This window comes from Pseudonaja textilis, chromosome 1 (assembly GCF_049901715.1).
Source record: "Pseudonaja textilis isolate UNSWEBS1 chromosome 1, rPseTex1.2, whole genome shotgun sequence".
Lineage (NCBI taxonomy): Eukaryota > Metazoa > Chordata > Lepidosauria > Squamata > Elapidae > Pseudonaja > Pseudonaja textilis.
This window is the reverse complement of record NC_141990.1, coordinates 214,557,770-214,701,948: the sequence shown is the minus strand read 5'-3', so window position 1 is coordinate 214,701,948 and position 144,179 is coordinate 214,557,770. Positions and strand designations below refer to the sequence as shown.

At 39.7% G+C, this 144,179-nt stretch overlaps 3 protein-coding genes and 1 long non-coding RNA gene across 5 annotated transcripts in view; 2 read left to right on the top strand and 2 right to left on the bottom strand.

Moving 5' to 3' along the window:
* CLASP1 (cytoplasmic linker associated protein 1) overlaps nucleotides 1-24,780 on the bottom strand; it is a 238,772-nt gene extending 213,992 nt beyond the window's left edge. The window contains exon 1 of the mRNA XM_087920454.1: nucleotides 24,542-24,780. The gene's annotated coding sequence lies outside the window, so the exon portion shown is untranslated. The remainder of the gene's footprint in view (nucleotides 1-24,541) is intronic.
* Nucleotides 2,599-11,392, top strand: LOC148128016 (uncharacterized). Of its 2 annotated transcripts, none has more exons than XR_015741305.1 (4): nucleotides 2,599-2,784; nucleotides 4,337-4,481; nucleotides 5,526-5,671; nucleotides 11,139-11,392. It is a non-coding gene; the product is annotated as an uncharacterized LOC148128016 (long non-coding RNA). The 2 variants fall into 2 exon arrangements; XR_015741304.1 differs by lacking the exon at nucleotides 11,139-11,392 and adding an exon at nucleotides 5,847-6,946.
* Nucleotides 24,781-35,782: 11,002 nt separating the features above from the next.
* TSN (translin) lies at nucleotides 35,783-42,774 on the top strand. The gene is made up of 6 exons (XM_026708059.2): nucleotides 35,783-36,324; nucleotides 39,067-39,160; nucleotides 39,976-40,072; nucleotides 40,494-40,609; nucleotides 40,720-40,799; nucleotides 41,278-42,774. The coding sequence occupies exons 1-6, from the start codon at nucleotides 36,259-36,261 to the stop codon at nucleotides 41,512-41,514; spliced, it is 690 nt and encodes a 229-aa protein (XP_026563844.1). The 5' UTR covers nucleotides 35,783-36,258; the 3' UTR covers nucleotides 41,515-42,774.
* A 6,904-nt stretch (nucleotides 42,775-49,678) lies between these two features.
* Nucleotides 49,679-140,995, bottom strand: LOC113441203 (uncharacterized). The gene is made up of 7 exons (XM_026708083.2): nucleotides 140,848-140,995; nucleotides 69,156-70,880; nucleotides 62,140-62,236; nucleotides 61,268-61,472; nucleotides 58,868-59,499; nucleotides 53,628-53,773; nucleotides 49,679-50,889 (listed from the first exon to the last, which is right to left on the bottom strand). Exons 2-7 carry the CDS (start codon nucleotides 70,679-70,681, stop codon nucleotides 50,094-50,096), a joined length of 3,402 nt encoding a protein of 1,133 aa, XP_026563868.2. The 5' UTR covers nucleotides 70,682-70,880; nucleotides 140,848-140,995; the 3' UTR covers nucleotides 49,679-50,093.
* Nucleotides 140,996-144,179: the final 3,184 nt, after the last annotated feature.

Below are 144,179 nucleotides of genomic sequence, written 5' to 3'. Positions count from 1 at the left end.
ACCAAAACTACCAATTCTGTGAATGTTTCGGGAGGATATTAGACTGCCCTCTCTTCCATACAGGTTCAGTCAGTGGCTGCTTTGGACATTTCACAATAATTCATGGAGCAGCATTATATGAATTAGCCCAAGGAAATTGAACCTGTGCTCTTCACTGCCATGTATTTAATTAATTATCAAGTTTGTGAAGCTTCTGGTAATTTGTACTTCCATGTTTTGATTAACAATGATTTAATAATACAACAAAGCTCAAATTGCGCTTCATCTTAATTGGCTGAAATTTCCATGGTTTGATTTGTCTCAAGTAAACATGACTGTAGATTAAGCAGTCTGTTGGATCTGGAAAATGATGAATTGAGCAAAATTTGAAAAGGAACCCATATTTTGAAGCTTCTCTCTCTCATGCTAGAAAAGGGAAATAGTATGTGCAAGGCTCATATGACCTTGCTTCTATAATGATAAACCACAATTTTATAGCAGGTGTCTGAATACAATGTGCAATTTTATATTATGAATGGAATTTCACACAATATATTTGTTTTAACCAAGCAAACCTTCATAATAAAGGGAATAAGTGCTAAAAGTGTAACTGGATTTTTGCAGAATTAGAGATCTAATGCCAGATAGATTTTATTTAAGAGCCAGTTTAGTGAGGTGCTGAAGATATTAGGTTAAAAAAACGGAAGAGCCAGCTGAGCAACTTTGAGCCAGTTGTTCTCGCTTATGAAGAAGACACAGTCAACTACTTCCAAAAAACGCTGTCAGGAAAAATATAGAGACTAATCCAAGCGATTTTCAGGAGTCAACACTGGTACATAGACAAATACAGCATGTCACAGAAGTGAGTACACCCCCTCACATTTTGTAAATAAATATTTAAATATATCTTTTCATGTGACAACACTTTAGAAATGACACTTCGCTACAATGTAGTGAGTATACAGCTTGTATAACAGTGTAAATGTGTTGTCCCTCAAAATAACACAACACACAGCCATTAATGTGTAAAATGCTAGCAACAAAAGTGAGTACACCCTTAAGTGATAATGTCCAAATGGGGCCCAAAGTGTCAATATTTTGTGTGGCCACCATTATTTTCCAGCACTGCCTTAACCCTCTTGGGCATAGAGTTCACCAGAGCTTCACAGGTTGCCACTGGAGTCCTCTTCCACTCCTCTATGATGACGTCACAGAGCTAGTGGATATTAGAGACCTTGCACACATCCACCTTCCATTTCAGGATGCTACACAGATGATCAATAAGGTTTAGGTCTGGAGACATGCTTGGCCAGTCCGTTACTTTTACCCTCAACTTTTTTTGCAAGGCAGTGGTCACTTTGGAGGTGTATTTGGGTTGAGACAAAATGATCTACAATTTGAATGAGTGTAAAATAATATTACTAATTAGCAAATAAATGTTCACGTTTCAAATAATCACTCAATCCTCCTCCCCACAAAATGTATGGATTAATATTAGTTTTCAATTTGATAAACTGTTCAACCTTGAACTATCTAAGAACTGTACTAAATAATACAATAGCTTTGGAAGCCTGCAGTGGTAAATTCCCTTTATCACATTTACTGATACAGAAGACAGCTTCCAAGTTTGAACTCAACCCTATGCTTCCACACTTCCCTTTTAGAAATCAAATGAAATACTGATGCCAACTGTAAGAACAATGAGCTCAACAAGCAAGTAGCTACTCATGTTAAAATAAAAAGATAAATTAACCTGTCAGAGACATTTGCAAGTTGGGGAGGCCCTCCGAGAATTTGGGTAATTATGGGACATTGTTATTTTTTTTATTTTACTATTTTTGGCACCCACACTGCTAGGTGCCAGAATTCCATAACTGAAAGGGAAAAATGGCCTGATAGAACATAACAGAAATTATTTTGGCTTAGGGGATGTACTGATCCATAGGACCTATTTGAATATTTAAAAATCAGAACCCTAAACTATGTGCCCCAAGTACTATTGATGTAACAAAAATAATTTTGGATCCTAAGATCCAAGTAGAACCATATTTTCCCTATCACATTAGGAGGCAAAGAAAACTTTATTTTCCATTTACTTACATACATGCATACATACATACATACATATATACATACACACACGTGTGTATGTATATACATACTGTGTATAAAAAGAGGGAAGTTCAACATTAATTCATTGTGTGTTTACCACATGACTTTTGTGGTAATTGTGTGTTTACCACATGCCTGCAAATTTCCTCAACTTGATTAGTGCAGCCAACCCATCCTAGGCGATCAAAATAGACTCTCTCGGTCTTAAATTTGGAAAGAAGCTTAAAAGAAGCTTCCTGTAACTCCTCAAGCTCTTGGTGACAGAAACAGATAATGCCTTCAGCTGACTCTGAAGAAAGAGAGAGAAAGTTGATCAGTCACAATTGTACAAAAAGTGCATTCCCTACAGTTTTTGCAAGTTTGTTAAAGGTTTAAAGGCCTCAAAGATTCTTCCCTTCAAAATAAAGAATTAGGAAATGTTCCATATAATCCTCCGACATCTTCACTGGATAATGGCTGTTTTGTAAGTTGTTCATTTACAAGATTTAAAAAGATGACTTTAAAAGCTGTTCTCATATTACTCCTCCAAGCATATCCCAAACACCTTAAAATCACCAAGCAACCAAGAAGGTCTTAGTTACCAGCAAGACAAAAGTAACAGATGAAACTGACTGAACACAGAACGAGAGAGGAAGGCTCCTGAATATACTTTTCAGCACTAAGAGGCAAGGATGAACCTTCATCTTTGAACAGGTGAATATTATGCCTGTACAACTAGCTACATGAAATGTTTTTATCGTTTGTGTTTCTTTGAAAATGAAATCTTTTACAACTCTTATTTGTAAGCCTGTTACTCACACAACTGTTCCATATCTTTTTCCTATTTTGTTACTCAGCACACAACTATTCCATATTTTTTTCTTATTTTTTTTCTTCTGATTTTGCTCCTGTTTTTATATTAGGTCCACCCATTTTATTGTTTGAAGGATCTGTATGTGGTATAAAGTTATTTAACGCTGAAACATTTTAGTGTAAAAGTTGCAACTTTAGGCAATTCAACTGATATACAAGGACACATCTACTGTGCCTACATTTAAACAGAAACGGTGAAAAACTTCTGAAAGACTCTGTAAATATAGCAGAATTTAACTCACTAGTGATCCATCAAGAACAAAATTCAGTGCAATTCATATTCATGCTGCAAACAAGGAGTTAATGCAATGCAACTTTAACCTTGTTATTTTAAGCAAATGCAATGTTGAAATGCCTATCGAACCTGTCCTCCCTTTTAAACAAACTGGATAAGGAAGGAAATTGCAAAGCTTAAAAGCTTTTATCTTGCACTGCAATTAATCTTAATAAAACGATTGCTTTTTTTAACTCAATAGATTTCTACCACAGAGGACCTCAATTTTAATAAGGAAGTCCTGCAATCTAATGTTTAAAGTCCAGCTCTGCTTCAGGCAGAACAAGGCAAATGTTATTTTATGAAGCCATGCACGTATCAGACGGCTCTAGACAAATCTGGTTTTGCCTATTCTGTAGCCTGAATATGTTTACTCAAAATTCACTGTTGTCCCCCTGCTACTTCACCTTGAAAGTCCCTCACCTGTAAAGGTGGAAAAAATAGCTCCCTATCCCAAAATTAAATTTCATGAAGAATTACCTGCCCTCCCATTTAGCAAATTTCTATATGTAGCTGTGAGAACTTAAGATACATACATTAATTTGTATCCTACAAACAAGGAGTTTCTCTTTCCCCAAATTTAGCACAACCAAATTGGAAGGACTGTATTATCTATCACCCATCCCTGCTGCTTACACGGCCAATTTGGTTTTGCACATTCAACTTTCCGCATGATCATAAAAAATGCAATGGGAGAGGTTATATTTTATGGCCTAATATCTTTTTCAATGATGTTCAGTTATAATTAGAAAGTCTCTTGCAATTTTTAAAATATAATGGGTTGGATTCAAATATTTTTCTATCTCCATTTGCACTAATGGGCATCCTGGCACCAGTTTCTCCCTTGTTCCCACAATACTGCCCTTATCTTTCCCCTAGTACAAGAGTAACACAGTAAGTAAGTCAGTATAAGTGTAGTATTTCCCAGCCTTATTCCAAGACAATGCAAAGACAGTCTCAAGATACATAAAAATCTGTTGTGCTCTGCCAGGCAGTGACTTGAAAGGGCCTATAAGGGGTGTGATCACACCTTTATTGGGTATTTCAGGCTGATCCAGGTACACTCTGATCTCTAGTCAACCTCTTTTGATGTCATTCTGCTCTTCTCTGCCTAAACAGCTGAACAAAGCTTCAATCAGAATAGAGCTGGAAAGGACCTTGGAAATCTTCTAATCCAACAGGAAATCCTACACCATTTCAGACAAGTGACTGTCCAGTCTTTTCTTAAACACCTCCAGTGATGAAGCCCCTACAACTTCTGAAGGCAAGCTGTTCCACTGGTTAATTGTCCTCACTGTTAGGAAGTTTATTCGTTTCAGGTTGCTTTTCTCCTTGATTAGTTTCCATCCATTGTTTCTGTCCTGCCTGGCATACAAGATATTGTAACGCAATCCGGAAATGTGTCTGTGGAGATTCTCAGTCATCCAGGTCATGGCTGTCCCAAAGGTGCTTTTTCAAGAGGCGACTGGACTTTTTGGTTTTTCTTTGAAGACATTTCACTTCTCATCCAAGAAGTTTCTTCAGCTCTGAAGAAGCTTCTTGGATGAGAAGTGAAATGTCTTCAAAGAAAAACCAAAAAGTCCAGTTGCCTCTTGAAAAAGCATCTTTTGGACAATCCAGAAATGGGCACTGCTCTTCAGAAGCACTATAAGATGTTCCCTACCTATTGTTACTAGCCCTTCAATACTAAAGGTAAAGAAAGGTTTCCCTTGTCCGGTCATATCTGACTCTAGGGAGTGGTGCCCACTCATCTCTATTTCCTAGTCAAGGGAGCCAGTATTGTTCAAAGACATTTCTGTGGTCAGGTGGCCAGCATCACTATATGCTGAGGCACACAGAACAGTTACCTTCCCGCTAAAGTAGCACTTATTTATCTACTAGTATGCTTTCCAACTGCTAGATGGGCAGGAGCTGGAGCAAATAATGGAAGCTCACCCCATCATGCGGCACGTGGGTCTCGAAAGTAGGCGGTCATCTTTTCAGCTGTCTTTAACCGCTGAGCCATCATGCTCTCTCTCCCTTCACAATTCGGAGGAACCCTCCCCTCCCCCAAATAGCACGGGGAATCTGTATCCCCGATGCCCCAAACAGAAATGCATCTCCAATAAGCCACGGGCTACTTTATTAACCTCTGCCAAATATATGCTGCTATTTGGAGCAAGGGCTGCTATTAGCAGACTGTCAAGCTTGCACAACCAGACTAGAATGTTCACTACACTGCTGTGTTTTTTAAGCACCGGGGGGGGGGAGAGAACTTCCTTTGCCTTCCTCTCACAACCTTGGCATCTGAATGGCTTCCCTCCACCAGCTGCTGGGTCCATGTACAGCACAGTGTGACCTATGGATGTCGGCATGTTACCACCTTGACCTGGCTATTCTCCTGAGCATGCAAGAAATTTAAATGGCCGATCAGAATTGTAGAGTAATGTTTGACCCCTCCAGCTCATTTATATGGTAAGCATTTTCAATTTTCTTTAATTCAGTCAAGTTTTTCAATCTACTTAGGGTGGTTTCGGATCACGAGATCAGCATTACAGTACTAAGTTTAAATGTCCTTGGCTGTGGCATTCTCCTTGGGCTTGCTTAGCTTTCCTGCATACAATATCTAGTGCTCTTTCTTTCACATCAGTGCCCCATACAATTATATTTTTTGGAAAGATGAGCCAGCAGAGGAAATCCTCAGAAGTGCAGAAACAGCTCCCATTTGCTAACAGATATTTGCTCTGCTCAACAACCAATCACTTTGACCTGATCAGAGAAGATTTATATCAACATTAGCTATCAAGTACATTTGCATCGTTTCTTTGACAAACCAGGTCAAAGAAGGTTTTCCACCACTCCAATAAAGAGGTTCCTAGGACTGTATTAATTGCACATTAATGCTGGGATGAGAAAGGGAAGCAACACTGTGCAGAGTTGAGGTAATGGAATTGTGAAATCACAGAACCAACATCACACAGAGAAATACTGAGGCTGGTATTTGTTGACAACGTATATGAACATGTCTGTGCATGTGCTTGCTTGCATGCATGCAAAAGAGGCTGGCATTCACAGGGGCAGATAAACAAGAAGGGAAGGGTCTAATTAAAATTGTACTGTTTTGTACCACTACTAAGGACACAACTTCTTTCATTATTCCTGTTTGTTTCTTGCTTACACTTTTATTCAATTTGTGATATCACAGAATTGGAAGAAGAGCAGGGTACAAAGCAGCCTAGATAAGCTCAGCCAGAATAACTAAATTTCATTTGACCTCAACACATTTTTGCTAAGGTGCTATGAACGGCAGGAAGAATTCCTGGCTAGCCAGTGACATGATGAAAGGGAATGGCAACAAAGCAAAAAGGGAAAACTAATCCGTCTTGCCTGTAATGAGTGGCATGCTTCCTGATCAGAACAGCATCATTTGGCAGCCTTCCAGAATAGACATAATATAAGCAGGTTAGGGATTAGAAATAGGGATAGCAAAGCATTATGCCAATATTGTTTCCTGCCAATTCAAGTTGTATAGAATTTCTACACAGCAGTAATGTGAAAGCAACCCCACTCCTCTATTCTCCTGAATTATAGTGATAAGAGTGGTTATGGTACTAGAACAGAAGATCTAGTTAAAAGTCTGCCTTCAGCTATGCACGGCCACTCATGCCTTCCATTTAAATTATCGCAATGCACCCTATCTGAGGCTTGAAGACCACCCAGAAACTTCAACTGGTCCGGAACGCAGCAGATGCGCACAATAATGGGGACCCCTAGTTTTTCCCGTGTATCACCTTTATTGCACGAACTACACTGGTTTTCTCAGTGCAAAAGATCAGATCCACACATGAAGGTCCAATTAAACTGATTTATTGCTAATGCTTTTGCATAGGAATCTTCTCAATTAATGATCAGCACTTGCATGGAGTTAAATAAGGGTCACCAGAATTCAAGGAGGCTGTGTTTACTTTGCTTGTAGCTCTGTGGAGATTCTAAGTCAATTCCTCTTTTAACTCCGCCTCCACGTTCTGCTACTCCAACTTCTACCGGCTTTCAGTTTCTTTCAGAGTGTAATTCAAGGTGCGGGTCATCATTTTTAAACCCCTACACGACACAGTGTGGGTTATGTATTGGACTGCCTTTCCTTAAGGATACCTACTTGTCCTTCCATGTTAAACAGGGTGGGCAGGCTCCTTGTCCCTTCCTTAAATACTGTCATCCGATGTGAACTGGGAACAATGCCTTTTCCACGCAGGTCCCTAACCTTTTGAAAGACTCTGCCCCCTAAAGTTTGGCAGGTCCCCATCCTCCTAGCCTTCTGTAAAGCTTTAAAGACCTGGCTTCTCCCACAAGCAGCAGGATAACATCAGATAATTGCACATTAGCAGTTTGATTTGGTGCCAGGCCTTTGTTGTTTTTCAATATTTTAATCTGTTTGGTCTTATGGTTTTAATATGATTTTATATGTTGCTTTAACTTTTGATTGGGAGCCGCCCAGAGTTGGTTAGTCTTTGGGCAACTATATAAAGGTTTTAAAAAATAAATACGTAAATAATCCTGATCATACACACGCAGCAGTGTACATCTAATCAAATGACATACACCATGTAGTTATTGGCATGTGGAAAAATGATGCAAGGAATGCTTGTATGCCATTCTAAGCTTCTTGAGAAAAAGCCAGACACATTAAACAGAGAAACTCAGTTTTTGTAGACGCCATTTTTAAAGGAATACATCTACCACCATGCAAAAGAAGTGCCAACCCGCAAATGCTGGGTGTCCAATTTATAAATAATAAATTTGATTGGTTCACAATATCTGTTTTGGTGCAAGTTTATTGGACCCACTAGGGAGGCAATAAAATTGCATCAAAACAGATACTTCCCTCCCTACCACCACCTCATGTGTCATCTTCTATTCGAGGAAATTACACTTCATATGCTTCCCTGGTCTGCTTAAAAATGAAAAGGCTAAATAAATACTTCCTCACATCACGATAAATCAGGGGTGGGATGCTACCAGTTTGGCCCGGTTCTATAGAACTGGTAGCTCTGAAGAACAGCAGACATCGAACCGGTTCAGTGTCTGCTGCTCTGTTTGGCCCAGCCACCCGCCCAGGCTCTTGGCTGTCCTTTATTTCCTGCGTTTTCAACCTCAGCTGCTTTGCGCGGCACAGCTGAGGTTGAAAAAGCAGGAAAAAAGAGGATTTTCAAACGCTGCGCATGCTCGCACAGTGCCTGTCAGCTGTCCGTACAGCTGAGGTTTTTAGGAAATGGTCTACATATGTGTGCACAAAACACACTCTCACCAGGGTTTTCTACCTGCTGGAGAACCGGCAAACTGCGCCACTGGCTGGCCGGCACCTCCCACTCATTCCTTACCTGGCATGTGGGCCACCCAACTTGCCTGCATTTGGTAAGTTGCCATTTTTCCTTTTATTTTTCCCCGACCATCAGCTGTTCTGCTGTGCCGGGAGATTTAGATTAGCTAGAAAGCAGGAAAATGTCGGATTTCTTACTTGCTAGCTAATGTAAAAGCAGAGATGAGCCTGAAGCTTCTATTATTTGGTGTAGACTCAGGTAGCAGATGGTAGAAACACAGATCTCTAAGTGAATCTGTGATTCTGTGAGCAACTCAATCTGCCTGCCTGCTTTGCCTGATTTTGGATAAAAGTTGTTCTTTTTTTATAAAAAATTCAATATTTACATACATGGTGTTTTGTGAGTTAATTTTGTGAGTTTGCTTGCTAGCAAATTTTATGTGACAGACTCAGGTAGCCGATTGCAGAAAGATAGATCTCTGAATGAATCTGTGATTCTGTGAGCAATTCAATCTGCCTGTCTGCTTTGCCTGATTTTGGGTAAAAGTTAATCTTTTTTTATTAAAATTTCAATATTTACATAAATATTTATATTTACATACAAGCCATGTCCAGCCAGTCACATGACCACCAAGCCATGCCCAGTCAGGAAGCCACACCCACAAATTAGGTCACAGCCACAGAAGCGGTTTTTAAGAAATTTGAATCCCACCTCCTGCAATAAATGCCCTAATAAGTAATAAGTGGACACAGACTCTCTTGTTTGTTCTGCACCAATACTACTGAAGTCTTAAACAAGTCTAGACAGATTTAAGCGACAATCAACTCAATAGATCTTACATTTCTGTAAACAGGTACAAACCTGCAGCAACTTTTAAAAGCTCAGCATACAGATTATGAAAAAAAAAAAAAACCTGTTGCCTATGTTGGAAAGTCCCAGCCTTTTAAAATTATGTTAATAATTCAGATCTTTTCACAAAAGTGGTGAGGTAAGAGAAATACAAAGTAATTGCTTCTACCATTATGTCTAATTAATACTAGGTACAATATTTTGGAAAAGAATGTGTCTTTTATGGGAAAAAACTGAGTTGATTGATATCTATGGAAAAGCTAGAGCAGATAAGATACTAATCCATCCATGTTTCTACAGTATTAGTATCACAGATTTTAAATTACAGCTTTGATGGCTAATTATGTTTCAGTAAATTTTCAAAAACCACTCCTGTACATTGCTTAGAATTGACTGACCAAAGTAATCTACAGATACTTATATAAACCATTAGAGCACACCATATTTCCAGCATTCCACTTCAACCAATTCATTTCCCATGACCATTCTATTTCTTTGTAAAATATGACTATATTACATTTGCTAAAAGAAAGTGGGATAGAATTAGAGATACCAAAAATAGAGATATCACAAATGAATTTAATGTCAAATTACTGACGTAACATATCAGAAGAACAGCAAAAGGGGCAAAAATGCTAAAAACAGGCTCAACATTTAGGTTTTCTTGAATATCAGAAGCAAAAGATAAAAACAATTCTATTTTAAGTAAGAAAGGGCATATTATCTTTTTCTAAATGTTGCCTTGTTTATGTTAACACAGCTACTCATTACAAATAAGATTACATTTTTCGAGCTTGTAAATTCAAAAATAACTAATGGGTGCAATTTCAAATTGCTTCCTCATTTTAATTGTTTTTCCAAATAATCTGGATCACAGTAACAGGAATGTGAAGATTTGTTTGATTTATAATTGTGCTTTGCCTTGAACTGTCAGGAAAAAACACAGTAAATCTATTAATTGGAAGCATTTAAAATACATTCCACACAGCAAGACAGGTTTTATATATTTTGCTAACGTTGCTAAGAAAACCATAGTCTTCTGATTTATTATCCAGACAGTCTGGCTGAATTTAACTAGTTAAATAATAGTTTTCTGGAGTATTATTTTGCTAGACCATTTTAATTTCATTAACATTACAACATTTCTAACTTCCCAAAATACAATAATGGGAAGCAATCACAAACTATAATTTAAAAAACTGATTAATTGCAATCATTTAGATTGTGGGTGGAAAGTGAGGTCTGTGCAGGTGAAGAGAGAATCCCTAAAAATTGTAGTGGCAACATATATAACAGCCACTGGATTGGGGAAGGCTGGTTTAAGCGAACAATCTTCATTTTACATTTGAAAATGTTTCTTTTTTTATCCTGATTGTCTGCTCCAACACTGGAAACTAAAATAACCTTTCAAATTTAAAGATCAGTATCTCAGATTGCTACAGCTCATATAGAAATTCTCTATTCCAAGTGATATTCTGGCTACTCACCACAGCCCCAGAGAAACTCATCTACTACTTACCATATTACCTCCTATCTGATTGTAATTAAATCTAAAATATTAACTATGTAAGGGACCTGGGTAAGTCCATTCTACTACCAACATCACATAAATGACATCATTTATGCCAGCAGGAAAGCCTTGCATATTCAGCTATGTACGCACAGAATTCCACATCAACCAGGACCTTAATAATGCAAGGACATGGCTCATGTGAAAAATCAATGCATCTAAAGTTGAATGTAAAAAAGTTCTCCTGTTATAAACATCACTTTAGGAGCGTCAATGGAGTGCAGGATTGTTCCAGGCTGTTCACTGGATATACCTAATATAACAGTATCACCTTCAGATGGTGCACGCAATCATTCTATGCCATTTCTCCTGCTAATCGCTGGATTCCTGAGGACCATCAAGCTTTTGAACCAAAAACAAATCCTGCTGAAGCACAGAATAGCAGAGGGGAGGGGACAGTTTATCAAATATCTGTAGAAAAATATCCTAATATTTGCAATAAATTATCAGCTATCTTTACTTTTCTATTGACTATGTGTACATGCATAGCTATGGGATACTGTCTAGGATTTGCATATGGCCCTTAGAAATCACATTAGGCTCTTTCCCTAGGAGATTACGGCAAAGACTGAAATCTTTGGCATGCAAAATAAACAAGAGAACAAGGGAGATTAAGCAAACTTGACTAAGTAGGGAAAGAACTGATCATTGTTCCAAGTGCATCCACTTTTAGTTACAGTCATTTATAAATGATGATGGCAGACGGGGATGGGGGAGTAGGAGCTACAGCCAATTGCAGTTGCCCCATCCATTGGGTAGGAGATGAGAACCTAGTCGGTCCTATTCCTGAAGCACTGAAGGAGAAAAAGGGATTATCTTTTCTGATCTCCTTTATTTCTGGGAACTGCCTCACAATTCCTCTCCCACAGAATGCTTCATTCTAGGGAGCCTGGTCTTCAAAGAAATCCCATGTGACAATGACTTCCACGGGGACCTCACAGAGCATGCCAAACCAAGATTTCGTTAACTGGAAGAATTGACTAATCTACACGGAATGGCTGGATTAGTGTTTGCATGTTGTGCCAGGGCTTAGTGGCTAATCTATGAAGTATCACTTACAGATTACAAGTGCTTTGCTTAAACAATATTCTACACCCACAGTCCCCTAACTGCACATTGTGGCATCCAAGGGCACCACAACAAAATCAAAATATACCCAAATGCTGGGCTATTTGACTACTGAAAATTAGTGAGTTTTCTGTGTGCTGCTGTGCTTTACAGTACAGACTTCACAGGATGTAGGGTCACAGCAACTTGGGGGTACACTTCAGAACAAGGCATGAGTCTTCAGTGGGCCCAATCTGACACATGCTGAGAAAGGACACATTTTCCAGTCTGGGAAAAGAAAATGATCTTTCTCAGATAAGAAGGGACGTTGGCACTTACCTGATACGCCCGTTCTCTTTGAGCTGCGAAGAGCATCCAATAGTGGGAGGTGCTTCAGTCTCTGCATTGTTAGGCTGATCTTGAATTGAGGAACGCTCCTCCTCCTCCACGTGACTCCTCCGTAGCGTTCCCCAGTTTTACGAAGATGAGAAGAGTAAGTGCTCTCATCCCTACTACCTAAAAAAAGTTCATTGGTCGAAACAAGAGCCCACCAGACAGAAGAAAAGGGTGGGGCTGGATACTCTTCACAGCTCAAAGAGAACGGGCGTATCAGGTAAGTACCAACATCCCTTCTCCTATGAGCTACTCAGAGCATCCATTAGTGGGACTTACCAAAGCTTGGCCTGTCCTACGGGAGGGACTCCGTCTGGTTCGGAATCTCCTCAGGGTCCCTAAGAACCCGTTGCAGAACCCGTCTGCCAAATGAGGCCTCCGCAGAGGCAAACACATCAATTTTGTAGTGTCTAATGAAGGGTGATGGGGAGGCCCAAGTTGCTGCCCGGCAGGTTTCAGTTATTGGTGTCTGAGTGGCCCAAGCCGCCGAGGTCGCCTCACTCCTAGTTGAGTGAGCAGTTATGCCTCTAGGCAGCTGCAGGGCTTGAGCCTGATATGATCTAGCTATTGTTGCTCTTATCCAACGGCCTATGGGGTGGATGGAGACACCTTTTGACCCTGTGTCTTGGGCTGAAAGGAAACAAATAAGGCTTCTGATTTTCTGAAGGACTGAGTGCGTTTGATGTAGATTCGCAGAGCACGCCTAACATCAAGCTTGTGCCATTGCCTTTCCCTCTCTTGTGAAGGCCTGGGACAGTAGTTTGGAAGGATGAACTCCTGTGCTCTATGGAAAGCCGAGTTGACCTTAGGCATAAATGAGGGATCGAGATGGAGAATCACCCGATCGGCATGAAAAACGCAGAGATCTTGTCTGACCGGCAAGGCTGCGATTTCCGATATGCGACGAGCGGAGGTGATGGCCACCAGGAAAACTACCTTATATGTCAAAAATTGGAGACTTGACTCCCTCAATGGCTCGAACGGTTCTTTGGTGAGAGACAGGAGGACCTTGTTAAGGTCCCAGGTGGGGTAGCGGTGTACTGCCGGGGGGCTTGGATTGGTAGCCCCTCTAAGTAAGGAGAGTATGCGAGGGTGATGAAGAGAGGGAGCTGAAACCTTGGCAGGAAATAACTGATGTTAGTGCTGCTACCTGCCTCTTCAGGGTATTAGGGGATAACCCCTTATCAAGTTCCTCCTGCAGAAATTTTAAAATCTGAGTTAAAGAAGGTGAAGTAGGGTCTATTTGAGATTTACTACACCATCTGCAGAAAATGGACCATGTGGCATTGTAAATACGGATGGTTGAGGGTCGCCTGGCAGCTAGAATGGTGCTAATGACTTTGTTGGAGAGCTTATCGCTCTTCAATCTGCTCCGCTCAACCTCCAGACGGTCAATTGAAACCACTGAGGGTCCGGCTGAAGGAGGGGCCCCTGAGAGAGTGAGATCTTGTCTGGTGGAATCCTCCAAGGAGAGGCTACTGAGAGGCTGCGAAGGCCTGCAAACCACGGCCGCTTGGGCCAGTGAGGTGCCACTAGGAGTAATTCCACTTTCTCTTGTAACAATTTCTGGATGACCCTGGGCACCAGTGCTAGTGGGGGGAATGCATACAAGAGCCCCCTTGGCCATGGGCAGCGGAGAGCATTGTAATTCTCCACCCTGTGAGGTGGGTATCTTGAGAAAAATCTGGGGATCTGAGCATTGAGAGGGGAGGCGAATAGGTCCACCACTGGTTGTCCAAATATCCTTGCTGCTTCTTTGAACAGCGAGGGGTGGAGTTACCACTCTGACTGGTCTATGGTGGCCCTGCTTAGCCAATCTGCTTGTGTGTTTGACAGGCCGGAAATGTGCTCTGCCTTGATAGAAAGAAGATTGTTCTCTACCCAGCGACATAGACGCTCGGCTTCTTTCATCAATTGTATGGATTGTGTGCCCCCTTGTTTGTTTATGTGAGCTTTGGCTGTCACATTGTCTGTTAGGATGAGGATGTGCTGACCTCGTACCTGGGGAAAGAAGCTGTGGAGGGCAAGGAAAACAGTGTGGAGCTCCAGCCAGTTTATGCTGCACGATTGTTCTATTGCGGACCATCTGCCCTGGGATGTGAGTGACTGAAGGTGGGCGCCCCATCCGAATAAGCTGGCATCTGTGGTGATAGTAATCCTTTGAGGCTCCTTGAAGAGGCAGCCCTTGTTGATGACCGGTTTGGCCCACCAAAGTAGGGACATGAGGACCTTGAGAGGTTCCCTGACCATGCGTTTGGAGTTGCTTCTGCCGGATCTCTGGTACGGAAGCAGGAACCACTGGAGGGATCTAGAGTGTAGACGGGCCCAGGGAATAATAGAAATGCATGATATCATTTTTCCTAATAGTTTAGAGAGATCTAGTAAGGACACCCTTCTAGAGTGCCTAATCTCCCGAACGGATTTTTGGATGCTAAGCAGTCTATCTGAAGACAGATAGACTTTGCCTTCCAATGTGTCGATAACTGCCCCCAAATGAGTAATTCGAGTTGATGGGGATAATTGACTCTTTTTCCAATTTATGAGAAAACCATGCTCTTGGAGAGACGCTAAGGTAGCCTGGGTGTCCCTCGCTGCTTGGGGATTAGAGGGGGACAAGATTAAGATGTCGTCCAGGTAACACTGAAGATGAACGGGTATATTCCTGAGATGGGCAGCGAGAGCTGCGAGGACCTTGGTAAAGGTTCTGGGCGCAGAGGCTAATCCGAAGGGAAGGGCCACGTATTCAAAGTGGTTATTGTTATAACAGAACCTTAGAAACTTAAAATGGGAAAGCCGAATAGTGATATGTAGATACGCCTCCGTCAAGTCAATGGACGTGAGCACATCCCCATGTCTGATGCCCAGCAATATCGATTGTAGGGTATGCATTTTGAATTTACGATAAATTAGAAAGCGGTTAAGCCTTTTTAAATCCAAAATTGCTCTCCACCCCCCTGAGTGTTTTGGAACAACAAAGAGATGAGAGTAAAAACCCCGCCCTCTTTGTTCATACGGAACTGGTTGGATGGCTTTTATGTTTAGGTGTTGGATCGCGGAATCCATTAGATTATGCTTGATCGGGTCTCGGGGGGTGGGCATGACATAAAGAAATTTCGGGTGGTGGTGTGAAACTCAAGGGCAAGACCAAATCTAACGGTGTCTCTGACCTAAGCGTCAGAGGTAGAAGAGTCCCATTGACTCGCAAACGACTTAAGGCGACCACCAATGGGGAGAGTCTCCCTTGACCTATCTTGGCCGTCGGAAGGGTCTGCTTCCTGTCCCTCGAAAGGGCCTCTTGTATTGACTGCCCCTTCTACTCCTGTCTCCCAAATCAGCTCTATCCTGGGGTTGAGCTGACCTGAAGGAAGGAGGCCTCTGATACCTGGGGGAGAAAGGGACCTGATAGAAGGGCCGAAAGGAGCCTCTCTGAAAGGGCTGGGGGGTTCTGAAGTCTGATTTTCTTATAAGGGAAGGACGAAACTTTTTCTTGTTGTGGGTCTCCATAAGTAAGGGGTCCAGGGAGGGACCAAACAGCTTATCTCCCACAAGGGGAGAAGAGGCCAGTTTTGCTTTGTTTTTAAAATCTGCCTGCCAGTGTCTCAGCCAAAGTAAGCAGTGGGCAGTGACATGTGATGTGATTGCCCGAGAGGAAAACTTGACTGAGTGGTAAGTGACATCAGTGGAAAACTCAGCCACAGCCGAAATTTTCGCGATGTCCTGGTGTGCCCTGATATTAGTCGTGGGTACGTGTTGCTGCAGTTGGCGAAGCCAACAAATGGATGCACTCGTGAAAAAAGATGCAGCCGTAGCCGATCTGATGGCCCAAGCGTCTGACTGGTGTGCCCTGCTCAGGGCTAACTCGGCCCGCTTTTCCTCAGGCTTTAGGGCCTCTAACGCCTCAGTGGGAGTTAAGGAGGATGCTAGGCCCACTATGGGCTCGTCTACCTCCGGGGTATTCAGCAACTTTGAAAATCCTGAGTCTAAGTTAAAGAATTTTTTATATGACCAGATGGGGCCAGGTGTCCCGCTGTAGAGGCCAGCTGCTTTTGCACTAAATCAGAGAAAATGGGTGGGACCGGTATATTATACTGTACAGAATATATTATTATTATTATTGCTTATATTATTAAAATTATTAGTATTACTATTGTAAATTAATACTAATATTGAAGTTATGCTTGAAAATGATACCCCCATGAAGCTGGTATAATTGTTGCACTAGTGCTCCAGGAGCCACAGTATACTTGCAACACAATTTTTGAGAGAGTCAACCAATCAGCCAAATTTCGATACGCCTGAGGACCGGGTAGAAATGAAAATGGGACCTATAGCAGCTTACTTGCACATGTGGACACGGCCTAGGTGCCTGCTGCTGTGCCGCTGAGGATAGCTGTGGGGATTATGCCAACAAGATTCAGGGATAAAAAGGTAACCTCAATTACAAATTGCCAGAGAGAATGGAGGTTAAAAGACTCAGCAGATCCTATGGGAATCCTGCTATGTTGAGTCAAATTCCACCCACAGTGCAGGGAAGTTAAAGAGCGAAGGCCTATGCCACGTTTTTTTGCAATCCAAAATGGCGTCCGCCAGTAACAGATAGCTCTGGTACTGCTCAGCGGCCTCTTCCCTTCGGGGAAATCGAAACCAAAACTCCAAGTATGGAGACGGTGAGAGAAGGGAGAGATTAACCTAATTAACTTAAAATCAGCATTCGAGGTGGGGGGGGAAACAGCGATACGACTCTCAATGAGAAAATACCAGCCGCTAGAACAGCGAGATTGCCAGAAAGGCAGAACCAAACGCAGCAGCATTTAAAGAGGCAGAGGCAGAGGCACTTTTTCGGCTATGGGGAGGTCGCGCGAAGGTGCTACGGAGCCTCCCGCTGCCCTCCTTGGGGGTGCAACGGCATCTTCCCCAAGTTAGATAAATTGAAAGAATAAACAATTGCACAGAGGCTAAGGAGAGAATAAACGAATCAAACCTGAAGAGAGAATCAAATTAGAAGTCTTTGAATCAAAGTCGTGGTTCGGCCAAGGAGCAAGCTAAAGCACTGCCTGTTTTGCACGAGGCTGAGCTAAAACTGGGGAACTCTATGGGGGAGGGAGTCATGTGGAGGAGGAGGAGGAGCGTTCCTCAATTCAAGCTCAGCCTAACAATGAAGAGACTGAAGCACCTCCCACTACAGGATGCTCTTCACAACTCATAGGAGAAGATAATGGAAGATGTAGCATTGTGTGAAAGTTCAAGCCAATATACGTTGACTGAGTTGCTCTGTCTGCACATGAAGGGCACTTGCCAGCAGCAGCCCTGTTCATTTGCTGCCTTAATGTAGTCTCTAACATCATAGACAGGAGCTAGAAATGATTCTCCATCTCTGGACCACAGTGATCCAAAGGAATCTGAAAAAAGGATAAACTTAAAGTTAAATGGCTGCATTTAAATGTTCCGAAACACAGTTCCTGGCATAAGAGATAGCAAAGAAAAAGTATAACAGAATCAGGAATCTTCGGACAATTCAGGATAATAAAGTTCACAGTACAGCTCCAATGCTGGACCATAAGAAAGGCTGAGCACCAAAGAATTGAGGCCTTGAACTCTGGTGCTGGAGAAGACTCCTGCGAGTCCCTTGGGTTGCAAAGCGATCAAACCGGTCAGTCCTAGAGGAGATCAACCCTGACTGCTCTTTAGAAGGCCAGATCCTGAAGATGAAACTCAAATACTTTGGCCACCTAATGAGAAGGAAGGACTCACTGAAAAAGGGCCTAATGCTGGGAAAGATTGAGGGCAATAAAAGAAGGAGATGGCAGAGAATGAGGTGGCTGGATGGAGTCACTGAAGCAGTTGGCATAAGCTTAAATGGATTCCAGGGGATGGTGGAAGACAGGGAGGCTTGGAGGAATGTTGTCCAGGATCAGACATGACTGGGTCGGACACAACTTCGCAACTAACAACAACAGCTACAATCCTTTTTTTTTAACATTAAATACCTCTTGGGTTATGTAAACCCTATCACTTGTTCCTTTCTGGGTTAGATCATGCTTTCCCCAAAAATCCAAAATATCAAGAGAGGGTTAATCTGTGGTTAACATTTCTTTCCAGCCTCTGAAAACAAAAAGACATAAAGATAGAGAGTCTAGAGTAGTCACTGCTGCAGGCATTTGATCTTTATGGTATATCCTCACTTTTCATATCTACCCAGTGAATATATTCCCATTGCCTCTGACCATGAATGATCTCCACTTGCTCCAATCCTGGATCAAGCTGCCATGATTTTAATATTGTTTGAATTCTGAAGTGAGTGAAGTTGTCAAATCAAAAGGAAGCTGGAATGCTACGATCACTTTGTATTTAACAAGCAGATTCAGCTTTCATCAGTTGCCTGCCACTGGATTACGGGTAAGTCACAGTACTTGAGAATGGTGATAGACTCAGTTACTGCAGTTATGTTGTGCTAATGCAACCAATGTGTTTCATCACTGTTATTTTCCATTATATAATTAAGCCTCCTTGCCATTTAGGTCTCAAGATGCTCCTCTGTCATAATATCAAGGAAAGCAAGTTATACAGTTAGTTACTGATTAGTTTCCTGAGAATTTCCCTGTAATTGCACATAAAAAGTTTGGTTCAAGTGGTCTTTCCCTCAAAACAAGTATGCTCTAAATCAATGGGACTTTTTTTTTTTGCTAAATCACTTATGGAACCAATATAAAATGTAGATTTTTCCAATCATTAATGAACCTAACCATTGCTAACTTTGAAGACCAATGAATTTCCTTTAAATTATTTCCTTACCACATCTCAGGTTTTATGGAACAGGTACACAATTTTAATGCCCAAGACTGATTTTTATTTACTCGGGTGATTGATATCACTAACAGAACTAAAAGAAAAAGAAAATCCACACACATACATTTTAATATCTAGCTGTGTAAGACTGTAACACTTTATCATTACAACTGAACCTTTCCTAATCGGTTATGCCATGGTACAGGGAGAGATGGGACATTAAGTGTAACATTTCCAGTGAGGATTGTGTTCAGGAAAGACATCTTTAAAAATGCATTTATCTAAATGGATTAAATGACAGTGAAATACGGTATATTTTCTATTTAGCATTCTCCAAATCAAATACAGAACTGAAGCTACTATGCCAAATCAAACAGTTGATCCATTTCATTCAATAATTAAAACACTTGACAACCTGTTTCCTAAATTTCAAAAGGAGTTCTTCCCAGCAGCACTATATACTTTATGTCCACTATCAAGGTACAAATCCCTCCACCCATGCCTTAACTCTACTCCTTGCAGGGCCTACAACTATCAGGAACAATGTGTCTGAAACTAGCAAAAGTGAAAGTACAATACAGAATTATAACACAATCCTACTGATGATCCAGCTTACACAGGAAGAACTATAGATAAGGCAACCATGACTTTTTCCAAAAAAAAGTCCAACATTTCAAGCAAGTAAGAAAAAAATACATACATATATCTACTGAAGTCTAAACCTATTTTAAAATAATATGCTATCCAATCAACATGTACTAGTGGACAAGGAATGCCTTAGGTCAGGGCTATCAAACTCCCGGCCCACGGGCCGGACGTGTCACGTGCTGGCCATGCCCACGCCTGGTTTAACAAAGGGAAAAAAGTCTTGATACATCACATGGCGCTGCCGTGCTGACATGAGTTTGACACCCCTGCCTTAGGTTTCTTCAAGAATTCAGAGAAGGCTTCCTGAAAGGAAACTGTAACACAGATTTCAGACATTCTTGTATTCAGTAGATTATTACAATCAAGATAACTTAATTTAGTCATGGCTAATCAGGCACCACTTAAATGTACAACTCTAAAGTATGGATCCATTCCATGGATATATTTCTAAAACACAAAGGTGGGATATGTACATAGGATGAAGATAATGAAGTGATTATTACATTAAAAAATCAAAACATTCATTTAAATAAAAGTATGTAACATCTATTATTTCAATAATAAATAAAAGTATACTTTCAAGCAATCAACCACTTTAAAAAAGGTTTTCAAAAAGATATGGCAGCAGGATTTATGTCTCTCATTTTTGATAATGAGAAAAAAAATCTTCAAATATGTCCACAACATGTAAAATAACTTGTCATATATTACTGACAAAGTTACATGTGTAGGTGATTTTAATTTACTATTTATCTTTAAATATATTCTTGCTAATAATTTACTAGACTTAGAAGGCTGTGGTCTTGATAGTCAACTAAGATATGAAATTCATCTTCACATAAATGCTGTTGTTGAAGAAAAAAAGAATCTCGTCATTTTGAAATAACGTGATTTAAGAAGACATGGAAAGTAAGAAATGACCATTTCAAAAAGTGACATGCTAGATATTATGATAGGCTATCTCATGCCTTCAGATTTTTAGACTAGATTTCCCAGAAGGCTAGACTACATATTCTATGATCAAGGATTATGAGAGTTATAATACAAATACTTGGAAGACGTCAACTTAACTCATCAGAGATCCCTTGAAAATACAAATATTGTCGATGCAGAGATGTGTTATAATTGCCCAACTGCAGATATGCTGCCTCATCATTGCACTGTTGTTCTTGGGAAGGATGAGTGAAAAACAACAGCAAAGGCATCATTTTATACCATACAGGAGAAGGAGGCAATGGTAAATGTAAGTTTTATCAAGAAAACTAGAGGCAAGATAAAATGATTGATGATATAGTGCCAGCCCCTTGGGTTGGATGTCACTCAATATGCAGCTATAGAGTTGAAGATCTTTCATAGTATCAATATGTTTATGATATGGCTGGATTAAATCCTTGGGAAATCTAATTATTGATACTGTCATGCAGGAAAAGAAAATCAGAAACTGCAAAAACAGAATTATATTGGGAACATGGTATATAAGAAGGATGAACAGGGTAAAGCCAGTGAAATATTAAATTTATGGATTATACATTGATATCTTAGGCATCAATGAACTGAAATGCTGGAATGGGACAATTTCAGTCAGAAAATCATACTGTTTAATACTTGGGATGTGAAAAACAACGTGTTTCTTTCATAGTCAGAAAAAAATGGCAAAGAGAATGCAATCAATAACTGAATAATATTAATTAGATTCCTGGGCAACTTTTCTGTATAATGGTTATCCAAATTTTGTTTCCCAACCACTGATGCAGAAGAAAGTTCAATCTGAAGTAGACAGAACATGCAAGCAAGATGTATTGGTTATGGTTGCAAGCTGAGATTTCAAAATTGAAAATATTAAGAAATATGTACAGTAGTGCCTAAGAAACAGAAATGAAGGATGAGAATGATGAGAATCGCTGTCAATTTCTATCAATGATGACTGTTGCTAACAATCTTCTGAAAATCAAAACAATGCCTATGTACATAGTTATCACACAGAAATCAAATACAACAAGGTAGAAAAGCTTACTTAAAGCATCAGAAACATGGTCAGGTGGTGACTCTGGAACAGATCTATTCCTGTGCATGTTCCAAATTAAAGAAGAAAGCCAACGGGTTTCCATCATATGATCTTGAGCATGTATCCACCATTTTCAAGGAGAATACTGAAATTCTATACAGTACAAACAACAAGAACCAAGATACTGTAGAACATTTCTCTAAGAAATACCTAAATTATAAAAAAATAAACATTTATAAGAACTGTAGTACCAGAAAGTGAAATTAGATCAACATTCTGGTTATTACCAAATTGGAAGTTTACAGAAATTGGAACATCTACAGAAATATGGCAAGCAACAGAATAATCAATAAATATGTTAACCTAATTATGTCAGCAAATCTGGAGAATTACACAGTAACGAAAGATTGGAAGAGGTCATCCTATATACAATATCAAAGAAATTAGATTTAAAACAGTGTGCTGTGATATCCTTAATTTCACCTACTAGGAAAATAGTACCTAGGATCATCTGATGCAGGTTACAGTTGTACATGCCAGATGTTTGAACTGGTTATAGAAAGGGTTGAAGAGCAAGAGGTATCAACAAGGATTTTAGAATGTTCTTAAGAAAATAGGAATCCCAAGATTATTCCATTTGTCTGCTTGCAAAATTTATACACAAAACAGGAAGTCATGATCCAGATGGAAAATAGCAAAACAGAGTGGTTCCAGATCAGCAAAGGATGTATTCTATTGATTTAATCTATATGCTAAGTATATATTGAAGTAGGCTGGATTTAAAGATGAGCATGTTTTTAAAATAGAGGAAGAAAACTCAATAACCTATGTTATGGCAATAATACTATTTTGACAAATGAAAATATTATGATGAAAGCCAAAGACCCAGTGAAAAGAATGGGACTATGCTTACGTATAAAGACCAAACTAATGCCACAGATAGTCCAATCACCTTTAAGACTGAAAATGATCGTACAGAAGTCATAACTTCTTTTATGAGATTCTACAAACAATAGTGGAACCAATAATCAAGAAATCTACTGCAAACTGGCACTTATTAGGGTAACAATGAACAGATATTCAGATGCCATGGTGTCTATATATTTACAATGATTAGGACTGAGCAGGCATTGGTTTTCCATGTTACACTCTATAGAAGGAGAAATTCAACTCTGAAGATCCAGGATGGAAAGAATATTGATGCTTTCAAACTCTGATATTGGAGAAGATTCCAGAGAATACCATGGATAGCCAAGAAAGCAAATGAATCAAGAGAAAAAAAAAACAATTAACCCATAACTCTCACTTAAGGCACAAAGCATCAAACCCAAATTATTGTATTTTGGATGTGAGAAGACCTCTTTTGACAAATCTGGAATGCTGAGAAAGATAGAAGAGACGGGAATGACAACCAAAAAAACTACTTGGTTGCAATGATGATAAATACACTACTGGAAGACTTGAAGGGCCAAGTTGGGAACAGATTATCCTTTATCTGTGTGTTCTCTAAACATCAACATTGATTTGATGGCATATAATCAACTTAGCACTTGAATACTTACTGTAAGATAAATTCACCATCTGGAAAGGGCAGATGAAATAATGAAACCACTGATGTTTAAGAGAAATGGTGCAAATCTAACAATGGTAAATTATTTAGGTGAACTCAAACTAAATTCTTTATACAGTATTCTTCCAGCATCTTAGTATATTTAAGCACTACTCATAACCTCACACCATTTAAACGTCGGAGACCCAAGTGTAGTGACATAACTCCAAGAATTACTCTAGATACAGCTTCATTTTGTACCCAGATAACAAATCCCAGTTAAGTGTGTACAGACCGATGCACAAAAGAGGTCGTTTTAAAGAGACCGTTATAGAAACACGATAACACCTTTTAGAGAAAGGGAAACTGACATCAAAACCCCGAATGTTCATATATATGTATTATATATTAAAAAAAAACTTAGGGAAAGAGATCCGGCAGGAAGAATGAAATCATACAATTTATAGAGTTTTATAGGGCTGTGGCGTTAAAGTCAGAATCTCCGATCTAAAGACATTTCTAATAGGGAGTGGCGGAGATAAAACAAAAAGCTGCACTTTTCCGGCAACGCAATGTAGATCGAAGAAGGAAAACCACACATCCTCAGTGGGCTCGCCCAACCCACTTTCCGCCGGCCTGGAGAAGAATATGCAGTGAGACCGAACGGGGTTTGCTTTGTTCTCGCATTTAAATCAGGAAAGGAGGATCGGCAGGAAAATCCCACCACCGCGACCAGATCACTTTCCGAAAAGGGTTTTTCCTCCCGCTGCCCGCCCATTTTGTGTGTGTGTGTGTGTGTGTGTGTGTGTGTGTGTCTGTGCAGGAGCTTCCGATCTCTCTCCCCTCTCCTGCATTTGAAGCAAAAATAAATAAATAATCAAACCGTGACCTTCGCGGCCGACAAGAGCTGAGGATTGCCCGCACTTCTTGCTTGCCTGGCTCCACCGTACTCACCTAAACCAGATCTGCCCCCCTTCTCTCTCTGCTTCATCAGCCCCGCCAGCCTTGCACACCCGCACGTCCAAACAATGCACACCTCCTCAACCCCCCCCATCCCCACTCTCTCTTTCCCCCCTCCCCCGATCCAGCCGCCGATTCCACCTCCCCCAAGTCCTCCACCCACCCATGCAGAAAGTCCATGCAACATGACATTGCAAGCGCCGGGGAAGGGATCGACTACCTGGCTGGGGTGATAGCGGTGGCGGCGCTGCTAACACTGGAGGTGGGTGCAAAGGTATCTGGAGCCCTGCACGTCCTGGAAGAGACATTCAGACGGAACGGGAACAAACAGACGTATTTAATCCGCGCTGCTCCCGCCGCCGCTGCCTCTGCAATACATGGCTGATGCTTTTTCTCCGCCCCTGTAGTTGCCGAGAAAACTGCAGCTTGGGCTTGGTAAGAATGGAAGCGCTGCTACGCAGGCGCACTTCGCGTTTGGCTGGAAAGACGGAGCGGACCGGTGACGGGCATGCGCAATAGGGCCAGGGTACCCCCCCCCCCAAAAAAAACCCCACTAACCTTCAAGTGAGCATGCGCTTCGTATTCCTGGCGCTTCTAATGACCATCATGCATGTGCTGGCCTGCCTTCGCTTAGTATACTCGATCCTCGGGTTGTAAGGGCTCGGTTGCAAACTTCCCGCCGAGAGTTAGGTGGCAGCAGAGGTGCGGTTCCCCCCCCCCCCGCTTCTGAATGGTCGTTTGGCCTTTTTTTTTTCCCCCGTCGAGATTTCCTAGCCCGAAGTTCCCGACGTCAAAGATAAAAGAGTTTTACGGAAGGCTAAAAGAGAAGGAGCGAACCTATCTACGGTGACGGAATCCGATCTGAACGATAAGGGAGGGGGGAATCCTGAACCGCGGCCGGAGCGATGATATCAGCGCGCGGAGTGCGCATGCGCTCATGAGGCGTGTGCCCTAATGGTGTATAGGCGCAACCAGGGCTGCTGCATACCTTCATCTTACGCTGGCGGGGGGGGGAAATGGGGGGGGCAGTTTGCGTGAAGGCGGAAGGGTGCTTAGCGAATGGAGGTGAAGAGCGTGCTTGGAGTTTTCCTTCCGGGGTTAAGAGTTGTGGAAAAGGCACCCAAAGGAGGGCGGGGCGCGCTTTTATAGTATTCCGTATTGGAGATTATCGTCGCGTTCATTTTATAAACCGCCTAACGGTTTGAAATTCGACTTCTGGGCAAGGCTTGTTTTCAGCGTCAGACCCATTTTACTGGCACGGTCTTAAAAATATTAGAGAAATTAAAAGAATTTTGTAGCATGCAACTACTTTTTTTTTTTTTTGCCCATCCATACATTCCATAATCACAAGGGTATTTTCGAATGCATACCAGAATAGAATAACAGAGTTGGAAGGGACCTTGGAGGTCTTCTAGTCCAACCCCCTGCTTAAGCAGGAAACGCTATAGTATATAAGACAAATGGTTGTCCATCTCCTAAAAAAAGCCGCCTATGCTGGAGTACCCACAACTTCCAGAGGCAAGCTGATTAACTGTTCTTGCTGTCAGGAAATTTCTCCTTAGTTCTAGGTTGGATGAGAAAATGATTAAAAGAGAGAGCTTTTTAGGGGGGCGGGGAAACAACTAGATGCACCAGAAAGATAATCGAAATAATTTTGCCACTGTACAAAAAAAAAAGTATATAAGTTACATTAAGGTTATACTATTTATGGAAAGTTTAGGTTAGCAAAACATGAAATTATAGAAACAAGTCTGAAAAGGATAAAAAAGCACATTCCTTTATGAACTCTACCCAGACTCTTACATGACATGTATACTTCTATTTAGGATTTGTTTTTAGGTCAAGAAAGTTCCTTCAAATGACTAAAATCAGACTTGCCATGTTACATAGTTCTGTAATGTTCATGTAACTTTCCTGATTGACATTAATTAGATTTTCCATCAGGCAAAAGCTTTCGGGACATGGGATTTTATTACTAGGTTATATCAAAAGGAACAGGAGAATCTGACCTATCAAGAAGGGAAAATGCAGGATCTTCCAAAGGCCGTTGAATTCCAACTCCCTTCAGAGAGCCAGTTTAGTGTAGTGGTTCAGGTGAAAGCAGGAGAAGCCTCCCCTAGGCAAGAAAGCCAACTGGGTGAATGAGGTCAGCGGGGAACCCTGCAGAGAAGGTTGCAAAGCAGAAAGGACATTGGATTTGAGATTTTCAGGATTTCCATGCAGGGAGGGGAAATCCTGCATGCTGAAGGAATGGACTAGCAAAAACACTAGCAAATGCCAGCATTCTCTAAGGTTCAAAACATTACTAGCATTTCCCCCTCCATTAAATTAAACACTATTAAGTTTGAACTAGTCCCAATGCAAAAGAGTGGTTTAGTTGAGTAGAAAGAGAAGTTTGCAGAATTCATCCAAGCACTTCTAAATCCTGCCTTGATAGTATCATTGCTCTAACTTAAAATAGAGAATGTGATCTCCTTCGTAATTAATATAAAATTATTTTAGCACTGGTAAATAGGCCCATGTTCCAGGTGGTAGCTGGCTAGCAGAGAAGGTACAAATCAAAGGAAAGAACATGTACACACCTCTACTCTCCAACACTGCTTCCTGATGAAATATCATCCATCTCCCTTTATCAATTGCTAAGGTTGGTTCTGGAACTTTTCACACAAATAGCTTATATAAAGATGTTTCATTTTCTCTATGGACAGTATTTGCCTAAATTGTTTTCATATTTTTTCTCATTTTAAGTGGCATCTAATTTGACTTTCCAAAATGTAGTTAAAACTATTATTTTTCTTTCTCTCTTTGCATCTCTGTGGGAATTTCCATACAGCAACCAGTTTCACAAACCTATCCCCAAACACAGTCATTTTCACTCTCCTTTAGGCAAAGTGCTCCCTTCAGCTGACTAGTGGAAGAGCATAAAAACCAGCAGCCAGTTAGCCTTCCATCACCTCTTCCTCCTTACCAGAGGAAGAAAGCTGATCACAATGAGAAGTAACTAAAACCCTTCAGTATGAAACATCTCATGTCATCATGATACCTTTTTATAGTAGCAATTTCTAGTTGCCAGGTGCAAGCAACTGATTATTGCATTGGGCAATACAGGAGTGGATTTCAGTTTACATTAATGACTAAGGCTTGATTCTACAACAGATAGCAGTTGTATGACTGTAATTCATTCCAATTCCCAAGACCTGGTAATTCCATTTTTTCAAATTCTTGAAGGAAAAATTTTCAGGGACAGAGAAAAGCTTTGCTGGCATGTCATTCTCTTAGATTAAATAACGACTGTTTCAATCAGCTGGATATACATTGTGCTTAAAACAATAACATGACCAAAGACAAGTTTTTTTCCCCTTCAGCTAAAAATTTTAGGTTACTAGTGAGGTAATGTTCCTATGTCTTCAACTGCTTTGGAGAAATATTTAGGAAAGCTATTTTTTACACTGCCATGTAAGAAGATGCAAAGTTTTCCCTTATCAGCTTACACTAGTGGAGCTATATAGAAGTCTTATCTTCTCCAAAAACTATAAAACAATACAGCTTCGTCTGTGGAGTCCTTTGTATATAGCTTGTTCCAAATACAACATTTGGACAGTTTGGTCTAAGTACATTTTTTCAAGGACTTCATTTTATCCTGAGTTTTTATTATAATACAGGTAGTTCCCAACTTACAACAATTCATTTCAGTTACTGTTCAAAGAACCATTACTGATAAAAGTGACTTATGACCCTTGTAGCATTCCTATGATCATGTGATCATAATTCACTCTTGGCAGCTGCTTCATATTTATAATGGTTGTGGTTTCCAGGGTCATGTGATCACCTTTTGCAGCCTCCTAACAAAGTCAATGGAGAAGTCAGAATTACTTAACAACCATGTTACTAATTTAACAACTGTGGTGATTCACCTAACAATTATGGCAAGAAAGGTCATAAAATGGGGCCTAACAACTGTATTATGGTTGTAAGTCAAGGACTACTTTTAATAGGACTGAAAAATATAACCACTGTGAATTATGAGATAGCAAAATGTAGACATATAATTAATCTGTGTCTTTAAATATTTTTGTAGCTCAGGCACCCACATAATTTATTTTCTTATGTTTAACCAGCCTTTTTTCTTCTATGAAGTGTAAGGAGGGTTTCCAGTTTGCTGGAATTTTGCATTTAGCTCATACATGAATACCATTATTACAGTCACTTGACCAGAATCCAATAGTGAATGAAACAAAGTAAGAGTTTGTGACTAAGTCACTGATATGATCAAAATTGTCTGCTTTCCCAGACAGTGAAACAGAACTTCCACTGTTCATAGAAATGGAATCAAACTGACCTGATAATAACAAATGTACATAAAACAAATTAGAATTGCCTAGTATTTTGTCAAACAGAGAATGATATAATATTCTTGCCCCATAAAAATAATCAGGCACCAACTCCCATCTAGCTCACTGTCTTCTTGTTCAAGTTCCATCCTTTTCAGTAGACTTCCCAATATTGTCCCATACCTGCATCCCATTCCTCAGGTTCAGGACCCATCTACCTATATCAAAAAGCAAAAGGTCTTATTGACTGTATTCATACAAAACAAGTCACAATTGGCTTAGCTTGTTGGATGAACATAACACTTCTGTTTTTTATATTTACAATTTAGTGCAGTATTTCCCAACCTTAGCCATTTTAAAATGGTGTGGCTGGGTTATCCTAAGAGTTGAAATCCACACATCTTAAAATGGCTAAGGTTGGGAAATGCTAGTTTAGTGGATTGCATAAATGTACTGTAGAATCTAGACAAGTACAGTTCATTCAACAATGTGATTAACAACAATGAACCCAGCTATTATCTCCTGTCAGCAACTAACTAGATTTAAAAACTCCCCGGCTTCAGGCAAATCTTTAAATAGAAAGTGGAAGCTGTTTTACAAGCTCCATGTATTTATGGGAGGGGAGGAATAGATGGGAAGGAATGCTTCTCTCACCAATCTGATTCTTCCCTCAAAAAAAAAAAGCCGCCTTGTTGCATCAGGAATAGCTTCAAGCGATTCCTTTAGAAACTATCCTGCTCTGCCAATGAATAGGAATGTGAGGAGTGTGGCTGAATTTACACATGGTCAATTTTAGGTATTTAACCATAATTAAATAAATAAGACATAATTGAGAGGGTTCATAACCCTGCTAAAGCCAAGACCAAGCAATCTATTTACAGCTTGACATAACCTGAGAATCCAGTATGTTGCCTTGCCAAGTTCATTATTGTGATTTCCCTGCTTATTTAGGGTGCACCTGTCATATGGTGTTCTTCGGCCTTCAACATGCTTACTTACCTGAACCTTTGGACCCAAAGAGATTTCCCATCACTGTTTTTCAAAAATGTCCAGAGTTTTAACAGTATGAAACTTCCCTATATTATACCTAGGATTACCAAGGTGTGTGTGCTTGTTTTTTGTCTGGTTGAATTGGTTACATTTTATTTCCTGCCCTACATCACTATGCCAAGAAAATATTATATATGGGGTGTCTGCCTATCAGGTATTCTTACAAGTTCATAATATGCTAATAAAATTGGAGGATCCAAACTGGTAATAATGGGGGAGGAGTCATTATCTATTCAATTTCTACTTACGTGCCATATACTGTATCTGTTAAGAACACTAAAGCCTTCATAAGATTGGTGACCTTATCTAGATATATTTCTTCATCATTCACGCAGTCTTAACAATTGTACTACTTATATCTATTCTAAAAGTGTGGGGTGGGGTGTTTTTGGAAAAAAGTAAATCCTGACAAATGTTGTTTTTGTCAGTTAGGACTTTGTACACCTTTTAGTTCAATGATCAGAATCATCAACATGCACTCTCCCTGTCAGAAGCGGAAGAACAAATAATGACGCTATATCCTATCCATTTGCTATGGAAACTATGTTTGGTTAACTATCAGCTTTTACTTATGCGCTTAGCCGGCAAGATCTATGTATTTATAACCTCGGCACTTCTAAAGACTAAAACAGCAAAACAATTTCTTTACAAGCCTTGAAGTTTATTTCAAAATCTGGTTGAGCAATGATTAATATATTAATTATTGTTGTCTTTAGAATGGACAGAAGAATGCAGTATTTCCAGACAAATATGTGCCCAATAAGATTAATATTCTACATTAGATACAACAAAGAGTGATTAAGCAAAGCAAGAAAATCAATGTCAATGCTTAAGCAACCCGATTCTGTATCAGCACCTTTGGCATTATGAAAAAAGGAGATGACTTGATAATAGATCAGGGATTAGGAACCTGTGGCCTTTATGTTTACTTATTTATACAATGTAAAACAAAACAATTGTATAGTCACCTATCTTAATACCAATTCTGGGCAGTTTATAATTAATAAAACAGTACATATAATCATAAAACAATTCACATTCCTAAAAAATAGAAAAATCTGGTACCACAACACTCTTTTCTGTTGAAAACCCTCATTCTCATTTCACTTCACCCTGACTTCATCCTATTTCAGTCTGTGGGGAAGCATATACTCCAGAAGGATAAAAAGATGAGGACCTGAAAAGACACACTTCCAAGAATGCCCAAGATGCGAGAGTTTAAGAGAAGGAATTTGGAGCGTGGATATGGTTGAATTGCAAGTACCCGTTTCTTGTGACCCTTTATTTCCTTGGCTATTGAAAATGCAGTTCAGTGGTAATGTATCTGGAAGGCCACCTTAAATTACTGTCCTGATGAAAGTGGAATACTCAAATTAACGGCTTTTGTAATATTAAATGCCTTCTCTGTTGTTGCTTCTGTTCAGTGGACAGGTATTGCACCAAAAATCCAAATGGTCCTCACCCTGTTGGACTTTTGCAGGGCTTTGAAAACTTGGATGTTCCACAGGGATCTGGGCCAGGAGGTTAAGTAAGCACTACTGTCAAATTGCATTGAATTGAAGACAAGTGTTTTTTGATCCCAGGCACGTTATTGTTTTTGTGTATTGTTTTTATGAATGTTATTGAATTATTTAATCTCTCTACGCTGCCCAGTCACTTTTATGAGGTATATGGATATTCAAAGGCTGGATTCGGAAATGATGTTTTAGAGCTCACAGGCTCCATTCATATCCAAAAGGATCTAGAAGAAGTGGGGAAAGAATAAGGTGGTGAATCATTTTCACCATTTTCCCCCTTTCCGTATAGCCCCTTAGAATACCGCCCAGGAGGCACAACACTCTGATACAGCATGATAGAGAAAGATTTTGGCTTGCAAAGGGAAAGAGAAATAGACAGAAAACAGTACTTTCTTTCTTCTCCAGCAAGCATCTTGTGAGTGCAGTTCAACTTTAGATCAAGCCATTATCAGAAGCTTGGCAAAATCCCGACACATAGGGCTCATTATTCATTATTAACTGTTTTCATAAAGGACCATCTACAATGCAATTATAAACTACATTTCACATCATAGAATGTGTTATTACACTGAGAAAAGGCAAAGATTTTGATGGTAAAGATTTGCTCGTGCAAAATGTGCTGCAAATGAAATACTGTATATATACTTGTATAAAATAAATGAAATATTGGTGGAAAAGTCTTACTATAAGCAAATGAAATTTGCTGCCCCCTGGTGTATCAAACATGTTAAAGAATGGGGACTAGTTTACCCTCCTAAAAATCTGCACACTTTGTTTAGATTAGTACATTTTATAACTATATAGAAAAAAATATCTGAGAGGGAGGGAGGGGAGAGGGAGATATCAATCTCCAAACTGGCTCTAACAGTATTCATTATATTACTGAATATAATGTAACTAATTTATATTTGCATCTTCAGTTTCTTCTTCACATCAGTTACATATCCCCCACCGCTTTTATAAATTTCCCAAACATAATCCTTTTACTCATACTTTCTCAGGCATATTGATGTGATTGCTTTTTAAAAGGGCTTTAACAGAAGTCCTGCAGATGGTAAAAAGTACTGAAAATTTTTCCATGGTACAAATGGATCATCTACGGATGAATGTATAGGTGAAAGGATTTCTCATGTCTGATCATGCAAATACATTTGGCATTCTGTGTTTGTGAGATGAAATAAAATTTGATAAGTACAGTGTAGCAGCTGTAAATCAGATAAAAAGATTAGATACACATTGCCCCATCTAAGCTAAAATGCTGCAATGATCACAACAGACATCAAAACAAACTAGTATGTCACATGCAGGCAAATCTGATTACTTACAGGTAATGCTAAAACATTTACACAGATTCTCTAACGCTACTCATTACAAAACTAATAGTAATAGTGTGGGTGACTTTAAGGATGCATTGTCATCATTGTTGGTTGTGAAGTAAGAACACCTAAATGTTCAACTGGATGTGGATGAATTTTCCTGTTGGCCATGTACACTGGGAAGTCTGAACTGTGGCCTGTATCAAAAGCTAGAGATATTTACCATTAAAAGACTCCTAAAAATAAACAATCATGAATTGCCAAGTGGGATAATGGTGGGCAAATCATGATGCAATTGTCAGTGATTAAGTGATCTTGGAATCATGCTTGATAAAAATGTCTGTCATTTAAAAAAGACAGTGAAAAACTTCTTGTGTTCATTTACATAAACTTGTGGTGTGACAACATTTGTAATACTATTTCTGATCTCCGCACTTCAGTAATTATTGTGGAGCTGGAAAAGAGCAAGCAAAGAACAGCTCCTATATAGGGAAAAATTATGCAATGGAGATATATCAACCATATACAATAATAATGTTTTTAACATTTTTATAGTTACTCATAGTATGAGGGAGGGTTTTAAAATAAAACTAATTGAAAAAGCTAGGAGGCATCCCTGACTTCCCACATATCTTTTAAAACAAAAACAATAATTAATATTTATTCAAGATATAAAAAGAGGAACTCCATCATTTTCCTCAGTGAACATACCCTGGATTTATAGCTAGACTCTATTATGAAATAAATCTATAATATAACTCTGTTTTTAATATTATGCAAAGTTCACCAAATGCCTGAATGTCAACAGGATATTGAAATCTGATTATGTACATTACTGAAAAAAGCAGGGATATGCAATTCAGTGTTTTCTAGATATTTGGTGAGTCTTCTACATCTTTGATCTTGAATCAAGCTAAATAAGCCAAATCTACACTATATTTATAATATAAATTTATAGTTTATTAAACCTAATACACTGAAAGTTAGATTATTTGATTTGCAGACTGTATATTTTTTTTAATGTTTGTGTGATTTAGTTGTTTTATCGTGTTTATTTTAGGCTATCTTGTTTAATCATTTACATTCCTATATCATCATTTTCAGTTTTAGTATCAAAAGGATGTACAATTTTACACTTGGATCTTATTATTAGTTTTGTAATTTTGTATTAGTAGTCCCTATAATTTTGTTATTAATCTCTTATTCTTTATTTTGAAATCTTAGTGTTGTAATGGAAAATTTTATATATGAGAAAAACAAAGATTGATAATGATAGCTTTGAACTTCAACTCTAATCAGCCCTCGCCCAAAGTCAATGGATTATGGAAATTGCAAAACTCAAAGATTAAAGTATCTTTTCTTTCCAAACTTTATTTATTCTTAATCATTACCAAGAATCAGAACTCTGGAAAAGACTCTCCTTAGTGACTAATTTTTAATGGCTAATTTTACTAAGATCGACTCAAGATTCCCTTAAGTCTCAGCTGTGTTAGAAAGTACAGATAGTCCTCGATTTACAAAAGTTAAATTTAGTGACCATTTAAAGTTACAACAGCACTGAAAAAAGTGACTCATGACCATTTTTTACACTTATGTCCAGTGAACATCCCCATAGTCATGTGATTAAGATTCGGATGCTTGACAACAGACACACATTTATGACAGTTGCAGTGTCCCAGGGTCACGTGATCACCTTTCGTAAACTTCTGTCAGGCAAAGTCAATGGGGAAGCCAGATTCACTTAACAGTCGTGTTACTAATTTACCTAGTGATTCACTTAACAACATTGCCAAGAAAAGTTGTAAAATGGAGCAAAACTCACTTAACAAATGTCTCAACTTAGCAAAACAGAAATTTTGAGCTCAGTTGGGGTTGTAAGTGGAGGACACAAGCATGTTCCAAAATAGGGAATAATAAAGGAATTATTATAATAAAGTGCCAGCAAAACTTCCTCATCCTGGAGGTTCGCCCAAGACAAGTGCAAAGCTCAAGAGGGGATGATGGGCTTTCTGGTAGCTCTATTGCCACTCCCTTTTCAAAAACTATAACTGAAGCTGAAAAAAAATAAATCCAGAAGACGATAATGTTGGAAGAAAAGTCTGGCCCGGCTCCAAGCCGGGAGAAAAGTGCTGGAAATAAAATGGAAGCTGATTGGAGAGGACTTTGTTTTATGGATGAGCAGAACCATCCACAGTTCTGGGTCAGCTGACCAAATGGGTGGATGGATCTTTATAGGTTTCTGTAACTTTGAAGGTTGAACTGTTCTGGGGATTGTGCATATAACAGATAATCAGAGTTGGAAAGGACCTTGTAGGTCAACCTAGTCCAACACCACCAACACCCCGCCCAAGCGGGAGACCCTACAACATTTCTGACAAATGGTAGTCCAATCTCTTCTTGAAAGTATCGAGTGATGGCGCTCCCACAACTTCTGAGGGCAAGCTGTTCCGTTGGTTGATGGTTCTGTCAGAAAGTTTCTCCTTATTTCCAGGTGAAATCTCTCCTTGTTCAGTTTCCATCCATTATTCCTTGTCTGGCCTACAGATGCTTTAGAAAATAGTAGGGGCTTTTGTGTCTTTTGCTATTTCAGTGGTGGGGAGTTAACCCTCTTATGTCCTAAAAGTTCTTAGAATTTGGGGGTGGAGGGTGCAAATTCTTAATCCCATCAACTGGAACTGAAGGTGTTTTGTTTGTGAATAGTTTGGCCCAGTCTTTCCTAATGGGCACAAAATACCCATCTCTAAAAGACTTCAGGCATCTCCTTGGGGCTGTTTTACTATGCAGGAAACGGGCTGCTTTCTGCTTTGAAGAGCCTCCTCTTCAAATTCTCCATTCCTCCTTTATGGAAATATAATATTCTGCCTCTTTTAATGTTCCCCAAAATATTTCATTTTTCGTGGGGAGGGGTTCCCGCAACGAGACGGCAGCTAAGGCAGCTGCAATCTTCTCCTGCGAATCTTTTTGCCACTCCGACATGGTGATCCACTCGCCACTCCGGCTGCTGCGAACCGGAGGGAGCGGGAGTCGAAACCCACCATGTCGTCCGCCCTGCTTTTGCGCATTTCTCACAACCGACGCGCTCAGCCCGGGCCGACCTTGAAGCGAAACGCTCCGTTCACCAGTCGAGGAAGCCGCTGGGGAGCCGGCTTTCGTTTCCATGCCAACCACTCGAGGGAGCGTCTCATGTCTTAACACCCCGCCCCCCCAGCACAGGAGAGCAAATCGCGCCGAAACCGAGAAAGGTCCCCCACTCTATGGCCGCCGCTGGGCCGAGCGCACAGGAAATCACGCCACAGAAAGCCTATCTCAGCCATTGTAACTTCAGGGCCTGCCGCTCTGGGGTATTTTCTCTTTGGTTGGAACCAAAACTGAAGAGAGGAAGCGAGCGACGATCTTCGGGCTGGGTTTTTCTTTTCTCGGAGGGCTGTCTTGCGCGTTGCCTGGACAGCGCGGAAGATTTCTGCCAAGCGGGGAGAACAACCAATCAATGAGAAAAGCAAGCCAGGCCTTTCAGGTTAACAGCAGCAAAAACAACAACAACAACAACCTACTATATCCTTCATGCCGCAGTCTTTTTAGGGAGGCAGCCAGGAGAACGGGCTCAAGCGACGGCGGCCGAGAAGGACCCTTTTTCTGCGCTGAACGTGACGGGGAGCTCGTGGCTGCCCGTCGATTTTGCGCACGGTTCCAAGAGGCGCGAATCTTCATCCCGGTGCTCGAGCCATGTCCGTCAGCGAAATGTTCATCGGCTTGCAGGGGGTGCTCACCGCCGACCAGGATATCCGCGAGGTAAGAGCGGGGAGGGGGAAGGGGCCCTGGGGCGCCCCCTCCCCGGCACCGGGACTGTAACTCCTAGGATTCCCGGCCGCGGCTGGGAATTTTGGGAATTGTAGTCCTTAGTCGTCCAGAGAGGGGGCGGATGTAAGGTGGATAATGGGTAATACTCGGTGAAAGGATAAAGGGAAAAAGCTTTTGTTGTCCTTCCTGCACGCACACGCACCTACCAACCCCATACTTACCTACCAACATTACATTGGTTTGCATGAATTTGCTCCGCAGTGAATAATCATGGTCTAAACCAGTTTTTCCTAAACTCTGGTCCGAGGGCCTTTTTGGGGGAGTCCCCCAAGTACATCTCAGGAATCTACAAAATCGAAATGATTTGCCAGATGTTGAAGTAAATTTGCAAAAATTTAAAATAATTACATTCCAAAACAAAACAAAAATACAATTTTTCGTGAAAATATTTGTGTTCCTTAGGTTTAATATTGTTTTTTACATGATGCAACAAAAATATTCTGCAAATGCATCAATTTCAGTTTTCAATATAGTAAATATTGATAGGGCCCTCGATAATTTTTAAAAGTGGGAAGGGGTCCTAAGAGCAAAAATAAAATAGCAGTTGTAACACTAGTCTAAAATATGGCTATATTTATATTACTGTCTTGACTTATGACCATAATGTATGTTACATTACCTTGACTTATGACTATAATTGAGCCCAGTTGTAAGTTGTGATTGTAGGTTGAGGTATCATGTGATTAGGCCTGCTTTTATGACACTTTTGTAGCAATCCTTAAGTGAATCTATTTCCCAAAAACCAGCAAAAAAAAAAATCACAGTCATATGCATACTGCAAATGGCCATAAAGGTGAGCTGGTTACCAAGCATCTAAAATACAATCACATGACCTAGGAAGTGACAGCTGTCATAACTTCAAAAATGGATTATAAGTAGTTCTGGGGAAGTCCCTTGTAACTTTGAATGGACTTTGTTACCCGTCATGAATCAAAGACTACTTATCAAAGGAAGGGAAGGCAGAAGAGAAGCAGATATATTAATTAAGAAGAAAATCTGGTATATTCTGCACCTGTTATTCGGGTTAACTTAACAATAAGGGTCTTGGTTGCCTTCTTATTTTAGGTTTTTGTTTCTCTCTCTCAAGGAAAGTGATGATGTAACTAATATAACTCATCTTCAGGTCACTCTACTTGGAAATTTTAATCAATCATTTGCAGATAATGTATTATAAATGTTTCTGATCCCTTTGGAAGGTTCCCAGTTTCATTAGCTCAATCATTCTAAAAGCATTATGGCTTTGCTCCTTCCTGTCAACTCCATATAATATTTGTATTTGTATTATAAGACAAATGTGCTGTTAAGAGATTCCAAATTACTCTAGTTTGCAGTTAAATAGGAAATTGCACCTAATATTTTGAAGCTGATCTGCACAGAACAACATTTGACTCAAATAACTGCACCCCAAATTTCTGTGATAATATATGTTACACCCGCTTGAGGCGCGTGGAGGCCGAAAATGGGGCACACGGAGGCAGCAATAGACAATGGCGATCCCTTCCACCTGCAACAGCTGATTGGTGGTATTGGGAGGCTGATCCAGTCACCAATCACAACTGCTCTTGCTAACCAGGCTGTGCTGAAGCTGACCAGACTGTTTGCTGCAAGGAGCCAAAGTGCTGGGAGGCAGAGGCAGATTTTTTTCCCCCTTGTTTTCCTCCCCAAAAGCTAGGTGCGTCTTATGGTCTGAAGCATCTTATAATGCAAAAAATATGGTACATAGGCATCTTAAACTTAGCAAATAGCAAAAATAAGGAACCTCAATAATGAAGGTAGAAAATAGTATTGTCATGTTGGTTGATGGAATAGATAGATTGTATCCTATTACTGGAGTCCTCACTTACCAACTGCTTCATTTAGCAACTGTTTGAAGTTACATCAATAAAAATTTTTGCAACTAATCTTTGCAACTAATTCGCACTAATCTTTGCAACTAATTCGCACATTTGTGACTGTCACACCATCCTGCAGTCACATAATTGCTGTTCAGGCATTTTTCAACCAGCATACATTTAGGATCATCACAGCATCGCGTGATTGCCATTTATGTACATCGCAAGTAGCATGCAACAGAGTTAAATGGAGAACACAGAAGTAAAATTGTAAGCCACAATAACGTCATATTTTGCTTAGCAACCAAATGGAAAGTGAGATTGTAAGCCCATTGCAGTGATGTAATTTTCTGCTTAGTGGTTGCAGCGCTTAGGATGGAGTTGCTGGTCACTAAGCGAGGACTACCTGAGAATTGGATCTTCAAAATGTATTAGGCCTCTAAAAATATGTGAATCCTTTTCTTGTTGGAATAAGAAAATCAGATCATTTCTTAATAGCTTTTGAAGGCACCCAGAATTGGTGGGGAGTGGGGGGCAGGAGGGGGAAACTTAGTTGTCTAAATTCCCATATGGTTATGAAAATGAATACTTTCATTTTTCTGTTAGCTGAGGTGTTTTTATAACATGATTATACATATAAGCCAAAATGTAACTTATGTATGTACTAGTCTGGAAATCCCAAATCTAAGAGTTTATGTTGTATCTTCAAAGTGATTGGATTGCTTATGGTAAACCAGATTTGGCCATAACGTTAGAAAAAAAGACAAAATCATATTAGTCTTGTGTGACAATGTCTTTGTTTTTAACAATCCCACTCGTATATTTTTCTTATCAAATACAGGAGATTAGGAAAGTTGTTCAAGCTCTGGAGCAAACTGCTCGGGAAATTTTGACTGTGCTTCAAGGAGTCCACCAGGGTTCTGGATTTCAAGACAGTAAGTCCAGCTTTGTGTGTTTTATTCAGTATATCACACTGTTGGGAAACAATGGAAAATGTTTTGATCCTACAAAAGCAATTGCTACCAGATAATATATTTTCTTACTCAAAATGGCTTTGCATTTGTTTGTCAGAAATATGGGGACTTATAAAAAGTAATCAATCTTACGTATTTAGCCAGTCAATAATTACTTTTTTTTAGAAGAGAGTTTAATACCTGATACATCATTTGAATGGTGTGGTAGCAAAATGTTTCTTAAACTTTGAAAAATTAGGACAACCATGGGCAGGCTGCATTTGGTTCCCATTCCTCTCTTGTAGTGTCCCAAATTGTGCAGCTGAATTTCAATGGCCAATCCCCGAAAAATAAAAGTTTGATTTTTTTCATGATCATTTTTGACAGGAAATCTTTTCGAGGCATGTAAAAGTTCTTTTAGAATGAATATACCAATGTGCATATGAACAAAGCACGTACATCTTAAAAGCTCCTTCCTCAGAAATCCTACTCAGCCACTTTGGTGTGTCAGTGTCTGCCTGCTGTGGTCCTTAGCCACTAAAAAGAGACAGAGAGAAAGAGAGATAGGCTGCCTGTTGCAGGTTTATTTTCCCAACTTAAAACATAAAAGAGCTAGGTCAAAATTATAGTCATCACAAATTTGTTTCATTTATTTGGGAATAGCTAAAGCTTTAATTTGGATCAATTTCTTTTAATTCTGAATTTGTTTTGTTTTTTTCACAGTTCATAAGTTTATGCTTTAAGCCACAACAATTTCAATACCTTTTTTTTAACTTGCTGTTTTCTTTTAATTTCAGTACCAAAAAAATGTCAGAAGGCTCGAGAACACTTTAATACTGTTAAAATACATCTGGCTTCTCTGAAAACAAAGTTTCCTGCAGATCAATATTACAGGTTAGTGAATTCCTCCCTTCCCTCAGTACAATTTGACATAATAGATTTCAAAAGGAAAAAAAAAGATCTGATAAAAGATAGAATTATTGTTAGAGGGAGCTAATTCTAAACTATTTGCTGTATTAATTATTGGGGGTGGTGGGTGGGTTCTGTTAAATAGTAAATGACTTGTACATTTGAGAAATTGTTGGGTGGTGGTTATAGATAACAAGAATAATTTGGCATTCTGGAGCTAATCACTATTATACAGTCTTAACTTGTTGCATCACAAAGTGTGTTGACCTTCAATAGAAGAGCAAGATGCACATATATTTTCCTATTGATGTTTGGTTATACAACCATTGAAACGTAAGCATGACCCTGGTATCATTAAAAATGTTCATAAAATGCCTATATTTCAATCAGGTGTTTTTTCATACAGATTTCATGAACACTGGAGGTTTGTGCTCCAACGACTGGTGTTCTTAGCTGCATTTGTTGTCTATCTGGAAACAGAAACCTTGGTGACACGGGAAGCTGTTACTGAAATTCTTGGAAGTAAGTTAATAAGGCTTGGAGGAAGGGCTTGACATGGCACTAGGAATCTTATGTGAGTCTAAAATTGTTTGCCTAATTTTTGAATTCATGTATATACCTTTTCTTTTCAGTTGAAGCTGATAGAGAAAAAGGCTTTCATCTGGACATTGAGGATTATCTTTCTGGAGTATTGACTCTTGCAAGTGAGCTGGTATGTAGAATATTGAATAGCTATATTGCTCATCTAATTGAATAGAAGGAAATAGCAAGTTAATGCTTGCATAAAGTTAGTTGGTTTCTTCTGACCGGGTATTCTCATTGGATAAGGCAGTTGGTTAAAAAAATTGGGGAAGTGTAAAATCTCAGTTTACTTGGAGGACAGCAAGTGAAGAAGGTATACCTAATAGCATAATTTATTTCCTTGTTGGCTGATTAATGTTGCTTATTAGCCTTCCCTATTGTCTCATCGGCAAGATTTTAATTAGTAAAGTTTTTAGATAAAAGGCTTTTGATACTGAGTATTCATTCTAAAGGTACATCTCCCAACCTAGGTACTTTCGAAACATTTGGATTTCATGTTCATGCTTTCAGAAAATAATCAGATTGTATTTGTATCCTATTAACATAGAGGTATTATAACGGAACCCCAGTGAGGTGTAAAAGGCTTCATTCTGTGTTTTATTTAATAGTCTAGGTTAGCCGTGAACAGTGTGACATCTGGGGACTATTCTCGGCCACTTCGCATCTCTGTTTTCATCAATGAGTTGGATTCAGGATTCCGCCTGCTCAATTTGAAAAATGATTCCCTGAGGAAACGCTACGATGGCCTCAAGTATGACGTCAAGAAAATAGAAGAGGTGGTTTACGACTTGTCAATCAGAGGACTCAGCAAAACAGCCACCGGAGGTGCTGGTGAGGAGAAATAGAAAAGGCTCCATTGAACTGCATTCATTATTACCTCAGTAATGCGGCCAATGAAAGAGAAGCTTTAACTGAGCTCTCTAGCAGTAATGTAGAAGAACCACAAGCTACAAACTATGTTTTTCCCCATCTGAACACTTAGTATACATCTGACTTGAAAACCTTCTAAACTGTTCTGTAAATCCCCCATCTAGTGGACTGTGTTTGCAATATATGTTAACTGTGTTACAAACTGTATTTGTGAATTATGACCTTTATCATTTAATAGTCCTGCAGTCCCAAACATGGTAATCAGTTGCTACTGTATCTTAGTATCAGGCTGAGCTGATTCTTTCTGGACCTCTCCATAATTCACATTTAGCACAACGAATGCTCATTTTAAAAGGAGCATTTGTGTAAATATGTTTATCATTAGAATGAAATTAGAATGCTTCATTTTCTATTGTTAGGTTGTGAGATTTTAGATGTAATGTCGATTCAATAAGTAAACATGTAGGAATTTATTGCTAAATCATTATATAGTAGAGAGTCTGTATTCTAAAGTAAACAGATTCTTAAACATTGGGAAGAACTGAACCATTCCTAGTTCATTTATATGCATATCCTTAGTCTATATCCAGTTTTTTTTTTAAAATTGAGAACATGAACATGTGTTTGTGGTTTAGTGAAGGGCAAAGGGGAATATGCAATTGGAATCTGAACTTGAGTCAGATAGTGGTGCATTCAATTTAAAATAAGGTTCTAAGTAGATCTTTAGCAAATAGGGTGGAGAAAAATGTCAGCTAAATCCTAATTATGCTTACCTAAATCCAGGTTGTTTTCATTCAACTCATTTCCAGCAAACATACATAAGATCACAACCTTAGAATAGTAAGATGATGCAGATGTTAAGCAAACTGACTTTATATGGCCACATTGTTTCCTCTCCTATGATAATATTTGATTGTGATCTTCCCTGTCATTCAGGCATAAACTGCATACTGTTTCTAAAATGTATAATGACATGTTTCCGTTTGATCATTTTGCATATACAATATTTTATCCCATTCTTTTTCCATCGTTCGTGGGTTGTTGGTTTTTTTTTTTTTTTTTGAGAAAGATTACCTCCCAAAGAATAAAGAACATGTACTTTATGATAATTCATATAAGCATCCTTGTTAATAAAGTTTTTCCTTGTTCTGGTTGTGTTTTTTAAATGTTCAATGGGAAGCAAATACTTCCTTTGTTAAAGTTGTTAAATAAAAATAGACATTTTTTTAAACATGGCATGTGCTTGTAAGTCTGTGATTTACACTTCAAGATAATGCCTGTAAAAGTCAAAGGTTTGATCATTTGTTTAGTTAGAATTGGGAATTTGCTAAGCCTAAATTCAGGATTCTGTATGTCGTTAATCACCCCTTCAGTTAGGTTAATAAATTTTGCTAGAAAAGGTGCTCCTTGATTTTTACTATCTAATACAGCTCTCCCCAAATAAAGCTACATTAGAAGAGCAAGAGGGCTGCCAAATAATAGATGAGAGATACTTCAGTCTAAGGGGATGTCACAATGCAATGTGATACACAATGTTAATGTATCTCTCAGAACATGAAGTCTATCCAGTGCTGAATTTAGTGATTTATTTAAAAGAAATATTCCTTTCCCAGCCCTTTCTATAGATGGGCTAAAAATACCATGGAAGAATTGCCAATTTTTTAAATTAACATTTGTTAATTGTTTCTGTATTTGATAGGTAAACTATGCAGATCTATTCATATAGGAATCACTAGAATGTTAAAGTCCACGATCAGAATCACAAATTCAAGTGTCTGGCATGAAAAAGAATCCTTCCAATTTATATAATGTTGGGCAAAAGAGCTACGTCATAGGAGAAGGGCTGTATTAGTCTATGGCATCTGAAACAAAGTTTGGTAGCTCCTTTTCCAACTAACAAGTTTGTTAAACTATAAAAAGTTTAACACGTCATTACTAATTGATGTATTTGTAATCTGACTCGCGTGTAATAGTATGAACACCCTCTTTAAATCTTACATCAGTTTAGCATTTCATACATCTGATGAAGTGTGCCATAGATCATCAGCGTGTCTAGTTTTCAACAGAATGTGTTAATCAGAAAAGGTACTATCAAACTCCTGAATTTATTTTGAGAAATTAAAAATATTCTCTTTCACTAGGTTTTAAGAGCTTTAAGTAAAAAATGTTTGTGATTAATGTCACAAAGTGCCAACTTGATTATTTATATGCAGAGAAAATGTTGAGACAGATTAATTCATATACTGCACTAAACTGCAACGTGTATGATTTGGGCTTAATACTTTGTATTCAAGAAGCCACTGATCAATCCATGTGAAAATCCAATGCAACTAAATTTCTTCTTGAACTTCTGTAATCATCCCCAATGCTTAGGCATTCCAGTTTTTTTCCTTCAACAAGAACTTGTTACTAAAGACAAAACCTATAAACATCTGTATGCTGCTCACAAACCTGAACTGCACACTTGTTTTAATTTTGTCATTTTAGTCTAGCACCAACACAGCATTGTCTGAAAAGAAGTGATCGAAAGAACGAGAAAAATAAGTTGTAACAGTGTAGATATTGTAACAATGGCTAAACAGATTTGTTTGATACATCTGAATTCCTCAAATCCCTCAAGAGTATATTCTTATCCTAAGAATAGTTAAGGTTTATGAAGACTATTATTAATAATATTTGGGTTTCCAAATAGATTAGAAAGATTTGAAAGAAATATGAAAGGATTATTGCCATAAGATGACTTAACCAAATTTATGAAACATCTTACGACATGGAACTACAGAATTTGCGAATCTTTGATTTAAATAAAAACGATTTATAAGTAGTCCTCATTTAGCAATCATTTGCAGTTACATCATTGAGGAAAAGATAACTAAGCAATCATATTTATGACCTTTTCAGGTCTGTAAAGCAAAGGAAAGCTAAAATACGATTGTAAGCACAGTCGCATTTTTAGTTAGCCATCACTTTGCTTAACAGCCAATTTGCCAGGCCCAACTGTGATTATGAAATGGGGACTTTTTTTTCCTTATTCAATCAGCTCAATTATTGGAAACTGCCTGGATTGATCCTTAGTTTTCTTGGCAAGGTTTTTCAGAAGTGATTTGCCATTGCTTTCTTCCTAGGGCTGAGACAAAGTGACTGGCCCAAGGTCACCAAACTGGTTTTGTGCCTATGGCTGGACTAGAATACAAGGTCTTCCGGGTTTTAGCCTGATGTCTTAACCACTATTTATTTAGCTTATGGTATATCATACGTGGACTAGCAGTATATATTAACAATTCATCTAGATTAATAATACACAATAAAATATAAATGTTAAAAAGATATGTATTCAAATACCAATGTCTAGGCCATCTAATCACTAAGAACACAGCATCATTTATATATTTTTTAAAAATCAGATACTAGACCAGTATTTGCCCTCAGCTTTCATGTGATCTAGTTTGACATGGGACCCTGTATTCGCACTGAGAGGATACAATGTCCCATTTATACAGAGTCCTGGCAGATGCCATGTGAGATGCGAGTCCTAGGCAGGATTGCTGACGTGCTTCAAAGCCTGGCACCTTTTTTGTGGGGTCATTTATATGTCTTCCGATGACTGGGTGTTTAGCCACCCATTTGGCTTTCCATTGGGAATCGTTAAAGTTGTTGGGCAGATGTTGTGCAAGGGCCAGTAGGGGCTTCCTGGATTTGAGTCTTCCTGCTGATAAATAAGGAAGACCACTACATTCAATTAGTTCTCAAATGAAGTTTACTGGTAGTTAAATGAAATTTTCGTTTTGATATGCAAAAGGCAATACCTCCAATTAAAACAAGTTTATGCACTCCAGACTTCGAGGATATGTGAATTCTGCTACTATGGCTCTACATTGATATGGGGGAGGCTGCAATGTGTCTCTCAATAATCCATAGTTACTAATAAAAGAAAATATATGAAGCTCAAGGTTGAACTGTGTGCAAACAACCAAACTCAGAGAGCACCAAGGATTCCACAATTAAAAGTTCTGGCTTAGCATTACGTTTTACCTCAACCATTATTGCCACTTGGAATATTTTACTATATATAACCTTACTCAAAAATCTTAGCTGAATTTAAGGAACCCCAAACAATTTAAAAATAAAACTTAACCTCTCTTAAGATCTAGTTGCAGATGAAAAGATTGGAGATATATATATATAGATTAATATAAGACTAACCTGAGCACAACCAAGCCCCCACCTGAACAGAACACGCCTCCAGCCAATCAGAACACGGCCAACCCCCCAACCAATCAGAACACAGCCAAACCCCCAACCAATCAGAACACACCCCCACCCAATCAGAACACAGCCAAGCCCCCACCCAATCAAGTCACACCCTCACTAGCAGTTAAAAGGAAGAAGCAGCTGCAAGCTCACATCACTCTGAGAAGCACAGAGCCGAAGACAGAAGCCTGAAGATGATGAATGAGACTTCATCGAAACGTTGCCTAGATACTGCCAATCTTACGTGGGAGAAAACCCGAATAACCAAAGATCCATATATATATATATATATATATATATATATATCACAGAGATTTGGCTGAATGAACTGGGAGAGGTGTCCTCGTCCAGTTGCATTCACTAGAGTACCCGTTCATCACCAGAACATACTTGAAGTCGGAGAAGGTGAGTTGCTGCGGTCCATTGGGATTCCATCTTCTTCTGCAGGTTCCCTGTCCACTTGAGTATTAAGATTGAATTGGCAGAAGTACTAAGGATACATTGGAGATTTTATGGGTGTACTGCCTGCCATTAGTCTCCCTTGCTGAACTGACAAGAGCATAGCGGTATATAGGAACGATCTTGGGAGACAGGGCAAAGAGACTTAGCCAAGGGAATGGTCAGAGAAAAGGCAGTTTAGCCCAAAGCAGGAATGTGGGTGGGGCAAAAACAGTCCCTCCCTAGTTTGGGGACTGTAAGGGGGATGGGAAGAGGGAGAGAGAAGTACTTTCAGACTTGCAAGATTCTTTAATGTATCTTTGCAATAAAGTCGAATTAGCTCATTTGGTTGGGTTTCCTGTCTGGTACACCTCATAAGTCTGACGGTCTTGCAAGTCTCCTTTTCCCAAAGAGAGGAATTTTAGGAGTGGCCTTTGATTCCCCAGGGAGCTCTGCGATCTGCCAAGCATCCATAGCAGCAGATAGATGCACAGATTAACTTGCAGAATGCCACCATACAATTAATACAACAGCTGGGACAGAATTTTCCTCAATTCTCAGCAGTTCAATTTTTGGCTCAGCCAGTGATCCTGCATTCCCATGGGAGCTTGCTAGAGAAATTCAGAGGGGACCAGGAATAATTCTGGACATTCACTGTAAATGTACTGTGTTTATGGGAGGAAAACTAGTGGAATTTTCTACTAAATGCACCAAAGTGACTTCTGCCAAGTTTGCTGAAAGAAGCAGCAGCTAAGTGGGCTATGCTGTTCAAACTTAATATTACCAAACATCATTATATTACTACCTAGTTTACCTGCTGTTTTTATATCTTATAGCAATAGCACTTAGACTTATACATGCTTTTACAGCCAACTCAGTTTAGAGAGTTTACAGTTTACAGCATTTTACAGAGTCAGCCTATTGCTCCCAAAAATCTGGGTCCTCATTTTACCCAACTCGGAAGGATGGAAGGCAGAGTCAACGTTGAGCCTGGTGGGATTTGAACTGCCAAACTGCAAGCAGCCAGCAGTCAGCAGAAGTAGCCTGCAGTACTGTATTCTAAAATCCAAATCTTATTGGATTTTATTTATGTATTTTTATTCAAATTTTATTTTCAGTGGGCTTTATTGTAAAGCACCTAGAGAATTTCAGCTACCAGACAGTTTGCAAAATAGAAACAAATAAATGGGGTCTGTTTCTTCCTCTTTCCTGGTAACCATGCTTGAAATACCTGGGAAGAAAGAGAAGTACCTCTAGGAAGTGTAGAATGACAGATATTCAATAGCAAGCATTTTAAATCCTGATGCAGAGAAGCATATGGAAACCGTGCAAAATAATTACAATAAATAAAAAGGGAATATTAAAATATATTATTGTTAATCTAGAATGTATTGTGACAGATTCCTTATTGGATGGGAATTGGGAAATGCATATTTTTATATAGTTGTCACCAACTAGGAGAGGTGACTGAACCTTATTAGCAGAAGACAGTTTGGAACGAATGGATATATACAGAATTGGATTTCTACAGTCGTTCTTTAATTCATTTACAAATTAAGTCCACTAGTGCTTAAAAAGAGGCTATTGCTTGTCCACTGGATTCTATAGATATTCAGGAATAGTTGTGGGTGAATGTCAAATATGTATTTGGCTTCTCTTCCGTCTTACATGTTACATGCATTCTGGGCGATGTAAAATTCAACAAACTGGCACCTACTTGGTCTCGAGAGCAAAAGAGGACAAAACTCATAGATTTTTCTTTTATAAAATAAAACCTTCCCAGAAGCAAAAACAACTCCTAAAGGTAGTAGTATTTCCTGGGACAGCAAGCTACAATGTGAAAACAATGACACTGTCTAAACATTCTCTCTTATTGGATTAATACTGCTCTAAAGTTGACCTGCATGTTACCTAACACTATTATACATACAATGAAATCTCTATTACATGGTCCCAGGATGCTTTTCCGCAGCACAGTCATGCAAGGTCACATAGCAAACATTCGTCATCTTATCTGCACAATATTAACAATATGAGCTCAATATTTCTTAAGAGACCTGCTCCTTAGATCTGATGCCAAGGGGTATCCATTTACCGTATGAGAAGATTATCATCTCCAATAGGTCACAAACCTGAAAGGCCTGCCCTCTTCCACTCCGCCCCCCAACTCCTAGGTCAGACAACACTTGATTTTGTTGTCAGTGCTGTTGAACCTATTTATTACGAGAAGTGCAAACAAAAAACCAAAAAAACCACCCATTCCTACTGGCCAGAATCTGGATGTTGACACTTCTCCCACAGGGGTCTTCAAATTTGACAGCTTTAAGACTTGTGGTCTTCAACTCCCAGAATTCCTCCTCCAGTCATGTTAGCTGAGGAATTCTGGGAGTTGAAGTCCACAAGTCTTTTAACTTGCCAAGTTTGAACACCCTTGTTCTACCACATGAAAACCTCATCTGGTTACTTCTCAAGCTGGTGGCCAAGAGGAGAATGCTGTCCTCTCTTCCTTTCATACAGACATGTTCCCAACAACACATATTATGTTCAGTGCTTACAGGTAGTTCTCTACTTATGACTGCAACAGGAACCGGAATTTTGGTCATAAGTCATGAGGGTCTTGTTCCCGTGACTGGACCCAATTTTACAGACATTTTTATAACTCTCATTAAATGAATCATGCGGTTGTAAGTTTGGACCCATTCTCCCAAGTGGGAGGGTGTTTCGTTTTTTTTTTTTGCTGAAAACTAGTAAACAAGCATTGCAAATTGTAGTCATGTGATTGTACGATGCTGCAACCAGTTGTAAGCCGGTTGCCAAGCACCTAAAATGTGGTCGTATGACCACAGGGGAGCAACATTTTACAATGGCTGGAATTGTTTTATGGGCCCTAAATCCCCTTTTCCAAGTCTTCTGTAACACCAAATGATCATGAAACAATCAGTCATTAAATTGAGGACTACCTATATAGGAAATTCTCAGGCAAGTAAGTTCTTTCTTTCTTGATACCAGCTCTGTAAATGATAGGTTGGTTCTCGATATGACAATATCTCAAGCAGTTTTACTTCTACAGAGCCTTTACGTTCTTATGCCTCTGGTTTTTTTCAAAGGGAATACAGGCCTGAGGAAAGGGAGACTAGAATTCTTACACTGAATGGATGGCAGACCTAAAGAGAATCTCGAGGTTTCCCAAAAGTGTGCTTCTATGTGAACAGAACTACTCAAGCTGAAAAAGAGGATTAGACCAGTGAAATCCCTAACTGTTCTGTGTTATCTATTCTCAGAAGTTCCGGGGTGAGGATTCTGTAATTAGCTGCAAACTAAGAATGCTGTAAGAGGACACTCTGCCTATGGGTGTATCCAGGTTAAGCTTCCACACTGAGGTTTCTAGGTTAGGGTCTAGGTAATAAGAAGATTTAACAAGTTTAAACATGGACTCATTTTTTTTGTGTGTGTGTGTGTGTGGAATTTAGAAACATTGGTTGTGGTTCACACAGCATGCTTAACCTGGGACTTACTGAATTATTCCACTTCCTGGGATCACGCAACACATGGAACCATAAACTGGCCAATGGTCTGGGTTGCGCATTTTGCTAAGCCTAACCAAAGTTAAGACCCATCAGGCTTACCATGTTGTGTGAATACAGGCCCTGTGCCCTTACCCGACTTAGTTAAGCCTGCAGTGTGAAAACAGCACTACAAAGCACTTGTTAGAAAGTCCTTCCTAGTAGATAGTGGTCATAGGTAGCACCAATGCTATTTGGACAGCTGAAGTTCATCCTTTGTGCAGTTGTGTTGACAAAGAGATATTCAAGCAGGCTTGGTGGGGCTTCAGAGCTTGGCCAAGTCATTTCTCGGGCAGCCCCTCTCACGACCTATTGTGAGATGCACTTATCATGATATTGGGCAAAGCGTTACGCCGCTTCTTCCAGGAGCCCAGCTCCCGAGAGTACCTCCTTATCTGCCTAAACCAGTGGTGAGTTCGGGCCTTGTCCCCATCTCGAAATATGAAGGATTCCCGTCTTATCTCAAGCAGTTCAAATGTGTCGTCGCAGTCGGGATCCACAGAGACGACACAGTTGCTGAGTCTCAAGGGCTCCCTGAGCAAACTGAACTTGCCATTGTTCTTATCCCGAATAAGGACCAATACTGCATCTTTCACAGAGCCTGGCTCCCCTGGTTCAAAACTGGACTCAGATGCACGCCTGATGTTGACCATCAGGAGAACTTGCATCTTCTGGAACTTCAACGTCTTGCTGCCCTTTTTTACCCATTGTCCATCAGGCGGCTGGGCCAGCTGTAAGGAGCCTTCCATCACAAACCGTGTTTCTTCCCGCAGCCAGCCCATTGTTTTGAGAGCAGTTTCCCTCATTTCAATGTTGATCACCTCTCTGTTCTTCTTGCTGTCCTGGCGGAAGGAGCGCAGAGTCCATGAATTCCCTTCCTGCTTGGTTTTCATATTGATGTGTTCCAGGTGGGACTCGATGCGGCTTTTGGCCTCCAGCAGATTGCTGTAATCTGGGTGGTACTCCATGGTGGCTTTGATGATGCGGCTCAGAAGAAGGGGATACTTGGTGACTCTCTGTAGTGGAGCTATGAGGAAGGACCGAAGATTCATGCGACGAAGGGCGGTGTTGTCATTCTGAGAAACATTGAGGAATATCCTGCAAATAATGGGAGTGATTAAATCATAACCTTTTTCATGCATACAAAACTGTAAGAAAATCTGGGGGTGGAGTTAAAAGAGTAACTAGCCTAGAATTCCTACGTAGTCACAAGTGGACCAAGTCCAACCCTCCCTGAATTTCATTGACCCTTATCTAACTCCTAGCAGATGCTAACCTTTAGTAAAGAAGGTTCCTGTGTTTAGGCATTGTGTTTTGGTAATAAATCAGTTTAATTGGACCCTCAAGTGTGGAGCTGGTCTTTTGTGCTGAACAAAAACGTATTTACCTCTAGTGACCAAGTGCCTTAACAATGCATTATGCTGATGCTTAGTGGAACTGAATTATTTCTCTACTCACCCTTCTGGATAATCACTCAGTCTATTTCAGAGTTTAATTCATTATATAAATTATGCAGCATGGAATAAGAAATAGGAGTTCTACTCAAAAACCGAATCTTATCATGAGTCATCTTTTAGATGGAGCAAGGATCGAAATGTCAACCCTACTGATTTACTCCGACCACAAAGATCTACTGAGACAAAGTCCTTCATTTCTGCATAATGGCAGCAGAGCAGGCTGGCCCAATTACTACACAGACTTAGGCAGATGTTTTGGACAAGACAGCTGAATGAAGCATAGATTATGCTGAATCCCCAGAATTAACCTTCCATTCATGGGTATAATGGCGGCACTTACAAATGATAAAGATTTACTTAATCACAATTGGAATTGCCTTTGTACATGACAGGGGGCACCCCGTGGCTTTACTAGCTTACTAAATTACTACATCCAGCCTTCCATGAGGGACTCTGGCAACCTGCCCGTTTGCACATCAGTTCCCTATTCTCATTTTTCTAAAATGTCTCACATATAGACATGAACATGGAGAAATGCGTAAGGGCCAAAGAGCATCTATTTCTTTTCATGTATAGTGAATGGAGAATAGATAGCCCATCTTTTCTGTCAAAAGAAAAGATGCTAAAATGCACTAGTTGGGTAGACTCCTCAACGTTTAGGATCATGTTATGATAAGATAAGGTTGCTGGAGCCAACCGAACCTGTGCCAGTGGCCCATCCCTAGCGTCTGCTTCTAAAGGCACAGTTGAATAACAATAATGAAAATTGCAGTGGATTAAATATTGAAACAGTCATTACTATTTAATTTTCAGAATTTTACAAACATATTGTATTCCACTTTCTTTCTAATATATTTTTTGCTTCTTCTCCCACCTGAAAATAATTGCAACTATTGCATATAACTATTCAAAAATTAGCATTTTGAATTTCCTAAATCTGACTTATCCAATTGGTAGCCAAGGACTAGTTTTCTACCACTTACCATTTCGTCAATAATTCCAAGGGTATGCAAATGTAGATTTTATTATCAAGACTCACTTTGGACAAGAATTTGTATAGTAAATTCAAATTTGTACAGCAAATACAAGAATTTGTATTGTAATAGCCCTAGACTTATATACCACTTCATCATGCTTTACAGCCTGCTCTAAGTGGTTTAGAGAGTCAGCATATTGCCCTCAACAATTTTGGGTCCTCATTTTACCCCCTTGGAAGGATGGAAGGCTGAGTCAATTTTGAGCCTGGTGGGATTTGAACTGCCAAATTGCAGGCAGCCGATAGTCAGCAGAAGTAGCCTGCAGTACTGCACTGCTCCACCAAGACTCATATTGTTGATCATTTCCTAGAAAACTCGTATTGTTTCCTAGAAAACATTCTAAATTCCTAATCATAATCTTTCATCTCCTTTCTTCCTATCAAATATATATATTTTGGCTTCACAGAAGGTACGAGTTTTATTTAAGAATCAACTTTGCTGCGCTTACAAATTTCTACCTCAGGAGTAATGAATTAAAATGAAATCATAGGTTGGCTCAATAGTTTCACTTTATTCTCTTCCAGTTTAGCAAAGTAATAGGATTTGTCTTAGTGACTTTCATTGTACTTCTGAGTCAATGTTGACTCAAAGTGTTGACTAGTCCCTTTTGCTTAGCATGATTTTCTGAATTGGTTTGCCATTTCTTTCTTCATGGGTTGAGAGGAATTGGTTTAAGATCACCCAGCGGGCTTAATGCCAAAGGTGAGACTAGAACTCATGACTTCCCAGTTTCTGATCTGAACCATTGGAGATAGTCCTTGACTTACAACCATTTGTTTAGTGACTGTTCAAAGTTACAACAGCACTGAAATAAGTAACTTATGACTATTTTTCACTCTAATGACCATTGCAGCATCCCCATAGGCCCATGATCAAAATTCAGACACTTGATAACTGGCATGTATTTATGTTAGTTGCAGTAGCCTGGGATCATGTGACAAGCAAAATCAATGGGGAAGCCAGTTTCACTTAGCAATCTTATTATTAACTTATTATTAACAACCTTATTACTCACTCAACAGCTATGGCAAAAAGGTCATGAAATGAAATAAGACTCACTTAACAACTGTCTTGCTTGGCAACAGAAATTTTAGACTCACTTGTGGTCAAAAGTTGAAGTCTACCTATTCACGAACCTGGCTCTCTTAGTCACTCAGGGAAACCAATAGGTGAGTAAAGCCATTTCATTATCCCAGTTGCCAACATGTCACTGTTAGTACAAGCTCAGAAACATTAGTTCCTCAGCTCTAGTCATCAGTATTATCCACCCGCAAAGCACAATTGCTTCCAAGTGTGTTTTCTTGAACCTCCTGCCTAGTTAAAAATTTGGAACCATCCTCACCTGAGTAACTCTTTTTCCTTTTCCAATGCATTGAGCATGTTCACGGAGGATGGCTGCTGGAGACAATATGTCTGGAATGCAGGCAGCATGTTCACAAACTCCAGGAATATTTCACCAATGCACACAGTCATGAGGTCATCATCACCCTGTCAACATACAAGATGAAGAAGAGAAACAGAAATGCTGAAGGGTAAATAGTTAATGGGGAGAAGTTGGAATGTTGAGTTGATTATTCTCCTCCCAATTTCCTTTCCTGATCATTTTCACTTTCCGTTAATTGGCAATATTAGTTAGAAAAAGATGCTTAAGAAAAGGCGCTTCCCCAAAAGGCTTATGTGGAAACTAAGGCTTATGTGGATGAATCGAAAGCAGATGAACCATCATACCACATTACTAATAAAGACAAAATGGCAGCATCTCTATTCTGATATTCTGATACAGCACTAAAAATTCAAGCACTGTTCAGGATGTTCTGAAACTCAGAAAATAGGAAATCTAAATACTGTAAAGCAGGAGTGTCAAACTCACGTCGTCACGGCTGCATCATGTGATATATCGGGACTTCCCCTCCCCCTTTGCTAAACCAGGGGTGGGCGTGGCCAGCATGTGACATATCCGGCCTGTGGGCCGGAGTTTTTTCAGCCCTGCTGTACAGTAACTCAAGCAGGAACTAAAAGTGGAATAAGCTAGGAAGATCTGAGTTGGTTTAAAGAATTAACAACTAAATGAAAGTCTTCTCAATTTCCAGCGGTTGCCTAGAGTGCTAGCAAAGCTTACTGTGTTACCATGAAATATAAACTTGATGTTCATTACTGGAAAAAGATATTACAGACATTATATTTGATTTGGCTGATATATAGGATTGTAACAAGAAAATTTTTTGAGGATTAAAGGAAGTGGAGACAATTTAGAAAGGACCAGTTCTGTTGAATATCTCAAATTTAATGACCATCTGTTGGATTTAAAAACTTCAGATAAAAATGCTATTATAATAGAGAGGAACTGAAATAATTCTGATATTTAGAATACTGTGTTCAGGATTTAATTTTCAGCTCTTTGATTGTCCTTGATTTCCCTGTTTGAACTTCCAGCATCATTGGAGTACATAAGTCAACATGCCATATTATAACACGGGCTCAATTTACATATTTCTGTCTTGGCTTAAAGAAGAAATCTTGGGCAAGACATCATTTCAAATTTCAGCAAGTGTTCATACATTTTGGCAATTACATGTTCATCATTTCTACGTATAATTCAACGGTTAACCTCAATCTTTCCTTTTCTTTTAAGCAGTTTTCAATAATAAGATCTGAATGTGGTTTGCGATGCTGGCTTGTTCTAAAGCAGGTGACCCTACAGTTCTTTGGTATGGATATGGCAAATTGAAAACTTCTACGCACAGACTGAGAAAATGGGAATTCATGAAGGCAGGTGGGGCTCATTCATAAGTTTCAACTTCTTAGAAATTCAAAACCATTCATTGCCTTACCATTCACCAACTGAAACAAATGTGCATCTTTTTCTACATTGGGATTTGCCTTTTATTTGATAAAGGTTATGATCCAATGCAGGGGTGTCAAACTGGCTCCCCAAGGGGCTGGATGCATCATGCCCCACCCCAGCTCCGCGAAAAGGAAAATGTCGCAAAACATCACATGATGGAATTCAAAGGCACCAAAAATAAACATCTGTAGTTACATTTTTTTTCCCTGCAAAAATTGAGAATACTTACAGAATTCTGAGGAGGTCCACTAAGAAACAGTTAACTACTCATTAAATATACTGGGGTTTATTTGCAAGTAGAAGTGCACTAGACTGCAGTCCAAAACATGTGAGAGCCAATTTAAATAAACTTCACCTTTGAACTATGGTGACCTGTGACCACTGAGTGTATTCAAATAAGTGGACATTAGGATCGTGCAAAGCATTTCACAAGGACACCTTGCAAAATGCAGAAGCATGAATGGCTCACCCCTCCTCGAAGTATTAAAGCAGCCACATCTTCTAGAAGGGTTGCCACAGCTATTTCAAGTGTTTTCTCCAGTTTCCGCATATGTGAACACACACGGGCAATACTTCTACTGGGGTATCACAAGCAAAGCAAAATGACTCTAACTGCATATGCATATGCACGCAGAGACAAGGGGGGGAACCTTTAAAGCAGTCAAGCCGCTGAAGAATGTAGCTACTATAACCCACGGGTGTCAAACTCACAGCGTCACGTTGTCATGTGATGTTTTGTGACATTTTTTCCCTTCACAGAGCTGGGGTGGATGTGACCTGTGCATGACGCAACTAGCCCACGGACTGCCAGTTTGACATCTCTGCTGTAACTCTTGAAGATATGTAACACACTTGCACCTTTCATAGGGTTGTCATAGTCCTAGTGAAAATAACCCTCCTCTTCCTCTTCTTCCTTCCCCCTCCTCCTCCAAAGCTGTTTAGTAGGAGTATGGTCAATTGTAGGACAACCCTATTACTATTAATCTTCTCATCACTCCTTATCACCCACCCCCTCCCACTTGTGACTGTATCGCTGTAACTTTGTCGCTTGTATCCTTACGATTTATATTGACTGTTTCCTAGTATGATTTGATTGCTTATTGTACCCTATGGCTATCATTGTTGTATCTTGTGATTCTTGACTCTTGACGAATATATCTTTTCTTTTATGTACACTGAGAGCATTTGCACCAAGACAAATTCCTTGTGTGTCCAATCACACTTGGCCAATAAAGAATTCTATTCTATTCGACCCTTTTCTCATTACTAAAAATACACACAACTTCCTAATAGATCACCAGGCCTTTGGGCCATCTCATTCAGGGCTGTCCAGTTATAAGAAATTTCTCAGGATCTTTTTCCAGCTTTACCTGGAGTTCCCAGGAATCAAACGAGTATAAAATTTGGCTATAGCCTGAACTATGGCCTCTCTCTCTGACCATCCATCTATCTGAATCAGTACTATTTATTCCAGAAGACAAAGATCTTGTGGTGCTTCAGCTGTTGATAAGCTACAGCTCCCATGATCCCTCACGATTAACCATGTTAATTCTTTTGCTGAGGCTTATAATTGAACCATGTTTGAAGTTCCTTGCCCTACCCAACTCAATTTGGACAGCAATTCTCCCAATTTTATAGGGAGGCCATCTATTGCTTAAAAATTAAAGCAGAGCTTTGTACACCTGGGACCCAAGTTAGCATTATCTGTATGAGGGGAAAAAATGCAACAACTGTGTACTAGTATTAAATGAAAGCTTTTCCCCAAAGTGATTGCCAGTCTTAAAATAATTATCTCTGTCTCAACTGACTTTTGAGGTTAACCAATAAGGCTTACAGATTGGCATAATTAATGTATTTTAATGCCTTTCTAATCCATTATAAATAACCTTCAATGCCTTCAGGAAAGATGGACAATCTGCAACATGGTTTGAATAATACTTAAGAAATCAACTACCCTAATGTTCATTCATTCATTAACTGTTGGCAAAGCTAAGGTTTTCTTTTAATTATTAATTCAGAGGCAAAACTATCCCATTTGGATGATGCTGTCAAAATGAATTTCCGTAGGAAATTACAGGTAGTCCTTGACTATGGTCTGTTGTTAAGATGGTTGCCGAGTGAGTCATGTCCAATTTTATGACCTTTTTTGCTGCAATTATTAGTTGAATCACTGCAATTGTTGAAGGAATCGTGCAATTATTAGCTGAATCTGGCTTCCTCCGTTGACTTTGTCAGAAGCTGGCTGGGAAGGTTACAACGGGCGATCGCATGACTCTGGGGGTGCTGCAACTATCCATAAATACATGCTATTTGAGCTGTGGTAGCGCAGTGGTTAACGTGCAGTACTGCAGGCTACTTCTGCTGACTGCTGGCTGCCTGCAATTTGGCAGATCCAATCTCATCAGGCTCAAGGTTGACTCAGCCTTCCATCCTTCCGAGGTGGGTAAAATGAGGACCCAGATTGTTGGGAGCAATATACTGACTCTATAAACCGCTTAGAGAGAGTTGTAAAGCACTGCGAAGTGGTATATAAGTCTAAGTGTTATTGCTATTTGCCAAGTACCCAAATTTTGATCAGTTGAATGTGGAGATGCTGCTTCTAAGAGTGAGGAACAGTTATAAGTCAACTTTATCAGTGCTGATAATTGGTCACTAGACAAAATGGTTGTAAGTTGAGAACTACTTGCATATGGTTTTCATTCCTTTCAGAAGCAGTAATGAACTACAAAATATAGACAGGCAGCGGTCTTTACATTACATTAGGGTTTTCTTATAGGAAAAAAAAAGCTTGTTAACATCGTTTTCCTTCAGCCAAAAGAAATGTGCTCATATTGGTAACCGAAGGCAGATGTCACAGTGCAACAGGTTTACTGAAGTTTGGGAAATGAAGGTGGACTTCATAGGGAAGAATAGACACTCAGTTAACTAAATTGAGAGCTGATAAAGCATATTTCATGTGCCTGTTCTAAGAATTCTGGACAGATGCACAGAAAGGATTCTGGGATACATCTGATGCAGTTAAACATCTGGAGGGTACCTTCTCAGAATGCTGAATTTCTCAATACATTGGAGGTCAACAAGATGATAGAATAGAATAGCAGAGTTGGAGGTCTTCTAGTCCAACCTCCCGCTTAGGCAGGAAACCTACACCACCTCAGACAAATGGTTGTCCAACATCTTTTTAAAAACTTCCAGTGTTGGAGCATTCACAACTTCTGGAGGCAAGTTGTTCCACTGATTAATTGTTCTAACCGTCAGAAAATTTCTCTTTAGTTCTAAGTTGCTTCTCTCCCTGATAAGTTTCTACCCATTGCTTCTTGTCCTGCCCTCAGCTGCTTTGGAGAATAGCTTGACTCCCTCTTCTTTGTGGCAGCCCCTGAGATATTAGAACACTGCTATCATGTCACCCCCTAGTCCTTCCCTACACATACCCAGTTCCAGCAACCGTTCTTTGTATGTTTTAGCCTCCAGTCCCCTAATCATCTTTGTTGCTCTTCTCTACACTCTTTCAAGAGTCTCAACATCTTTTTTACATCGCGGTGACCAAAACTGGATGAGTATTCCAAGTGCGGCCTTAGCCAGGCATTATAAAATGGTATTAATACTTCAAGTGAAGCATCTTTGGACGTAGTAATTCTTAAATGAATGTCACAAAGTAGCATGCTTCAAAAAACAAATAAGAGATCATCTAACTGCTGCAAATGGGAAGGGAATTGCGATTTGAAGTCACACAGTACCTGCTCGATAGCCTGCTCAATCTCTTCTTGAAGATACTCCAGGAAGTTTTCATTGAGGTCAATTAGCTCCTGGATATTGCTAAAAACCACCAACAGCTGTTCTTGTGTTAGAAGGCCAGCTGCTTGCATGGGGAGATAGAATTCCTCCTTGATGATGCGGAGGTCTTCCCCATAGCTAGCTTCAGTGTTGACAAATTCCAACACTGATTCCTTCCGTTCTGTCCTGCACTTCAGGCACTTCTCACAGAGAATGGCCTGTTTCCTGTTTTGATTCTGGACATCTGTTTCCAATGGAAAATCTCTGCCACCGCAGTCAGTGCAAGGTTGATGGGCTTCCCATGCCTGCAGAGATGTTAATGTTTCTGATGCCCGGTTCCTCCACTTCCTACTCAACACCTGGCTGATACCACTATCAGCCCGCTCCATCTTGGATGACCTAATCCTTGGCCCACCACCACCAATGACGGTGTCCGCACTGTCTCTCTCCTCGTTCCCGCCTGCAATTCCACTGTCTGCGCTGAGACTGCTAACGTTGCTCCAGCGGTGCTTGGAACGAAAGGAGCTGCTCAGGACATGGTGATTCTCATCAACAATGTTTCCATGGTTGACAGTGGCTTTAGCCAGTGCTGGACCTGAGCAGAGAAGCAAAAAGAATGGACATCACTGTCTAGCAATAAAAAGATTCACCTGTAATGATACAGCATTATTTTCATTGGAATCTTGGAAATCACCCGACCGATTCTGCTCAGAAACTAAAGCAAAATCGGACCAACTTACTATTTTGGTGGGAACACCACCAGAAAATTCGAAGACTGTAAGATAAATTGGGAAGTTGGAAACAATTCTCAAAATAGGGAAATGATATGAGGCTACCAAGAAAACTGCAGAGTCCATGTATTCACTAGGGGTCAAGTTCAATCTGAGGATACCTCAACTGTTATTAAGTAGAAGAAAAAATATTTTTGACATTTTTATCTACAGCTAATGTAAGCCACTCTCTAAGCCAGCAGTCCCCAACCTTTTGGGTACCAGAGACCAGTACCATGGAGAGAGATTTTTCCATGGACCTGAGGGGGTGTGGTTTCATGTGCTGCCTGAATCCTGTGGATGGGGATTCGCTTGTTTGTATGGCCCAGTTTCTACCATGCCACAGACCAAGGGTTAGGGATCCCTGTTCTAAACTGACACCATTTCTTTAGAAAATTAAATGAACTATGAAAGTTGGGCAAGAGAATCAGCCATTATTAAACTAAATACACTCTAGTAGTTATGCAACTTGCTAAGTGATTATCAATATCCGCAGTTAAGAAACAACGCAACAAAAACCTTCATGAAACTCCTAGGAGATAAGCATCCATGGTTTGACAGTCATACAGTGCTTAGCCTAGTAAGTAGACTCATTTGCTCCAGAGGTTCCTGTAGGACCAGTCGTTTCAGATTTGTCTCTTGTTCTGTATAAGATTAAATGCTAGATTAATGCCTGACACTGTGATGGTATCATCGCCCCTTTCTAATTACTATACTAGAAGCAACTTCAGGACATGCCTAGCCAAAACATGCAAGATTTCTGCTTGAGCTAGAGCAGAGATCTCCCAACTTGGCAACTTTAAGACTGGCTGGCTGGGGAATTCTGGGAGTTGAAAACCACAAGTTCTAGAGCTACCAAGTTTGGAGACCCCCTGATCTAGAGCTTTGTTATACAGGGCAGGAAGTAGTGTCAAATCAATTACATCTATTTTCTTTTTCCTATTGTAGACCTCTACAGCAAAGGTCAGTAATGCCACAGTCTAAATAGTATGTGTGTGTGTGAAGCCATGAAATTAAATCTAAAACAATTTCACTATTTAATGGTGAAATATTTCATGAGTTCATGAAACTCCTGTGTTCTTGCCTGTGACCTCATGACAGATGAGCTCAGCAGCTGACAACAGATGGACAACAGTGCAGAAATGATTTGCCACTGCCTTTTTCAGATGCTTTCTTCAATTCCCATGTTAGGTTACAACTCTGGGTTCCAATGGTTTCCAGCCCAAATATTAATCTAGGGTTGATAAATAGTTTTTGATATTTGAAAATCATTAAAGCAATAGCACTAGCACTTAGATTTATATACAGCTGAGCAGTGCTTTACAATCTGCTCGAAGTGGTTTACAGAGTCAGCATATTGCCCTCAACTATCTGGATCCTCATTTTACTCACTTAGGAAGGATGGAAGGCTGAGTCAACTTTGAGTCGGTCAGGATCGAACTACTGGAGTGAGCAGTGAGCCTGCAATACTGCATTCTAACCACTGCGCCACCACGGCTCTTGTTATGTTTTCAAGATCAACCAAAGTCAGCTACATGCTGCCATCTAGGCAGGACAACCATTATAAAAAAAGGAGAAAAAAATGGGATTTACTGGATTCTCTCTCTTGCCGGCGCTTCTGGGCATGGTGACAGGCTGCTGCAGCTATCTTTAACTCCAGTTGTTTCCTCTTTACTGCATCTGTTGGCATTGGGTCGCTGAAATGAGGCCGTAATCGACACTCCCGCTGAACTTTGATGCAGACCGGGGTTTCATAGGAGATGTCAGAACTCGATCTGCGGCAATTCGAGATGGTGCTCTGGAAGGTAAAGAAGTGGATTCAGAAGAAAGCTTTACACAGGATAGCCAATTATACTTCAACCAGGATGCTCACGCCAACTTTATATTTGTCAAATTCACCGAACAGAAGCCTGCCCCTTATATGCATGATTTCAATGTTGTAATGTGGTCACAAAAGGAGAAGAGTTTGTATCACAATATTGCAATGCATGTTTCTTCATTTGCTCCTCAATGCCCTGGTGTCCATAGTGGTGTCCATAGGAAGCCACTATCAGATCATCCAAGTGATGATATCTTATCATGATATCATTGCTCAAAAGACACCAGTTAGCACTGAGAACATAGAATCAATATGGAATAATAGAATTGGAAAAGACCTCAGAGGCCTTCAAGTTGAACCTAGCTGAAGCCTCCAATGATGGAACACCCACAACTTCTGAAGGCAAAGTATTTCACTGTAGGATTGTTCTAACTGTCAGGACATTTCTCCTTAGTTCCAGGCTGTTTCTCTCCTTGATTGGTTTCCAACCATTGTTTCTTGTCTTACCTTTTGGTGCTTTGGAAAATAGGCTGCAGCACAGAGCCTAACGCATCACAGAGTCTAATGCAAGTGTCTATGTGGCATCATTCAAATCATGATGCATCCATTATCATTGGCGACCCTTTGCCCACGCCAAGTAACTCACTGCGGATTGATGACAGTCTTCCCCAAAAGGGTGATCTGCTTTCTGAACTTCACAGGATTTGGGGGAAGGGAGATCAAGGGTAGTTTCAGCAGTGCAGCTGTGAGAAAAGGGACAGAATCCAATTAATATCATTCACAAAGTAGAGAATAAAATACTCAGTTGGAAAGCTACAACTGATTTACATTTAACTAATTAACTGTGCCGGGAACAAATAGTTGTATTCAAAATGTAAATTTATTTATACTGACTGAGGAAACAGTGAATGCTTTATCTCTCTCTCTCTCCTATACAGGTTATTTAAACAAGGTACCTCTGGTGATATTACTAATTGAAATTATGGTAATTTGAAAAAGGTAAGCTCCTTAAGATAGAATGGTAATAAACTAACTCATATTCTCTTCCTCTATTATTCATGGATATTTTATTTATCCCGAGAAAAAAGAAAATCTTCCGCTCCATCATCACAAAGTGCTCCCTAAATCATGGAGATGTCATGTAAATTTTCTCATCCATAAATTATGAGCAAATAGTGTACCAAGACCCAAGGCATGGAAGATTGGGGGTAAGAGAGAGGAACCACTCAGATTAGAACCACAGAAATAATATGAATGCTTAGTTAATATTCAGTTTTTACATTAGATTTAGATTTTTAAAAATTATTATTTTTGTAAATAACTCAAGGCACCAAGCTTACCTAATATTGGTTCCTCCTCCTACTTCCCCACAACAATCACCCTGAGAGTAACTGGTGCCCAGGTGGCTTTCATGCCTAAGGTGGGACTCGAATTCCCATTTCCCTAGTTTCTAGCCCGTGGCCTTAACTTCTACACCGAACTGCCTCAATTCATATTCATATTTACTATTTCAATAAATATTGAAGAGCCTTTCCAGTTATTAGAAGTGTATCCTTTACTGATTTATTAAGTGGATTCGGACATATTGTTTCTTTTTACAAACATCTTTGGAATAAGAATATATTTTTTTAAAAAATACAGTATTTTTTATTCCATGTCAAATAGCTCCATGCTATTGTAGAGTGATGCCCTCTATTTATTTCTATAGAATATTTTAATAATTTTCATGCAGATCTTTAGACATGGAGTATTTACAATGTACCCTAAAATATTGCCAACACTAAATCATATACATGTAGTCCTTGACTTATGACCACAACGGAGTCCAAAATTTCTGTTCCTAAGCAAGACAGTTAAGTGATTTTGTAACTTTTTTTTGCCACAGTTGTTAAGCGAATTACGCAGCCTGTTAGGGCTCCAACAAATCACCCCCATTCAAAGCAAAAGTCTCTAGCCGCACCTCAGAAAAAGTAAATTGGTTTATTAGCCAGTACTAATAAACCAGCCAGTACTACATCATATCACACATTTCCCCCTTGACGCTGGTCTTTCCCCCACCCCCTGGATGTGACTTCTCCAATAGGACACATCCGTCTTCAAGAGTCATCCATCATGCTCTCCAATAACCTTCTTATGCTCCGACAACTTTGGGCTGCTGAGTTGATATCTAGGCATTTCAAGAATGCCTTGTTTTCCCCCACTCCCTTTTTCTGGCAGCTAAAAAGACCAAAGGAGTATCTTTTTAGTTGACACAGCCCTTAAGTGAATCCGGCTTCCCCACTGGCTTTGCCTGTTGGAAGCCAGCTTGGAAGATTACAAATGGTGATCACAGGATCCCCAGGACAGTGCAACTGTCATAAAATACCTGCCAAGCACACGGATTTTGATCATGTGACCATGGGGATGTTGCAAAAGTTGTTAATGTTCTAAAATTGATCATAAGTCACTCTTTTCAATGTGGTTGTTAACTTCGGATGGTCACTAAACGAATGACTGCAAGTCAAGAACTACCTGTGGGATTTTTAAAAAGGATTTGATGGAAGTCAAGGTTCCACTGCAAAGAATACTTATGTTATTTACAGAAGGTCCATAAAAGCCGTAGGTACTATCATTGTACTAGAATTGCACAAAATAAAGCCATGTTAAAGCAGTCTACACAAGGCAGAAAAACACACCATATTCTTTCTAATTTTACAATTTAGTGTACAAAATATTTTACAATCCTTCTACAGAATCATAGGTCCTTGGAAGGGGTCCTTGGAGGTCTTCTAGTCCAATCCTCTGTCCAAAGTGAGAGTCCTTATATCATCCTGCACAAATGGATGTCCAATCTTTCCTTGAAAGCCTTCAGTGATGGAGCACCCACAATGCTGGGAGGCAAGCTATTCCACTGATTAATTTAAATTAATATAAGTATAGATATATCTGCAACTCACTTGGGGACTGCTGGGAGCAGATATAGGCATATTTAAAACTACCTAAATAATTAATCGGGACTAGCTCAGATCTTTTTCCATTTCAAAGGATCTACTACAGACGTGAGTCTATGTCATTCGTTACTATTTTTGACAGCATTTTGCATGAAACTTATAATTTTGGAGTACTACCTCCAACAAGCAGAAGAGTAGAACCAAAAGACACTTGAAAGGTAAAGATCTTCACAAAGCAAGGAAAGGAAAACATGTGGCATACATATGCCCCCAATTAGCTGAATCTGGCACATAAAATGGTGTGTCGCTCATGGAAACCTGATTAGCCTTTTAATAAATTGGATTTGGAAGAAAGACCTCTTTTTTTTTACATCTTAATTGCTTAGAAAGAGGCATAGGAGGCACTGTTTCTTGAGATAATAAAAGTATCTGCCCTTTCAAATTGCAAACATAATCTCCAGTTGTGCCTAGAAATAAGAGGGCTACCAATGAAGTCACCTAGTATATTTAGCCAACAGAGGACTTGTGTCCTAGAAGGTTATCCAATGTTCTACCATAGAAGTAGGCAACACTTTCCACTAAAGCTCCAAAAACTTTTATTACTGAAGATGATGATTCCTGAAGACCAGAGCATTTTACGAAGCTTCTGGTAGACCATTATAGCATGTGCAGACAAATAAAGAATACCCAAGAAAGGAAGTGTTTTTAAATGATAGGCCATCCAATCAACTAATGAATGATATAGGAAACTTTTCTGCATTTTGAATAAATCTATTGCTTCTGCATATATACTTCCAGCCAACTGTTTTTCATCTATTCTCTCATCTTCTATTAGATCACCAAATGTTGTAACTGAACAAGGAAATTGATGACTTCGGGATGACAAAAAAAATGAATCAGGTTAGAACACTACCTGGCGTGGGATCAGTTTAGGAAGGTTCTAACTGGAGAAAAAAAAGCTGGGGTGATTATAAATGAACCAATATAAGCCTTTTATAATACCAAAGCATTGCAAGTGTCTTTTATATAGCAGAAAACATGGCTCCCAAAAACCTGTTTTATCTCTCAAATCTGTGCTAGATTTTGTTTTTTGATGTAGCAGTCTACCCCTGTCCTTTATTTATTTATATAATCTTCTGCAGTCATTTCTCTCCCAGCCAGATTTTCCCCTGGAAGCACATTTCTGTCTAAGTGGCTCAACATTTAAAAGTACTTTATTTCTTGTGCATTCTTCATCCATCTGCCATTACCAAGGTGGTCCAGCAAATGCTTTTAAATGCTCTTGATTTCATGCATTATCGTCCCTGGGCAATATGATCAGTAGCAAGAATTCATCAGAACTCTGCTCCAAAGCTATACAGACTGGGCATTTCTATAACTGAGAATGTCCACCATTTTCCATCCCACTTTCTTTGTAATCATAAAATAAGTGGCTATTTTGACCTTTTTGGTGTAGCAAAGCCATGTTGCTTGAGTCCAAAAAACTTTTTGCCTAAACTCTTTCTTTTCAACCATCTTCCTGATTACCCTAATATATCTTTCCTCATTCCCTTGTATATGTGAGAGTACATATAGGTACACTGAGGGATATAATAAAACTCTGCTTCTCTGCCCACTTATTGAGATTCATTCCAGCTTTCATCATTCTCTTTTAAAAATAATTTTTATTGAAGCATTTAATGGCTAGTCTAGTGAAGAGAAGGACCAAGGGTGACATGATAGCAGTATTCAATATTTGAAGGATTGTCACAGAGAAGAGGGGGACAACCTGTTTTCCAAAATACCCGTAGGCCAGATAAGGAATAATAAATAGATGGAAACCAATCAAGGAAAGTTTTAACCTAGAAATAAGAAGAAATTTTCTGACAGTGAGAACAATCAACTAAGGGAACCAGGTTATGGGTGCTTAATTACTGGAAGCTTTCAAGTAAAGACTGGACAGCCACTTGTCAAAAAATGCTATAAGGTCTCCTGCTTGAGCAGGAAGTTGATTAGATGACTTACAAGGTCCTTCCAAATTTGTTATTTTAAGTCTAACAATGCTAAAATAGGAAATAAGAAACAAAAAAGAAAAAAAAACAAGCACAACAAACAATGTTTAAAAAAGCGACTCCCAGTCTTGCAAAAATGAAGGCAAATTTAATATTTTCCTCTACTCGTTGCAGAATACCTTTTGCAACCAGACTTGAAATTCCAGACCTAGAAAACCTAGAACTACACCGCCTTCGGTCCGATCTAAGTATAGTACATAAAATTATATATTGCAATGTCCTACCTGTCAATGAATACTTCAGTTTCAACCATAACAATACAAGAGCACACAATAGATACAAACTCAAGGTAAACCGCACCAAACTTGATTGCAGGAAATACAACTTCAGCAACAGAGTGGTCAATGTCTGGAATACTCTACCTGACTCTGTGGTTTCTTCCCCAAACCCCCAAAACTTTAACCTTAGACTGTCTACTATTGACCTCACCCCTTTCCTAAGAGGTCTGTAGGGGGTGTGCATAAGCACACCAACGTGCCTACCATCGCTGTCCTATTGTTTCTTTTTATTTTTCTTATATGTATCCATTTCATGTATTCATAACTATGTTTATACTTATACCTGTTATCTTATAATCGCTTGACAAATAAATAAATAAAAAATAAATATATAACGCTCTTCTTCCCATACTTTCTCTACTCCCCATTCTTTTCCAAGTCTTGCCTGAAGAATTTACATTGGTTAGCTTAGATCTTTCCCATTTGGCTATGCTCCAGATTTGGTGGCTATAATTCACTCCAAGTATTTGTAAAACTCAGAACACTTTCAACCAGTATGCAAACAAGATGAACTGCAACTGATTCAAAAATTATTGAGAATTATTTAGCTTATACAGTAGCTTATTCAGTTTTAAAACACAAACAAATAATCCCCTCAATCATGCTCTTTACTATTTATTGATAGTAAATAGCAAATCATGCTCTTTGCCATTCAACATTTCATGAAGAGAATCTATCAACTGAATTCTATGAGAAATTTTCTGTGATGATAAATGTGATGTGTTACTCAGAACAAAACTATTTACCACTGTATAAAAAATTATTGGGAACCCCATTAAAAATTTTTTTCAAAAAAATAAAGAGTATTACATATCATATATATCATATTACATATCATATATATCATATTACATAGCATATATATCATACGTAATACTAATTGCAATTTTGAATCAAGATACTTAAAAATGCCAAATAAGCCACGATTGTCTTCACACAATCACTAAACCAAAATATAATTTGTTTTATTTTGGGAAAGCACAATATATGAATTCAGCCATTTTGGTTTGTATACCATGACGATGGCTTAGGATTATGTATGGAATAGACCATGGTTTTAGCAAACCATCTTTTAAAATGCAAAATACAAGAGTGAAGCCTGAGAATGTAATTCCCAAATCTAGCAACAATCTAGCTGCTTCAGTATTACCTCCACTTTTATAGCCTTGAACTGTAAATTATAAAATTGAGTCAGGATTATCTCAGAATTTAGCTGTTGCTATCCCAGCAATATAGAAGTGGAGATAATTGTAAACTGCTGGGATAGCAACAGCTAAATTCTTAGATAATCCTGACTCAATTTTATAATTTAAACAGAAAAACTGCATTTTGCTTTACGCACACTTTTGCCCCAAATATGCACATTTGCCAATTCAGTACTAATGTCCATGCATCATCTAGTATTGAATCATTGTCCCAAATTTTCAAAAGGGAGCCTGTAAGATTATTTTATATGGCTGACAGTAATCTAGATATCACTCTGAATGCCCCATGTTTAAGAAAGAAACTGATCTCTTGCATATTCAAGTAGAATAAGCAAGCTATCAGACTGAGCAAGGGACACTGGCTAATTTTCAGAATAAGACTGGCCTTTTATTGGCTCTCCTGGGACCCCCAGCATCTCTTCCTCCAATCAATTTGGGAGGTTTCAGGAAAGTTTTTAAACTTTGCCTTGCCATGTTATCCAGACCCACAAAAATACAGTTAACTGTAACACTGGTTAAGAGTAATAAACCCAGATCATATTCCTCTTGGCATTTTTATCCCTCCACCTCATGCCACAGAGACCCCTGCATTATATGCAACATAGGTCATGAGCATTAATAGGACATACTCATGTAATACATTTCAGTTATTTCAATGTGCTCAAATAAATAAACAAACAAACAAATAACACATCGAGGAAAAATCTAATCCCACCTTTACTCTTTCCCCTCAGTTATGAGGGAAATCTTTCCTGCATCAAATAAAGATTGAGGTTCACAAACTGCTAACTGTTATGTATATTAACGAAGAATGCTAAGCCAAAAGCTGAGGTTTACACATCATGCCAAACTAAAGCCAAGCCTCTTTGTGGTTTGGCATGAAGTATGAATTAAGCCATAGCAATACGGTACAAAATTATCATAGAAGCACAACTTGAAACTGTTTCTTTGAAACAAAAACTTTGTTCTATAGTATAAATCCACACGACACCAGCCTTGCTTCTTGGGTTGAAGTTATATGATTATCTCAGAAGAAACTTTCCGAAAGTCTAGAAGGATGTTATCTAGGACAACAATGTTCACACTAGTCGAAACCTATCTATCTCATCTCAACAGTATACAAATATAAAAAAGTATTAGAAATTACTAAGTTCCCTCGGATTTAACTTTCCTCAGGATCTCTAACAAAAATGATTACCTCTTTTTAATGAGGTCCAGAGCAGTACCTATAAATTCATCCTTTATTTTCTGAAACTTAGCTCCATAACTGGAAATATCGGTTGCTTCTAACAGCAGCGGGCAGCAAGATGACGGAGTTTCAGGCACCAGCGATTGTCCAGTACAATGGAGGGCTTCCCTGACATTTTTTGCATCCAATCCTTGCTTTTCTCCTCCCTCAATATCTTTCTTGCTCTCCTTCCTAAATGCCGCAGCAGGTTGCAACGGTGATCTTGGAACTGGGCTAGAACAGATGGGAACTGGCACGGTTTCTGATGCTGGGATTTCGGAAATCTTATCCCTGGCCGTAGGGATATTTATTAGGCAGAAACTTCTGTCCCATGTGGATGAATTTTCTTCACAGCCAACAAACCTGGAAGCATTCTGGCTGTTTTCATGAAACACCTCGTCATCGTCATCTATGGCTGAAACCACTCCTTTAACATGATCTTGATTTTGACTTCCGTTTTCCTCCGACAGTTGGGTTCCTTCCGTTTTATCCTTCACAATTTCACCACTGCCATTGAGAAAAAGGGCTCCCTTGCTTCTCATCCTCTTGAACTCTTCAAAGGTTGGAATGTAGAGCCTCTCTTTGCAATCAGCTTTTTTGCTCTCTTCTGGAGTCGTTTTGCTGTCTCCACTCCCTCCCTCTCCATTTAACGATCCCATAGTTTGGGATTTGATCACTTTCTGACTATCACGGGCGCAATGCAAGGTCAAGTTGGGGGAACTGTTCTGCCGCCTGATCTGCAACCTTCTCTGGGCTTCTTGCTTGATGTCTTCTGGGCTGGTTAGCCTGCTGTAGAAGCAGGGCCGTTGCCTCTCCAATGCCATCCATGGGGCATGAGCAAGAGTGGCATGTTGCACAAATATGGTGCAACAGTTAGAGGAGCAACCGTTCTTATATTGCTGGCAAGCCCAGCATTGAGAACATTCCCTTGCAACCAAATCATTCAACGAAGGCTGAGCTCCGTGGGGCTTGCAAATCTCAGGAGCTTTACTGCTGTGAATTCTAAGTTTTTCTTTCAGGATTTTTTTGGCATCCCCACTTATGGAGGAAAGAAACCACGGAGGCACTTTGGCACAAGAGGAAATGGCTATATCTTGGGTTGGAGGGATCCCTTGTTCTGATGGGAGGGAGTAGTGTTGGTAAGGTTCAGGCGAACTGGGAGTTAGGGAATCTTCCATGGAAGAATGGGCTGGGCCTTTGCAATGAAAGACAAGTTTATTGTCTACATTTCCACAGTGAGGACGGCAGTGCGGATCAGCTACCGTGGCCCAGTGTAGATTCTCCATGCTCTGATACAGATCTGTTCCTGCATTATTGCCTCTTTTATTTATGGGATTAAAGTCTCCAGTGAAAACACGAGGGTCCATGTTCTTTAAGGGATGCGCGTTGCTAATTGAGAACTCCTTGAAGCCATGTTGCACATACAGCTGATTGTTCTGGCAGCTCAAAATTACCCGAGAGTGTTCCTGCCTCTCATCAATGCTGATGTATGTCATAGCAAATCGACATGGGTGACTGGACAGACGGATGATTTGAGAAGGGAGAGGGCGAAAGGATGAATGGGCTGTCAGGCTTTTCAGTTGATGTTCAGAGGTCTTGGCCACAGACAGCAGAAGGCTGTTATCTGGGTACTCGCGTTAAAGAACAGGTAATTGTCCAGAGCCATGACTTCAAGTCTTCCAGCAGAAGAGAAACCTGATCAAACAAAGGAGGGAAAAAAAGGAAGTTACAGAAAAAGGTTGCTATTCAGAGACAAACTGTGCAGTCATTAAATATGCAGCCAATTATCACAGTGTCAGACATAATCCAAAAGTCAAAGAATGGAACCAATTGAGCAAGCTCACAAGAATTCAAAAATTCCTGGTAAGTCATTCTTTACCAGAAGCATTAGAAATTCTAACAAAAGAATTCCAGAGAATTCCAAGGACAGTTGAGCTGTAACAGCAAGAAGCCTTTTTGCAAAAATAATATTTAAATTCTTTTTGCGCTATTCTTCTTGCTTGCTCTTTATAATGGGGGTGTTTAGTCTGCCTTTTATTAGAAACTGGGTCCAGTTGTCACATGATTTTTATTTTGGAAATGATCAGGTTTTCTATTATGTTGCTTTTCACTGGCTGTTCAAGAATTATCATACGAAGAGCACTCCAAATTTCTGCTTTGCAACTGTACTTTTTAATACTAATCTGAAGTCTTAATAGACAGTGGAACAAATGATCATAGAAACAACAGGGCAGTTTAAGTGATAAGCACTTTATATTGGCAGCAATACAAATTGTCATCTGCTCTAACCCAATATATTCTTTGTAGGTGACAAAGTAGTGCAAGTATGATGGATAATGATAATTATAGGTATTCCTTATGACTTTGAGTATTGTTCATCATCAAATGATCAAATTATTTAGTGCTCAAGCAACGTAACAATAATGCACAAATGGAATATTAAAATAACATGACTGAACTGTCTAGAGCAAGGGTCTTCAAACTTGGCAAGTTTAAGACTTGTGGACTTCGAATCCCAGAATTCCTGAGCTAACATGACTGGAGGAGGAATTCTGGGAGTTGAAGTCCACAAGTCTTAAAGCTGTCAAGTTTGAAGAGCCCTGGTCTAGAGGTAATTCTCAACTTTCAACCACAGTTGAGCAAATGTATTGGGAAACCCATGTTCCGTACATCTCCAAAAGAAGCGAGTTTTTCAGTGAAGGTAACATCATTAGAAGCTCCTTATTTTGGGAATGTTTGCCTTTGTATCATTTCTTTTTCTTTCTCTCATTTAAGGGAATGAGAGAATGCTATTTTTGTAATAAAAAAATATCAAACCACTAGTCCTTGAAACAGTATGCTGTTTGAATCAAATTTGCCTTCCCATCACTATTACTGGGTAGCATAACCATAACTTTTGAGAAGAGAGCAATGATATTTTGGAAGGAAATCTGCAATGGCAAGGGAAGAAGATAGACTGACTTTCTTTCTTTCTTTCTTTCTTTCTTTCTTTCTTTCTTTCTTTCTTTCTTTCTTTCTTTCTTTCTTTCTTTCTTTCTTTCTTTCTTTCTTTCCTCTTTATATACAATAAGTGCATAGTGACCAGTGTACTATCTGAGTCAATTTGTTTACATAACAATATTAAACTCCTAGTTTCTACCTCTATTATCCAACAATTGATAGAACAAATCCTAAATTTGAAGATAGTAGACTTCTGAGGCTTCCCCTCCATGCAAAGCTAGAAAATGCTACCAAAGGGAGATAGTAGGAAAAATCAGAAGGCAGGAAGTACATCCATTTCTCCTGTCCTCCTCTCTTGAGAGAAACCAAATTTGGAAAGACTAGACCTGTCAGTGCCCCTTCCTCAACAATGGAGGAAAGGTTATAGAGGGGGCCCGATGGCTATAGGTGAAGAATAGAATGGAACTGACCCTCAATGCCACTTCTTTCCAGCCCACTTGATAAGTTGTAGCTCAATAAGGGCACTATCTTCAAGCCCAGAGTTACTCCACTAACACGCATTAAAAAAAAATAGAGATGATTCTATTTTCTGGCACTTATAGCAATACTTTAATATGTAATCTCAGTAACATTAATCCATTCATACTAGATCAGTAGTAGTGAACCTATACCATTTCAGCTTGGTCAACTGGCTGTGTGTGTGTGCGTGTGTGTGTGTTAGTAAAATGTGTAAGAATTTTGATTAGACTAGTAAAATCTAATGCAAGGTAAACTTAAACAGACACAGGAGAACAGAAAGAAATAAAGATGACAATAAAAAAGGGGAAGAAACAAAAAGAATATAATAAAAAGAAAAGAAATACATAAATTTCCAACCTTCATCACAAGTATACATAAATTTAGCAACTCTTCATTCCCTCTAAGATTGTAAACACTCATTCCATATCCCATCACTTTCTTATCAACAAATCCATAAAACATATCATGGCCAATTGTAGTTCAAGAACATCTTGAGAGACTCAAGTTCCCTACTACTACCTTAGACTGTGGTGCAAAAATCTTGGCACATTTAAGTATCCTATTGTACAACATAATTAAAAAACATAGATACCAAATGTAAACATTACATTTCAAGCACAATGTTATAACTAGTAGAATCACTACATTACACTAGGTTTGATGTGTACATACCGATATTATTTTATTTATTTATTTATTTTTTATTCATTTGATTTGTCAATCGCTTACAAGGTAATAGATATAAGTATATACATGAGTAAGAATACAGGAAATAAGTACGAATAAATGGGGACAATAGGACAGGGACAGTAGGCACGATGGTGCACTTATGCATGCCCCTTATGTACAAGGTATCTATGTATTATGTATTATGTATTATGCATTATTATTATTATTATTATTATTATTATTATGTACAAGGGTATCTATTCCTCTGCATAAAAGTATTCTTGGGTAAACTAAGAATCATTGCCACTTTAGACTTACTGGAGTCACTCTTCAGAATTAACCGGAAAAGCACTGCTGACCAAATATAATGTGTGGAAATAATGTGCTCAAGCTTTTTCAAGATGTTTCTGTAATCAGTCTATCACCTCATCTAATCATCATCCCCATCTGGAACGGCATATTTTTCCAACACTTGGTTTTATTCATACTTTAATTATTTTTCCTGTCCTATTTGGGGAAGATCACAGGTAGTGGCGAAGACGGATTTCTTGTGTGATCAAAGGTTAAAACATGTTGTGCTGTGAAGGAGTGAATAAAGAACAGCATGAGAGCAGATTTAGCAAAGATTGGTGATGATTCAGTTCAGAACAGCAAAATCCCAGAAATGATGCAAAAGGAAGGAAATGGGCATTGGTAGAAGTTACCCTGAATGCCCTTTCTATCTATGCTGCGAGAGAGCCCAGGATGGGTTGACTCCTTCCTATGACGTCATTTAGCTGAGTCTGTACTAAGATATAAAAGCCAGCCCCCAGAAGAGACCCCAGCTTTGGCAAAGATACTTGACAGACTGAATGGTGTCTCTGAAAGCACAAATGAATACAGAAATATGACTTTTCCTCTCCGGACGAATCAAGGGAGGAGCTGGGCTCTCTCGCAGCATAGATAGAAAGTGCGTTCAGGGTAACTTCTACCAATGCCCATTCTCTTCCATGCTGCATCGAGAGCCCAGGATAGGACATACCAAACCTTGCATGTCCATGGGCGGGTCCTCGTCTGGCTCATCAGACCAACTGTTAAATCACTCATTGAAGCACCCGTCTGCCGAAGGTTGCAATTGCCGAGGCAAAGACATCCTGACGGTAGTATCTGATGAAAGGAGTCAGAGATGTCCACGTGGCCGCATGACAGATCTCCTCCAAGGGTGTTTGGGTCGCCTAGGCAGCCGAAGTGGCCACGTTTCTGGTAGAGTGCGCCATCAGACCTCAAGGAACCGGAAGGGCCGCAGCTTTGTAGGCCTGCTCAATGCAAGATCTGACCCACCTGCTAATAGTAAAAGAGGCCTTGTGCGCCCAGAGAGAAGGGAAAGGGAAACAAAATGGCTTCCGACTTCCTGAGGAGGAAGTGCGCTTAATGTATATTCTATGAGCCCTACCTACGTCTAGCGTGTGCCACTGCTACTCTAAGTCATGGTGTGGGAGGGGGCAGAAGCCAGGCAACATAATGTCCTGGGACCTGTGGAACAGGTGTTAACCCTTGGAATGAATGAAGAGTCCAGACTGAGGACAACCCTATTATCATGAAAGGAACAAAGGTCCTGTGTGATGGAAAGAGCAGCGAGCTCGGATGCCCGCCTGGCTGAAGTGACGGAAACGGGGAACACTACCTTCAGAGACAGGAAATGGAGAGACAATGTTCTAAGGGGTTCAAGGGGGGGCTTTGTAAGGGCATTAAGGACCACATGAAGATCCCAGGAAGGATACCTGTGAACCACCGGCGGGTGCAGGTTGGAAGCCCCTTTCAAAACCTCCTGACTGAAGGGTGATGGGATAAGGAAGGAAGCGAACCCCATGAAAGAACCGAGGAGAGGGCCTCAACCTGCCTGCGTAAGGTGTTGGGGGCCAAACCTTTCTCCAGATCATGGTGAAGGAATCTAAGAACCTCTGCCAACTGGGCTAAAGGAGGAGAGAGAGAGACCCTCCCTAAGGCACCATCGGGAAAGGGCCTTCCAGGTGGCATCATAGATGCACCTTGTGAAAGGTTTGCGAGATGCCAGGATAGTGATGATGACCCTTTCAGGAAGATCAGCCACCTCTAGCCGCTACCACTCAAGTGCTACATGGTCAACTTGAGCCACTGGGGCTCCGGGGGGAGCAGAATCCCCTGATGAAGGGAAATTAGATGGGCTGGGATCCTCCAAGGAGAAGCCACCGATAGGTTGACCAGGTCCGCAAACCAGGGCATTCTTGGCCAATAGGGTACCAGGAGGAGGAGCTCTGCTCGTTCCTCCAACATCTTCCGAATTACTGCTGGAATGATGGGGAGTGGGGGAAAGGCATAGAGGAGACTTTTAGGCTATCTGCACTGAAGGGCATTGGTCCCCTCCACTCCCTGGCAAGAAAACCTGGTGATGAATCTGGTGACCTGGGCGATTTGAGGAGTGGAGAAGAGATCCACCTCCAGCGTTCTGAATCTGAGGGAAAGGTCCCTGAATAGAGACGGAGCAGTGGACCATTCTGCCTGGTTGACTAGGCTCCTGCTGAGGGAAAGGTCCCTGAATAGAGATGGAGGAATGGACCATTCTGCCTAGTTGACTAGGCTCCTGCTGAGCCAGTCGGCCTAAGAGTTGTTGATCCCGGAGAAGTGGTCTGCCGAGATCGACAACAGGTGTTTCTCTGCCCATAACCCCAACCGTAGAGCCTCTCCCATGAGGGCTCTGGACCTCGTCCCCCTTTGCCGGTTGACATGAGTGATGGTGGCCATGTTGTCCATAAGGACTAGAACATGAGAGCCGGTCACTGAATGCCTGAAATGCTTGAGAGCTAGAAAAATGGCTCTGAGCTCTAGCCAATTTATGGGAAGGGCCTGCTCTGACCTGGACCAAGGTCCTGAGCTATCTGGCTCTGCATTTGGGAACCCCAACTCAGGAGGCTGGCATCGGTGGTTATCACTAGCCTGTCTGGGACCCTGAAAGGAGTCCCTTCCAGATTAACGGGGAACACCACCAATTGAGAGATTTCCAGATTTGTGGAGGGAGCGGGACCTTGATGGATGAGTGGCTGGTTCCTGCCCGTTGGTAGGGAAGCAGGAACCATTGGAGTGGACAGGCATGGAAAAATCCGTGGATCTGGAGATATGATGGGGTAATTTGCAGGTCCCGACGGGCTGCATGGATGGAAGAGGACAGAATCAAAATGTTGTCCAAGTAGCATTGGATCCTCACAGGAACAGAAAGCAGAGATGCCATCAATATTGCCAGAACCTTCGTGAAGACCCTTGAAGCCAATGAGAGGCTGAAGGGAAGTGCTCAATACTGGTAATGGGTATTCTGATAACAGAAATGGAGAAACTGGCAATGATGTGGCCAATGGGGATGTGGGGGAAGCCTCCATGAGATCAATGGAAGAGAGGAGACTGCCCTCCCAAATGCTCTAGAATGCAGAGTCTGCATTTTAAATTGCCTGTATTTTACAAATTGGTTGAGAAATTTAGATCCAGGATGGTTCGCTACCCTCCCTGAGGCTTTGGGAATGATGAAAAGGTGAGAGTAAGCCCACATCCCCATTGAAAGGGAGGAACAGGTTTGAATAGCTCAGATTTCAAGAAGTAGTTGAATGGCCTGATACATGAGGTCTTGCCTTGAAAAGTCCCGAGAGACAGGACAGATTAAAAAAAAAATGGGGTTGGCATTAGGAAGTCCAATTGTAATCCTGACCTAATAGTGCTGAGCACACAGGGATCTGCCGTGACTCGTCCCATTTGGAGGCAAAGAAGGCTAGGCGACCTCTGAGGGGTGGGGAGAATGAAGGATTACTTGGAGCGATGGAAGGAACGACCCCCACCCTCCTGAAAGGGCTGTTTACCAGTATAAGGAGATGGGCGATAGTCAGCTCTCTTCCCAGAGGAAGAGAGAATTTTACGTTTATCTCTGATTTTGACGAGATAAGGTTCCAGAGCATTGCCAAAAAGCTTATCGCCCGCAAATGGAACTGAAGCCAGCTTCCATTTATGACATGACTCCGCCTGCCAATTTCTGAGCCACAACAGTCTTATTGCTGCTACTGAAGATGCCATGGACCTAGATGCAAATTTGGCAGAATTGAGAGTGGCATCTGCAGTGAATTCTGCCACTGCGATAATCTTATTAAGGCCTTGGTGAGACCGAAGGTCAGATGTAGGCAATCTAATCTGGCGTTGGTGCAGCCACCATATGGATGCCCACGTGAGAGTGCCAGGAGATGAGAACGAGGCCAGAACCGGAATATCAACAGAAGGCACTGCCGGAGTATTGTCCAGGGCTGCGCCGCCGTTGTAGAAACGCTTATCCAGGGAAGATGGGTGAGGACCTGCCGAAGGGGAAGCGCACTGTTCCTTGACCACGTCCAGGAACAAAGTGGGAGAAGGCAAAACCCCTGCATGCACTACAGGCTGGAGAACAGTGAGTCTCCCTGGCTAGAGGGAATTCCTTGTGGCTCGGGAGCCACTTCCTCTGGCGACAGCTTGGCAGTGACCAAGGCCTTGCTGAGTAATGGCCTGAAGAGAGAAGGATTGAAAACCAATGCAGAGGATGTCTGCTCTGGGCGAGAGTCCTCCTTCCTCTGAAAGATTTTGGTCAAAGGTCTCGCCCTCTTCATGTTCTGAACGAGAGGAGTAACTGTGTTCAGATGGTGAAGCCCTTCTTTCCTCGTCAACCTCCTCCCATTCTTAGAGAAAAATGGACCCTGAGGTCCTGGGGCCTGTATAAATCAGGGTGATGAGGCAAGGAACTTATAGATTGAGAAGGGAGAAGGGCCTGAACCCTTTCCAGAGGTCAAAGGATTTGCTTGAAGCCTTCAGCCAACCCCTGCCTAATGGCCAAAGAGACAACATCTTGGATATCCCCTGGTCTATGCTCAAAGGTAGAGGCAGAAGGCAGAAGGCAGAAGGCCCGCTGCTATGGGAGTGAAGGTGGCTTCAGGCCTAGATTGAGAAGAGGTTCGAGGCCTGGAGGGAGGGGGAGGAACATAGGGCCCAGAAGCCTGTTGGAAATAAGGCCCAGATCTGCTTAGATCCTGAGGATCTGATTGTACTGCAAAGGCCTCAGGAGACCAGGATGGAGGAGGGAAAGGCTCATAGATAACTTCTCCTCCCCTGGGAGGGCTTGGCTGGGGCCCACGGGTATCACCTGAAACATGCTTTAGTTGCACTCCCTTTTGTTGAATAGTTCTATTGAACTGCCTCTCTAGGGCTGCATGTCTGCGCTTTTCTGCCCTTAACTCAGCCTGAGTTGCCTTCTTAGGGGCTAGAGCCTTAGTTCTCATTTTAGCAGCCACTTCCCTCTGGACTGATTGGGTGCGTTGCCTATGACTTTTTCTCTTATTGGGCTTAAGAGACTGTTCCACTGGTGGGGGGGGACTCTGCCTGACCCCTATCTTGCTCCATTTGAAGAATAAAGGCTCCTACAATGGAAAGAAACTGTTTGTAAATTTTTTGTATTAAGCCCCTTAGGGTATAAATTGGCCCCCGGGTTTACAAAATGGCCGCTCACCTCCTGGTGGAAGGCTTCAATCCAAGATGGCCGCTGACTATGGGAACAGGCTCCGAGATTGAAGAATCTCTCCTTAGGCTATAAAGAGCCCCAAGTGAAGTCAGCAAAGGAAAGGGCAGCTGCTGGCCACACGATCAGCTGGCTGACGCTGGTATCGGTTTGCCAATCGCTTTTTATGACCGCTCAAACCGCAGGCATGGGGGAGGTCTACAGATGCTGCCCAATTTTCCTGACCAGCACTCTGGCAACACAGCTCCCAACGCTGCAGGAGAGAGAGAGCCCTGCTCTCCTGGAAGAGCAGCTGCCCAGATCCTGGGAGCTGCTGAAGTGAGGAAAAAAGGTACTGAAGATCGCTGGTGAGTGCTGTCTACAGAACCTCAGCTGGCTGAAGCTGTTATCAGTTTGCCGATCACTTTTTACGACCGCTCAAACTGCAGGAGTGTGGGAGGTCTACAGACACTGCCCAACTTGCCTGAACAGCGCTCTGGCAACGCTGCTCCCAATGTTGCAGGAGAGAGAGAGAGAGCCCTGCTCTCCTGGAAGAGCAGCTGCCCAGATCCTGGGAGCTGCTTGAAACGAGGAAAAACGGTACTGAAGATCGCTGGTGAGTGTTATCTAGCAGAAGCTTTCAGAGACACAGCTACTGACTGAAAGGAGCTGAGACAAAAGCCGGGGTCTCTTCTGGGGGCTGGCTTTTATGTCTTAGTACAGACTCAGCTAAATTACATCATAGGAAGGAGTCAATCCATCCTGGGCTCTTGATGCAGCATGGAGGAGAAAGGAAGAGCAAGTGTTCTCGGAAAACATTTTCAGCATAATTTAGGTATGTTCACATGGAAGATCATGTTCAACAAGGTTTTTTTAGTCTTTTTAGTCTTAAAAAAAATCATCTGGGTTATAACCAATGGATTCTTTTCCAACAATCTGAACCGTAGTTTTCCACTCCCTAGGTACAATTTTAAGGACATGCATTTGCACTCATCTATATTCTAGGTTGATATCAGGTTCATGATAATAAATAAAACATGGTTTTGAGAAAATGGAGTAGTAACCCTATTATTGTCATATGTATTTGATAGCAGATACTGTTCACAGTTGCACTTTACACTAAAAGATAGAAATTGACTTTTCTGAAATCAACATAATGCCATCTAGACAATTTGTATATTTTGCTCACCCAGACAGCATACATCAGCACTCCCAAAATGTATAATCACTTTAAGAGCAGTGGTATTGTATTCCTTGGCTAATTTTCAAAAATAATTGAATTCATGTGCAACAATAAACCTGGAATCCTGGAATAATCAACAGTAATAATATGAATGATCAAAATTATAGGTAATCCTCCTTTAGTGGCCACCTCAGACAATAACCATTCACAGTTACCACAGTGATGATGAAAAATCAGCTCTGCAACCAGTACTCATGTTTATTAACTTCACAAATCAAAAGGAAAATTTAAGTAGGATCATAAGCAGAGTTGGGATTTCACCTAGTGACCACTTTGTTTAATGACTGAGTTACTGGTACCAATTGTAGTTGCTAAATAAGGACTATATGAAATATAGCCTAAACACCAACCGACCCACCCACCCATCCATCTATCTTTATATCCCTTTATTTATTATTTTTTACAAATACCTCAACATGGCGAATATACATGTATTCAACACACGTCCTCCTCCTATTTTCCCCACAATGGCAACCTGTGAGGAGTGTTGGGCTGAAAGGGAGTGACTGACCCATAGCCACCCAATTTGGAAAGGCTCCTGATTGCTTGCTATTACTGTGAAAGGCTTTTCTAACTAAAAGTTGGTAACTTGCAGGCTAAATTATGCTTTCTAGTTTGTTAAGGCTAGAACTGACCTTTCCAACACAATGAATGACAATGATTCATATCCAAGAATGAAGCTAAATACTATTGTATCTGTACACCTTATATTTGAGGACACTAAATCAAGCAGATTCTTCAATTCAATACAAGCCATGACCTGTCAACAATCCCTCACATACCTCGTATTTAAAAAATTGGCAAATCTCTATGTAGCAGAACAAATGGACACAAATATGGCACCGGCAAGTATCCTATTCAAACTCCCCTGGACATCTGCCCAGGGAGAAAGATTTACAAGGAGTGATCGCATTCCTAAACAGCTAGGCTCAAATTCATTGGAAAAGAGGGCACCATTTCCCATGGATTAAACATAGATCAAGACTTATCAAATGACGTACAGTATCTCACAGAAGTGAGTACATCCCCTCACATTTTGTAAATATTTAAGTATATCTTTTCATGTCACAACACTGAAGAAATGACACTTGGCTACAGTGTAAAGTAGTAAGTATACAGCTTGTATATCAGTGTAAATGTGCTGTCCCCTCAAAATAACACAACACACAGCCATTAATGTCTAAATTGCTGGCAACAAAAGTGAGTACACCCCCAAGTGATAATGTCCAAATCGGGCCCAAGTAGCCATTTTCCCTCCCTGGTGGCATGTGACTCATTAGTGTTACAAGATCTCTGGTGTGAAGGGGAGCAGGTATGTTAAATTTTGTGTTCTCTCTCACTCTCTCATACTGGTCACTGGAAGTTCAACATGGCACCTCATGGCAATGAACTCTCTGAGGATCTGAAAAAAAATGAATTGTTGCTCTACATAAAGATGGCCTGGGCTATAAGAAGATAGCATAAACCCTGAAACTGAGCTGCAGCTTGGTGGCCAAGACCATACAGCAATTTAACAGGACAGGTTCTACTCAAAACAGGCCTTGTCATGGTCAACCAAAGAAGTTGAGTGCCTGTGCTCAGTGTCATATCCAGAGGCTGGGTTTGGGAAATAGACGTATGAGTGCTGCCAGCATTGCTGCAGAGATTGAGCATCCTGTCAGTGCTCAGATCATATGCCGCACACTGCATCAAATTGGTCTACGGGGCTGTCATCCCAGAAGGAAGCCTCTTCTAAAGAAGATGCACAAGAAAGCCCACAAACGGTTTGCTGCAGACAAGCAGACTTAAGGACATGAATTTCTGGAAGCATGTCCCGTGGTCCAATGAGACCAAGATAAACTTATTTGGTTCAGATGGTGTCAAGTGTATGTGGTGGCAACCAGGTGAGGAGTACAAAGACAAGTATGTCTTGCCTACCGTCAAGCATGGTGGTGGGAATGTCATGGTCTGGGGCTGCATGAGTGCTGCCAGCATTGGGGAGCTACAGTTCATTGAGGGAACCATGGATGTCAACATGTACTGTAACATACTGAAGCAGAGCATGATCCCCTCCCTTCAGAGACTGGGCCACAGGAAAGAATTCCAACATGATAACGACCCCAACACACCGCCAAAATGACCACTGTCTTTCCAAAGAAGCTGAGGGTAAAGAGGGTAGACTGGCCAAGCATGTCTCCAGACCTAAACTCTATTGAGCATCAGTGGGGCAACCTGAAATGGAAGGTGGATGTGTGCAAGGTCTCTAACATCCACTAGCTCCGTGACGTCAACATAGAGGAGTGGAAGAGGACTCCAGTGGCAACCTGTGAAGCTCTGGTGAACTCTATGCCCAAGAGGGTTAAGGCAGTGCTGGAAAATAATGGTGGCCACACAAATTATTGACACTTTGGGCCCCATTTGGACATTATCACTTAGGGGTGTACTCACTTTTGTTACCAGAAGTTTAGACATTAATAGCTATGTGTTCCATTATTTTGGGGGGGGGGGGAACAGCCCATTTACACTGTTATACAAGCTGTATACTCACTACTTTACATTGTAGCCAAGTGTCATTTCTTCAGTATTGTCACATGAAAGGATATACTTAAATATTTACAAAATGTTAGGGGGTGTACTCACTTCTGTGAGATACTGTGTGCTTACTCTATTCAGGGCTAGAATGTCGATGTTACACCTAGCTGCTACCTACTCTCTCATATTTTTCTTCACCATTTCTGCCTTCCACAAAAATATAAATTATCTCTTTCTCAGAATGCTAAACTAGAACTTGTTCTTTTATCGTTGTTTGAAGATGTCATAAAACTCTGCGCTGTTTTTTGCTGGGATAATCTGATATAGCTATTGTCTTGGAAGCAAGAATTTCTGTTATTGCACATATCTGTTGTCAGTAAGTTTTGACACTGTGCCTCTGAAAATATTTGTTTTTTTTCCCCACCCCCACAACTTTTGCCTATTCAAAATAGTTTTTTCTCAAAATTCCATTCCGTAGATCCAATTAAATCAACCGTAGGTCACAAATGCTTCTGGGATAATCAAGTCTTTGGGTCACTAAAGGAAAATTTTGTTGCATTTGTTTGTACTCAAATCCAGATGGAGCCAATTTTCACTGACAACAAAACCAAATACCTCCTTGTCTGAAAGTGCATTTTCTGCTACTGATAGAACTATTGCATGATCAAAGAGCACCTCACACTGCCGTTCACCAGAATCAATTTATACATTTAACTGTGATCCATCAAGTGCTGAAGACTCTCATAGGGTAAACGTACCCTCAGTAAGCTACATTTTATTTATTTGTTTTTATTTATCAAATGTAAAACCTGCTCACCTCCCATACAGAGGGGCCTCTGGGCGGGATATAAATAAAATGTTAAAAACATAAAAAGTGAATGTAAAAAAATTAAAATGGAGGCAAGGGTAGTTAAAAATCCAACATTAAAAGCTAATTGCAGGTAGTCCTCGACTTATGACCACAATTGAGCCCAAAATTTATGTTGCTAAAGGTGAGTAATTTGTTAAGTGAGCTTTGCCCCATTTTACAACTTTTCTTGCCACACCTGTTAAACGAATCACTGCACTGGTTATATTAATAACATGGTTGTTAAGTGAATCTGGCTTGCCCACTGACCTGGCTTGTCAGAAGGCTGCCAAAGGGGAATCACATGACTCTGGGATGCTGCAACCGTCATCTGGATTTTGATCACGTGACCATGGGGATGCTGCAACGGTCATACTGTGTGAAAAATAGCAATAGCAACAGCACTTAGACTTATATACCGCTTCATGGAGCTTTACAGCCCTCTCTAAGCAGCTTATAGAGTCAGCATATTGCCCTCAACCATCTGGGTCCTCGTTTTACCTACCTCGGAAGGATGGAAGGCTGAGTCAACCTTGAGCCTTGTAGGATTCGATCTGCTAAACTGCAGGAAGCTGGCTGTCAGCAAAAATAGTTCACAGTACTGCACTCTAACCACTGTGCCACTGAGGTCATAAGTCATTTTTTTCAGTACTCTTGTAACTTTGAACGGTTACGAAATGGACTGTTTATAAGTCGAGGTCTACCTGTACAAAGTGGGAGGGAGGGCCTTAGGGGCTGCTTGTTCCTTCTGAGCCTCAAACCAGAAGGTAGAACCAGATCTTTGGATATTTTTCAAAAGGCCAAGAGAGTGGAGGCCCACCTCACCTCTTGGGGGGGAGGGTGGGGAGAATATTCCAAAGGGCAGGGACAATGGCAGAAAAGGCATTCGTCAATCCAATCCTGGATGCTATCTCCACCGCAAAGGAGAAGGCACTCTTCCTGGACTCTGCTAGTTGGAATTCTTAAACTGATGGGGTCCACAAATACGCCTTCGCTGCGAAAGTGAGTGGGGCGGGTGGATGTAATGGTGCAAAGACAATTTCCATAGATAACTTGTCCTCATGCCATGCAGGGTTTTACAGGTACATAACCTTGAACTGAGCCCGGGAAGAAAACTGGCATCTCAACACATCTCATGCAGCAGAGTATTAAACAAATATATATATATATATATATATATATATATATATATATATATATATATATATATATATATATATATATATATATATATATATATATATATATATATATATATATATATATATATATATATATATATATATATATATATATATATATATATATATATATACGTGTGTGTGTGTGTGTGTGTGTGTGTGTGTGTGTATTTTACACCATTAAAAGAATCATTGAAAACTGTTTTTCAGGGCAAGTGATAGAAGAAACATTTAAAATTAAGCTGCCCAAAAGAATTGATTCATGGAACTAGAAGGCTTTTTTCAATATATTACATGAACTTGCATTTTTAGCCCACACAACTTTATTTACTGAGGTCTGTTCCAAGGGATTATGAACTGCCCAACAAAAAAAATTAGAACCATCAGTAAAAGATGAAATCAGAAAGAAAGATCTGGATATTTCACTACACCTTGGGAAGGACCATGCCAAGCAAGGGAGCAGGCCAGTTTTAATACAGATCTCATCTGTCACGGACTTTTAAGTAATAGAGGCATCGCAAAAGACTAGTTGCTGCTTTTTAAAAGCAAGATAAGCTGTTCATTCTAACTTTGCAGGGCAGGTAGAAATTAGCAGATGTGATATTTGATCCTGGAGAAATGTAATTCATAAGACTCTTCGATGAAAAGCAGCCCATCACGCTTTGCAGAAAACTGTCAGGAGTGCCTAGCTAGTTCTTTTCCATTTCATTTCACACCTTGGCCTGGTCATCAGTCCCGTTCCCCCTGCCCCCACCTTCTGCTATTTTTCACTGAGCCTTTGCTAAAGTGGTGCAGACCCAAGGGAGCCATGGGGCAAAGGCTGTATACTACAGAACATTGCCTCCTTCCCCGTCTACTTCCTGGAATAATAGTTCCCAATTAGTGGAGAACAAAGCACCTTGTGACTTATGACATAATGCCAATTATGACTCTAGGGAGAAAAATCTATGAAGCAGAGGCCACAGGGAACGGGTTTGCTTCAGCACAGAATGAGAGTAGACAGATAAATTGAGCGTGGCTTCCCATCTCTCTAATACCCACAACTGAGGCTCTTCAAATCTCAGCAGTAAATTGGCAATGGGTTGGCATCACTTTAGAATATCCAGCAGGGAGTCCCAGTTTTCTGATTCTCTCCCTAGAAATGTATCCCACACATTTTAATATAGCTGAGAGAGAAACTTACATGGTGTATGGAATAAATTGTATCTCTACACATATAACAGCAGTTCAATTTTTTGCCATGATATGGTAGGATGCACACAGACTGGATAATATCAATCATTCAGCAGTGTTTGAAGATCCCTGTTGTATAACTTATTATAAAGTACAATGCAAAATATTATTAAAGAAACTTCTGATGTATGGACTCAGAAAGAAGTAGCCACAATATCAACAATGCCAATAATGTCTGCTTCTATGGATAGGCAATGCCCAAAAGATGTCATTTAAGAAATGTCAGGTGTAGATCAAAGTTTGACTAACAAGATAGTGCTAATAGTGAAAGTGGATTTACAACTGAAAGACCAAGGCAATGCTTTAGAAAAAGATGTTTCACTGAATCTACAAAAGAAATTGGCTGACGTTTTAAAATCCCAAACCAAGAGGGTAACCTGTGTATTTTTTTTTCCTATTGGATTTACAAAAGAGTCTGTTAAAGTCTTGAAGAACTGTATGTCATGGGGAAAAGAAGAAGTGAAGAAAAATCAAATCCTACAATATTTCATTAAAGATTAAGATTGTTAAAAGTAAAAGGAAGGAACATAAAATTAATTTATTTGGTCAAGGATAAAACAAGATATGTTGGTTGCTACTTCTGGTTACCCTTTATGGACTTTCTCCTGGCACCAGGACTGAAAAGATGGTGTTTTATGAATAATTCATAGATAAGAGAAGGGATATAGGATAAAAAGATCAATGTTTATAGCAATTCTAATGGGTGAAAAAAAATTTATATTGTGATGAAGATGGAAGTCACTTCTTTATATATATATCTATTGTAATTACATTTTTAGTTTTCTCTTTTCCCTTTTTTCTTTTTCTTTGCACTTTTAACATTTTTCTATCCTCGTTCTTTAACTTTGGTTTGCAATAGATTTTACTATTATAATAAAATTCTTAGTAAAAATTACACATATAGAGTGTGATAACCTGGGGCGAGGCACAAAGGCAATACAGTCAAATAATAAGTAGGAGTCCCAATATTGGCTCCAACGTTGCCCCCAATGTCCTGGTTACCTTCTGGTCTGGAGAAAAACTCTCCCAGGAACAGCCTGTTGTTGCAGAGATTCAAGTCCAAAATGTCAACAAAAACTTTATAAGTCCAATCAAGGCAAGATGAGGTAATTAATCCGGCATTCCAGACATGAAGGAACCGCAGTAAATCAACCCAGTTTGGAGGATTCCAGGAACACAGTTAATCAAAGTCAACACAAGATAAACTCACATTTGTTCCAGCTGCCGCCGCCGCCACTCTCAGCTTGCATCTCTTTTAAACTCTCTTCCCAGGTATGTCTAATGAAGGGAATCAGGGCCTTTCCTCCCCCATAAGCCACGCAACCCACATTGTTCTCTTCTCCGTTCCTCCCTGAGTGCCCTAGGATGAAGAGAGGGTGGGCCTGGGTCTTCCTCTGAACTCCCTTCCCTTGTTCTACCTCTTTCCTGCTCTGCTCAGCCTGACTTTGCCCTTTCCCAGTTTCTTCCACAGCCAACCGAGCCACACTCCCACTCCCTGCCAGCTGTTCGTCTTCCACCTCTGATTCAGACTCCGACAGGGACATGACACAGAGTTTTTCTGTACAGAAATGTACATACATATACAGGGTATTTAACAATGGCCACTGCATATCATAAAGCATCAGCACAAATTATTGACTTGAACATAATAGTAGATAATAAACATTGCTGTAGTTTGCAAAGAACAGTATGTGCTTATCTGAAAAGTTCCTCTTGCTCTTCCCATCCTATGACACCTCTTTACATATTTTAACTGTAAAATTGTTAAATCTTAGCTGAGACACATCACTAGCATAGCCTCATTATAAGATTGTAGAACAATTTTATAGCAGGGAAGTGACTGAAAAAATAGAGGGCAGAAGGTGTCCATGATTTCAAATGGGGAGAGGGGGCATAGTCAATGTCCCATGCAGTCTTTCCTTGTTGCTGTGGTATTATGACTGACAGTGTCAAGATAGCAGGGAATTAAAAGGAAGCTATCATAAAATCAGGACACAAAACCTAAACATGAAATTTGTCCACATCTCAGATGAAAGCTGACAACTGAGGTCTTTTAGGACAGTTCATAAGTTTTCACTCACTATTGTCATTTTTAAGAGAGACTGGCAGTCAATTTTCAGACATTTATTTAATAGGTGAACTTATAGCAGCCATAAATAATACCTGTGTAATAGCATAGTTTACTCCATTGTGCTATGCTTACGTACATAGATTAGCACCTTGTCATTACAAAAGATTCAGGCTATAACTACAATACTAACTGATGACGAATTATTAAAGTTTATCCATGTAGTTTTGATGTCGATATTGCTCTTATTGGGCCATCTTAGGATTTCCTTTTGCTAAGAAAACATTAAGGAATTCAGAAACGGTCATATATAAGGACATGACTATTTGAAATTTAGTTCTATGAAATTCCTTTTAGTTGAACAAAAACATGAAAAGAAAGCAACGAACTCTGGCAAATGTACTGGTCCTCAATAGGAAAGTTTCTTCTGGAGGTTTCTTTATAAATCTGAATCTCTGCTCTTGAAGAGGTGAAATTATTACACCCATTTCACTTGAAATATGTTTGTATCTGGGGTGGAAGCTGACAAATGAGGTTTAAAAACATGGATCACCCAAGATGCATCCTCTACACCACAGGTATCAAACTCGCTGTGTCACGTTGCCATCACAAGACATTTCGCTACGTTTTTCCCACTCATGGAGCTGGGGTGGGCGTGGCCTGTGGATGACATATCTGGCCTGCGGGCTGCCAGTTTGACACCCCTGCTCTACACTGGAGTACTGAGATTCTAGATGAGAGATACTGATGTTTAACTGTTTAACTAACTATGGCCTTCTTCCCAGCATGCAATACCATCATATGCTATGGGGAAAACTCAAGACCTTACTTCATGATCCCTCAACCACAATTACAAAAACATATTGCTCAACCATGCACTCCCAAGCAATGAACTGGATCATACACATTTGTCCATCATCAACTGTACTGGATTACCAAACAATTAGTCAATTAGATCAAAGGCTGTTGGACGTGGGAGGCAACACCAGTGAAAAGCAAGCATTTGAGGCAGTGAAAAAAAATGGGTTTGTGGTGTTAGTTTATGGTTACTTTCGATCGAGGTGAAGATCGAGGTGAATGCCCAACAAGCTCACCAGGCCAAAAGGAGGTTAGACTCCTGCCCAAAGGAAGCAGGGCTACTTTGGGTGGACTGTCAGGCTGGCCTAGGCCGGCATGCATGGGGCTAGAATTACGGCTGCAATATGCTGCACAATTAATAGGAGAATGGTTGAATTTGTGAATCATTCTGTGGTTACAGAATGCTCCTCTTAAATATCCAAACTGAGATTTCATAAGCTAGAACATCCTCGGGGAGCACGGAAATAAGAACTTTAAAAAAAAAAATCTTATAAAATGAGGTAGCATGGAAATTAATAAAAAGAGGAGGAACAAAAATGAAGGCCATTTATATTGGAGATATCTTTCATGCTGCTGTCATGCTGCACTCGTTGCAGGAGAACTCTCTCTGAATGCAAAATCAGAAAGAGGTTTTTTTTTGGGGGTGGGGAGATGGGGAAATTCTGCATTTAATAAGACATGGGAAGGAAACTCAGTTCTATGCTGTGAAAGAGCAGCTGATATTTACTACTATTTTTTTTCCAGCTGGTTTGGCTTTCTGTTTGGCTATCTAACCCAAAGCAGCCTTTTCAAATACACAATGCAGAGCCTGGTTATTTCTGAATTCAGCTGCTGGCCTCAAGAGCCAGAGGTGTAGCATGCTCCTGTTTTCCAACCCAGCAGGAGAGTGGAAAAGAACAGATAGGAACCAACTGGAAGCTGGCGTTAATACAGGAGAAAGAAATAACTACGGAGTGAAGACAGAAAGAGGGCAATATTTCTTCACTAATAAACTGCCTTTATTTTCCCCAATTTGAAGACATCTTTTCAGAGAGTCTCACCTGAAGAATCACTCTTTATTATTGTTGTGACACATGACACACTTAGGGTGCTTTTTCAGGTTTTTCCTATTACACACCTCTCATAGCCTTCACCCTCTGTCATTAATTGGTGAAGAATAATTTCCCAATCACAAGGGTAAGGAAGAACCTCCTCATCGGAGACTGCAATCTCTTGGGGGATAACTTTCCTCAGTTACATGTATCTTCCCCTTATAATACCCAATTATAGAATGATAAGGTGCTGCATTTAAGCAACAAGCCTCCAAGTTTTGAAGTTCCTGGAGTTCAAGGAGACCTTGTTTAGCAGCTGACTATTTTGGGGACAACTACCTCTTTTAATTACCAAAAATAAGTGAGCTTATAGTACCACTTTGTAAAGCTTCAACAATACACTCATTTCTGAAAATATATACTCTCAAGGTAAAATGAGCATCATTTATACCAAGTACCGGTAGTATGTTACTTTAAAATCAATCTATAACTAAAACCATAACAATTTGGAATATGAATAGGAAACAATGCCCTGACAAGAAGCAATATTGTAATGTATGCATAAAAAAACTAACCGAAAACAAAACAGAAAAAGGCATAGAGCTTTAGAGAGATTGGATATTATCTCCAAAATTCCTAGCTACCATGGGTAATAACTAAGGATTTTGAAACAGAAACCTTATTGCAGATATTCCATGCAAGTGCTTCTCTCAACAGCCACAATCCCAGCACTCTCAGTTGTCGTTGTTAAGCAATCTAAGGGTTCTTAAGCAGATGGAGAAAAGGAGTTATATGCCAAGTTCAGTTCCCCTCTGTGCATGGAAGAGAATTGCTCCATAGGGCTGAAGGAAGGGATCTTAGATCTTTCAAGGTGTTAAGAACCTCTTGGTGGGCAGCTCTTTCAGCCAGCCCACAGAGATGAGAAGCAGTTTTCTCACTAGGCAGCAGCAGCTTGCAATCTTTCCTGTTAGCTGCTGGGGAAGCCAGTAGAGAAGATTGCAAATAGCAATTACATATTTGTGAAGTGCTGGCAACTGACAATAAGTGGAAACAGATTGTCAAGCACCCAGATTGTGATGGGTGGGGGTGGGGGTCATTTTATGACAGCTGGGGCATAAAGCACCATTTCCAAGGCCATTGTAACTCCAAATAGTCGTTAAACGGACTACCTATAGCTTGTGGCAATTATTCTTACTATCATATAAGCTGGCTGTACTCTCAATTAAAGATTTTAAACCACTTCTATTAAATAAGCTATATTGCTTTTGTTATCCATAATGTCATAATGTATAAGTTTGCTCATTATCTTAAGCTAAAACCAAGTCACATTACGAAGTAACATTCTTTGTTGGACGCTAAGCAACAGAGTTAATTTCTTTTCAGATCAATAATAAAAACTGATTTATGATTTAGGGAATAATTTATTCACCAAATAGGAAGATTCTATCATCATTTCTCATCTCCCTAAGTTTGGTTCATTGACATGTTATTAATAGTTCTAGAAGGATACATCCCCCCAGACTCTCCGTCACTCCCAACTCATAGCTAAGGCCAATTCACTCCAAGTTATTCTGATCCAACGTAAAAAAAAAGTTTTCCATTTTTGGAAGTTCACTTCTTTTTCTCTGGCTGCTGCTGACTTCCCTGTAGACCATTTTGGCTTGTGCTGCTGGAATGACATGATACCAGACTGCTAGAGACAGCTGTAGTCCAGGAGCTCAATAAAGCATATTGCTTGTCAGACATACATAGAAACAAATCCCAGATGCCTAAGTCACTTTACGGACCACTGAAATGCCTCACAGAGCAATCTTTCGTTCCAATGTTTGCTGAGCAACCAAAGATGGGTTCTATATAGAAGGCCTGGTTCATCTTTTTTTAGAATAAATACACAAGACCAGGACCTCTTTAAAAGTGATTGCAGAACAACTTTTGTATGAAGCATTTGCTTCCACCTAACTAAATCTGACAAGCAGGTTGCATCCAGATGATGTTAGATACCAGCTATGTAAACAGAGTAAATTATGCCTACTTGCTTTTGTACTAGGGGTGGGTTTCAAATTTTTTTACTACTAGTTCTGTAGGCATGGCTTGGTGGGTGTGGCAGGGGAAGGATACTGTAAAATCTCCAGTCAGAGGTGGTATTTGCCGGTTCTCTGAACTACTCTAAATTTCCACTACCGGTTCTCCAGAACTGGTCAGAACTTGCTGAATACCACCTCTGTTTTGCATCCATCACAGTTTGGAGAAAAGCACATTAAAGTGACTGTCTAGCTGTGCCATTAAGGGCAGAATCCTCATAACTCAACAACTTGAGGATGGGACTTTGGTAGCATTCACAGATACTTGCAGCTTCTTATGACCCGTGAGCACCTTTGAAGAGGGTGGTTAATCTGTATAAACTTACCGGAATACTTCTTTTAAAACAGTGATGGTAGGCAAAAGCAACTATATGAATGAAGGTATGTCTGTCTGTGCACACATGTGCATGTCAGAATAACCTCTGAAGGTCAGGAAAAAGTATTTCTTCCATTTAAAATGGCTGCCTTGGCAGTTATCACTCTGCAGAGTTATAATATCTCAGAGAATGTAATGATCACTTATAGAAATGCAAGAGGAAAATAAGTTGCGTGACCTTTGTCATCCCATATCCTGTAGGTCAGGATCATTTACAACAACTGGGGCAGTCCGTAACTGAACATTAGGCCTGCCAGTTGAACAGATGGATGGGGGAAAGCCAGTGCAATACATCTTCCTGCTTTTCTCTCCATGGTGCTCTCTGACATTCAAACTCATCTATTTCCTCACTGAGGAAAAAAAAAATAGCATGTGATTTTCAACAGCTCTTCCGTTGATGTGGAACTGCAAGTTGCTTCATTATATCATCTTAATGTTACAAGGAAACATGTAAATGACGAACAGCACCATGCAAAGGGTAAACAGCCAATTTCCCAACAGATTTGTGTTGCAGAAGATTGAGATCCAACACAGAACCCATTTCTTTTCATCTTCCAAATGTTTCAAGGAACTTAACCTTTTGAGCAGGATGTGATGGCCAAAAGTGCACATTGCGCCCCACATGTAGGGGAGTAATTTTATTTTTTTTCTTAAACTAGGAAAAAAAATTCCAGTCTCAGAGATGGTCAGGCTCCAAAAGCCAAGGAAGACACATGGTACTTCATATGGCCAGATTTCTTTATAGACAGAATCTTGCCAAACAGAAGCAGATTATGACCTACCTGAAACATATACTTTCTCTCTTTCTTTCACACATAATATCTGAACTGAGTTGTCTCCTTCCTGGGAATCCAGACTATATTCCGTCACAACCATAGGAATGGCAAGAATATTCTTCCTAAACTTTTCTCCATCTTTTTCCTGCAAGCCTGAGCCAAAATGTTTCATTTATTCCCCCACAGAATAATAGAACAATAGCAGGAATGGGGGGAAAAATGGCCAAGGAGATCCTATTCCCTTCTGTTGCTACTTTCTTGGAATTAACAGCAATGACTATTCTGATAAGAAAAGAACAAGATCAAAAACTTGATATAGATGACTGCAAGTAAGGTATAGTTTAGATTTTAGAGGAGAAGGATGGAATTGTCGTAGAATCACTTTGCTTTACACTTGAACTATGGTACTTATTGTTGTTTTTTAACCAGGCAACAAGTTTTCTAATGATATCACACAACAATACAGCCATAGGGAAGCCTGTGGCATCTCATTATGACATGAGGATCAATTTACGTTTGTACTAATTTTAAAAAAAGCAAGGCAAATGTTGGAGCTCTCTCGGAGGATGTGACTTTTTCTTTTCAGCAGAGATTCTTCTTTGACTAGGTACTTGGGATGGGCTTGTATTTGGACTAGAAGCTGAAATTAGTGAGTTACAAACTGATTTCCTATTTTAGTGTCTGCCTGTTCCTGATAGGATTTTCTTGTAATCTTGAGCGTTCATATAATTTTAAATTATCTGAAGTATGAGAAAATATAAGAATGATCCCAAACTGATAATGACTTTCTGGTCCTCAGAAATAATTTTCAAACTCATAGGATGGTTTTCTACCTTACTATTTGGGCTAAAACTGAAGTTCCGACATGTTGCACTCCTGCAAGCAACCACGAGAGCTGGAGACACAGAAGATAAACCAAATGTATTGATCCTTAGGCTATTCAAGGACACCACTGAAGAAGCAGGACACTGGTGATGTTTATGATCAGTGTGGGAGTTTGCCCCACGATCTCTGCCAAATACTCTCAAATAGATGAATAGCTGAGGGCTTAGTATAGGTCATTCTGCACTTTGGAAGAAAGCAACATCAGACTAAGTATCATAGGCCACGTTGACCAATTTCTAATATGGCCAAGCCTGCACACAAAAAATCACTTCCATAAGTTTTGTTCTGGATCAATTTTATTTCAATATTGAGGGTTTTTTTTTCAGCTTCACAACCGGACCTACAATCTTCTCTCACAAAGATCTACCCATTTCATTGACGGTTGCAGATATGACTATCTTTCATGCTGCGTGGCACCCCTCTTTCATGTGCTATTCCTATGGGCCAGTTCATTAAAATTTCCCTAATGGCTACGTCTCTTTAGCAAGATCACTCTTTGATACATCAATCAAACAGATCCACAGGGTCAAGCCTGCAGGTGACTTGCTCAGCTTTGACTCTGTGGCATATTCATTGACAAAGCAGGGAACAGCACATTGGAGAGGGATTAAAAATTCATGAGGCAAGCAGCAGGTTAGAACTGAAGGCATATGGCAAAATGTGTCCCTGTTACTAAACAGTTTAAGCAACTTCTCTATTCCAATTTACAGTATCCTCCAATATTTGTCATGAATACTTTTCTATCTTTCTTTCAAGGTTCCTATTTAGCAATAGCAATAGCACTTAGACTTGTATACCGCTTTATAGTGCTTTACAGCCCTCTTTAAGCAGTTTACAGAGTCAGCATATTGCCCCCAACAATTTGGGTCCTCATTTTACTCACCTCAGAAGAATGGAAGGCTGAGTCAACCTTGAGCCCGGTGGGATTTGAACCGCCAAATTGTAGGCAGCTGGCTGCAGAAGTGGCTTGCAGTACTGCACTCTAACCACTGTGCCACAGAGGCTCCTAATTTAATATTTCCAATTAAGTTGCCTATCTAACGTAATACAGTATATACCATATATTCCACATATTAAGTTGTCTGATATTCCCAATGCTTTTTTTCATTTTTTTTCATGCCACATAAAAATCATTAACTATCATTTGATCCTGTAGGCATTCTTACATTTTGCAAGCTTTTTATACTTTTCTAGCCCATAGGCTTTCAAACATCTACCAATAATGTGTTCTGCTTTTAGAAGTCATTCCCATTTACTTAAATGTGATTTATTTTCCAGTAAGCATGCCTTTAGGTATAATGTTTTGTTTCACACACATATGTCAATTTAATCAAAAATATGTCCCACTGAGTTCAAAGAAAGCACATTCTCATCCACAGCAATGTGTGCATTGGGACATTCTTTCATATATTTACTGTATATATCATACTGCAGGCTAATTTCCAGATGGGAATACCAGAATTGAAGCTTTTGGGCTAGTGTTTGTATTTGACCCAATTATATCTTCTCCCCATCTCGAATGTTGTGATTAACACCATCCTCTAAAAAACAAATCTATTTTAGACCAAAGAGCTCCCTTTAATTCAGCTATGCATATTCTTTTTCTTCCTTCCCTGATTCAAAACTATTCTGCTTTTCTGCTCAGTAAGCACTAATTTAGAGATTTATTCCTTGTTGATAATTGGATCTTTTTAATGCTAATGATTTAATTTTGTAGAGCATCATAAATCATGATAGTACCCAATTTTACCTTTCCTACAATTTTTATTTAAAAATTTAAAAATTAATACAAACTATCATAGACTAAAAAAGAAAATAAAAAGAAAGAGATCAAACAGAAAACTAAAAGTGCAAGAAAGGGAAAAAAGTAAAAAACAGAAAAGAAATGAAGTACAGGACATGAAATATATGATACAAAGAAGTAGCTAGTAATATTCTTTACAGAAGTTATAAGTACTATTATAAATCTACTTTTTACTGTATGTTTACATCATAACTCTCTTTTTTTCTGTAATCTATCCTGTCTAATCATCAAAGCCATAAATCATAAGTCCATTTTTTCTCTTTTACACAAAAAAATCCATAGTTTCCAGTCAGCAATGTAGATATTGTCTTTTCTCTAATCAAAGAAGTCAATTTAGCCATCTCAGTTCTAAAATCTTCACCAAGTACCATTTCTCCATTGTAGGTAGTGCCGAATCTTTCAATTCCTATACAAACAATAATGTTGTTGCCCAACTTTGTGAAACATTAAGTACGCTACAAACATTGCTGCTTTTGTCACAGAGTGTTGTCTAGTGAGACATCTTAACAAATCTTGCTCAAAAAGAAAATCACATTGTGAATTCAAGCTTTCATGGATCTTCTTTCAGCTGAGCACTTGCATTAGTATGCAGTTTTGAAGAACTGTTACAACTTCAGCAACAGAATGGACATGTCTGGAATTCACTACCTGACTCTGTTGTTACATCCTCAAACCCCAAAAACTTTAACCTTAAACTGTCTACCATAGACTTCACTCGATTCCTAAGAGGTCTGTAAGGAGGTGTGCATAAGCGCACCAGCGTGCCTACTGTCCCTGTCCTACTGTTCCCATTTATTTGTACTCATTTATTATGTATATACTTATACCTGCTTATACTTATATGTTTATATGTTATGTTCATACTTATACTTGTTTTCACATACATGCTTGACAAACTAATCTAAATAAATAAATAAATTTAACCAACAAAAAAAGAATTATTACTATAAAACAATTGAGACAACATTCAGAATGGCAAACTGTGCCTTCAATGCTCTGGAACATATTTCTCATAATCTTGGACTTGGACATCATTGATATTGGAAGTCGTAAAACAACTGAAGGACAATAGCCTGTCAACTACGTTCTGTGTCTTGTACATGGCACAGGAAATGTCCCTTCTTGCCTGTAAGACAACCTGACAAACTTTGGGCACAGCAATTGGCAAAAACCTAAATGCATACAGTTCAGAAATAGCAGTTACCTCCATTTGGTGTTTGTTACCTCCATTTGGTGTTTGTTTCCTGGGAACAAGGTTTGGGTCAGAACACATATTTTCTAAAGTGAGGCAACACTATGTGGGGGATAAAATGGACCACATGGAACACTCCAGCAGTAGACAAAAGCTACTACTGTAAAGAGAACGGTCAGACTCAGATTATACAGATTCAGAATATAAAGTGTGGTTTATGAAAGAACCAGCCTAATACAATTGTTACAGTTTTAGATTAGGACTGGAAAGACTCGATTTCACAATCTTATCAGCCCAATATATACCTCACAGTTGTTGTAGGGAGAGATTTAGAAGACACAGGTATCTTGGCAAAATGTTCTGAAAGAACCCGCATTATATATCTAAATAAAAATTATATTTTACACTTTACTTTAGCCCGCCTCTATTCCTTCCTATGAGCATTACAAAACCATAAGGACCCTCAAAACAGGTAGTCCTTGACTTACGATCACAACTGAGCCCAAAATTTCCACTGCTGAACAAGACAGTTGTTAAGTGAATATTGTTCCATTTTACGATCTTTCTTGTCACAGTTGTGATTTGTAACACGGTTGTTAAGTGAATCTGGATTCCCCATTGATTTTTCTTGTCAGAAGGTCACATGACCCCGGGTCATAAACATGAATCAGTTGCCAAGCATCTGAATTTTAATAAAACGAACATGAAGATGCTTCAACAGTTGCAAGTGTGAAAAAAAGATCACAAGTCACTTTTTTTCAGTGCCGTTGTAACTTCGAATGGTTAGTAAATGAACTGTTGTAAGTCAAAGACTACCTATATAATAGGAATAGCACTTAGACTTATATACTGCTTTACAGCCCTCTCTAAGCGGTTTACGGAGTCAGCATATTTCCCCCAACAATCGGGGTCCTCATTTTACACACCTCGGAAGGATGGAAGGCTGAGTCAACCTTGAGCCTGGTGAGATTTGGACTGCAAATTGCAGGCAGCCAGCAGTCAGCAGAAATAGCCTGTAGTACTGCACTCTAACTACTGTGCCACCGTGGCTCATAAGCAAGGTGCTGCCATTAGGCAAGGCAACATAGTTTTATTCAAACACATATTTGGACACAACTAAATAGTTGCAAGAGATCTGTTCTGAAAATTTTATGTTCAGCAACACAAAAGAGTAAGCGGTAGACTCCTAAGAATGTTTCCGCTTGGATTCCAACCCACCTATAGGGTGGAGATGACACTTGACAGAACAAGAAATGGTAGGATGATGGTTTTAAATTAAGGACAGATGGCAACATTACTTATGCTGGACCTTACAAACGATTCAGCAGCATTGAAAATGGGCTGCTCCTTGAGAGCTAAGGGAAGCTGGGTGGAGAAAAGGTGGGGAGCCACAGCTGCTAATATCATACGTAAAAGATATAAATCAATCAACGATGATGGATGGTTCTTAATTGTCCCTATGAGGCTCAAATGTAGCATCCCACAATGTTGCAATCTGTTATCCACATTGTATACATGGAACACATTCCATAAGCGGTTCTTACTAATAAGTAAGAGGAGGGATCCTGGATGCTGATGGCATTTGAGTGAACATTATTTTCCCTGTGAACATAGGCAGTGATTTATGCTCTACAGCAAATGCTTCAATGCTATCACTGGCTAGATGGTTTATCTTCAATAGAAAAGATTGTAATTTGTCTGTAGAAAAATTTCTGTACCTCATCTTAGGCCCAGTTAAGTTGGGAGTACTCAATTTAAAATGGCAGAAAAATCACGTTGGCTGATACTTTGACCACTGCCATTGTCATAACTATCCAATATTATGCCTTAACGCTTAGTGGATAATTTGGTAGATCCTGAAGGGGGGAGGGATGAGCATTTGTAATACTGTCATTTGACAATGCTTTGGCTTGAATACAGATAAACAACTGACAATCAATACTCTCCAAATCACTGGCAAATTAGCTTGCAACAGCATTAAATTACAAATTTCAGCAATGCTACTTCAAGTAATCCGAGTGATAGTAGAAGCTTGGAGTGATATTATTAACCTCAAAGCACTGCCCATAATATTTTCAAGTTTGTACTAAGCAGTCTTGCTGATGCTGCCTTAGTCTTTGTCCAGCTAATCTAAGATACAAGCTTCTACTTTTTCCCCAAAAGAAAGAGCACAAAACAGACAAAATAACCATTACATGCCCAAGTCAATATTCCTGGCTAGGCTAAAAGGGCATTGTAAAAACTCTGCACTTATTAATTATAAGAAGGAACTCAACTTGTTCTTAAATAATTCATTGCTGTTATCAGATATTGCAGTAACAAGAGTTCAGCAAGACATTACTCCAAGAAACCACACCAGGCTATTCCCAAAACTCACAGGACAATTTTTTTTAAAAAAGTGTCCATGATATTGGATGTGTTTTTCCATGCATGGTCACAATAGACCAAGTTGTAAGTGGACACTAATATACCAACTGACTGGTCTAATAACTATTAGTTCTAATTTGCAAAATGTTTCTTCAAGGCCATTCTTTTCTTTCAACAATACTGCAAGCAACATGGAGAAATAATTCCGCAGTGGGGAAAGTAGGAATCTCTAGCAGAGAACATACAACATCCACACTATTATGTTTACTGAACATTACAGTTGGAACAAATTAACATAGATCTTATTGGGAAAACAGTACAAGAGCTTCATCGTGAAATCAGAAGCTACGTGTTCCTCACTGTTTTTACTCTTAGCTTTTGTACTGAATAAGAGCTGGAAAGGCCTATTTAGGTCAGTGAATTTAATCCCTTGCCCAGTGTTGGAATCCAAATGAAAGGATCTATGTCAGATGACTGTACAATCCCTCCTTGATCTCCACTGAAGGGAAGCTAATATCAGAATAAATAATATGGACTATAAATATCTATGATTTTAATTAAACTGGATAACAAAAGTAAACATTCCATAGGAAGCCTTCTATTAAACCTTGTTGAGGTAATTCCCCATTAGGAGAATGAGTGCACACAGGGAGACGTAGTGAGAGTGGTAAAGAATAACATACAAACAGCACACAGGTACGCTGTATAGTAAAATGTAGGTTTTTACTTCCAGTAAACGTTTAAGCAAAGTCCAAAACAAGCAGTCCAAGTCATTCACAGTTAAAGCAGTCAGTTTTCAGTCCAGGGATAATCCAAATAACAAAGTGCAGTATCAAAAACAGTTCAGTAACAGATTTACATCAAATCCAAGACTAACTATGATCAGCAAAGAATCAATAGTCAATAGGAACGGCAACACTCTCCAGAACAACAGAACAGAACAGGAATGGACTAAACAACCCAGATTTCTGGCTCCATCTTATGGCCATTTGAGGAACCACACCCAATTACAATTTTAGCATTCCCTTAAAGAGACAGTATTAAAATGTCTATCCTGGTTTATATATTTTCCAACCCAACTATTAGGTGACTTGCATTCCTAACAAACCTTCTTCAAAAAGTTTTGGAGATATGGTGTTGGTACTTACCTGATATGCCCGTTCTCTGTGAGCTGTGAAGAGCATCCAGTGATGGGAAGGTGCTTCAGTCCCTTCTAGGAAGGCTGGGCTTAAACTTGAGGACACTCCTCCTCCTCCATGAGATTCCTCCTTAGCGTCCCCAGTTTTGTGAAGCCAAGGTATTGATACCCTATATGCTTAAGCCTATGTAATAACCCTGGCCAGAACAGACCCCCTACCAGATGGAATAAAAGGGAGGGGCTGGATGTTCTTCACAGCTCACAGAGAACGGGCATATCAGGTAAGTACCAATGCCCTTTCTCCCATGAGCTGTTCAGTGCATCCAGTGATGGGACATACCAAAACTTGGCACTGTCCTAAGGGAAGGACTCCGTCTGGGTTGCAGACATAATTGTCTCTGAAATAACTTGCTGCAAAACTCGCTTATCAAATGAAGCCTCAGCAGAAGCAAATATGTCAATTTTATAATTTCTAATAAATGGAGACGGAGAAGCCCAGGTTGCAGCTCAGCAAATCTCCTCTACTGTAGCTTGGATCGCCCATGCTGCTGTGGTGGTTCCTTGTGGAGTGAGCGGTAATGCCTTGGGGCACTGGAATCAAGTGAGAGTCATACGACTTAGTGATGGTGGCCCTTGGCCATCTACCTATGGTAGAGGGTGAAACCTTGCACCCCAGGGTATTAGGATGAAAGGACATGAAGAGGGCTTCTGTCTTTCTGGAGGGCGCCGTGCACTCTATGTAGATGCGTAAGGCTCTTCTTACGTCCAAGTGGTGCCATTGGTGTTTGAGCCTGTGGGATGGACGTGAGCAAAAATTTGGGAAAACCAGCTCTTGAGCTCTATGGAATGCTGAATTAACTTTTGGAATGAAGGAGGGATCTGGTCTGAGAACCACTCTACCTGAATGGAAAAATGCAGAGATCTTTGTGCACAGATAATGCAGCTAGTTCAGAGATTTTTCGGGCAGATGCAATTGCTATCAGGAAAACTACTTTGTAGGTTAGAAATCAAAGCATCATGGTCCTTAGTGGTTTGAAGGGACCTGTAGTAAGGGCCAATAGTACCTTATTTAAGTCCCAAGTTGGATATCGGTGCACTATGGGGGGCCTCAAGTTCTTGGCACCATGCAGAAAACTGTGAATACGAGGGTGATGAGATATGGAGGTAAGATCATCCCAAGATATGACCGAAGCCAGGGCCGCCACCTGTCTCTGCAGAATATTGGGTGATAACCCTTTGTTTAGGCCTTCCTGTAAAAATTCTAATAACTGAGCTACTGATGGGGAAGTGGGGTCGATCTGAACCCTCTGACATCAATGGCAGAAGCTAGACCAGGTGGCCTCATAGATTCGGTTCGTCGAAGGACGTCAAGCCGACTGAATAGCGTGAATAACTTGAGTAGAAAGGTGTTCATCTCTCAGACATCGCTGTTCAACTTCCATATGGCTAGCCATTGGGGGTCCGAATGTAGCACTGAGCCTTGAGACAGCGATATGACTGATGATGGGATCCTCCATGGTGGTACCGTCGAGAGGTCCTTCAGGTCCGCGAACCATGCTCGCCTGGGCCAATAAGGAGCCGCTAATAGCAGGTCCGCTTTTTCTTCCAGCAACTTCTGAATCAATTTGGGGATCATGGGAAGGGGAAGAAAGGCGTATAGCAGTCCAGTGGGCCAGTGACATCTGAGGGCGTTCACATCCTCTGCTCCCTGCAATGGATAACGAGAAATGAATCAGGGAAGCTGTACATTGAGTGAGGAGGCAAACAGGTTGACTACCGGTTGGTCCAACCTCCGAGTAGCCTCCAGAAAGATCTTAGGGTCCAGATGCCACTCTGATTGGTCTAACGTGGCTCTGGTGAGCCAATCCGCTTGTACATTTGCTACTCCGGATATGTGCTCTGCCTTTAGAGAAAGAAGATGGATTTCGGCCCATAGGAAGTCTTTCTGCTTCCCTCATTAGTAGATTGGAATGAGTGCCCCCTTGTTTGTTGATATGGGCCTTTGTAGTTATGTTGTCTGTTAAGACGAGCACGTGTTTGCAATGGAGATGCGAGAGGAATTGTCAGAGTGTCAAGTACACTGCTCTCAGTTCTAGCCAGTTGATATTGTGTGCCTTCTCTGAATCCGCCCAAAGGCCTTGTGCTGTATGTGATTGGAAGATGCCCATCCCACTAGACTGGCATCTGTTGTAACAATCGACCTGTGTGGATCCTTGAAAGGACATCCCTTGTTGATTTTGGGTCGTGTCCACCATCGTAGAGACCTGAGAACGGTTGATGGAACTTTTACGCAAATCCTGGTGTTGTCTTTCCCAGCGCATTGGTATGGCAACAGGAACCATTGCAGGATTCTTGCATGGAACCAGGCCCAAGGGATAATAGAAATACAAGAAACTGTTTTTCCGAGCAATTTAGAAAGGAGACATAGTTGTACTTTCCTAAGAGTTCTGATCTGTTGAGCCAAATCTCTAATGCTTTCTTGTCTGTCAGGGGAGAGGAAAACTTTGCCTTCCAGGGTGTCAGTGATGGTGCCAAGGTGAATGAGTCTAGTAGAGGGTGTTAAATGACTTTTTGACCAATTGATTGAGAACCCATGTTGTTGTAGGGTTACAAGTGTAGTTTGAGTGTTCGAATTTCCTTGATGGAAGATGCCAGAATGTCATCCAAGTAGCATTGAGGTCAGATGGTCCTATCTGAGTGATGCTGCCAAGGCAGCCAAGACCTTTGTAAAAGTTCTGGGAGCTGAAGCTAGGCCAAATGGGAGAGCAATATATTCATAATGGGCGTTATTGTAACAGAAACAAAGGAATTTGAAATGTGAGGGCCTAATTGGGATATGTAAGTAAGCTTCTCTGAGGTCTATGGAGGTAAGGACATTGTTTTTTCTGATGCTGAGTAAGATAGATTGGAGAGTGGTCATTTTAAATTTTCGGTAAAATAAATATTGTTTTAGACATTTTAAGTCCAGGATTGCCCTCCATCCCTCTGAACTTTTAGGGACCACGAAGAGGTGCAAATAAAAACCAAGACCTTTTTGATTAGAAGGGATGGGTTGTATGGCCCGGATCTCTAATAGATGTGCTATGGCTGTGTCCATGAGAAACCTTTTTTTTGCATCCCTGGAAATTGGGACTTCATAAAAAAATCCAGGTGTGGGGGGGGTGGAGCTGAATTCCAGTGCCAGACCAAATCGTACTGTGTTCCTGACCATGTGTCAGTGGTAGAGGAGTCCCATTGGTCAGCAAACATTTTTAGGCGACCGCCAATGGGAATCTCATTGTGGTTGTTACTTGGACCTGCGGAAGGGCCTAGATCCTGTTCCTCGAAATTGTGTCCTAGGATAGAGCCCCCTTCTATATCTGTCCCCAGGTTCAATTCTATCTGCCTGTTGTCTGAATCCAGGCTGTCTTTGAAATCTTGGACAATAGGGTTGGTAAAAGGGGCGAAAGGAACCCCTACAAAAGTGCTGTGGTGATCTGGACTCTGATCAACGAAAAAGAGAGGGAAGAACTTTCTTTTTGGTTCTGGTTTCAATAGTTTGTTCTCTGAGATGGGAGTTGAGGCAAGCCGTCACTTGTGCTTGATGTTTGCCTGCCAATGCCTGAGCCAAAGTAACCTTCTAGCCACAATTTGGGATGCAATGGCCCTAGAGGAAAATTTAACTACATTGAAAGTAGCGTCTGCCGAAAACTCTGCAGCGGTGATTAATTTAGCCACATCTTGATGACCCTTAATGTTTGAAGCTGGAATGGTATCCATCAGGTGGCAGAGTCATCTGAGAGATGATCTGGTAAAAAAGGAGGTGTCTATGGCCGATCTGATGGCCCATGCATCTGAGATGTGTGCCCTGCGGAGGGCTAGTGCCGCCATCTTTTCCTCAGGCTTGACAGCCTCTTCAGCTTCACTTGGGATGGCTGAAGAACATGTAAGTGGAATGATAGACTCGTCCACTTCCGGAGTGTTTAGAAATTTAGAGAACTCGGGTGCCAAATTATAGTATTTTTTATCATGTCCTGTGGGAGCGGGATATGAAGCTGCTGCAGCCCATTGTTTTTGCACTCAATTGGAAAACATGTGTGGCACAGGGATAACCTCTGCCTCAATGACTGGTTGAGAGAATATGAAATTCTCTACCTCCCCTGGAGTATTTGGTGGGGGAGGGGTACCCGTATTATCCAGCCGTGTGGTGTTCCTGGCCTTAAACAGCAGGGATTTAAATAATTGTGGGTGGAATAATCCTGTAAATACGGGGAGGTCAGGTGAGAGGCCTTCATCCTCAGACATCCCCCGTTCTAGTGGATCCAACTCTGACAATACCTGATGAACGGTGTGTACCGACCCCTCCACCATTTGATCCATTGGATCCCCTTGATCTCCCATATCCTGTATGTACTGAGGGTCTCTGACAGAGGGCAACAATAGTTCTGCGGGGGGGGTACCTGATGAAGATGTGGATCGGTGATTCCCAGAGATCGTTCAGAAACAGATCTGCAAACCGAAGCTGAGGGTGTTCATCCTGCCTGAATAGCCTGTTGGACGCCTGCTGATATGCCCTTCTAGATAGCTAGCGCCATCCACACCCTCATGTTGGCAGGGATTTCCTCTGGAAGTTCCTCCTCTTGTCTGAGGCCAGCTGCAGTTGGAGTGAATGTTGCCTCTGGGGCCCTCCTTGGGGAGAGAATGTTAGAAAGAGCCTCCTGGGGAGGTTGTATCAATATGCTGCTCCTTCTGGATAAATCCAGAGGAGCAGTTGGAGGTTTCTGGGCCTGTGAGGTAGAGGGTATGATGAGTGGTGAAGAGGTGGGCTTTGCAGCTGCTCGTGTACGTTTTTCCACCTGCCTTTCTAATGCCTGACGGCATCTGCATGCATCTTTCTCTGCTGCCTTAGAGGTCTTTTTGGGCTCCGTGGACTTATCTCTATTTTTAGCAGTTAGTCTAGATCTGCAGTTGTAGTTGCTGGCCATGGTAATACCTTTGACAGATTAGCAATGGAAAGGGGCTATGAAATTAGGTGACTGGAACACCTAGGGGCCTGCTCCCTTAAGGGGCAGGGGATCCTGGAATAAATAATTCCCCGATGCCTTTAGCAAATGTTGTCTCCTAGTTCTGTTTTGCTTTATTGTCTGTCTGTCTGTCAATCTATCTATCTATCTATTTTAATAACAAAGATTTGTAGAATTTAAGTCAATCAAGTCAATTTTTGAATAAAGTACTTGTAATATCAAATATGGAGACCAGAACACCCCCCTCCAGACCCGGCACCTATATGAGGGCACAGAGATCTGTAACTGATAATTAGATCAGTTTAGCTGCACTTATTGCCTGTGGAATCCAGCAGCTCAAGTCCTCTATCATCCAGTGGACTGGTGGTAGGGACCTCCCCTTCCCAGGTCCCCAAGAAGGGTAACCTTGTTGAGTAACTTGACTGACAGACAGTAACAATTACTCAGCAAATTTAACCATGCGGCCTTAAAAATGGTGGCCACCTCGTGGCAGAATGAAAACGAAAGCAGCTATCACCGCCTGGCCTGCTGAAAGCAAAACCGCTCAGCGGGAAGATGCAGGGACTAATTCCCTGCCCTGAGGTGTTCTGCGGGGAAAGCCTCGTAATAAAAAGGAAAAAAGGCTGCACTTTCAAACCTTGAAGGGACAGAGCATTTACTCAGCCGGCTGGGAAATCGTATAGATAAGCCTCCTTGTTTAGAAGTTTAAGGCAGCGTGTCTCTGAAACTAGAGGCTTTTAGCCTCAGGGCAGATTGGAAAGATAAGCCTCCCCATTTATGAGGCTTTAGCCTCGAGAGGCTGGAATGTAAAAACAAAACGAAAAACCAAGCGAAATGACTTTTGGAGGTTCCCAGGGGGTGGTTGGTGACAGAAACTATGGTTTTACCTGATCTGAGAAAAAGATCAGCTAAATCAGCTAAATTGCCAGTGTTCTGTTCCGACCAGGAAAACAATAGCACAACCTGTCTGAAGAAAGGCTGAGCTGAAACTCGGGATGCTAAGGATGAGTCTCGTGGAGGAGGAGGAGTGTCCTCAAGTTTAAGCCCAGCCTTCCTAGAAGGGACTGAAGCACCTTCCCATCACTGGATTCTCTGAACAGCTCATGGGAGAAAAGCTAGACCACAGAAAATTGCAGATAGTGAAACCATAAAAATGATAAGGAATGCAGATGCTACACAAGAACTGAGTAAAAACATTAATTATCAGTTTTTGGTGAATAGCGAGATTATTTTTTTTTTTAATGGTAGCCATAGTTGTAGAAATACTAGATTAAACAGAGACATCCAAATACTTAACACATTAGAGGAAAGTCTTATTAATGCTAAAGATTCCACAATTATCTGAAAGTTATAAAGATTTCCATTCAATGATCACAAAAAAGTTATTTTTGTGAACTGTAATTAACTAGAAGAGATTAGTCAAAATCAGACACACAAGTTTTTTTCATGTCAAGTTCACCCCTTACTGCTTTCAAGGACAGACCCATGTATTTTCCATGGTTATTTTATATTAATCAATGTCAGCTTCAGAAGCTCAGTAGTAGTCAGATCCACCCATATTTAAAATTTGAAACTACTCACGTAGAAGAGATTAATTAGGTAGTCAGGTTAAGGGAGAGGGGTATTTATCTGAGTCTTCTTCAATGGAAATCAATACTATCCTCCTTCTCCTGCCTCAAGCTATTAATTGCTTTTTCTGAGAGAAAAAAGCCACAACAGGGGAGGCATATAATTAAAAAAAGAAAAAGAATATGGAAAAAAATAATAATGTTATCTTCTCAATATTGTTATTGCATTTCAATATTTTGCTGTTTTAAATGGAGGGGAGGAGGGAAACCTCGTACAGAGCGATTGTCAAAGATCTCGCATGTGTCAGTTGAAAGCAAACAAAACCAGTCGTGAATAGACTCAAACAGAAGATTGATTGCTTCTCACCTATGTTACAAGAATCTCACCAGACTGACAGTATTCCCTTGGGAATGGTAGGATAAGGTTTCAAGGATTCTGGGGGAGGCCCAGCCTGTGCTACTTTCTGCAGTGCAAATAATCTAAACTCAGCCCTCTCTTAATACATCCCTCCAGTCTAGTTGGAGATTCCACAACCTATGTCATATTCATCTTTTCCTCCTTTGTGGTTACTCTTTCTTTCTTCCTGAAAACTCACTCAAATTTTCAATCTCTTCAAATATGGATGAAGGTGAACTAGCCTAAAACTGTGCTATAGGATTCTTAATAAGCAGGTCTTTAAAACAGATATGGACGTATGCTGAAATGCCTGTTTGGAAATCGATCCTGATATCCCCCAAAGAACCCCTTATTCCATGCCAAGACATTTTATATGACTGCACTAGTTGGTCAAGATGACAATTGTAGGATATCATGTTGGGGAAGGCTGGTTTATATCATAGTTTCGGTTAAGATTAAGATGAAATGGTTAACCATTGGCTCCTTTTGCTGCTAAGAAGGAAGTGTTCTTAGAAGCATTTTATAAAAATTGGGGGGCAACCAGTGGAGTCTGTGATGTCTTATGAAATACTCCTCAGACATACTGGTCTATTTTATTCTCTTCCAGGTTGATATATGTACACTTGCATACTGTACTTTCATAGTTGGTGTTCTATGGTCTACACAGATGGTCTACACAGAGAATAATACATCATATGCTTTTTTTAAAAAAAATAGTAATAATAGGCAGTTCTCCAATATAACAAAACTATTAGGAAAAATATTGTGAGTTCTAAACTGAAATCAAAAGATGAAGTTAGCATTTATAACAACAAAGATAATTTAAGATGCCCCCACCAGTGAATTCATAACCCAGAGCAGAGCACAAAAAAGAGATGTGTACTGTACCACCAACTTAACATTTTGTAAATCCAGAAAAGAGTCTTTCTGATTAATGCCCATCATGACCAGATGTGGAATTCATTCCATTTATTTTCTCAAATAACAATTCTCTTTTATCCTAGGAATCCGCAGCAACATAAACCCTTAGTGTTTTACATACTATTTTACAAAGCAATGAACTTCCTACCAGGCATATTCTACCAAGATGTAATGTTTTATACAGTTCAAATTGTTTCTCTAGCAGGAAATCATCAATAATTTAGAGCATGTCTCCTGAGCAATAAGGCTCAACTCCTCCATAATGAGCATCTGGACGCTATAAAAAGAATTCATGGTTTGGAAAAAAACAGAGATTAATTAGCCTTTTTAGTATCTGCAGAACACTAACACCAGGAATTTTTTGAACACAGGTTGTTGAATAAGACGTAGCAACTTGGTTTGGACACAACACTAGCTGTTATAAGTTTGTTTACATATCACAATAGGCTCAAGCCAAGCTACACTAACATTATATACCGGTAGGCACCAGACCATCTTGATAATCTGACAACACAACAACAAAATTATTGTACTTAAATATCCAACTTTCCCAGTAGCAAAGACTTAACATGAAAATATCTTTAAGAATAAAATAATGTGGTTGGGTAATAACTTGTTAACATCATTTTCTTAAAACTTAAATTTGCATATAGCCTTCTAACCTGAAGATTTGGCTTTGCCATCTTGCCTGGCAATCCAATACTGGTGGAATAAAGCCTGTTAAATGGTTATATTGTTAATAAGTTGGATTGCACTTCCATTTTTTGTGTTTTAAATAGTTTTGAAAATTAAAATAGCTTTTATTGTATTTTAATAGCTTGTATTATATTGTAATATTATGTATCAAGCACACCCATGCATACTTTTCCATTCTGTATACAAGAATTCCTGTATTCCTGGTTTCTACATATCTGAGTCTATATAAAAAGAACCCAGAGTCCTTGAGGTGCTTTTTGGCTCTTACTGTGACATATAGCCTACTTTACAGAGACCAGCATTTATAAGGCAAAGAGGCATATGGAAAAAGGATATTGGTCTTAAAGTCACTCATCAATAATTGTCAGCTGGACCAGCAAGCTGATGAGGCACACAGGTCTAAACAAAATCTGTCAAACTATGTGGAAATTGCTAACAAATAAAATTTACATAGAAAAAAATATATCCACATTTGTAACTAGCAATACTGTTGCTCAAGTGGACCTTTTCATGTAAAGGTTTTACCATTTTTTGTCTATCTATCACTCACCTTTATTATTATTACAAATAACTCAATAACTCAAATAACTCAAGATGTCAAACATATCCAACGCATCTTCCTCCTCCTATTTTCCCCACAGTAACCCTGTAAGGTGAGTTGGGCTGAGAGAGAATGACTTTTATGTCTAAGGTAGCACTAGAACTCAGTCTCCTGCTTTCTAGCCTGGTACCTTAACCACTAAACCAATCTGGCAACACATTTTCTTTCTTTCCATTCTATAGTTCAGTACAAATGTGCAGGATTGTGGCTGTGACTCTGCCTTTGCCTCAATGGAGCCAATTGAAGGTATTTTTAATGAACTCCTTCCCCACTTACCGTGAGTTACCATTATTCCGGCAACCATTTAAAAACTGTATAGAGCTATGGCCCCAATGATTAACATGCTCTAAAAACAACATTCATTAATTCATTAACAAATGGATTAGTGGCATCTGTCAAACAAAGTGCTGCCCATGAACCAAACAATTTTTAGACCTACTTAAAGCAGATTTGGGTTTGTAAAGAGTGCACATTTTTTTTGCAAGTTTTGGGGAACACACTTTTTTGCTTTTTATAGCCTTTAAGTTAACAAACCCAAGAAGGCAACATATAGGCGTAAGCATGAGTCCTGGGATATGAACTCATATCGGTGAGTACCTGACTAAAAAATGAAATCCAAGCAACAAAGGCAGTAGAAATAATTTATTCAATGAATAAAGGCAGAAGTGAATGGAGATAATTAGTACCAGGGGAGTTAAAAATGGAGGCAATTGTCAGGTGCCCCCATAGTTTATTTACAATGTGCATTTTCTATAAGTTTACAGCTAAACCTTTTCACTGCATGTGATAACAGCGAAAACCACTGAGACCATATTAAAACTTCTTAATTTTCTGATTAAAATTGATAATTGGATGGAAGATGGTGAAATGGTTTTCATGCTGGAATCAACAAGAAAAATTTGCTAGAAGCCAGCAGTCTGTTCACGCTCTGCCTTTTCTATTTATTTGTTTTGCAAATTACCCTCATGAACTTTTGGAGAAGAGGACAGCACACACATCTACAGAGGGAGAGAAACATTTCACAGAGGAAATGACTTCTCAGGCTGGTTCTCTGTTGAATTAATAATGAGCAGCTACCGCTACTGATCCTGACAACCTAATAAAACATATATCCCAAAGAGACTCTTATCTCAGGAGAGGAGGATAATTACTGAGGTTGCATAGTTAGGGACAATAGAAAGGAACTCAGAGAAGACAGATGTCTTTTGAATGATGAGATATCATCCATTTATGAGACATCTTCCAGTCTTGTCCATGTTTGAGTGTAAGTCAACAGAGGGTCAGTAGCAACAAGATGAGTAGATTCAACTACAAAGGCAATATGTGCAACATTGGAAGTCCTGGAGGACCAGGTTGGAGTCAGATTATCCTGAATAACATCTATGTGGATGCTAAGACCCAACACCCACTTCAGGGCACATTCAGTGATTAAGTAACCATAATGTAGAAAATATGTAGCTGAGGATTGAATTGCTGGATTTTGATATCAGTTTAACTTGCTTTTCTTCTTAGAGACATTTCACTATCAGGCTAGAAGGTATCATCAGTCAACAAGGGGATGGAATTTAATGGCTGTTTATATGTGAAATATCTATTCTAGTCCAATCACCTGCTCCAGCAGGGTTAGAAGGGAGTGTGAGTGTGTGTGTGTGTATATGTGTATATGTGTGTGTATTCTTGTAATTTACCAGTACATTTTGGTTTTGCCATCTTCAGAACTGGCACTGTAATTCATTGGGGAAAAGTAATTTTTAGGATGGAGATCTGGTCCAATGGATCCTGTTTAAAGTCTCAACAAAATGTGAGAGCTTCCTGATAGTCTTGACCATGTTTTGTCCATAAAACCTTTAATCGAAGCCAAAGATGTTTCAATGTGGAAAAGAGCCTCAGTCTAAACTAGGCCTCATTTCAATCTGATGCATCCGCTCTCTCTTTCTCTGTCTCTGTCTCTGTCTCTGTCTCTCTCTCTCTCCCCCCACCTCCCTCCCAGACTGGCTTTGCTCTACTTTCCCAATGTGCCAGCGGGGCTGGTGCTTCTAACATGGATAGATGGATGGATGGATGGATGGATAGAGAGAGAGACAGACAGACAGACAGACAGACAGAGACAGGTAGGTAGGTAGGTAGGTAGATTGGTAGATAGATAGGTAGATAGGCAGGCAGGCAGACCTTTTGGATGAATGTATGGATAGGTAGGTAAGTAGATTGGTAGATAAGTAGGTAGGTAGGTAGATCTATATTGGTAGATAGGTAGGTAGACAGAAAGACAGGTAGGCAGGCAAGTAGGTAGGTAGGCAGGCAGGAAGGCAGGCAGGCAGACATTTTGGATGGATGGATGGATGGATGGATGGATGGATGGATGGATGGACAGACAGACAGACAGACAGACAGACAGACAGACAGATAGATATTGGTAGATAGGTAGGTAGGTAGGAAGGTCGGTAGGTAGACAGAAAGGCAGGCAGGCAGGCAGACAGACAGATCTTTGGGATGCATGGATGGATGGATGGATGGATGGACAGACATACAGAAAGAAAGAAAGAATGCGACAGTGGTGGCACTTTGAGAAAGTAGAGCAAAGCCAGAGTGGGAATTGAAGTCCACACAAGTTGCCAAGGTTGAGAAACACAGGCTGAATATATCAACCCAGCCACTCTGGTTTAGAGTTTAGCATGCTGTTTGATTCCGGCTTAGTCAATGAATAAACCATGGCTAAGATCTTCCTGCTCCTTAATGCAGCTGCCCCTCTGCCCCTTCTCCAGCCCCCTGCAGCTGCCCCTCTGCCCCTTCTCCAGCCCCCTTCTGCAGCCCCCTGCAGCTGCCCCCTCTGCAGCCCCCTGCAGCTGCCCCTCTGCCCCTTCTGCAGCCAATGGCAAAGTACACATTCCAGGATGCCATGAAACAATCCACACCGATCAAAATGATCAATGATCAATAATCAATGATCATACTCAATGATCAATAAATGCATACAAAATAAGGCAAGCAAAAACAATGCATATTATCTAATATAAATGTTAATGTATAAAGTTATGATATGATAACTACATATATGTACTGGGTGTGTATATCACAAAAATAACATTAATTTCTACAAGTAAATAATACTGAAAATATGAAAACTATACAATTAGGGCTAATGGCTGTGAATGAGTAAATTGGTTTAGTGTGGCATGATGCAACAAAATAAGCAACTAAACTACATCATTGACTATTTCTATCTGCAGGAAGAGTTTATATGCACAGAATTTTGCTACATTTAGAGAATTAAAGTAATCTCTGTAATGTAGTATGTAGTATAAATAAAACACATCCACAAATGTTCTAGAACAGCATTCCCCAACCACAACACAGACTAACACACTTGCCCATGCTTGTGCGGCCCAGTTCTCAAAAGGCCACAGCCTGGTTATGGGCTCTGGTCCGGGGATTCAGCATCCCTGCCCTAGAAATTGGATAAAAGTTAGATGATCAGCTAGAGATGGTTGTCCCTGTAAAACTGTTAACAAAGGAGGACTTGGACTAAAGATTTCTATGCATCCATGCCTACAAGGACAACATTATGCTTAGTGGTGGGATTCAGGTTTTTTTTTTTACTACGGTTCTGTGGCTTGGTGGGCGTGGCAGGGGTACGATGCTGTAAAATCTCCAGTCAGACGTGGTATTTGCTGGTTCTCTGAACTACTCAAAATTTCTGCTACCGGTTCTCCAGAATGGGTCAGAACCTGCTGAATACCACCTCTGATTGTGCTGCATTGTGTTGGATGACATGTTGCATTCACTTGTTTTAAACATACATGGAGAAATACCTTCTTGTGAAAATATTAGATGATTAAATGGGACTTAAGAAGGCAAATATCATGTATTGAATTGAATGCAGATGAGACAGCTTCACAAAATACACTTTGAACAATTGGGCTTGATTATTAAAGGGGCAGTCATAAAAAGCAGAATAAGAAATTGTTCCATGTGTTTGGAAAACTGAAACAATGTGGTTGTGCCCAAAACTTCAAACAGTTTTTTGGGGGGGATGATTGTTACAATAAGAAACTGTATTCTGAACAGTGTGAATTCAAGCTGCACTTCTGATGAATTATTTCCATGCAACTAATTAGCATTCTGGAACAGGACTCACATTTGAAGAGTAATTCTGCTTCCCAAGTTATCCATTCATTGAATGGTTCAAATTCAAAATGATTATATTATCACATTATTTAAGGTTGGTGGCTTTTATGTGTTTTTATTTTCATATTCCTTTCTGAGCTATTTATTAATGTTTTCCCCATTGTTACTGCTTTGTTGTTTTAAAGCATCCTGGAATAATTGTAATTTATTAGATTGATAAGGCTGCCAAATCAAAGAGACTCATGATAGTTTACAATTAAAAATTAAAACAACAGCAACAATAAATCAAGTACAGAAAATAAATTACAGGTGCATCTCTCTGATGATTATAAGCTATTTCAACCCATGCATGTTTAAAAGTCAATTACTAATGGGATCAAACTGTTTTCTCAACAAATGTGATCTAGAAGGTATCAACCGTGACAAAGAAGGCAGAAAAATGTGACTACGTCTTCAGTTATTGGCTACATTTCAAACATTCAAAATACACCATTTTGAATGAATTTGTGTATTTTAAGTGACTATGAATCACTTAAAGCAGTTTGAGAATGGGGAGAGATTAAGTATACACTTGCAATACAATTGCAGCTACAGTAATAAAAAGAAGTTTTGACTGGTCATCAAGATGAATTTAAGAGCTAATTCGCATATTAGATGGGAAAATATTTAAGCAAATACAACATATTAAGATTGTAAAAGTAAAGGCACTTTCAGATGAGGAGTCTTGTGAATGGGAAATTAGTGAAGGGAAAGGTTTTATTTTTCTTTCTTTTTCTGTTGGATGATACTCACATTCTTAATGAATTCTTATACTTATGATTAGAAGATTTCATAATATGTGAAGAAACATATCTGAGCAACAAAACAGTCTGAGAAACAAAAGTCAAAAGGAAAGGCAACCTAAGCTATGGGTCTAGAGCAATGGTGGCTAACCTTTTTGGACTTCTGTGCTGAAAATAATGTGCGCGCTAGCATGCCAGCACCCAGAAGGCAATGTGCACATGGCCCCCATGCTGCCCCCTTACCTGCACTGTGTATGCATGTGCCCCCCGGTTGATTTTCAGCCTGTTTGAGGCCTTTTTTGCCCTCCCAGAGGCTCAAGGAAAGCCTCTGCAGCCTTTGGAGGCCAAAAAATGGGCCCGTTTTGTCACTTCCAGTATTTCCGACTTCTTTCCCTCTGAAGAGAGAACCTTTCTCTTGTCCCTGGTTTCCACCAAGTATGGCTCCAGGGCGTTGCCAAACAGCTTCTCTCCTGCACAGGGAGCAGACACCAACTTCCATTTTTGGCGGGAATCAGAGTGCCAATTTTGCAGCCAGAGGAGCCTCCTTGCAGCCACCGAGGCAAAGTTAGCCAAATTTAAAGTAGTGTCTGCCATAAATTCAGCTGCCGCAATGATCTTATTCAGATCCTGATGTGACCTGAAATCAGTGGTAGGAAATCTATCTTGCAGCTGGTGCAGCCATTGCAGGGAAGCCCTTGTAAAAAAAGAAGCTGCTGTAGAGGCTCAGACAGCCCAAGCAGCTGCCTTGTGAGTCTGCTCTGACCTCTTGTCCTTCGCCTTGAGGACATCTTCTGACTCAGTGGGGGTGCCTGATGTAGAGAACAAGGCTACCACCAGAGCATCCACAGAATGGACTAGGAGAGCGTTGGTCAAGGAGGGGCCCATGTTGTAAAAGCACTGGTCATCTGATGAAGGCCAAGGCCCTCTCCAGGGAAGGCATACTGCTCCTTTACTAAATCAAGGAATAACAGAGGGGATGGAAGAACCTTTGTGTGCATCTCTGGTTTTGAGAAAAGGGAGTCCCCGTAGCTAGAAGAAGCTGCTTGAGGCTCTGGAGACACCTCCTCTGGACTTAATTGGGCTATGACCAAGGCCTTGTATAGGAGCAGTTTGAACAGGGAAGGTTTAAAAACTGTTGCTGAGGGAGGTTGATCAGACCCAAGCCCCTCGTCCTCTGATAAGTTAGGATCCCTGATCTCACCTTGCTCCTCCTCTGACATGGAAGAGTGACTGTGCTCTGAGGGATTTGTGTAATCCCTCTCCTCATGCTTGCCCCAATCAGATTGGGTAGGTGGACCACTGAACTGTTGCTGCCTGGAAAAAACCCTCTGAGATTGGACCCCTTGCAAATAAGCAGGGAATAGGGACTGACCCCCCCAAGCGGCAGAGTATCTGTTGGAATCCCTCAGCTAGGCCCTGTCTGATGGCTACAGAAACCACATCACATTTTTACTTGTAGCAATCTATGCCCCAAATGATGACCAGGGGAAATTTTTTAAACACCTTCACCAAAAAATAGTAGGCTTTGAAAAAAGAAACATTTGCTTGATTGGCGATTTTAACTCCATTGCAGACTACCAGAAAGACCATAGTAATATGGGGAAAAACAAGAAGGGGAAAAGGGAACTCTCTGCGGCATGTAAGGAAATGTTGAGAGAGTTAAATTTAAAAGATCTATGGAGGGAACGGAATCTTGAAGGAAAACAATTTACATATTATTCTAACCCACATAAGACTTGGACCAGAATAGATATGGCTTGGATGGATTTGGACTTGGCTAATGAAATAAAAGAAATCAAAATTCTACCGAATGAATGGGCTGATCATAACCCAATACAGCTAATTTGGAGGGATAGGAGACGAATAAAAAAAAGATGGACACTAAATAACCAAATTGTAAACGAAGAAGAGTATATTAATAAACTGAAAGAGGAGCTAAACTATTTTCTAAAAGATAATAATAATGAAACAACTTCAAAACAGAACATTTGGGATACTATGAAAGCATTTATAAGAGGCACAACAATTTCCTATAATGCTATGAGAAACAAGAGAATTTATGCCCAACAAAACGCGTTACAACAACAAATCCAAGACTTAGAAACACAATTACAAAAACCCCTAAGACCCAAGGACTACAAAATCAGTTAATACTAGCCAAACATAAGCTGAATTTAATTGAACAAGATAAAATAGAAGTTAGCTTGAGAAGGTCCAAACAAAATTATTTTGAACACGCCAATAAACCAGGAAGATGGCTATCTTATAAACTTAAAAAGAAAAAGAAAAGAGATTGATACACCAATTAATAGACGAGAAAGGCATCCCACAACATGAGATTGAGAAGAAAAAGGATATTATATTAAACTATTTCCAAAGATTATATAAAAAGAAGAAATCAATGAGGATAAAATAAGAACTTATCTGGAGAATACGAATGATAAAACAATAGGGGAAGGAGACAAAGAATTACTAAATAAGGATATTACATGGTCTGAGTTAAAATCTGCAATGGAAAATCAATGTAATAATAAATCCCCTGGTCCAGATGGGATTCCAGTAGAATTGTATAAAGCCACAATAGATTTAGTAGGGCCTCTGATGCTGGAAGTGTTTAACGAAGTACTTTCGGCTGCCAAAATGCCAGACTCATGGAGGGAGGCGTTGATTGCGTTAATTCGAAGGAGGATGTGGATGCCAGATATATCAACAATTATAGACCAATCTCACTTTTAAATGCCGATTATAAATTATTTACCTCAATTATTGCGAATAGAGTAAAACAAGTTTTAAATTTATACATTCATGAAGACCAAAATGGTTTCCTTCCATTCCCAAATTAAAAACAATTTAAGAACCGTTATTGACGTCTTAGAATATTATGAAGCTCATCCAGAGAAACAATTTACACTCTTGTTTCTAGATGCGGAGAAAGCATTCGATAACTTACATTGGCACTTTTTAATACAAAAAATCTATAACATGAATCTGGGCACTAAATTTGAGAATATTATCACAACAATTTACAATACCCAACAAGCCAATATACTAATTAATGGTGAACAAACAGGCCCACTAAGCATTGAAAAGGGCGTTAGACAGGGTTGCCCTCTCTCACCCCTCTTATTTATATTTGCTTTAGAATCATTGTTAACGCGGATAAGACAAAATCCTGAAATCCAAGGGGTTAGGGTCAAGGCAGAGGAATATAAATTACAGGCGTTTGCAGACGATATGGTTTTCTTCCTAGAGGATCCCATGGAAAAGGACATAATCTAATAAAAGAACTAGAACAATATGGTTCAGTAGCAGGATTAAAGATCAACAGAAATAAGACGAAATTACTGACTAAAAATCTAACAGAGAACCAGAGGAAAGAATTAGAAAAACCATGGGGATACAGGCAACAAAAAGGTCAAATATTTAGGCATATGGTTAACACCACATAGTAAATTACTCAAAGAGAATAATTATGATAAACTGTTACAGCAAATTAAGAAAGATCTAGAATCTTGGAATAAGTTGCAGCTTTCTTTACTGGGCAGGATTGCCACAATCAAAATGAACATTTTACCAAAACTCCTTTACTTATTCCAGACAATCCCAATAAAATTATCAAAAAAAATTTTTTGATGATATAAATAAGGTAACTCTTAAATTTATTTGGCAAGGGAAAAAAGCTAGAATCAGTATTAAGGCCTTACAAGATGCAAAAAGTAGAGGTGGGCTAGCGCTTCCAAACTGGGAATTATATTATTGGGCAGCCAACTTACTATGGTTAAAGACTGGGTCAATTTACGGAATAAAAGAACTCTAGCCTTGGAAGGGCACGACCTTCAGAGAGGATGGCACGCATTTCTATGGGATGTGGGGAAAACTAAACAGGCGTACTTTCATAGACATCTTATTAGAGATTCACTATTAACTAATTGGAAAAAATATGTAAAAACATTATTTAAAAATTCCGATTTGGCTTTCAACAATGGAGGCAATGGTTCATCCCAACAATTTGGATATAACAAAAATGACTAAATATAAAGATTTATTAGATCCTTTAGGAAAATTAAGAACTCGACAGGACTTACAGGAACAGGGATTTAAAATTGATCAGTGGTTATATATACAAATCCATAGTAGATACAAACAAGATATCAAAGAGTTTGGAATCTATAGCAAATTACAACACTTAGATAAAATCTTATTAGGATCAAATAAAAGAATATCTCTAAATTTTATAAATATCTATTGGAGGTAGAATTAGAGCAAGAGATAGTGAAAGGGAACATGATAATGTGGAGTAGGAATATTGGAAGAAGCATTACATTAACAGAATGGGAAAAGATCTGGAATAGAATCATTAAGATTACGAAATCTGCGGCGTACAAAGAAAATATGTATAAAATGTTATATAGATGGCACTTACCCCCTTCGAGGTTAGCGAAAATGAACCCAAACTCTAGTCCAAAATGTTGGAAATGTAAAAACATAGAGGGAACTTACTTTCATATGTGGTGGACCTGTAAAGAAGCCCAGAAATACTGGCAAAAAATTAGAAAATGGCTGGAGGAGATAACCAAAGATCAAATTGAATATAAACCAGAGTTCTTCCTATTAGGGATTTCTGATAAACATTTTCCTAAAAAGACGAAATATATAATAATTCATATTGTAACTGCGGCCAGATTAGCATTTGCTCAGTGCTGGAAATCATCCCGTTTACCTACAGATCAATTGGTCATTCAGAAAATATGTGACTGCGCAGAAATGGACAATTTAACCATAGCTCTTAAAAATAAAGAGTCTTCAGCATTTGATAATAATTGGAATGCATGGTATAATTGGTTATATCAGAGATAAACTGTTCAATGAGCATAAATAAGCATAAATATCCATAAATAGCGATAAGATGTGTATATTTAAAGTAAGAGAAGAATTGGAGAATTGGATCTTGTAGACTGTCAAAAAGAATATTTGTCTGGTTTTAACGTTTTTTTTTTTTTCTTCCGTTTCTTTGTTTTTTTTGTTTTTTTTTCTCTCGTTTATACTCCTTTTTCTCCTTTTTCGGTCGCAAGACCGAGCGTTTTTTTTTTTTTTTTTCTTCCTCTCTCTTTCTCTTCTTTCTTTCTTCTTTTTCTCTCTCTGTTTCTTATGTAATGTTGCTATGTTATTTTTTTAATTGTAAATTCAATAAAATTTATATGAATAGAAGATATAGAATGGTAAACAAGATAGGTAATGGTATATAAGAAGAGCATGAATTTAATTGAAGTCCATACAAAAAGAGGTAATCTGGAGCCAAGTTACTTTCTAAAAGGAAGTTTTATGTTTTTTGTGCTTTATGTGTGTGTGTTTAATTGAGAATTAATAAAATCTCGGAGGAAGGCCAGATGAGAACAATTGTAAACAAGCCAGAGGAAAATATAAATGTGATGATTGAATAGCAGATAAATTAGAAAAGGAATGTGACTGAATAAGAGTAAAGAGAAATAATATGAAATTTGTTAAAGGGAATTTTATGTATCTACATGGAAATGGGATAAATTAGAAGAATGTGATATAAAATAATGTGTTACCTGTCTTGTAAAGATTTATAATGGAAAGAGGTTTTATGTTTTTAATGTCTAATGATGTTTTGTTTTGTTTGTTTTTAAAATCAATAAAATTTGCTTAAAAAAAAAAAAAGAAACCATGTCCCTGATATCACCAAGCCTGCTACCTGTGGGAGGGTCCGTTGGCCGCAGGCCTGCAGCAGTGGGAGTAAAGGTCAGTTCAGGCCTAGACCTAAGGCCACCTTGGATCATCTGATCTAGGGGGTGTGAGGAACCTAGACCCCAGGCAGTCTGCCTGAAGTTGGGCCCAGACCTGCTTAAGTCCTGGGGCAGAAACTCTTCTTCCATCCTTTTTGAGGACCAAGCCTGAAGGTGGCTGGCAGAGCTAGCTTCAGCCTCCCCTGCCCTGGCCATAACCTCTGGGCAAACCTGAAATTCCCCTGATTGGGTGGATTGTTGCATCTGGCTCCTCAACTGATCCAGCAGCATGCCTTCATTTCTCAGCCCCCAGTTCAGATTTAGAAGTCTTCTTGGGGGCTAAAGCCTTGGCCTTGATCTTTGCTGCAGCCTCTCATTTTGCTGAATGGCCTCTCTTCTCTTTCTCATTGGAGCCTGTGCTTCTTCTAGGCCTGTGAGGTCTGAATGGGCCATGTTGCTCTCCATTTTTGCCAACAAGGCGGACACAAGGGGTGCTGGGAGCTTCCCCTTTAAGAGTGCTGCCTGTTGCATGGGCCAGATAAGCCAATTCAGCTGTGAGGCCCCTTTTTAGTAGTGGCTGTTCCTCCAACAAAATGGCCGACTGTCACTCAAAATGGCCAACCACTACCCCAAAATGGCCACCCGCCATGTGCGTTGGCTCCAGGAAGGCTTCATTGCTTCCTTCGCTCCCAGGCTCTCTAGCAGCCCCAAGCGATCAAACAAGCCCTTATCTGCTATCAGCTGAGAGGTGGTGAAACGAAGCTCCAAAAGTCAGTTGTAGAGCGGTCTTTTGTAATGCGATGCGAACTGTGTGGGGGGCTTGCAGAGTGTTTCCAGGGCTCACAGCTCCCTCAAAGGCAGTGCCAAAGCCTTGACGCTGCAGGAGAGCGGATCCCTGCACAGCTCAACCATAGCCCCGGGAACTGTGTTGAAGCATTGAAACTGCTTCTCTTATCAAACTGCTTTTTACTACTGAATATTTTTGCTTTTAGCTCTTTCTCCTTTCCAGAGACACTAGCTCTTTAGACTAGAAGTTGAGTCAAAAGCTGAGAAGCCAGCTAGGGACTGGCTTTTTATATAGTGGCAGACTCAGCTCTATGACGTCAGAGGGAGGAGTCATATGCCATTCATTCCTGGACTCTCGGCGCAGTGTGGATGAGAAAATATCCTTTTTGCATGGAGTAAAAGGAAGAAACTGCAAATCAAGTTTCAATACATTACTTAGAGCATTACCCATTCCTTACCCAAATAATCTCACTTAAAAAAAAGAAGAAGCTGGGACCACCTAAAATTATTCAATGTGTTCTGATCATGGAGGATACTCTCTAGTCATGACTGCACTACTCTATCTTGCAAATATCTGACACCAAATGCTATTACACCTACTTTTAAGTGAACATACATAGGATTATACTGCAAACCTTGCAGATTTCTAAGGTACATTGAATTGTGTACATAGTCCTGGGGTAGAAGAATGGCGTTCATATTAGAACTCAGTTATTAGAGACAGGTTAATATCAGTATTGCAGTAATACATCTAAATAATGTTGTTAATTCTACTGACAAGACTATAAAAATTAGAACAATATAAATGGCACCAATATAAGCGGAGGAATCTGCACCATCCTACAAAGCCGCAGTGAAAACCGTTGTCCATTTATCAGCTTCTGCACTGTTTCCCTTGAGAGTAAAACAAAGCAGATCAATAGTAAATATGGTGAAGGGACTGTTAGTCCGCAAGAGCATTTCTGCAATTTGAAAAGAAAATGCAGTCATCTTAGTTCTCCGGACTCTTCTCTTGGATGATAATTAAAACATATAAGACAAATCCAATCTGGACAGAATTATAGAAAACATTCAACCAAGATCAATTCAACTTGTTATGTTGAGCACTGAATGCAAAATGCCATAAAAGCCCAGTAGCAGGAAGAAACTCTATTTAAAACAGGAAAGGGCTTAACTCTCTCTTCCTTTATACATATATAGTCCTTAACCTGTGACCACATGTGGCATCAAAATTTCTCGCTGTGAAACAAGTCACTTGTTAATTGAGTCACACCCAATTTTATATATTTTTTTTTGCCAGGGTTGTTAAGCAAATCACTGCAGTTCTTAAGTGAATTATATAATTGTTAAGCAAATATGGTTTCCTCTATTGACTTTGCTTGTCAGAAGGTTGCAAATAAGAGATCGCATGACCCCAGGATGCTGCAACTGTTGTAAATATACAGTATGCCAGTTGCCAAGTTCCTAAATTTTGACTGTTGGGGTGCTATGATGGCCATAAGTGTAAGGGTCAGTGTAACTCACTTTTTTCAGTTCCAGACCCTGAAATGTTGCTATATGAATGGCTGCAAGTCGAGGACTACCTGTACAAATTAGAATGATAAAGGAAAAACTCCAAAAAAAGAGTTTCTAAGAATATCTATAGACTGAATTCTTCTCCTGGTAGCTCAAAAAGACTTCAGTGTTGTTCAATCATCTGTATCAAAATACATACAAAACTTAATATTAAAACTATTGATGCATAACCGCACATATGTTTGAAAGACTGTATCAGTTCTTTCCTCTATTAAATACATTTCACATAAGGGGTATGTTGCCATGAATCACCCAAAGCGACTCAGATCTTGAATCACAGTCGGCATACTTGAGATCAGTTCACTACTTCTCACTTTTCTGAACGTCAGTAGTCACATTGTTACTTGGACTATCACTTGGTTGCTTCAATGAGTCAGTTTTCGACCATTGTTCTTATTCTTGTGAGCCAGCAGACTTCGGCATGTGTGGGGAAATGAGGCTGAGGCTGAAAATGGGTGCATGAAGGAATGCTGATGGGAAGCTGCATGAATCATCGGTTCTCCGCGAATTTGGAGGGCCCCGATTGGCTTGTCAAAAATGGTTAGTTTCCACAGCTGAAGCACCAGCATTTGTTGACCTCACCTTTTTGCACTAAAAACTTTGAACAAGAGATAGGGGGGGCTTTTAAAAACTATTTTTGGTAGCGCTAATCACCAAACCTTCCGCTTCTTCTGCTCCATAAAATGTGCTAGGTCAATGAAATGGAACATCTCAGCTGGATTCAACGCTTCCTTTTACTCAGCGAAAGGAAGCACTTTTCAGGCTACAGACTGCAGATCTTTCTTCCCAGCAGGGTAGCCTCTACCTAGCAAATCAGTCGGCCCTGAACGGAGACACAGCAGCATCAAGGGACAGTGGTGCAAGTAGGGGGGATTTAATGAGAGAGACACAGACAGGCAAAGAAAGCAAGCCCAGTGAGTGGTGCATGGATCCCCGGTGTGAAAAGTGCAGTTGGCACTGATTTGCAGAAGAGCTGAACTGAGGTGAAGAGGTTGAAGGAGGGATCATATTTACCAAAGAAAAAACTGAATTGTTTCCTCAATTATTGTGAACTGGGGAGAGGGCGACGTGACGTCCTATATACAGGGGGAACCTAAAAATAAGCACAAAAAAATGGGCAGGAGGTAGAAGATGAGGCAGGCTATGCTCAAACAAAAGTTCTCTGTGCCAATGACTCTGGAAAAATCTTATTCTGCATAGGGATGCCTTGGAAAGAAAGGCCGCTCAGGTCATACCCTCCTTTTTTTTATAGGTGGAGAGAAATGAGAGCTGCGGGAGGTGAGTCCATTATCTGAACAGGCCACCAGGTCCTAAGCATACTTACCTGGGGAGAAAGCACCACAAAATCAATGGGACTCACTATACAGTAAACAAGTATAAGCATCCCTGTGCTTGCAGTTTACCCAGAGGGCTCTACCCAGCTCTTTTCTTTTTGCAAACAAAAACTAACGATGGCTCAATGCCCCAAAGACCTCTTCCCTGGTTTTCACCCCAACTTATGTAGAGCATGTTAGGGAGGGGCAGGAGGAGGAGGAGGAGGCACATGGATGTAAATAGATAAACAGATCTGCACATAGCAGCAGCCCATGCACATTTGCTGGGGAATAAGAGCCATTGAACTGAATGGGGTTATTGGAGAATATACAGGTGTGTGTTTGTTCTGTCTAGATTTTCCAAATTTCTGCGTGGTTGCATGTGTCCCTGTGATTCACGGTATATGAGAACACAAATCCACTCTGTGTGAGACAGAAAGATTTATGCACAGGTGTATGTGTATGTATGTAGACACATATACACAGGATCGGTTATTTTTAAAAAAAATACGGTGCCTTATTTTTAAGTGTGAGAGAGAATGTATGCATGTATGTAAGAATGTATATAAATAGTAATTTTATTGGTAATTAATTTTAATTAGTCTACAGTTAATATTTTGTACGGCCTTATCCTTTTTGGGAATGTGGCCTCTGGCTTATGCAGACAGGCAGGCAGATAGTGCACAAATACGTCACAAACACACATCTATTAGTGGGAAAACCCCATGAATTTCAGTAGGAGTTAGACATTTTCCTTGACAAAGCAGGAAACTGAGCAGTACATCTACTACCTTTTCTCCGTCTCAATCTTCTTGGCCTGGGGGCCAGAATCATCTTAAATTCAGTGTCATCTTCCTTTCGTGTAAATATGCCCTTTTACTCTGTCATTTGAAAATTCAACCGTGGTCTTTGGGGACCACAGGAATAAATTCCTTTCGCAAAATGGGAATAAAAATCTGAACCTTGCTGAATGTGACTCAGTTTGCTGCTTGAACATCTTAAAAGGAATCCATATGACAACCCACAATGCTGCTAGGTTAATTCCCAAGACTCCAAGGCCTTCCTGGTTATATAGTGGTTTCCAATTACAGTCATCTGGATGGTGCAACTGTATTCAGACCTCTGTCAAAGGGTCGGTCTGATTTTCAGTGTACATTACTATCAAGCACTGACAGCTGATCCATCCATGTGGAGCCGATGAGAAGGAAGCCATGAGAACATTGACATAAAACCTCAGGTCCTAAAGAGGTGCAAAACTGAATTTGTCCCAGTCCTTGCACACCCAGAATGTGACATGAATGGAGGAATACAGATTCTCCAATGGATTCTACTTTTAGAAATTAAATAATATCACTCAATGAATATGGAAAGTGGCAAAACAAAAGAAAGCCTCAGATAAGTGAGGACTCAAATGAATTGTGAAGAGTCCTGACAAGTGGCTATTGGAAATGGTTAAAGAACTTCAGTGCCAAAGAAGTGTGTGTAATTTCTAATGAATATATTACACACATTGCTTCTTTATTGTATTCAGAAGAATCTCTATAGACAAATATATGTTTGCTACAATGCTACTGTAATGTGGCTAGTTAGCCATTGACATGATTACAGTATGAATCTATTATAAAGTTACAAATTTAAGAAGCCCTTGATTAGATCAGACCAAAGGTTTATCCAATCCTGGTTCTGTTCTTATAGGGAACAGTCAAAAGTTCTGGATTAATTCAAATTTTTGTTGGTTTTGTGGCATTACAATATCACCTAGCAAGCTAGGACTAATATTTTATGCAACTTCTGGATATCGCCAATGCCAACAATTAAGATAAAGAGTTTTTGTTCCAGAACAAAGCACTGCACTGCTTTGCAAAAGCCCTCATTATTTTCTCTAATCCATTTTAGGGGTCCAGCAGTTAACCTTTAGTTATACATTGTATTCCCTCCTATAGATTCTTCACTGGCATCAATATACTGCTTAATAAATATTGTATACATGAGCTGTGCAATCTAAGTATTTCATCACTGTGACTTTAAAAAAAAATGTTTTTGCATAATTCATGACTTGATATAGTTTCTTTTTCTTAGAAGCAGATGATTCTAATTAATTATGATCTATATTATTTTTATAGACATACATTGATAAAAGGTACTTTCAAAATCTTTGAAACCCCAGTAGGTTTTTGCCATTCATCTTTTTCCTGGACCCTTTTTCTATTACAGGTAGTCCTCAACTTACAATCATTTGTTCAGTGACCATTCAAAGTTACAAAAGCACTGGAAAAAAGGGATTTATGACCCCTTTTTCACCTATGACTGTTGTAGCATCCCCATGGTCCCATGATCAACATTCAGACACTTGGCAACTGGCATGTATTTATGATAGTCACTGATGACCTTTTCTGACCTTCAGACAAGCAAAACCAAAGGAGAAGCCAGATTTACTTAACAACCGTGTTACACCTTTTCTGACCTTCAGACAAGCAAAACCAAAGGAGAAGCCAGATTTACTTAACAACCGTGTTACCAACTTAACAATTGCAGTGATTCACTTCACAACTGAGGCAAGAAAGGTTGTAAAATGGGGCCAATTTATTTAACTGTCCTGCTTAGGAATGGGAATTTTGGGCTCAATTGTGGTCGTAAATCAAGGACTATCTGCAATATTTACTCTCGATATTTGTCATGACATTTCCCCACATTTTGCCAACCCATATAAAAAGAAGGGTATATTATCGTAATCTCCAATAATCTCCAATCTCCTTTACCCTTTAGGGCTTTTCTCCAAAGCACAAATAAAAATCAATAAATAATACAATTAAATATAGTTTATTTGCAGCAGCTCCCTTTCTCTTCGCTTCCAGTATAATTTCATTCAAGGCAAAACTTGACTCATAATAACTTTTTAATGGCCCCACAATTTTCTTGAGTTCTGTTTCTGGTTTGACTTTCTAGTGTAATTTACAATCCTGGGTTTCCCCTGAATGTCTCCCACCCTAGATACTACTCAGCCCTAATCCTAAATCACCCTAGGCATAAATTTAAAAAAAAAAAATCAAGCATGTACTGGTAGATGATTGACATTGCACACATTTTTATGTCTCAGCAGACAGTATATACCCAAGAAAACCACAGAATTGATGCTACAACTATTCATTAGAATAATTTATTTAAAATAGGAACTTTTCAGTGTCTACAGAGGCAAGCAACTCTGTCTTCAAAGTGTTTTTCAGACTAATCACAGTGAGCTAATAAGGCTGTCATAAACTCTTTCCCAGAGCCTCCAAACAACTGAAGCAGCTTCATAGGACAACAGTAAGGTACCATGGTAGTGGAATGTGTTTGTGTATATGTATACCCATAATTACTACCACTGAATAGGCTCCATAATGAATTCAATTTGCATTTGGTTGAACTCATTACAAAATTTCCTCCAGCTATAATCCAGATTACATCTATCTTGCTCATCGTCCCCAGCTCAGGTGTTCAAGCGCCACCCAAAAGAAAAAAGGACTTGGGCCTAATCTTTGTAATAATCTCACCAGCCATATTAGTAAATCTCTTTATAGTCTATTAGCCTCTGAAAGTAACATTTTAATAAATCTCTCATTTATTTGGAAAAAGACACCTTCCAACATTTTCTCAATAGCATTCTGACAAACGAAGAACTGATAAATCCTCTATTTTTAGATCACCATACTTAGCTTGGTTGTGGAAACTAAATCTAGAATTAGATCTACTACACATGTCAGGACAGTATGGTATTGAAATACCCCAAAATTGTCATGGTGACCATGAAGACCTAAAGTCTCTTGAATATGACAATCTTGATTTATGTGCTAATATACCCTATCCTGGAAACCCCCAGGTCTGAGGTAAGTCTGAGGTAATCTCTGGTTAGGAGATGATCAGGCTGAGCCTGAGGGTGGGATCAAACACATCATCAGTTTGAAGTCTCTATGCCCCGAAAGAGATCTAGGTCCAGCCCCCCCGCCCTTGAAGTCCGTTGGCTCTTATCTGATGTCAATTTGTCTTGACCATTAGTAGACTAGATTCTTGTGCATAGGCAGTATATAATATTTTTGAAATGCATTCTGGTTTGTGATTTCTTGCACCTGACACTACCGGTAAGTTAGCTAAAACAGGGAGACTGACGGACAAGTGAGAAGATAATTCACCAGTAAAATTCATATTGCCTAGCACAGTTTAAGCATTCTAGGCATTCAGAGGAAAAGCTGAAAACTATACACATTTCTTATTGGTTCCAACTTTTAAAATCCCCTGCTTCTGAAATTTCTTATCTCCTATAATCAATATCCTTGTCCATATTTCTAACACTTTTAGGGAGTAGATTTTCAAATGCTTCACCGCTGATGTGACTAATATGTGTGTTTACTTTTTAAAACATACACAACTGTTCTCATAGTATTTATTGCTGCAACTCACCTTGAGTCTATTTTCACTTCACATTAACTATTATTATATGCTTTAGTGGCATGGATTTACATATAATACTAATCTACAAACTATGGGTTATGTATTACAATGGGCAGGTCTACATATCATACAAAACCAAAAAATATACGCATCTACACTACAATCATGGATTCTTTGCCCATTCATGGTTAGTTCTCTTTGGTTTTATAATTGCTCTTTCCTGGGAGAGGTGCAGTGCACATTTATTAACTTGAAAATAGCCAGGAAACCACAAGCAAGCCGTATGTTTGCTTCTTGGATTTAGACAGGGACTAGACCCTCATTATCAACATTGTGCCTCTGGATAGGTTTTATCAGCATCCCATCTATCTGCAACAGTAGTCATGCATCTTTTTCCCAGGGCCACTACAGCAGGTGTCCTTTTTACAGGCAGACACACAAAGTGAGTAAAATTTTTGCTGGGGGAGGAAGGGTTTGCAAAAAAAGAAAGAAAAAGAAAAACATTAATGCTAGAATGGTAAATCTACAATTCAGGTGGGATCAGGTTTTGGTATAGAAGAGTCAACAATGCGCTGTTAAGTAAACCAATTGTTCATTCAGAATATGGTACTCTGCCAAATTCCTCATCAAACATCCTTTTGTTAGTCAAGCAAAGTATATCATCATTCATTAGGAGGGCTGTTATTATGTCATATCATGGATATCATAAGGCACGTGTCTGACAAGTCAGCTATCACTCAATAAAACATACAAGGCATTCAGTTTGGGAAATGCTAGAGGAGGAAGAAACTATTCTGGACCTCACAGAATCCTATTAAGGATTATATATCTTCTTGACGAACTACGGTGAAAACCTTAACATGATTTGGATTTTATATCTAATGCACTTTTCTTACAGTGGCTTAGTTTGTAACTACAGCCCAGAAACAAATGTGGTCCCTTGTGGAAAACCACACAACCACAACTCATATTCTTTCAGATGAGCATCCTGCCTTTTGCACAGAAAAGAAAAATACAAGGTGGAGAACACTGATGCAGAGTTCTTAAGAATGTCAATATTTCTTGGTAGATAAAATAAAATGCCTAGCCTTTTTTCTGCAGAAAGAAGCATTATTCTCTCTCTATCTTCCCCACTCTCCAATAATATGTGTATACATTTATACCAGAAAAAAACAGCACAGAATTAATTTGATTGCCAAAATGAAACTTTTGAAGATTTCCTAGGATTGCAGTGTCAGAGAGGAGAAAAAAATTCAGGCAAGGCAAGGCCAGGCAAGAACAAACTGCTTGACAGTTTTGTAACAAGGAACACCTTTTCAATCATCTGCAACTTGAACTGCAAAGAAAATAATCCACTCAATATCAGCCCAATCACAAAGCATCTGCCTCACATATTAAATGAAGGTAACATATGATAGCGAGCTGCTTTTGTTCTACTCTGACAAAAGCTCTCAAATGGTAGCTGGTTTGTTCCATAAAGCTACGCAGTTCTAAAAGATGAAATATATATGCTTCATTTATATTGCTCAAACGTGGTGCCAAAGCTGTCATTAAGGGGATAAACACTGTATAAACAGGCCTGCATATCTTCAGTATCTATTCAACCAGCAAAACATTTCAAAAAGATCCCAAGGAAGAATTTTCAGAAAGGTTTGAAATTACTCTTTTTTTTCCAAGTCAGTATCTTCAGATATAGGACTAAATTATGGCGTTGGCCGGTTGACAAGCATAGTACCAAAATAACTTCTAGGTTTAGTTTAGTGCAGGAGCAGGCAAACATTTTGTGGCAAAAGCCTACAGATTCTTGTTAATCTACTTTTTGTGCAAATACTGCAAAGGATACTTCTGGTACTGCCTACAAAAGGGAACAAGGTCTGAGTGTTTTGCCTTCTTTTAAAAATAAATGGGGTATTTTAGATTTACTAAAATATGTATAAGGCCTATTGGAGGCTTGACACTACACATTCCGCTGCTTGTTTGTTGCAATGTTTATTGTAATCTGGCAACATTTGCAGGTGATAACCTTGAGGGGAAAAGGAGGAAGGGCTTCCTTAAGGGACAGGGCCACGGGGATTACTAACAAGCCAGAAATCCCAATTAGGATTAGGGCGTTACACTCAACAAAGTGTAGAAGGATGTTCAGTTAAGCTGGCCCCTGTGGCAGAAGGAGTCCAGAAAAATGAAGTGGTGGTATACTGTATAAACAGGCCTGCATATCACAGCCATATTCAAGTCAAAGCTTAATTAATTTGAATGTACATGGGGTGGGATGGGGAGAAAGAGGGAGAAGGGATGACATATTTATTATGACATAATCATTCAACTGATGCAAATTGTTTGCATTATATTGTCCTCATGTCAGGATTGTTACTGTAACTTGTTTCAGATGCCTATGTTACAAGATATTAAATTTACTACTTGGGAATTAAAATATAAAAATGGTTAGACCTGTTTTTTAAATGGTCTGATTGCATTTGCTTCTGTTATGTTAGAAAATGTTTATTTATTGATAATAAATAATAAATATTTATTTATCAAATTTACATAGCTGCCCAATTCACACACAGTGACTCCTAGCAGCATTCAATTCATAGTTAATAACCCTATAATCCTAACCCTAACCCATTTTAATTTTTATTAAGTGGGTGTGTTACTTTGTAGTCAGCATTGAATTTTTTCCTACATCTCCATATGCATGTATTAATTAGCACTGGAGTAGTTTTTCATCTACACAATCATTTTGAGAGACAGTTTGATATAAGGCATCAGGCTAGAAACTGAAAAACCATGAGTTTTAACCTTGCCTTGGGCATGAAGCCAATTAAGTAAAGCTGGGCCATTCACTTTCTTCCAGCCCTTGGAAAGAAGCAATGGCAAGCCAGTTCTGAAAAACCTTGCCAAGAAAACTGAGGGACTTGTCCAGGCAGACTCAGAGAATCTGGCATAATTGAATGGAAGGGGAAAAAAAGATTTTCCTCAGAGAATTAATGTGCATTTTTTCACTTAACATGTATTTCTCCTGCATATAATAGTAAAATTATATTTTAAAGTGCATTCAAATACATTTATTAGGAAGTTGTTCCACTGAGCTGAATGAGATTTGAATACAAAAATAATACCGTGTTTCTCCAACAATACAGCTCCCCCAATAGGAAGACCCAGCATGTTTTCTAGGCATAAAATGAAATTAAGCCCCTCCCCGCAAATTTAGGCCTAGTTTAAAACATGCGAAATTGGGGGGAGGAAGGCGGGTGGGGGAACTTGCCATTAGGAGCACCCCGTGGGCAGCTACGCCTCACCATCAGCCACTCCTAACAGCCAATCATGGTGGAGCACGGAGGGCTCCCTTACCCCCACCAAGTGCCTTTGCTGAAGACCTGGGTCAGCAGGCAGGGACGTCGGTGTGGATGTCCAGCAGCATTTCAGCCACTTCTCAGGCCTCCGTAACTTCCACGGTTCCCACCGGTGCTTGAGCCTCTCTCGCCAGCACCATCTCCAACAACAGCATCTGAGTCACTCCCACTTTCCCCCTATCCCCGTAACAATAGGAAAAAAAAAATTGAGTTGCGCACTGCGTTGCGCACTGCGTTTTGGTTTAATCCCGAGTGGCTGGGTGGGTGTGAGAAGAGCCGAGCGAGCATCTCTGCTGATGCTACCCTTGGTGCTCCAGCCTCGGGCTCTGCAAGTTTGCAAAAGTCCTGGTTCCTGCATTCCAAGTGCCCAGATCGAGCTGCAGCTATCCCTCTCTCGCCAGCGCTGTCTCCAACAACAGCAGCAGCAGTGGCGGGAACCATGGAAGCATTTCAGCCGCTTCTCAGGTGGGGGAGCCACCGCTGCTGCCACTGTTATTGGAGATGGTCCTGGCGAGAGAGGGACAGCTGCAGCTCGACCTGGGTGCTTGGAATGCAGGAACGGGCTGCACATCGGGACTTTTGCAAACTTGCAGAGCCAAAGGCTGGAGCACCAAGGGTAGCAGCAGCAGAGACGCTCGCTCGGCTCTTTTCACGCCCACCCAGCCACTCAGGATTAAACCAAAATGCAGTGCACGGCACTCCCAGGTACCTCAAAATGTTTTTTTTTCCTGTTGTTACGGGGACGGGGAAAAGTGGGAGCGACTCAGATGCTGTTATTGGAGAAGGCGCTGGCAAGCAAGGCGCCAGCACCGGTGGGAACCGTGAAAGCTATGGAGGCTTGAGAAGCGGCTGAAACGCTGCCGGCAGACATCCCCGCCTGCCCACTGACCCGGTCTTCAGCGCTTGGTGGGGGTAAGGGAGCCCTCTGCGTTCCCCCATGATTGACCGTTAGGAGTGGCTGGTGGTGAGGCATAGCTGCCGGCGGGGCACCCTAGGCGAGGGTGCACTGGGGGGGAGAAAGAAATTAATTCACCCCTGAAAAGATGTCCTAGCCGTTTTGGGGGGGCTCAAAAAAAAAAAAAAGACCTAGCCTTATTAAATGAGAAACACAGTAGAATCCTAATAGGATCCTTATCAGTTAATCCTTTTTATAAAATAGTTCCTTTTATTTATAGGTGCTATAAAGTTTTGATATACACTGCTTTTATGTACTTAGTTTTTAAGTAGTTTTTATGACATATTGGATCTTATCTTAAAATTCCATAGGTATAAAATTATTATAAAAAGACAACTTCTTCTGAAAATTTTCTAAAAAGACAACATTATATTATTTTTTCCTTGAGAAGCTCCAAATGCTAGTTCAACAAGTTTTTCCCACAACAATAATCCTCAGTGAGCCACTGTGGACTTCAGTCTAGATATTCCTGGTGCCAGAGTAACATCTTAATCACAATACCACATAGTATTATTTTTCTATTTTTAAAAATCTTTCTGACATATTGCTCTTCCATTCATGTTGACCTGTTGGCAGTTGTGATTTCATGTATCATCAATGTAACTATTACTTGATCTTTTGGATAATTTCCCACAAGAATGAATAAAAGATTTATTGACTCGGAGTTGTGAGAAATTTTTAAAAATGCATATACTTCGTTGCACTGCCCATAGTAACTGCATCTTCCAGTTCAAAGTATATAATCCAAAGCACACAATCCAGTGAACTAGAGTTTGATGAAGTTAGTATTTGGATAGCAAATGTAGGAGAAGAAGTGGCAGAGGCTGTTGAGAGGAGGAGGGTACAGTCAAAAGAGAAATCAGCCTAGAATCTTTCAGTTGCCACAAGCAAATTAAGTCCAACCCCTCTTGAATTCTGTTAACTCTTATTTAGCTCCAAAATAATGCTAACCATCAGTTAACTAGAATCCTATTTAATTGGAACTGAACACGTGGCACCAGTCTTTCGTACCTGTCAGAAAAGCAGTAGGACACCCACCTACCCCTGAAATAAATAAACAACTTTGGTAGACAGTGAATCTGAAATAGCAAAGCCCTTTGCTATTTCATGAAATGTTCATGAAATTACCAAGAATCAAAAGAATATATTAAAGCACATGGCCACAATTTAATTTTCACTGCTTTGAAAGGATACCAAGATATAGGAAAAGTAAATTCTCCTGAATAACTTGTAAGAGGAGCTATGAAACAAGATTCAATTCTGCCTAGTTATGTTGGTCTCTGACCATAATACTGTAAATATTTGATTTGATTTGATTCCCCGAACTGGATAAGATGCAGATTGTGCATTTCAAATTCCAAAATCCAGCCTACATGGCCTTTTCTAAAAACACTGGAAGTTAAAACCCACAAATCTGGAGGCTGTCTAGGTTGAGGCAGTCCACCAAAAAATGAAAAATACATTTCTAATAAAAGGCAGGATCCTTTAATGTATACATTATAGATAAACAAATTCGTCTTCTTCAGAAAGTTTGGACCAATTCCCATCAATTCCAGTCAGCATACATCCAAGAGAAAAACATCTGGAAAGACACTGAATTGCCTACTCTTAGAATAAATGTCTGCTGGCATATTTTTAGATATATGCCTACAATATTTAAAAGGACATCTAATAACATAGTGTCAATGTGATTAAGATAGGTGTACTCAACAGGAAGATTTGGCTGTCATTAAGAGGATGTAGGAAAGGAAATGCAGACAAATTTGCACTTGAAGCTTTCGTGACCTGGAGCGATTTCTTTTTTAAATCCTGAATCTCTAATAACTGCAAAACTATCAAACCATTTCTGTACTCTTCCCATGAGAACTATATGAATGTGACCACAAAATTACCATGACTTGAGCTTCAGACATATATTTTTACCTTGTAATATTTCCTACAAATTAGATTATATCCGTCGATTAAAGGAATTCATTTGCTGCATTTTAATTGTTAAGCTGATTAATTAGGCTTAATTTTTTATAATCATTTTTTGGTCAAAAAGTCATATTTGAGTAATTTGAGTGCTTCTTGAAGAGGCAACTCGACTTTCTTGTTTTTCTTTGAAGACATTTCACTTCTCATCCAAGAAGATTCTTCAGCTCTGACTGGATGGTGGGGAATGGAAGGATTTATATTCCTGACAGACAGCAGGTCATTTGCATTTTTAAGGCCACCTGGGGATTTATCTGTGTTATCAGGGTCACCTGAGTAGTGCAAATGGGTGTGGAGCCTGAGAATTTCCATAGATATTTGAGTAACAGTTGATTTCAGTAGCAATTATACATGTAGCTCTTTGTGTCATCTATTGGTCGACCAAATATTTACAACTCCAATCCGGCAGCCTTATAACATTTTTTAAAAATAATTCTGCTTTGGAGTATAGTTTTCTTAAATGCACCATATATGCTTACTCAGCATATGATCTTAGTACATAGAATAGAATCATGGTACCATGAAATTGGAAAGGGCCGTCAAGACCAATGAGTCCAAGCTGCTTCTCTTTGCAGGAATCCAAATTAAAACACCCCTGAACAGCTGGTTGTCTAACTCCTCTGTAACACACTGAGCAATAGGAACCATCTTTCTTGAGTAACTGCTTCCACATCAAACCTATACTATTCTTATTTCCATTTGTGAGATGTCCTTGCCAGCAAACCATTGTAGTAAACCTACTGACCCTTAAAAGCTCAACACCAGACGGTGTATAATTAGAACAGGACAATTTAGACAGCATACAAATGTGTGTTTACATCAGCTTATATTTAAATTGAAACTTCAGCTTCTTACGCAACACAGCATATGATACATAATATTGCATACGATGTGTATGGATGCATCCATACGAGAATCTCAGATGAGCCTGAAGAACGGGTCACAATTTATGTGCATAAAAATCAGATTAGAGCTGAAAATTTCCCATGCTAATATTCTCCTCATCTACTGTCTAGAGGGAGAGAGGTGTCACAACAATGCAGCAAACACACAGATATCAGAAGGATGGATGGCTTTAGATTTGCAGCATGAACACCTGCAAACCTACCTTTCTATTCTGCAGAATACATAAATTTATGTAAAGGAAGAGATTCCTTGAAGTTCCTAGTAAGTTCATAGACAATCCACATTGTTCTTGTGACAATAGGAAGATGTTAGCCATTGTGTTCTTCTGGGATATATTTGCAATTTCAGTGAGCATGGCCCAAATGTTCTTTGTGAAGGTTTTCAAATTAGATATGGAGAAAAACAGTAGCCACCAAAGATGCCTTCTTGACTATCATCTCTCATGTCTCAATAAAAATAGAAGTTTCCTTATATTAAGCCATATTGTCAGCACTTTTTAAAAAATATCATGTATTCCAACTAGCCATATTCCATACAAAGCATTCATATAACCTGATTCCGTTAACCAGGGTTGTCCAAGACATTTTGCTGCTCAGATTAATAAAGTCCAATTGTAATGAGCCAGTTATGACCCAGACCCAGGCTCAGGTAATAGTTGTGGTGGCATAGAAACCAGGAAACTGTGAGTTCTAATTCTATCTTTGACATGAAAGTGACCTGAGTGCCATATTTGCAAATCCAAAATAAATATAAAAAAGATTTAAAAGATTTTGCTTTTGACAAAGGGCAGAATCAATTAGATCTTAATGGGACCGGAACAAAAATTTATAATTTATAAATTATAAAATTTATAATTAAAATATACAAATACTTATTAGACTTCAAAATGGAAGAAGAAACAGTCAAAGGCACAATGATTGCATGGGCACAGAATTTTGGACACACTATAGAATTAAGAGGAATGGGAGAAAATATGGAACGTAAATTATAAGTTAATGATATCCACCACATACAAAGAAAATATGTACAAAATGTTTTATAGATGGTATTTAGCTCACAACGAGATTGGCAAAAATTTATCCCAATTTAAGTCCCAAATGTTGGAAATGTAAAAAAGTTGATGGCACATTTTATCACATGTGGTGTTGTGCCCTGAGACCAGGATATACTGGATCCAAATCAAAAACTGGTTATAAGAAATTACTGGGTAATTGAGCTCAGACCGGAAATCTTCCTCTCAGGAATCATCAAAGATAGATTATCGAAAGAAGTAAAATATTTATTGCTACACATTACAACAGCCACCAGAATAGCCTTTGCGCAGGTATGGAAAACTCCAAATATCCCTAACGAAGAATTAATAATGCATAAAGTAATGGAAAGTGCTGAGATGAACATGTTAACATTGAAACCGAAAGAAAAAGATGACTCTGAATTCTTTTTAATTTGGAACAATTGGTATAAATGGTTAACAAACAGAACTAAGAAGTGAGATAAGAAACCTAATTGGAATAATCCATAAGAAAGTTAAACATAATTTTGTAAATTATACAAAGATATAAGAATAGTAATCATAGTTAAAGCTATTATTTAATATTAGACAAATGTAATATAATGTGTTAGGATATTTAAACCAAGAACTTGTATAGATGCCAAGAACACTGTTGATATCCTGATGTTTTATGATGTAATAAAAGAAACTCAATAAAAATATATTAAAAAGAAAAAAAGAAAGTGGCCTGAGTGACTTTAGCCAGCCAGTCTCTCTCAACCCAATCTACCTCACAGAGTTATTATTGTGGGAAAATAGGAGGAGGAAGGTGCATTATATATGTTCACCGGTATCTTACGTTCCTTACAAAGTAATAAAAGCAGGGTAAAAATATCTAAAAAATTAACCCCTATTTTCCACCTGTAGAAACTAATTTGACAAGCGTTTATATTTACTTGGTGATGGGACAATATTTTAATCAGTTGTGAGGAATTTGCTGGAACTCCATTCCTTCAAAGCACTCAGTGATGAAGATGCTTAGAGTTATAATTCAACAACATCTGAGAGTCACAGCTCCCCAACTTAAGAAGATGTAAGGCAGGTTGCCTGAAATATCTAGTTGTTTGTACACCTGCCAAATGTATTTGTTTTTAACTCATTTAAATACCAAGAATCATAATTTAGGATCTTTTGTAACAGACTTTGAGATTGTTTTAGATTTAATTTCCCCATAGATAGTGGCAAACTCTATATCCAGAACATCTGGAGAACACTTGATTAGGAAAAGCTATTCTATCTGTGGTCTGTTGCTGAATTATGGTCCTCTCCCAGGAATGACATTGAGTACTGTGGTAGCCAAAAATATAATTAAAATGCTGAAATAAGCTTCCTACAGACTTATGGTGCCATTGAATTACATGTCTAATTCACAACCTGGTCCTAGAACCTGCATCTAATTTCATGCCTAGAAATATTAATAGAGAAAAATGATGAAGAATATTATCATCAGTATAAATCTTGTACATTATTTTAGTATGCCAAAGCAACCCCCTTTTAATCCAACCATACAAGGGTACCACATTAAAGCCTATCCTATATGTTATATGCAACAGTTTAGATAGCAAGGATAAGAGTAAGTAAACCTCACAAGACCAATTATGATATGGTACTTGAAAGAGGTGTTTTCATTCAGACTTTATCCTTATGGAAACACAACAATGACAATTTCTTCTATCATTCCAAAAATCCCAAGCCCCAAAGGAAAAATATTAAATTAAAAATTATGTTTTTACTATACTATTATATTAAGCTGTACTTCAGACTTTGGTTAGTCATTATGAAATCACTTTGGAATTTTATTTATATTTGGCATCTTTCCATAATTTAATGAAACAGTTCTATTTCTAGATTCTAGTCCTCATCTGGGTGACCTTGTCAATCCATACCTCTCATTAAATCCACAAGTAGAAAAGAAATTGTTCAAAAATAAGGGTGGATTATAAATCTAATGAAATGTAATTTATTTATTACATCCATATTCTGCCACAATCACAAAAAGACTTCTGGCAGATATTGGGAATGGAGCCACCATTTTGAAAAGTTTATTTTTTTTATTTAGCATATGGCAAAATACATGGACTTATAGTGGTTCAAATGTTAATGTACAGTCCACTCAGCCATTCAAGGACAGGGTGGTCTATGTTGAAAAAAATCAGACATTGGGCTGGTGTAAGTTCTTGATGAACATTCAGACACAATGTGGTGGATATTTTGTTGAGGAGCACTACAGTCACAGTGAGGGGTAGAGACAAGACCTCATTGTTTGAGTCCTGGCAGACACCATATTGGGTACAGATCCTGGCAGACACCATGTTGGGTATGGATTTTGAAAAGTAAGACATCCTGAATCAAAGATGAATTCATTCAGCTTGTTTTCTTGCCTGTATAAATTCCAGCCATTAAAGTACAAAATCAGCTATCCCACATGGAAAATACCATCCATAAATGCAAACTGCACCCCCCACTCTCTGCTTTACTCATATTTAGTATTCAGAGTCTATATTATATTGTATTGCTGAACTACAAACAGTTTTAGTGACTGATTGTGAAGCACTATATCTTTTCTTTCAATGTTTATAAGGCATTGAGCAAAATTAAAAGAAGGATATATTGTTGATTCTAATGTGAACAGATGAAGAGAGCAAACACAGGCTTGTAAATTGTGTCAAAGGAAAAGCCTATCTATTGTCCATATGTAGTCATTTCAGCTCTCGGTTTTGATCTACAGTCTATAATCTATACATTCATCAGCCTAAGAGTGGTACCAGAAAGTATGACTAGGAAGAAGACAATAGCTGTGGAAAAGACATAGTGAGTCTCTAGACTACAGAAACAGTCTGTTGAGCATCAGATATAGAAAAGGAGTTAATCCATTTTGGAACCCCTGCCTTGCCTCTGCAATGTGACAGTATAGTATGAAAGCGATGCAGTCTGAGCTAGTTGCTTGGCAGGTTACAGTAAACAGGAGGAAAGAGAACTATAATGATCAAATTATTATTATCATCATTATGAAATGCTCTCTATTTGCTATTTCAACAGGAAAAGACTGAAAAGCATCCAAAAGAGGGAAGGCACTGCCTGCCCACTAACCTTTTGCAGCTCTCTCCAATTCACTCTATGCAGCCATTTGCTTTTGTAGCAAAGCCTCTGCTATAGCCTTGCAGGCTTAGGTCAATATGAAGCAGGTTTGGCTGAAAATCCCTTCTTCCCAGCTTTCCTAGAAAAGCATATTTTTCAACTTGCAGAAATCCTTCTCTTTTACATCTTAAAACACCTACTACATTGGAATGAGAATTGGGAAAATGTACTCACATATGTGGTGCTTTGTGATAGTTACTAAAAAAAAAAAAAAGATTCAAAGGGAGAGGGTTTTTTTTATTTGTACAGGAGAAAGACACATTTTTAGATGGAATAGTAAAGTCACTCCTAAACTGAGCCTCGTCCGATCTATGCAAGGTGATGTTGCTCTTGCTCAGATCATTCATAAAAATGTTAGGTAGCATCGTGAAACAGAATCATCCAGCTAAAATAACCGAAGTTGAAAATGCATCGGGAAATTTACAGATGGCAATTGGAAGGTGTGAGCTTCGGTTGTCAGATAGTCTTTTATTTTAAATGATTGTGTGAATCTCTTTCCAGAACACAGCAAACCCCTACTACACCACTACGGAAAGTCAGAACGCCAAAAACCGTAACCCCCCCCCCCGCCCCCCATAGCGAAGGGTTTTTGAACGAGTTTTTACACTATGTATAATTTTAAAAAAAAAACCATATCCCCGCATGTTAAGCAAAATATTCCACAAATCCAAGCCCAAGGGACAAGTTTCTCCCCGTTCTTTCTCCTTGCAGCGCTATGCCCATACCAGATCAGCTTCCTCCTTCTCCCTTTTTCAGGTGAAACTCGGACCCAACTTTATGCCCTCTAGCAGTCCACACGCACACGCGAAACACGGGAAACGGGGATAAGGGGAGGGGACCCCCAATCCGTAATTGCCAGAATGCGCTTCATCGATTGTGTGCAATGCACACAATGGAGAAGAGGAAGCTCCACGTTCGGTGCAGACAACCGTCGCGGTGTGTAAGGGGAGATTACTTTTACCCGTGAGCCACGCCAGGAAGCTAGAAATTCAAGCCACAAACTAGCCCCTTCTTCTATTCTGACATATCAGCCTCCGCCCCTTTCTCGCCTTGATTCCCTCTTTAAAACGGCTTCGGTTGATCTACTTTCCTGCGAGCCTCGCGTTTGTTACCTGGAGCGTTTGGCTGGGTACCTTTGTTGTGCACGGCTCCGGCTTAGGCTCCGACTTTAGCCGCTGCAGCACCTTGCGTTGCGCGGTGCATAAATCAACCCACCTCTTCGTGAACTGGCGGAGAGCCTCGGCTTTAGTCCGTCACCACAGCAACCCCCGGCGAGAGGCGCACGAGAAAGGCAGGGGGCGAACTGATTGGGTAGCGGCAGCCTAGATGTAAAAGCGTCGAGGAGGCGGCGCCTGGCAGGCCGATGCCTTCCAAGCACAGCGGTATGGGCGAGGCAGACGTGAGGGATGCGCTTGCTGAGCTTGGCGGGGAGCGAGGGCGAGGCTTGAGAAATGAGGGGATTTTCATAGCTAGAGCAGGTCGCATAAAATGCCAAGGCGGCCTGGTTGTCCATTGTGAGGGAGAAAAATCTGTCACGTTGCTTATGTACGTGGTGAGGATTGGAGCTAGAGAATATATCTGGGAAAGGAAACTCGGGGCAAACAGCTCAGAGAAATTCAACGTGTAATGTAAAAGAAAATGACATATTGAGGATAATTATGAAGGGAATTAAAAATAAGAGTGCCAATAATGTACGGCTTAGGAATAGAATGAGAGATAAAATGGCTGTATTTGGACTCTCAAAATAGACTGGAAATTGAATGAAATCAAGGGGTAAGAAGGATTGAGGGACTGATACAACTTTCTCTGAAGAAACAAGTTGGAGCTTTTAAAAAAGATTTTTAAAAGGAGGAAGTTAACATGTCAGACTGAGCTGTATTCCTTGCCCAGGTGTTCTAATTTTCTGAAACGATCCTCTTCGTAGTCTTGGGAAATTCCCTTTAATTTGATTATGTGAGGAAACAAGTATTGCCTTAATTTAATCAGTGGAGAAGATGCATATAATACGGTGCTTAGTCATCTCAAAAAATTTCTAGCTAAATTAGAAACTCAAGCTAAAGCATTTGAATAAGTAATAAATATACTTGTAATTATACAGTAATAAATGTACTGATGCAAAAACTATCATAAGAATGGACACTTGAGGTCTAAGGGCCACACATGTCACCTCTGAACACCTTTTTTTTTTACAATCAGAGCCCAGGTTCCAGTTTAATAATTATTATAATATGCAACACAAGTTTCTGCCATTTTTAAGTGGGAAGCACATTCAGATATAGAATAGTGTTAACGTCTTTAAATAGTTTGCAAAACAACAATAAACTCAAGCAAGATCTCCCCGTGGGGGTGGAAAAGAAAGTTTTAGTTTTTCCTTCATATGTGACATTGTCCCTCTTACTTTATATCATTGTGTTGCCTTCTGGACTCCAAAAAGTCCAGCTCTTCTAAACACGAAGCACCAAGATGACCTGTAGCAAAAAACACTCATAGCCACAGCACTGGGATGAATATCCATTATTTAAGGCTTAACTAGAGAACTGATGAGTTGTTGGGTCAACCTTTCACATATATTTCTTTACCTAATCAGAGAATGCAAGTCCGTGATCCCTTTCTTCCTGCAAGCTTCCCATGCTTCCAAACTGACTTATAGGAAGGGAACATTGCAAATGAGGACCATATGACTGTGGCAGCATGGTAGCAGCATTAAACAGCACTATAGTGTTCACTGAAATAGCAAGAACTTTCCAAAATTGTACACTCACAGGATTAATGAATCTTAGCCTCCTGTAAATTAATCTGAAGTGGCTTGGTTGAGAAAGTTTTATCCTTTTATGCATGTTTTGAAATGGCATGAACTTTCCAAAATTTCATTCCCACAGGAGTAATGGGTCCTGTAACTCAGTTAGTCCATTTGGGGTGGTTGCCTGTGAAGAACCATTTCACCCAGTAAAGATTACAGATATGAGAGTAGTATATAGATTTAGAAGGACTCAAGGAATCAGAGTTGAGTGAAGACCATCAGTAAAGATCTAAATTTATCTGTTTACAGGTAATTCTCTGCACTTCAATCACAGGGCATGCCAATCATCATTTCAATCTTGTCTGGTTGAGATATCAGATGGTTAACCTTTATCAGCCAAATTCCATCCAATGTCTAGAAGTGAGAAAATACTAAAAATACCAGTCTAGTTAAAAAATGAGAGTCAGAGCTGTATGCCATCAGTTAATTGATGACTCTGATAATTTGTCTTCTCACTTAGTGATGTCCTATGCATTATACTGGCAGAAAAAAAAGGCAATTTGCAAAATATCCATCCTGCTACCTAGAATTTTCACACTTAAAGAGCAGAACTGTTTAAGGTCAGATATAGATGCCCACATCTCTGCACAGCTATTTCAGCAATCCTTCATTATCAGCCATACCAAAAAAGTGCAAAATAATCTCATACAAAACGTAGTTTCTTTATCACTACGCTTTCTTCTCCCTCACCTAAGAATTACCTTGTTGGAGGTTATTATTTAAGATAACAAAGAAGAATTGAGAGTTACTCAAGCAGATCTGAAAGTCCAGATCTGAAACTTGATATGTAATTAGTTTTAGCTTGATTAGTTGATTAAACCATTGCGCAGAGAGTTTAGCATTAAAAAACTATTATTAGATTCCTGCAAGTATTTTGTCTGGGAAATAAAGATCTTCAATATGCTTACACACCACTATATGCTCACTGGTTCAGGTTTTCCAAGCAAAACTCCATGTACTATGCTGGAGGCTACACTTAAAATTCTCCAAGTGTTAAGACTGGAAAGTCAAGGTGATTGGAGCATTGTCGCCTGAAGTAAATGTTCCCCCCTCTCTGCAAGGTCACTCTGTACTCATGAAATTTGGGGTCATCATGTTATATCTGAAATTCTATCTTTGTCCTCTTGAATTAAAATTATACTTAAAAACAAATGATGTTATCTTCCAAGCTAACATTGGTCAGTTTCAAATATTCCTTTGCTACTACTAAGAAGATACTTTTATTTAGATGTGTGTCCCATCCTACTGTCAGCACCCTATATATGATGCATAAATCTCAAAACTAGAAAACTAAAGGAAAAAACAAAATATATGTTAAAATGGAAGCAATATGCAAACTAGTACAAAATCAATTTTCACAATTCCTAATTTATTTCCATATCATTTCATATTTATAAATACTGCTGCCCCAAATTCCTTCTGTTCTGTGTGTCACTCTAACCCTCTGGTATATCTTGGTAGAATTGATTGCCTATTCATGCTAACCACTCATTTCACAGCCACTTAAATCCTAAAAGAATCAGATATTCAGCTAGCCCTTAATGTAGACTGATTCAAAGGGTTCAGATTCCCAAAGAATCTTCAATTAGATGTGATCATTAGGCTGATTAAATCAACTGAAATCACAATCCTTTTTTTACCTCA

Bases quoted from the DNA above. Each gene is read 5' to 3' on its own strand.
- TSN (XM_026708059.2), top strand. From the start codon at position 36,259: ATGTCCGTCAGCGAAATGTTCATCGGCTTGCAGGGGGTGCTCACCGCC. The intron at 40,073-40,493 runs GTTAGTGAATTC...TTTTTCATACAG, and splicing joins CCTGCAGATCAATATTACAG to ATTTCATGAACACTGGAGGT. The intron at 40,610-40,719 runs GTAAGTTAATAA...TTTTCTTTTCAG, and splicing joins TGTTACTGAAATTCTTGGAA to TTGAAGCTGATAGAGAAAAA.
- LOC113441203 (XM_026708083.2), bottom strand. From the start codon at position 70,681: ATGACATACATCAGCATTGATGAGAGGCAGGAACACTCTCGGGTAATT. The intron at 62,237-69,155 runs GTAATCATTTTT...CTTTTCTCACAG, and splicing joins CTGGACCTCATTAAAAAGAG to CTGCACTGCTGAAACTACCC. The intron at 50,890-53,627 runs GTGAGGATGGTT...CATTATTTGCAG, and splicing joins AAGGAAAAAGAGTTACTCAG to GATATTCCTCAATGTTTCTC.